Source organism: Castor canadensis, chromosome 3 (assembly GCF_047511655.1).
Source record: "Castor canadensis chromosome 3, mCasCan1.hap1v2, whole genome shotgun sequence".
NCBI lineage: Eukaryota > Metazoa > Chordata > Mammalia > Rodentia > Castoridae > Castor > Castor canadensis.
Window position 1 is genome coordinate 181649344 of NC_133388.1, and position 114001 is coordinate 181763344.

The window sequence follows — 114001 nt, forward strand, 5'->3', positions numbered from 1 at the left end:
CATTCTTGTGCAAACTGTACACTGTGATTAAATGTCAGGCTTCACCTAAATCTCTGTCCACATTTGACTGCACTTAGAGCTTCTTTCCAGTGTGAATTGAATGGTGTTGAGGTTACTGACTTGGTTAGAGGCCATTTCACATCTGTTCACATCCATTCATAGGGTTTTCTCCAGTATGAATTATGTGATGTTGGGTGTGATTTGAGCATTTTCTAAAGACCTTTCTACAGTGACTACACACTGACCCCTCAGCAGTTGGTTGTGACACGGACTGTATAAAGCTTAATTTATGAATATGGGTGCACTTATCAGTGATTCTGAATTTAGTGTTTAATCTCGTTTTATTAAGAAACACCACACAAGAATTTGGACAGGGGAAGGGTAATAAAAAGACTTACAAAACTCTGACAAGGGACCAGCTGTAGATGTAAAGAGAATACTAACAGGTATCAAGGACCAAGGGAGAGTACTCAAGGAAGGTCAGACTTGGAAGGGACGCCCTCCCCAAGGCTTGGGGTCAGACCTGTCAGAGAATGTGTGGATAGTGGGTGGTTCACAGAGTTGTCCAGGCCAGAGTTAGTCCATGGCCGCAGCCAGAAGGAAACAACTCCCGGCACACTCCATCCCAAGTTGGTGAGTGGCCGTGTGTGGGAGTCAGGGTGTCAGGACCCCATTCATCAGTGTGGAGTGTGTCCTGGCATGCACACTATCCATATGGGGGAGCCTCAGACACAGGCAAACCAAGGCTGGCAGGCAGGTGCTTAGAGTGTTCCAGGTCTGCTGCTGGCTGAGACCTGGAACCTGCCATGGTCGTGTTGGAAGGACCGCAGTGAAGCACTCAGCTGGGGCTGTGAAGTCAGGAGGCCATTGCACTCCACCCCCAGTATCCAAGCTTAGGGCACAGCCATCAAGCAGAAGCAAGACTAAGCAAAACAGCACAGTAGGCTAAAGAGCTGCCCCTTCCTCCTGCAATGTCCTCCAGCGCCCTCTGTTGACAGCTTCAGAGCATGCCAGAAGAGTCCAGGCCACTCCCGCAGAGCAAGAACTGAAGGGTGAACTTGAAGCCATGATATATCTATAACCAGCAATGGGAGTGGCTCCACAGCTTGCTCTGTCAGTTGACACTTGTGGACTCTATAATTGGCCTCTATCTAATGAGATTGATGTGCCAGAATGAGATGAGATGCCAGAATTTCCCTGGCAAGATGTAGATGAAGGTGTCCAAAGTTTAGGAATTTAAGAGTGCATTTATGAACTGGCCTTGCCCACCTGACTGCATGTGCTGGGCCCAGGAGACCCTTGCTTTGTTAAGGACAGAGTGAAGGAAGCATCTGCAGACCTGAGAAGCTCCGTGGTGGCTCTCCGCTGGCCACGTGTGCCAGCCAACAATGGGATTCCATGGTAGAGGGGCCAAGAGGCAGCTTTTAATTACCAAAGACAACAGTTCACACTTGCAGTTTACAAGAGCAGCAGGGAAGTAGTAGTAAAGGGTCTTTGGCTACCGATAATTGATTGTAGTGGCCCTAAGAATGAAGCAAGCATTCTAGTAAAATGTCTGAATGTAACAGGAAACACTCTAAACTTGATGGTCAGAAGACTGACTTGAATCACCACAAAAGAGCCCTTCCTGTCTGCATGACCCAAAGTCATCCCCAGAGTCTCTGGGTTGAAGAGGAGGCCAAGGCCCCCTTGAGGAAAGACCCTGAGGGGGTCACATGTTCATGCCATGTGTTCTCTAAACCTTCCCCAAGTGGACGTGTTGCAAGTTCCTTGAATGATGTCTAAGGAAAACATACTGGGGCACCAGTGAAAATCAGGACAAGCGGTGGGAGGGTGATCCGTGATCCCCGAGTCTTGGGCAAAGTTTGAATTACCATCAGTGACTAGGACTGGAAACTAACCTGTGTCATCTTCCACGTACCTGAATACATAACAAATGGCAGCGTCTCCACCCTGGCTCTAGACCCATTGAGTAAGGTTTTCCTATCAGGATAGTAACCAGGTCATTACCAGTTACCTCGGGGAACTGCAGAGGTGGGAAGATGGGGGCTGGTTCTACCCGTCCCATCCCGATAGAATTTGCTATTTGACCTTTGAGAGTGAACTGACGAGACAGCGGGGTGCGCCCTGGCAGCTGCCTGCAGGAATCCGGGGGCCCCTCTCCACAGCCTGAGCGCATGCGGTCACCGCGGTGCTCGGCTGCTCCCCCGTCCGCCTCTCCCCCCGGTTGCCCCCAGCCTCGGCAGCCCCTCGTACTCCGCGACGCAACCCAGGGCCGTCCACCACTGTTCCGGACGGCCAGCACTCACGGCCAAGGGCAGGACGGACCGAGGCGCGGGCTATCAGGGATGCGGGTCCACGCTCGGCCACGTGCCAACCTCCTGGGCGACCCCGGGCCACAGGGCTCACTCGCGTCCTGGCCCAACTAGGCGCGCTCAAGAAACTCTCCACTTAACGTTAATCTCAGGCTCGAACAAGCAAGTAAAACCCATTCCTCTCACAAAAGTAAAGAGAGAGTAGACAAAAGTATTGTGCCCCGTGTGAGGATCGAACTCACGACCTTCAGATTATGAGACTGACGCGCTACCTACTGCGCTAACGAGGCACCTAGGCGGTGCTTCCGGCTGTAGCCTAATGAGGCTGGCGCAGCAGGTGCAGCGCGCATGCTCCAAATCTGCAGCCTTCCCAGCCCGGGACAACTGAAATGTACCCATCTCTCTGCCCAGTGGGATTCCCACACTTGCCCTTCTTTCTTCCTCCGCCTGCTTCTGTTTGTCAATTAACAAACACTGCAAGCTGCTTGCTAACGCGGCACTGGCTAGGGGAAACACGGAACAGGGATTCTTTGTGCTGCTGCTGTGTTTTCATTTTTGTATAGTGCTCATAAAGCATTTTTACGCTCGCGATCTCGTGAAACATTTAATATGCACCTACTGTGTTCCTAGCACTGTGCTGCAGGCTGCGTTCTCAGGGACACGCCTAGCCTGGAGGAATTGGGCTGGGGTGGGGGATGTGGACAGAGTGGAAATGATTTGCAAACGCACACACACGTGGTTCTGCGTGAGGTGCAGCCTGGTTCCCAACCTCCGGGCGCCCCAGATCTCCACCGCCGCCCCAGAAGGTCCTGACCCGCCTCCCAACCCCGGAAACGAACCTGGAGCCCCAGCCCCCTCATCTGAGAAGCCTCCTCCTTCTCCTCCTTCCAGTTCTTTACATCAGCTCCTTTAAACGCAGGCTTTTAAAGGAAACTTTGTGTCGCTGTCATAACTGGAAAACATGTAGGGTGCTGGTTCTAATTAGAGTCATCACAAACACACAACTATTAATATAAGTTTTAAAAACTCTTTTATGTAACCGTATAAAATCGGCCAGACTAAGGCACACCGAAGATTGGTATATTTCGCCGTATTTTAGGTGCATTTTACCTAAAAACCGGAAGGCGTGCAGAAGCGCCGAAGTGCGCGCAGAGATGAGACCGTTTGCGCGACAGACGGCTGCCAGGACAGAGGTGCGGGGATTGGGGTAGCGAGTGCAGTAAGAGCTTAGTGGAGACGCAGTTTGCGGTGGACGGACATTCCCGGTACAGTTCTGTAGACTTTTGTGTTTACCTGAAATGTTTCCTTGGAAAACGCTGGGTGACAAATGTTTCCATCACCCAGAAGTGGAGAGGGCGGGTGGGGGCTAGGGACACATGGCGGTAGGGGTGAGGGTGAGGAGGCGGGTCGCCTGCCCTGCTGGGGAAGGGGAACCTCGCTCCACTTGGGGTAGTCTCCCTGCAGTGGATGGCCAGGGGTGCCCCCGATTTCCCAGAGGGGAAGGACGGGGACTTCCAGGTGGGCCCGCAGGCCTGGGTCGGGGAAGGGGGTTGGGGATCGGGCAGGCTGTGTGCGCCCCGACCTCCCGCACCGCGCAGTCCTGGAAGAGCTCCCGGCCCCGCGCTTTCCGGCTGGAATCCCGCACCGGGCCGTGCTCCGGGCTGCGGACTTGGGGTGTCGTCCGGGTCTTGCAGTTTCACCCAGATCTCTGGGCCTCAGCTGCCCTGTCTACCGCAGTCACAAACGGATCCACTCGCGGGTCTGGCGGTACCAGCCCTGCCTGGGAAGCCGCCCCGCAGTAACACCCCACGTCCACGGCTATTCCCCCAAGTCCCGTTAGAATAGCAGAAAAACAGACCAAGTGTCCGCCACAGGAACAGGACCTCACAGGCCACATGAACGACAATCCACCCAGACTGTAAACCAGGACGAGCCACGCTTTGTTGTGACAGAAAACAGGGAAGAGAGCAAATGCTTGTATTGGCTAATATTTACGCGTGAAGTCTGAAAGGTACGCAGAAAAAAACCCTATTGTCAATGGTGGGGCGGACACTGCGTGATTGGGGCAGCGGTGAGATGAAGGCCTTAAAAACTAGACTTTAGTTTTTGAACAGTTTTACATTCACAGAGAAATTGCAAAATGAATAAGACCTCCCGTGCGGCCCGCATCCAGTTCCCGAGCTGTTAGCACCTTACTTCGGACCAGCATGTTGGTTACAATTCATTAACCTCAGTAATTAAATTAGCAACTAAAGGTCGTCTTGATACACGTGTCCTCAGTTTTCCTGTCCCCGTCCCATCCGAAATCCCAATATACTCATCTCTTCCCAAGCTTCTCTTAGCTGTGACGGTTTCTCAGGCTCCCCTTATTTCCTATGACCTTGACAGTTTTGAAGGTCACTGGACAGGTATTTTGTAGGATGTTGCACGGCGACTTTGCAACTGGGAGCCCGGCGGCCGCTAGGGGACGCTGTGCCGAGAGGTCTCCGCCTTCCCGCCGGCCTTGGCTTTGACCCCGCGGCGCAGATCGGACACCCTGTCTGCAGAGGCGCGTGCGCGGTACCCAGCACCGCGTAGACCTGTTTATGGAAGGTGGTCAGGACCTGGGTTGGGGCGGGAGGACCGAGTAAATATTCTCCCTCTTTTCAATGCGAGTAGCAAAGACTTTTCTGAGACTTGGAGCTCGATGCAAGGCACCCCCGCACCATCTCCAGGAGGCCCGCGCTCTTGCAGAATCCTGGCCTGTGCGGTGGCACCCACAGGTGCTCTGCAGGGACCGCTGGCTGCGTTGCACCTTGACTGAGTCGGGACTTAGGGTGGCCAATGTCGCAGCACCACCAGGGCCGCAGACCAGGGGGCGAGGCTGACTCCGGACCTGGCTGGCGGCGAGTGACTGATGGTCCCAGGACCCGCAGGCGCACCAAGGCCTCAGTCTGTGCCTGTGTTGGGGGGCAGAGGGAGGAGGGGGAGGGGGAGATTCTCGCAGAACCTGACCTGCCCTGCGCACCTCTGTGCCTTTGCACCAGCGGCTCTCTCGTCCTGACCCGCCCTTGCACTTCAGGCGGCTTTCCTGTGATGAGGATCGCGTCCTTGCCCTTCATCAGCCAGGTCAAAGGTCAGCTTCTCCTTCCTCACCCTCCTCCCCATCGTCCTCCGGGGATGAAAGCACCGCTCCTTCCTCCCGGTCAAGGGTCCCTGCGGTGGCTCATTTGTTCCCACAATCTGAGGGGCCCGTGCCACTGACGCGCTGCTCCTCCTGGTGCGCATTTAATTCAGAGACGTTAGGCGACCCGCCCAACCGCCAACCTTTGTCCCCACCCGCCCAAACCTTTTGCTGCACTGCAACCCCTAAAGTAATACTGCAAAACACCTGTGCACCTGCTCCCACGACGTCGTCTATATTCATGATAAATTCACGCAGTTGCAAAGGCTGTGATGCCAGTGTGCAGTAAACGCTGGTCTAAAAAAAAATAAAACTGAATGTGTGGCATTTTAAAAGACACTCAGTGAAATCTAAATATCCTATGGATGCCATACAAATCCATCTAGTTTGAATATATGCAAATGAGCTTGCCTTTCACCTTGGAAAAGCTTACCTTTAATTTCCCCCCTTGAATGTTATCCTCATATGACAGCTATCTTATGTTCCAGTGTTTTTATTGACCACTTAGTGTGCCTCTCAGCCACAAAAGTAAGTATATAACTTGACAGTTTTTGTCTCCTGACCATAAGACTCTGAGTGTCAAATTTTTCTTCCTTTTTTTTTTTTTTGTTTTTGGTTTTCCTGAGACTGGACTCCTGGTCTAAAACTCCCTATGTAGGGCAAACTCTCAATCCTCCCTGCCTGCTGAGATTATAGGCCTGCTCCACCACACCCAGTCAAAATTTTCTTCTAACTTGACATATCAACTATTTTTATAAGTACACAATCAAAAATTATAAATAAATTTTTATATAGATTTGAAGAATCAGTATTAAATGGAAAAAATGTAAACTTCACAAAAATGAATGTCCATGAGATGGATGGGACTTTTTATTCAACTTAGTTCAGGTACATGTTGCCAACTATTACTTTTTGCTGGACTGGGAGGGAGTTCGGCATTCATTCTCCTCCTATTTTTCATAGTCACGTTATACACGCTGAAAACCTACTCCCATGAAGATGTTAAAGAATGGAATTTTGTTATGGTACTGAAACTCTACCCTCAAACACATTTCAAGTTATGTCCCAAGAATCACTGATCAGAAATTAGTTCCACCCATGTAGCAGTTTGGCTCAGTCCTCTTGCAGTTTGGGTTGGAAGCCACGATAAACATAGAGTCATTCCCTCTCTGGACTTCTAATCCAGGGTTTTTGGCATTCCCATTATTTGCAGTGCTGGAGGTTTTCACAGCCACATAGCGAGATCCCATCAGATGGGGAACAGCAGGGGTGAGAGGGCAGGTGGAGAAAGAGCCTGACCCTGACAGCAGCTCCTTCTCTGGCTGACCAACTTTAGGAATGTCCTTCCTTGAACAGCTTCATGAACCCCACCTCTAGGTGACCATGGAAATTTGGTCTGACAAGCAATAGAGGCTGTGGTAAGCCCATTTCACAGAGTGGAGTGTGTGTGTGTGTGGTGGGTTCAGGACTGGCTGGGCAGAGTAACTTGGTGGAAAACTTTTGAGCTGTGTCTCTTCTCACTGGGTGGACAGGCAGAGCATCTGGGAAACACAGGCAACCATTCTCCCCCCTGCCCCCACCCCCTCCCTTACCCCCACTCCACCCCCCTCCCGCTCCCCCCCCTCAATACCCAGCAGAAACTATTTTGCCCTTATCTCTAATTTTGTTGTAGAGAGAGTATAAGCAATAATAGGAAGGAACAAGGGTTTTTGCTGGTTGAGATAAGGATAGCTATACAGGGCATTGACTCACATTGATTTCCTGTGCGTGTGTGTTACCTTCTAGGTTAATTCTTTTTGATATAACCTTTTCTCTAGTACCTGTTCCCCTTTTCCTATTGGCCTCAGTTGCTTTAAGGTATCTGCTTTGGAAGGGGACCAGGAACTAGAGAAAAGGTTAGATCAAAAAGAATTAACCTAGAAGGTAACACCCACACACAGGAAATCAATGTGAGTCAATGCCCTGTATAGCTATCCTTATCTCAACCAGCAAAACCCCTTGTTCCTTCCTATTATTGCTTCTACTCTCTCTACAACAAAATTAGAGATAAGGGCAAAATAGTTTCTGCTGGGTATTGAGGGGGGGAGCGGGAGGGGGCGGAGTGGGTGGTAAGGGAGGGGGTGGGGGCAGGGGGGAGAAATGAACCAAGCCTTGTATGCACACATGAATAATAAAAGAAAAATGAAAAAAAAAAAAAAAGGTATCTGCTTTGGTTTCTCTGCATTAAGGGCAACAAATGCTAGCTAGTTTTTTAGGTGTCTTACCTATCCTCACCCCTCCCTTGTGTGCTCTCGCTTTTATCATGTGCTCAAAGTCCAATCCCCTTGTTGTGTTTGCCCTTGATCTAATGTCCACATATGAGGGAGAACATACGATTTTTGGTCTTTTGGGCCAGGCTAACCTCACTCAGAATGATGTTCTCCAATTCCATCCATTTACCAGCGAATGATAACATTTCGGAGAAAATAAATTTTTTGAGCCCATAGTCTGTGGCTCTGTGTTCCAGCAGCACTTACCGCCCCAGGTCTTCTAACTGAACAACAGCTAAGTCTTCATGGCGGTGAACATTCTTGTGCACGTATTGGACGGAAGTCTGAAGGCTTGTGCGCAGCCAAAACCCAGCTCTTTCCTGGATTCCCATGGGTTTGCTTGTCTCAGCCCAGGGAGAATTGTTCATTTAGGGAATCCTCCATTTACCTGAAGGTGAAGACCAGAAGTCAGCTGGTACCAGCAGGGACTTTGCTTTTCACCCTTGATCTCTCCCTGCAACTCCCTCCCTCCCACAGGTCACTGTCCCCATCTGCCTGGAAGGGATCATGACCAGATTGAGGGAGGCGTTTTGGCCTGGCCACAGCCCAGCCTGTTTTCTTCAAATGGTTCCCTGCCATGACCACTCCGCTGGAGGGAGGAAAAGAAGTTGTTCCAGGACCTGTGCACACGGGACTTCTCAACTCCCTCCCTAAAACTACAAACAAACAGAGCTGGGTGGAGGAAAAGGAAGGAGGCGGAGGAGGGAGGCCCAGTGGGGCTGCAGTCCTGCTGTGGTGCTCTGGAACCTGGCAAAGGTCCCCAGGCCTGGCTCCTCTGCAGCCAGGGCTCGTCTCATGTGGCTGTGTAACCACGTGTCTTATCACATCATTATGGCTGTGACAAGCCAGCGCAGAGGGAGCAGCCAGTGGGGGAAGCCGTGGGAGGTGGAGTGAGCAGGGATGGAGGAGTGAAGCGGAGGACTTTCCTCAAATGTGCCCTGCAGGAAGCAGCCAGCAACTCCTCTGTCATCTGTTCAGGGCAGCGGAAGGCCATGGTCCTCCCAGCTCCATTTTTGACCTGATGAGTGGACGGGGAGGTGTAAGTCAGTGTTGTTGGCACCATCCAAGAGTCATCGCTGTGAGCAGCGCTGACAGAGCAGAGAAGGAGGCAGCCTCAGTCTGCTGCCTGCCAAGGTCAGCAGAGTCAACTGAGAGGCTCCACAGCTCCGCCTGGCCAGAGGAGCTGTTAGTAATGTATGACCTTGGCTGTGTCCTCCTTAACAGCCTGGTAGCTCCACTGGCATGGAAGGAAGGCCAAGCCCTCCTGTGCCCCCAGGTCTGCCCTCTCCAGCTCATCTCCTGCACTCTCCCCCACCCCACAGCCAGACACTCCTGCCTTCTCCCTCCCTCAGCTGGTCACTGCTGTCCTGCTGGACACCTCCGTGCTGTGACCTTGACCCTCACCACAGTTCAGGGTCATGGTCTCTTAAGTGTTCTCTTTGGGAGACCATGCTATAACCCTGTGCAGAGCCTACAGAGGGACCTGGAGCACCTGGGTATTTGAGATTTGCCAGTCATGTTTTCCTGTGGTTTGTGCGCTGTCACTGATTCACTCTATACCCTGGAGTTGACTGTGAGCCAACAGTTACTTCCTGGTCCCAAAGGCTGCAGGCTTGGGCTTCTCCAACTAAATGGCCTTTCCACTGACTGGCCAGAAAAGAATTCTCTCCCTATATTGGGCAGGCAGGACAGCTAGATCCCTTTACCAGAGGAGAAGAAAGGGTTAAGGCACTCACCTGGCAGGGCCTTCTGCCCCTACTGCCAGGTAAGACAAGTGCTTGTGGGTGTGGACCCAGCAGTCCAGGGACCCAGAGTGGGGCCTACTTCCAGGTTCAGACCCAGAACAGGGCGAGGGTTTGCCTCTGCTCTAACAAGTTTAACAGCAATGGCAGGGGTCACAGGGTCTCCTGTCACCCCGGGCTGTGTTTGAGCACAGAGCCATGTACCTCCCCCACTCAAAAGGTTAAGAGGTGTGTGCTTTTGACAGGTGGTAGCCAGGCTTACAGGGGCTGGGCTGCCTAATCACCAATCCTTTCAAATCATATCACTGAAATCTCCCACACCTGTGCTTCAAACACAGCGTTTGTGCCTGAAGTTGCACAATGGCATATCAGTGAGCTTGCTTCATCTGGCTCATAATTTAAGGCTTAGAGGTCTCCATTAACTTAGGCAACAGCCTGAAGGCCAAAGTGAGAAAGTCTGATCACCAATTAGCTTTTTTGGGAGGTCTAGGCCCTCCATAGGGCACTCCCACAAACACCTTGAACGTTTGGTGGAGTGAATGCTTCCTGAGTCTGTGAGTCTTTCTGTTTTTTAGAAGTCTGTCTCCACTAAACACACCACACAGTAGGTCTTTGCTCATTGAAGGGAAGTGGTGAATGGCCACAGTGAACTGTCTGTCTGTCTCATCCTTACAATCTTTAAGTCCCTTCAGCCAAAGAGAGGTACAAAACAGAATCTTCTAGAATACTGTTTTCCTCTGCAAAAAGATGTAGTCACCAAGAGTCTGGCATGTGTTCAATACACACAGGAATACACCCACCAGTTCCTCAAAAGCAGTGCCCCTCTCTCCTTGGGGACAGAAACTGCTGAAAGGTGACCAAATGTTTCATGAAACAGCTATTTACTGAACACTGCTATGGACTAGCCACTGGGATTGAAGTGAACAAGATTGATGTGGTGCCTTCCTCATTAAGAGTCATTAAGTAAACAAACATTTAAACAATTTCAAATCATAGCAAATACAGAGAAGGAGGTCCTAAGAGTTAATGCCCAAAGGATGAGTTTCGGTTGTTGTTTTTTAATTGCAGACAACAGAATCCACTCTAGTTGGCTGGGCAGAAAGGGATTTGTTACTGAATGAGTCTACTGCAGAATATCCAGGAAGGCCGGGGAACCATGCTTGGATGCTGCGAGAGAAAGGACAATCCTGCCAGGGGGCTGTCTAGTCACCCTGTGGGAATATTCCAGTGGAACCTTCTGCTGTGGCTGCCCTCCTCCTGTGGCATCTGGACGGACTGGCAGCAGCATTCACACTGCTGAAGGTTAGCCGGTCCCTGCATGGGGTCTGCTCACTGCTCACGCCTGCCCAGCTGTGTGAGGAAGCTCCTGATCCTCGGGTCCTGACCCTAGGCAGAGCTCTAGCTTTTGGGGAGGGAGAAGAACAGACTTTTGAGCTTCTCAGATACTAAGGAAAAGTGAACTAGAAGAAGGTTTGTGACCAAAATGTTAAAATGTTTATCTAGTGATGTGGATATGAAAGATGCCTGACTTTCATTTTAACGCATTTATTTTACTTCCTGCTGCTTACCTGTTTTTTCCCAACTTTTTGCAAGGAACATGTAATATTTACACAATGAAGCCTAAGCCAACAGTGTTATTTTCCAAGGAAAAGAGACGAGGTGCAGTCTAGTAGAATCTCCAAGCTCAGCCGGGACTGATGGTCCTTGTGATTACCCCTCCAGGACAATGGCCACCCCAGGCAGGTCCTGATCATTTGGAGAATTAAAGTCAGTGCTATGTAGCGTTCATGAGAATAATCTAAAGTTGGTAAAGGATGCTCTGGTTGAGCGACCCCTGCATTCCTTCCTTTACTCCTGTCATCAACTTCTGTCCCAGCCTGGTCAGAGGACGGGAACTCTCAGTGTTCTTGTTCCCTGCTCCAGCACCCACACAAAACTGGGGTGGCGTGAGGGGCCTATCCCAGTGGGGTATGACACTGTGAAATAATAAGATGTACTTTGTCTTTGTCCCCCGTTCCTGGCGAGGAGTCCCTACAATCCTTGGAATTTCCTGAGCTATAGGGGTAATGGTAGCATCTTCTGTACGATAGTTGGTCTTAGTTTTGCTCCTGGTTCCTAATACAAGAGCTTCTAAGACACCTGGAATCTCCAGAGTATGAGTGTCTTTGGGCTTATCAGATGGCTGTGTGGGGAGGGGGTTAGAGAGCTTCAGGATGAGGGCTGGTCATCACAGAAGCTAAGACATGATTACAGAGTTGGAACATTCAGCCAGATCTCCAACCTCCAGGGAGAGGAGAGGGTGCCATAAAAAACCCTAAATCATCAACTCTAGTGAGCTTCCAGGTTAGTGAACATGCCAGCAGGGTGGTGCACCCTAAGTCCACAGAGGCAGAAGCTCTTTGCTTAGACCTCACTCCATGCACCTTTTCATCTGGTTCTGTATTTGTATCTGCTATGGTTTAGATCTTCAATGTTTCCCCAAGGTCCATGTGTTAAAGACTTAGTCCCCAGTCCATGGCAACTGGGAGGCAATGGAACCTTCATAAGGTAGGGCCTAGTTGGAAGCCTTCCAGTCACCTGGGGGCTTGTCCTTGATGGGGATATTGGGACCTGGCCCTTTCTCTTTCTTTCTCTATTTTGCTTCCTGTCCACCATGAGGTGAGCAGGTTGCTCAGCCACACACTCCCTGCCAAGATGTGTCACCTTGCCATAGGCTCCAAACCACAGGGTCAACTGATGGTAGAGCCTCTCAAACAGTGAGCCAAAATAAACCTCTCCTCTTTCTTTTCTTTTTTCTTTTGGTGGTACTGGGGTTTGAATGCAGGGCCTCACGCTTGCTAGCCACACGCTCTACCACTTGCCCTAAACTGGTCAGTGACAGGGCTAATATTTGAAATTGGGCAGTCAAGCTCCAGATTCCAACTAGCAGGAGGAAGCAAAGAAGAGTGTTCCCTTCCTTTAATGACATTTTGGCCTGAACTTAGTCACATGCCCTCCACCTTTTTGAAAGTTGATGATTATCTCACTACTTGTGGTTGGTGCCTGAAGTAGAGGAGGTCTTGTGGGACTGAGCCCTTAACCAAGTACTGTCAGAACTGAATTAAATTGAAGGATACTCAGTTGGTGTCCACAGAGATTTGGGAAATTGTTTGCTGTGGAAGAAGCACTCATGTGGGATCACAGCGATTCTGTGAGGAAAGAAACAGTTTTCTTTCAGTGGGTCTCTGAAAACCAATCAATACTGTTTGAGTTCCCATGGGCCCCTGGCCAGGCCGTGGGCTGTGCAGTACATGCAAGACCAGAAGTTATAGTCTTCATCTTTTTTTTTTTTTTTTGGTGGCACTGGGATTTGAACTCAGGGTGTTGTGCTTGCTAGGCAGGCACTCTACCACTTGAGCCATTCCACTAGTCCCAGTGATTTTTTTTTAGTGGTACTGGGGTTTGAACTCAAGGCTTCATGTTTGCTGGCCAGGCACTCTACCACTCGAGCCACTTTGCCAGTCCTTAGTCTTCATTCTAGAAAAAGACAGTTTCACCAGAGGACAAAGCATAAGTTAGAGCAACATTAAAATTCCCCAAATAAACCAGGCCCAGTGGCATGCACCTGGAGTTCCAGCTACTTGGAGGCTAAACCACAAAGATTGAGAGATCAGCCTGGAAAACTCAACAATATCCTGTCTCAAAAAAAATAAATAAATAAAAATAAAAAGATTTGTGTCAGGTGGGAGGGGGTAGGGGTTCATGCCTGCAGTCACAGCTATGGGTGGAGATAGGAGGATCAAGGTCTGATGAGGCCAGTCCCTGACAAAAGTGAGATCCTATCTGAAAAATAAACTAAAAGCAAAAAGGGATGGGAGGTGACTCAAGTGGTAAAATGTAAGGCCCTTACACTTGGTTGAGTTCAATCTCCAATACCAACACACACTACCAACACACACACACACACACACACACACACACACACAATTCCCCAAATAATGTAAACAATGTGTCTAGATAGGATTTCAAGGTTGAAATTTTTCATATTACAAAAGAGTTTTTCTGGCCGCATAGAGTTTTTCACAGTGATAAGAATGTGTGTGTTTGGAGTTACAAGGCTATGTGTTTCTCAAAACTCACGGAGCTGTACACTAATGTGGGTAAATTTTTACTGCAGGTAAAGTATACTTTAATTAAAAAAAAAAACAAAAAACAAATTTACTAACCAAAAATGGTCTTCGCACAGGTCAGAGATCTCAAACAATGGACCCCAGACTCTACAGTGGAAAATTTAAGAGAACAAAGGATTTTGCAGCTTGGGGCCCCTGGGAATTGCACTGAGGCTGTAGCTACTGGGAATGCCCCAGAGAGGCTGCACCCCTGAAAAGCAACTGTGGAAGGCCTTGCAGGTGGGTGCCTGGCCACCCACCCCAGGCCTGTCCCGGCCACACCTCCTGCCCTGGCCCCAGCAGATGCTGAGCTCCTCATGCAGCTCTGCCTTCACTGAGCTGATTTCATGCAAAGAGGATTGATTGGTGTTGACAGGGAGCTATTTACCTGTCTAATTAATTATGCCAACTAATTTTCAACTTAATTGCACTTTTCGGGTCACCGGGAAAGGAGACAAAATTCTCCTGATGCTGTAGCCTTGTGGGAAGGGAGTGGGGGAGCTGCTCCTGAGGCCAAGCTGTGTGGGGTCCTCCAGGTCCCTGCAGTGGTCCCAGCCCTGCTGCCCGAACACTTGTCTGCCCTGTGTGGATCTTTCTAGCTGTGCAAGTTGGCCTCTCACCCAGCAGCTCTTGGCCACTTACCCTCTTAACAGGCATTGATTTGGTGCCTACTGCGTGCCAGCCCCTAACTGGGATAGGCACCAGGTTGCCAAGAAGCCAAGGCCTGCCTTGCCTGCTCTCTACTCCCTCCCAAATGGCTCCCCGGATAGAGAGGATTCTCCATTACACTAGCAATTACAGGATTGGAGCCGGGTATTGGAGACAAACCTGATCCTGGCTCTGCCGACAAGCATTTGAAGAATTTTCTGAACGTCTCTGTGCCTCCTTTTCCAACTCCACAAAAACATTACAGGGCCACCCACTTGTTAAACATCCCTATGGCTGTCTTGTTACCCCAGTTGTCTTATACATTGTCCCATGTTCTGGGTTTATGTTATTTTTTTCCTGTTCATAGGATCAGTTAAAATACATTTTTTAAATTAAAAGTCTATCAAGGGCCAGGCATAGTGGTGTATGCCTGTAATCTGTTATGCAGGAGGATCATGATCCAAGGCAACCCCAGTAAGAAGCCCAAAACCTTACCCGAAAAATAACTAAAACCAAAAAGGGGCTGGGGTGTGACTTGAGTGGTAGAGCACCTGCCTAGCAAATGCAAAGCCCTGAGTTCAAAGCCCAGTAATAATTTTACAAAATCTGACGCATCATTAACACAGTTCAAAGAATTTCCTTCCTTCTGTAAGCTGTCAATGCAAAAGACCAAGACTTCTTTATTTTCCATGTTTCCTACAAGCTAGGACTTCCCTGCCTTTGATGGTTTTGAGATGAGGGGTGGCTACTTTGTAGAAAGCCCCTCCCTTTGGCTTTCTCTGGTATTTCCCCACAATTAGATTTAGGTCATGTATCCATTGCCAGGAATAGCATAGCAGAAATTTGTAATCTCATTGCATGCTACCAGGTGGCTCACGATTTCAGTTTGTCCCATAAGTGGAGCTGGTCGCTGATCACTTGAATCTGAAGGTTTGCTTTTTTTTGTTGTTAGTACTGGGGTTTGAACTCAGGACCTCTCACTTGCTAGGCAGGTGCTGTGCCACTTGAGCCACTCTGCCAGCCCTGATCACTTGATTAGGGTAGTGTCTGATAAGTTTCTAGTTCCCCCTTTGTAATTATTAAGTGTTGTATGGGGAGTTTATTTGAAACTATTTTAAATATACCATTCCTCCTGAAACTTTCAGATACTTACTTCTGTCAGTATGGACTTGTGGCTTCCTGCTTTACTGAATGCATTGTAATCCATTAATGCTGTCATTTTGACACAAAAAATGCCCCAGGTGCGGCAGGTGGGAGCCCTTTCATGCTGGCTCCTGTGTCTTTTTGACACATTCTCACTGTTCTTTGGGCTCTTGCTTGCTTTCTGGCACAAGATATTCCAGGGTCACCTGGTACTCTCCCTGCCCCAGACATGAAAGCGGCTGCTTCTCCGAGAGGCCCTGGACACTAGGTGTTGAACTTGGGATCTGAAATGACCCCCAAAGGCTCATGTGGTAAAGGACTGGTTCCCAAGGGCCTGGCAGAGTGGCTCAAGCGGTAAGAGCGCCTACCTGGCCAGTGTGAGGCCCTGAGTTCAAACTCCAGTGCTGCCAAAAAAATCAAAACAAAAGCCATCTTTAGCCAGGCACTGGTGGCTCACAACTGTAATCCTAGCTACTCAGGAGCAGAGATCAGGAGGACCGCAGTTCAAAGCCAGCCCAGACAAATAGTTCTCAAGACCCTATCTTCAAAAAACCCATTACAAAAAAGGGCTGGGGAAATGGCTCAAGGTGTAGGCTCTTCGTTCACACCCCAGTCCCACAAAAAAAAAAAAAAAAAGGACTAGTTCGCAGCTGGTGGCACTATTGGGAAGTGATGGGAACTTTAGGAGGCGGGCCTAGCTGAAGGAAATGGGTCATGGGGGGTGTGCCCTTCAGGGATGTGGGGATCCCCATCCTTCGTTCTCACTCTCTCTGGCTCCTGGCTGCCATGAGGTGAGCAGCTTTGCAGCTTTGCAGCTTTGCCCCACCATGATTCTCTGCCTTTCCTCCTTTAACTTTATTTCCTCAGGTATTTTGTCACAGTGACTAAAAGCTTAATTAATGGACAGACTTCTACAAAATAACAGTTAATCGACTTAAAGAAGGAAGGATTTGTTTTGGTTCACAGTTTCAGAGGATTCAGTCCATGGTTATCTGGCTCCATTGCTTTTAGGCCCTGGGCAAGGCAGAAACCTCATGGTAGAAAGGCATGGGGAAGAAAGCCCTCACCTCATGGCAGCCAGAAAGAGCAGAGAGAGACAGACAGACCGAAACAGAGAGACAGACAGAGAGAGAGAGAGAGAGAAGAAGAAGGAGGAGGAAGAGAAAAAGAGGGAGGGAAACAGGGACAGGAAGACAAAAAGGAAGAGGGAGAAGAGGAAGAGACGAAGGGACAGAGGACAAGCTTTTTTCTTCTAGGTTACTTCCCCAGTGATCTGCTTGCTGCAAACATCCTAAAATTTCCACTGTGTCTAAATAATGTCATCAAATTATAAATCCATTAATGGATAAATTCATTGCATTGGGGACCAAGACTTCCACATGGGAAACTTTAGGGGACATTCCAGATTCAAACTGTACCTCTAGGTACACACACCACTGTTGGAGTGTCACTGTCATAGAACTAGGGGAGATATATATTTATAGAATGTTTATGTTTCATATCATTGATTGGACATATTTACAAATAGTATATTTATAATTTATATATCACATATTAGAATTTATTTTTTATTTCTCTCTATAACATTGGAGACTATGAGTTCAAATCTGTGCCTCTCATTCATTTTGGTTTTCCCTGTCTGTATTTGGAGCTCTGGGTCAAAATCGCCCCCACCCAAGAACCATTCCCTTAGACAATGGAATTCTCAGGATGTCCCAAGGCCGTGCACTCGCTAACAGGAGCCTAGTTTTACACTGTCTCTCATTGTTGGGTGGCCCCTTACCTAAGGTGACCACAGAAAGAAGAAGGGACATGAGTCCACAGTGCCCGTCACTGAGGGCTCTTTAATGAGGCCTCCTCAGTGTGTGAATGTGCGACTCCACACTCAGCCAGCCTTCCTGGGCCACAAGTGCAGTCCCAGGTGAGAAAGTCTGCTGTCACAGCCAGCAAGAATGACGACATTTCACAGGGCGGGGCTGCTGCCCAGCTAGGTGACTTTGAGAACAGTCACTTCCTCTTTCTGGGCTCCAGTTTTCTCATCAGTCAACTAAGGGCTTCCCATACCTTCCAGATTCCAGGTGAGGACTTCCCTTTACCAGATAAAGTGTGGAGAGGAGTCAGCTCTTGGCTCAGTGAGTAATGTCTGCCAGAAGCACAGGCATGGGGCGATGAGTGAACCGGTGTCTTTATCCTGCATTTGCTGATGTTCTGCAGGATTCGACTGGAGTCTGTGTGAGGGCCGGGAGTTAGGAACAGGAGAAGCAAGGCCCTGAAGGGGAAAGTTCCACTCAGATTTTTTTCATGTGAGTGTGTGACACTGGAGTTTGAACTCAGGGCCTTCACCTTGAGCCACTCCACCAGCCCATTTTTGTGTTGGGTGTTTCCGAGATAAGGTCTCGAGAACTATTTGCCCAGCTGGCTTTGAACCAGCTGATTTCTGCCTCCTGAGTAGCTAGGATTACAGGTGTGAGCCACCGATGCCCGACCACAGATTTTGTTTTTTTGAGAGTAGGTCTTGCAGTGTAGCCTAGGTTGGTTTTGAAATCACGATCCTCTGGCCTTCCTCCATCTCCCAAGTGCTGGGATTACAGGGGTGCACCACCAGCTTTTCTTTTTTTTAATTTTTTTTTTTTTTTTTTTTGGAGAGCTCTTCTGTGAGAGGATAGGGTGAAATGGTCCCTATGGGTCACAAAGACCAACCTCTGTTTCCGAGGAGCACTCAATCATTTATGAAACTGACAAAGAAAACTAGGGTCGGATGAGAGGAAAACTCCATGACACCCATCCACTTCTTTCTCTTTGCCCACCCTCTGGAACCAAGAGGAGGATTTGTAATGCTCTGAGAGCAGAAAGGGAAGGGGAGGAGTAACGTTTGAGAACAGTCACTCACAGTGCAAGTTCATGGGCTTTGCCCTTTATTATCTGTGTGATCTTGGACAAGTTACTCAACTTTTCTGGGCCTTGGTTTCTTCTTCTGTGAAATAAGGTCCAGGAATCCATCTTGCAGAGAGCCAGCATGCAGTGAAGTTCAATGATGGGCAAGTTTGGGAAAGGCCAGGCTGCAGTGTTCACATGGGGTCAGGACTTGGTACTTAGTTTGTCAGGCAATGGGGAGCCATGGCCAGTTTTGAACCGTGGAATGATCTAGAGCAGCTCGCATGGATCGTTACCCCTTATCCAGCTCTATGTCACTAGAATAGACAGAACTCAGGAGATGCAGAATCAGAGAATGATCCAAATAGGACAGACTAGACCAGAGAGGAAGGAGGACAGGAAGAGCTGTGAGGAATGATCAAGTCCACTTCCATGAGCAAGAGTTGGCAGAACACAGAAGAGAGAGGGCCAACAGCCACCAAGGCAGTGGAGGGATTACTGGCTTTGTCCTTGAGGCTCAGGGGACGGTCAGGAGGAAAGGAGCAGAACAAAGGGAGACTTGCCTGAGATTGTGAGTTGAATTCCTTTGTTGTCTCTCAAGTGAGGAAGGAAATTTCTTTGAAATTGCTTGTCTCCACTCTGGGTGGAACATTAAATAACACTGCTGTCCTACTGGACCAAGCCACTCCCAGAGCTGTCTCTACCTGCAGGCACCTGTCATTGTCACAGGGTTTCTCTGCACTGCCCAGCTGTGCCTGGTGAGGCCAGCGTGCCAAGGATGAACCTGGCCCAGGAGCAACGCTCCGCCAGTGCTAAGTGGAGGCTGGCAGGTAAATTCTGCAGCAATCTCACCCTTTGGGTAGGAAACTCTGAGACGTCAGCTACCCCACCACCCAGCGTATCCCTCAGTTGAGCTCCAGATAAGCCCCTGGACATCCAGGGACCCCAACAGCCACAGCAGCAACTGACTCATTAGCTCGCCCTGGACTGGCTCCTTCTTTTCCTGTCTCACTCCCCATACCCTTCTTGGCACTTCCTGCAAAGGCACCTGTGCTCAAATCCTGGCCTCAGAGCCTGTCTGACCAGTGAGAGTCCAGATATTCTGTTCCATGGTCAAGCCACCATTGGAAAGGAAATGTGGGTGTGGTTATCCCCTTCTGAGTTCATGTAGCTCATCCACACGTGCCCTCTCATCCTCCAGCCCCAAGATGTCTCCCACGGATTCTTGAGTTTATGTTTCAGTAAGTTTTTTTTTTTTTGGACAGTATTGGGGTTTGAACTCAGGGCCTCACACTTAAGAGGCAGGTGCTCTACCACTTGAGCTATGCCCTCAGCCTTTTTGATTTGGTTATTTTTGAGATAAGGTCTCACTTTTTACCCTGGGCTGGCCTCAAATAGCCATCCTACTACCTATGCTGGTAGCATCCTACTACTTCTGCCTACCTGGAATGACAGGCACACAATACCATGCCCAACTTGTTTGTTGAGATGAGGTCTCACTAACTTTTGCCTGGGTTGATCTTCAATCACGATCCTCTTGATTTCCTCCTCCTGAGTAGCTGAGATTACAGGCATGAGTCACCCCATCAGCCAGCCTCTGATTCTCCTCCAGACCACGTTCCAAGCAGGCACTTCCAACAATTCACCCCAAACTGGGACCTCTTTGGGGAGTGTGCAAACATGACAGTGACAAGTCTAAGGCAGAGAAAAGAGGGCCAAGCTCCTGCACTAGACAAGGAGGGGTGGACCCACAGGTGTTCCAAGAAAGGAGGTGCTCCTGCTGAACAGCTCTTCCTGCACAGCTCCAGCCTGCCTCTGTTGAAAGACAGTTCCTTTGCCCCTCAGGGAAATTCTTGTTTCTGAACCCATCAGTGTTTGAGCTGAGGACACAGGAGGGGACCTGAGCCACACACAGTCCTCCTTGGGCCTGTCCATGCACTGTGCTGGGGTGACGCCTGCTGAACAGAGGCCTGAGGGGTTCTGGGCCCATGCGTTGTGCAACCAAGCAAACGGGAAAGCTGACTGGGGCTGTGGCTGGAGGAGAGAACATCCCATTGTGACGGTGCCAAGGCACTGACTGAGCCAGCCCTCTGGCCAGCAGGCAGGGCGGTGGCCCTCAGAGATAAGCCAATCCCTGGGCTACAGGTGAGGATCTCTGAGAAGTATTATTCAGGACAGTGAGAACCACTTCTCTGAGCAGGCAGGAGGGTGGCAGTACCTGGGTGCCAGTCCAGGAAGCAGGTGGCCGTCCAGGAGTGCTGGGAACCCCATTCCTCTGAGGCAAGGTCTGTGTGCTCCCCACAACTGCAAGAGCTCAAGTGTGGCCTCCCCCTTCACTTCCAAGGGACAGGGCAGGATGAGCCGGTCAAGACACATAGGCAAGATCCGGAAACGTCTGGAAGATGTCAAGAACCAGTGGGCCCGGCCGACCAGGGCTGACTTCAGTGACAATGAGAGTGCCCGGCTGGCCACAGATGCCCTCTTGGATGGGGGCTCTGAGGCCTACTGGCGCGCACTCAGCCAGGAAGGTGAGGTGGACTTCCTGTCCTCGGTGGAGGCACAGTACATCCAGGCCCAGGCCAAGGAGCCCCCCTGTGCCCCGGATCCTGCAGGAGGGGCCGAGACAGGCCCCAAGGGACTGGACTCCTGCTCCCTGCAGTCAGGTACCTACTTCCCTGTGGCCTCTGAGGGCAGTGAGCCAGCCCTGCTGCACACCTGGGCCTCGGCTGAGAAGCCCTACATGAAGGAAAAGTCCAGTGCCACCGTGTACTTCCAGATGGACAAGCACAACAACATCAGAGACCTCGTCCGCCGCTGCATCTCCAGAAGCAGTCAGGTAGCAATGGTGGCGCCTGTATCCCCTTGGCCACGGCCGTGTGTCTCCTGGGTCCTGGGTGGGGTAAAACAGAGCTGGCAGACAAGGGAAAGGGGTGCGTTGTACTTTCAGAGATAGAGTCCAGCTGATCAGGGCTTAGGGTGGAGGCAGGGGCACTGTCCTCTGCCTTATCCTGGGTCATTGACCTCCTGATTCCACCTGTCACATCCTGGGTCAGGCCACCACCATCTGTCACTGGAATGCTGCAATGGCTTGCTGTCTGGTCCTCTCTTCCATCTGAATCCCAAACCACACAGTCTCCTGCAACAGAACCCTTTTCCTACACTGCACATCTCACCTGGTCCTTTCCCAGCTTAGATACAGCGTTCCATGGCTCCCACTTGCCCATGGTGGGAAGAGCAACCTCCTTCACGCGGCTCACAACCCCTCCCTCCTCCTGCCTCTCAATACAGAGGCCCTAAAGATTCTCGACCTGCCAGCTCTGCTTTCAGGCCTTCGCATGTCTGTTCCCCTACCTTAGGCCTTAACCTTCCCTGCTTTTCACCTAACTAATGCTGCTCTAACCTGGGGAAGCCTTCTCTGAATTCCCTACGATGAGTTAGGTGGCTATCCCCGGGGGCCACTCCACTGAGGCACACCTTTGCCCCTTGTCCTCTCAATTTTGCTTACATCTGTCTGACCATAAATGGCACCCGAATGAGGCCACTGTCAGGCAGAAGATGGGGTCAGCAGCGGAGAAGGACTCCACCTGGCTGAAGGATTTCACTTTAATATGAGACTTTAGAAGTCGAAAAGTCCTTCAGGATGTCAGGCCTGGCTGATGGGATTTCAGGCCCAATGGCAGCCCAGGTCAGGAGCCCTCCCAGTGTCCCTGAGTACAGGGGCCTTGGTGGCTGCATGTCATCTGGGAAAGGGTGAAAGGCTCATCTTACCCAGTCCACAAAGTGACCATTCAGCTCAGGACTCAGGATACCCAGTCCTCCCTCCTGAAGCCACAGAGGGACAGGGGTAGAATGCGCTTTCCAGAGAGAAATCTGTCATTTGCACAGATGACAGATTTGCTGTTTATGACAGGTAATTTTTGCTAGGTGTCTCATGCCTGCGATTTCAGCTACTTTGGAGTCTGAGATCAGGAGGATCGAGGTTAGAGTTAGGAAAATAGCTTGTGAGACTCCCCATCTCTAAAGATAACCAGAGCAAAATAGACTGGAGGTGTGGCTCAAGTGGTAAAGCACCTACATGGCAAGCTCAAAGACCCCCTACCCCCACACACACACAAAATAAGGCTACTTTTTCTCTTTTTGTCACTAAGATTACATTCAAAAGAACTCCTGAAAGCACACACTGATATTCAAGATCATTTCTTGCGAGGGCCCAGCCTTGTGACTGAACCCCTCCCATGGTCAGTACTGTGTGAAACCTTAAGGTTCTAGGAAAAGCCATTCAGGCTGAGGGGGCTGAGTGTGGAGGGGAGGGCAGAGGGGACTGGAAATTTAAATGGAAGGTGGCAATGGGTAGAGCAGCTTGGTGTACCTGGGCTGCTTCAGAGCAGTATTTCATGTCCCTATGATAGGGTGGCATCAGCAGTGACAGATGGGCCCAGGCAGGCTGCCAGGAGCCAAGTCTCCTGGAGCTACCTGTGCTGCCTCCACCAAGTCCCTTGACCTCCTGAGGCTCACCTCTCATGCTAGACTGAGGTCATCTTTGTGCTTTAAAGACCTGATCCTAAGTGTGCTGGCTCTGGTCCTCCTGGGTGACAGACACCAAGTGCAGGGAATTCCTCACCACACCTGCAACTCCAGAAGAGTGGGACACCCTGGACAAAAGAAGCTTGGGGCTTGTGAAACCCAGGTCCCTGGCTGAGCCCCCACCTTTCCCTACCCCCCACCTGGCAAGGCCCCCTCCACTCCACTGTAGCACTAAGGCTCACAAGTCCCCATAAACAACACAGCATGCTTGAAGGTTTCTCCTAAAAGGAGTCATTCCCAGCTACTCTAAGAGGGGTAGAAGACCATCCGCCACTGGTGCTGGGTTGTGACCACCTCTCTGGGCGGGTCCCCTCTACCACAGTCCCTTGCTTCTCTCTGTTGTCCTGGACCCTCAAGGGCTTCACCCATTTTATTGATTTCCAGACCTCTGCAGGCTGACTTTTGATGTCCCTGTCACACAGGCATGAGGACTTAGGGTGGCCTGCTCCCATGGAGATGGCTGCAGACCCAGATCCCCAATCTATAGAAACAAGTGGAGAGAAGAACGAGAAGAGAGTAAGGGGAAACAGGCTTGACCACCCCCCCATACACAAACACACACACATTGCCTCTGCCCGCTGAGAGGAGAGAGGGAGGTAGATAGGAGCCAGCCCACCAAGTGTTTTCTAGATAAAGCAGGAATTCCCCTCCTTCCCTGTGCCACCTCTGTTAAGTCCCTTGACCTCCCAAGGCTCAGCTCCTACGCCAGACTGAGGCCCATCTTTGTGACTTCCTCCTTTGGCTAGAGGCCCAGGATGGCAGACAGGATGAAACAGGCATTTCTCTGCCTGTGGGGCTCCCTGCCAGCTGCCTGACCCCAAGGAGAGGAAAGGAGGACACTGTGGCAGCAGCCCCAGAAGTAGGCAACCCTCGGTGTCTGGGGTGATGGGAGAGGTGACTAAGGCAGGTTTCCCAGAAAAGTGGCCTCTGAGTCCAGTGTCTAAGGCTGAGTAAGAGTTTGCCCTGCAGAGAAGGAAGGGAAGGGAATTCCAGGCAGAAAGACATCAAATGCAGACATGACAGGCTCATGTGTCCTGGAGGTGGGGAGACAGAGTCACCCATCCAGTGGGACCAGAGCTGGGGGACATGGGACAGCAAGCAGTGGTGAGGAGGGAGGGCAAGGATAGGGATTGGTGGGACTGGCATACTGTGCTGAGCCTTACACTGGGTCAAGAGTGAAGGCAGAGGTTACCAAGTGTGCGGCAAGTCCCTGCCAGTCCCTGAGACCTTCCATCGGTTGTGTGCAGCTCCACCCTTCCAGCCACTTACCCACGTCTTCAACCCTTCCACCATGACAGCGGCTGGAGGCAGGAGGGGACAAACCGCTGGGCTCTGTTAAGGCAGGCATCACAGAGGCCAGCAGGAACACAGAACAGGGACCTGGCCAGTTGTGTGGCACAGCATCTACTCTGCACCTGTGAGGATCTGTGTGCAACGCCTAGCAACACACACCACACACAACACACACACAACACACACTACTCACATATACATACACACCACACACACCACACATACACACACCACGCAAAAACACATGACACACATTGCATGCACCACACCACAGACACATACACAAAACACACATACACACACTAAATATTCATACCATACACATGATACACACCACACATCACACACACACCACACACAAAACCACATGAAGACCCCACAGAGACCACACATATGCATGACACACACCATGCACTACACATATCCACATGACACGTTACACACAACCACCACATATACCCAAACATGCCACATATATACACACACAAATATACATGCTCCATGCTACACATACACATGACAAGTGACACCCACAAACACATATGCACACACACCACATATACACACACCACATAGATACATATGACACACACCATGCACTACACATATCCACATGACATGTTACACACAACACACCACATATACCAAAACATGCCACATGTATATACATACAAATACACATGCTCCATGCTACACAAACACACACAGCACAAATACATGACACGTGACACCCACAAAACACACATATGCACACACACCACACATACACACACCACATAGATACATATGACACACATGACCCACTACAGAAAGACTACACTCATACATGACATGTCACACACCACACACATAAAACACACAATACACACCCCACACAGACACACAACACAAACAATATATGCACATAAAACCACACACACATGCACACACACCACACATATGCACAGCACACACACATACAACACACACATGTATGCATATCACATGACACACAACACACCACAGTTGTACATGATACACCCCACACCCTCCACACACATACACTCAAAGAGACATGTCACATACACCATACACATGTAACATGGATCATATACATGTCACATAACACACAAAAACACATACACAGGACACATACCCCACACATGCCACACACCACACACACACACAGGACACATACATGCTGCACACACCACACTCATCACACACACATGCAGAAATCATTCATGCAACATACACAGCACACACATAAACAACACACATGACACACCACACTCAAACACACCACACACCATATGTGCACACACCTCACACACAAATATACACAAGAGACAATACACAGCACAAACACCACACTCATACTCATGGCACATGTCACGCAGCACACACAAAACACACTCACCATACACATGCAACACATGACACACACATACACATGACACACACCATGCATGCAAACATACACACATAGAAATGACACACATACACCACAAGCATACATAGTCCACATGTCACAGACCACACACACACACCACACACTCATACACACACCAGGCATGCACACACCACACAAACATACACATTACACTCAGCACAACACAACACACACATGATACACTGTATATACACTACACACATACACATGACACGTGTCACACACAACACATATACCAGTCGCGTGTCCGTGCCCCACACCACACACACATCGCACATACACACCACACACATATACAGTACACACCATGCATACACATGACACATGCTACACAGAACACACACACCACACACTCATGCAAACATGCACCATACACACACACATAACGCATGTCACACACACACATCACCCACATACACACATACACATGACACACACAACACAAAAACACACAACACACATGCATAGGACACAAACCTACACATAACACATACCACGCACATACATATGACACACACACCTACCATACTCATATACATTACACAATCACACAACACACATATACACACACCACACATACACACCACATGCAGCACACACCACACAGATGCTCAGGAAACCCAGCACACACATATGCACACCATACACACATGCCACACAATACATACACCACACACACAGTGCACACATGACACAAGCACCACACATCACACAGAGAACACACATATGCACATATACACCATACACACAACACACATCACACATTACACACACATGGACATACACACCACACACCACACATTACACACCACACAAACACACACACACCACACACATGCACACACACACCACATACATCACACATTACACACCACACACACACAAACATGCACACACACACACCACACACCCTACATACACACCCTCAGCTCACGCCCCCTTTTTGAGAAAATGTAGTACTTTTCATGAAACCTGTAATGGGTTGATTTAAGATAAAATTATTTCAGCCTTTTCCATTTAATTTCTAATACGGCAAATATCAATAGCCATAAACACATGAACAGAAGCTTTTTGAGACAGTCAATAATTTTTAAGGTCTAAGAAGGCAGAAAGCATCCAGGGCTGGAGGACTGGCTCAAGCCATAGAGCACCTGTCTAGCAAGTGTGAAGCTCTGAGTGCAAACTCCGGAACCGCAGCCCCACCCCAAAAAAGATGTCCTGAGTCCAAAAAATTGGGGAGGCAAGCCCGGGGCCAGCAGAGAATGTGGAACAGAGACAAGGCAGGGTGCGCTCCAGGCAACCGGAATTCTTTCTCTGTCTCTGGACTGTCTCTTCTTCATCCTCCTTCCCTCGAGCTATACCCGATGTCCAGAGACAGACTCCACACACACACACACACACACACACACACACACACACACACAGAACACGTATCACACACAGACCACGCACACCACACACCATGCACACACAACACAGCACACGCAATCCACACACAATCCACATGCATGTACTTGTAGACCTGGAGCAGAATGATGGGGACACAGGACATTGCTTGGGAATGAGCCACGAGATGAATCCGTGGCTGATGGTAGAGTGCAAGGAACCCCTGCTGTTGGTGCTCCTCAGTCAGAAGCAAGAGCAAAAAGGCAATCAGAACGAAGAAAAGGAGGACAGCTGAAGCGAGTGGGGGAGGTGGTGCTGAGTGTCCCCAGTGCCTGTCCCCAACACAAGTGGGGGCCTCACCAGGATCAAATCGCAGTTCCTTCTGCCCCCTGTCCTTCCAGTCCACGCAAAGCTCCTGCGTGCCCAGATTGGGGCTACATCCATCAGCATCGCCTACATAGCCCCTCCATTTCTCAGCAGCTTTGATTCCTGGAGCCGACCTGCCTGACTGTGCATCCAAACCACCTTCCCTTCCTTCCCAGTCACCCTCGCCCGGCTCTGTCCACACCTCTGATTGGATTGGCCCTGACAGAACACAGCGCACCCTACACGGCACCTTCCCTTTACGCCCACAGAGGAGCAGGCACTGATTTGAACCCTCTTCCACAACCTGGATTGAGGCATCATTCTTGCACAGTGTTATTCTAATCTTCCCTACACTGTCTTGTGAACAAGGCATATAAAAATGAGTCATTTTTTAACCTCAGATGAAAATAACCATCTTTACTTTCGTGCAATACTTTCACCTGCCTCATCAAGCTTGCACTTAGACCCACCTTGCATGGGAGCTAATGATCTCTTATGGGACAATCATTTCAAGGCAAAGAAACTGAAGCCCAGAGAGGCCAAGTGACTTGTCCAGAGTCACACATCTAGTTTCCAGCAGCTCCAGGGCTGGAGTCATTTCCTAGCTCCTATTAGATCTCTTTTCCTTTGGATTATATACATAATACAAATTACTACACACCTGGTAGCTTCCAATAGGAATCTATTCTCCCACAGTTCTGGAGGCCAGGAGTCAGCCACCAAGGTGGCTCTCCTTTTGGGCCATGTTCTCTAAACGTTCAAGGGATCGTTGCCTCTCCAGTGTCTGACGGCTAAAGGCAGTTCTTGGCTTGTGGGCTGCCCAACTCCCGTCTCTGCCTCTGTCTTCACATGGCCTTCTCCTCTGCTGCCGGTGCTCTCTTGTACCTGTTAAAAGGTCACTTGTCGTTAGATTAGGGGCCACCAAAGAATCCAGGAAGAACTCATCTTGACATTCTTTACTATATTGCATCTGCACAGACCCTGTTCCCAACTCAGGTCACATTCATAGGCTCTAGGGTGAGGATGTGGGCATGTTTTTTCAGGAGATCCATGATTCAGTGAACTACAACCTAAGGCAGCACCCCTCCACACAAGGAGCTGAGGAAGAGAGGGTCAAACCAGCTACGGGCCTCAAAAGAATCCAGCTGCTGCAAGCCAATTCCATAAGAGAGCAACAAAGATGAGCCCAGACGTGTGCCTGCATCTCTGAGCATCTTTTAAGCGAGGACACCGCTGAGCATCTCTGAGCATCTTTTAAGCAAGGACTCACAGGAAAAAGGACGTGGCAGCATTAACTGAGTTACGGGGAGAGAGAGCATGGTCTTTTTTGTTTATACCTTGCAAGAGGAGGCATTTATCTCTCAGCACAGAGAGGGCCCCCAGCCGTCTTTGGTGCCGTAAGCTTAAATGTTTGCAAACACTTAACTGCTGTAACAGAGTCGTGATTCTAATGGACCACAGGTCTTGCTATTTAAACAGCTTTTCTGACTTCCTGTCGGGGTGAGCAATTTCTCAGCAGTCTCCTCCCCTGTCGAGAAATCTATGTCATTTGAGCAAAAAGTCAGCCCCACGCAGGTACCAGCCATCTCGTTGGCCTACCAACAAGGTGCTCCCTTGCCCTTGCTACGTCCAGGTGTGGTGATGGTTAAACATTACTATTGTAACTATTATTATCACAGTTAATGTTGAAAGAAAATCCCTATAACCCCCCCATCCTAACGTACTGTTAATTCTGACTTTGGGCTGAATATCTGCAGTTTCACTCACTGGCAATCATGGGGGACACATGACCATTTTGCATTGTTTCCTTTTTTCACTTAATTCATTAATTGTGAACACAAATTTATTGAACATTTATTTATACAGACAGTTTTATTCAGTCCATAAGCATTTCACATCTCACAGCTTCTACATAACCATTACAGCTATCATTTTTAATGTTGCCCATAATCAGATTGTCTATATATCATAATTTAGGTATTAGGAAGGGTTTATGATTGGGTGACAGAAAAGAAACCCAAACGAGCTTAAGAAGAAGAATACTCAGTGACTTCCATGTGGAAAAGTCAAGGATAATGGATGTCATGGTGCACACTTTAATCCCAGCAATGAGGAAGCTGAGGCAAGAAGATCTTGAGTTCAAGGTCAGCGTGGGCTACATAGCCAGACCCTGTCTCAAAAACAAACAAAAATAAAAGGTAAAGGTATATTTGGCTTCAGACATGACTGGAACCAGGTGTTCAAGTGATGCTGCTGTGTGTCCGTCCCCATCTCCTAACCCTGCTTTCTCTAGGGCTGTCTTCATTTTGGGGCAGCCTCTCCCCAAGCGGTAGCAAGGTGGATGCCAGCAGCTGTATGTGATAAACCACCAGTCAAGAAAGAAGAAAGAAGGAACATCTTTTCTCAAGAGTCCCAGCAAAAGTCCTGGGCAGGCTACCATTAGAATAATGTAGATCAGGTGACCTCCTCTGGCCAATCTCTGTGACCAGCAGGGGATTCAGTGTCCTTATTGGTCTATCCTTGCTCAGGTGCCCTGCCCCTACCCAATCAGGGGATGACTGGGCACCATTCAACTCACATTGACTGGGGAGGAGAGGTGATTCCCTGAAGTGGGACTGGAGTGGTGCTGGCATGAACACCTTCATTTTGCCCCTTTGCAGGATATCTAAGACCTTGTCCACAAGTTTCTGCTATGACAGATGATCCAGTGGCTGCTGAGAGAACAGGACCCCTTCTCCATCCCACGGGCAGCTCCCTGTGGTCTAGTTCATATATGGTGCCTCCACACAGGATCTTGTTGGAAGCGTGGACTCTGTGGTTTAGGAAAACTTGGAAACCAGCTGCCATCTTGCCTTCTAGCTACACAGGGCTGAGAAGCCATGACACAGCTTATTTCTCTCCCTGAGCCTGCACCAGGAGCTCTTCTTGTTTTTCTCTTGCCTTCTCTGTTCTCTTAGCCTCTCTCTCCTAGCCCCCTCTGTCATCCCTACTCCAACAATGGGCATAGGGCCAAAGAAGGTATGCTGAGACTGAAGAGACGGGATCAGGACAGGGCCAGGGACCTCCACTCCAGCCCTTCCTTTCCCTTCCTCAAACCCTGTCCAGTCAGATCCTCCCATAACCTCCCCTCCAGGCCCATTGGGACTTAGGAAGTTCAACTGAGATCAGTGAGCATGTGACTCTGACTTCTTTGATAATGGAGCCTTCTGCCCTGGCCCAGGTCTTGGCCATCCTGATGGATGTGTTCACAGATGTGGAGATCTTCTGTGACATTCTAGAGGCAGCAAACAAGCGTGGGGTATTCGTCTGTGTGCTCCTGGACCAGGGAGGTGTGAAGCTCTTCCAGGAGATGTGTGACAAAGTCCAGATCTCTGACAGTCACCTCAAGGTAGGGGCCCAGTGAGAGCTCTGAGGGTACCTTGTATCCATCAGGGTAGAACAGGTAACCAATGCATCATCTCAATGGCCCAGCACAATAATGGCTTATTTCTTGCTCAAAGTCCTACATAGGCCAGATGGTCCTTCATCTGGTAGCTACACCATAAGGAATAGATGACTACAAAGGCAGTGTGACAGGGAAAGAGGGGGCTGCAGGATTCTGTGGGATGATGTTAGGATCTGACCTGGAAGAATTTCCATCACTTCTGCCCATGACTCTGTCTGGATGCCCCAGTTCTGGCAAGTGTAAAGGCGCATGGATATCTGGTGAGCAGTTTCTCTCCACCTGCTCCTTTTCTCCTTTCAGTAGTGGATGTGCCTCACAGGGCAGGGCAAGGCAAGGACCAGGACTGTGGGATACATATTTAGAGCTCCCTGGCACCAACAGGAAGTTCATGTGCTTGGACTTAACTGAACCTTCCTCTTCCCTCTCCTGGAAGGGAGAAAAGAAACCCAGAGATAAGAGTTTAATTACTCATGCAGACTTGAGGATGGTAATTCAAGGTCATGAGTATGCTCATGGTGGTCCTCAGGTTCCTTTTATGTCCCCTCCAGCTCAGGCAGGTCAGCAACCTGTGTCCCTCCCTCCCCCTTCACATTGACTCAGAGACAGCTGAGTTCAGGACCCTCCTGGTGCCACAGGCCTCAGCACTGTGGGGACTGCCTGGCTGCCTGGGTCACACCTCCTTGGCAGGAGGGCAAGAAAATCAGTGCTGGCCCTGCCTCCATGCCCACACTGGCCACACCTGACAGTTGTCTGCTCACCATAGGGCATAGATGTATCCCTCTGCCTGCCATCTCACAAAGAGGCTTGGAGAGCTGCTGGAGGCATTGGGGGTGCCAGTCCCAGCGCCTGCCCAGCCCAGGCCAGCATCAGTGGGTTCCCGGCAGTAGTCTGCCTCCCTCGGCCTTAAGCCAGAGGCAAAGTCCCATCCTTCACCTGCCTTTCCAAGAGGTCCAGCTGAGGGCTGGGAAGGAGGTGGATGCTGGGGAAACGAGAAAACTAGAGCCAGGATTTGGGTTGTGGACACATCTTTTCTTAGCATGAACCAGGGTCCATGGGGGCCTTCACAAAGCCACCCCCCTCACCAGGGTAGGGTCAGGGACTCCTGTCTCTAAAGCCACTTGCAAAGCAGGGCCTTTTGTCATCCACTGAAGCCTAGACTATGGGCTCCTTCTTTGATTTGATGTCTTCTTTGAGTTCTACCTTCTCCCCTTTTTTCATAGCTAGCTAATGTCAGGACAATGAAGAAAATTCAACTAAAGTAAAACTATAATTGTCCCATAATCTCATCAAGTAACACGGTGACATCTTGGTGAACATCCAGACTGTTTCCCATGCAAATAGTCTTAGTATGTTGGCTGCTTTAACAGAACAACATAGAGTAGGTGGTTTATAATGAGCAGACATTTCTTTCCCACAGTTTGGGAGGTCAACTGTCAGTGTCTGTGGAGTCAGTGGTTAGTGAGGCCTCTCTGCCTTGGTCTTCTCAGTGTGTCCTCATATGGCAGAAGGCATGAGGGAGCTCTCTGGGATCTCGTGTATAAGGGCACTAGTCCCCTTCATGGGGGCCCCACTCTCATGACCTAATCACAGATATGAGGATAGGTAAGATACCTAAAAAGTTAACTAGCATTTGTTGCCCTCAATGCAGAGAAACTAAAGCAGATACCTTAAAAGCAACTGAGGCCAAAAGGAAAAGGGGACCAGGAGCTAGAGAAAAGGTTAGATCAAAAAGAATTAACCTAGAAGGTAACACACACACACAGGAAATTAATGTGAGTCAACTCCCTGTATAGCTATCCTTATCTCAGCTAGCAAAAACCCTTGTTCCTTCCTATTATTGCTTATACTCTCTCTACAACAAAATTAGAGATAAGGGCAGAATAGTTTCTGCCGGGTATTGAGGGGGTGAGGGGGAGAGGGAGGGGGCGGAGTGGGTGGTAAGGGAGGGGGTGGGGTCAGCGGGAAGAAATGACCCAAGCATTGTATGCACATATGAATAATAAAAATAAATAAATAAATAAATAAAATAAAGGCCTCATCTCCTAATACCATCACATTGGAGATTAGGTTTCAACATAGAATTTAGGGGGACGCGTTCAGTCCATAGCCCAAATGTGTACCTGCAAACATGTAATTAGTAAGTGACACCTTGACTTTGCTCCCAACAGAACATCTCCATCCGGAGTGTGGAAGGGGAGGTGTACTGTGCCAAATCAGGCAGGAAATTCTCCGGCCAAATCCAAGAGAAATTCATCATCTCAGACTGGAGATTTGTTTTGTCAGGATCATACAGGTGAGCACTGGACCATCTCCTGTCGAGGTCTCACGCACACCCCAGCAGCTCTCTCGCCTCCTCCATCTGGAGCTGGAGCTTATCACATAGATTGGGTGGGAGGCAGAACACCTGGGCCTTTCTGGGGAGGACTTCAGGATGGAGAGGCTTTCCAGGTGCCTCAGTTTCCCCTCATTTCAATAGGACAAGGACCCTTCTTTTTCCTTCTCAGATCTCATAGGTATGATTATAAATGGATGCAATTTGTTTTGTTGTGTATGCACAGACTCCATTTCATTTTAAACTTTCATTATTTTAATATGACAAATTTATTAAGATTTATTCATTCACCACCAGACAAGTCACCTATTTAAATGTGCAATTCAGTTCTTCTTAGCATATTTCCAGTGCCGTGCAGACATTAGCACAATCAGTCTTAAAATACCAACATCCCATAAGAAAACCCCTCCCATGAGCACTCACTCTCCAGCACAAGTATGGTTCACTAGGCAACCACTGAGCTGCCTCCGTCCTGCAGCTTTGCCTTTTCTAGACATCTCATGTGGATAGAAGCACACATGTGGTCTTGTGTGACTGCCCCTGTCACTTATTACAAGTTCATTACAAGTTCATGCAATGTGTGGACGCCATGTGTTATTCATCCGGTCCTCAGTTGAAGGCATTTTTTTTGTTTCCCCTTTTCAGAATTTGTGAATGATACCAGTAAGAACACTCATGTGCATCTTTGCTTTTCCTTCTCTTGAGTATATGCCTACTGGTAGAGTTGTGCGGTATGGCAATTCCTTTTGAACTGACAGACAATGCTATTCCAAAGTGACTGTGCCCTTTACATTCCTACCAGCACGCCTGAAAATTCCACTTGACCCCAGGCAACACTTGTTACCTGTTGTCCTTTTTGTCATAGAAGTGATGTGGCTTTGTGGATTTGATTTGCATTTTCCTGAGGGCTAAGGATGTTGAAGTCTTGTGTTTGTTGTCCCTTTGCATCTCTTTGGAGAAATGTCATCCCATTTAACTTGCTTCTAAACACATCAAGTCTTCTACATGCATGTGTCTGACTTACCCCTCTCCTTCCACTGATGCTGTGGCGCCACACAGCCAGGGAGGCACTGCAAAATAGCCAGGGGGGGATGGATGAGCATCAAGGGAAAGCCTTCAGTCTAAAGTGTGATTTCTTTAGCATTTTAATGCCTCTTAGCTTAACTCCTCCTTTTTGTGATATTAATGTTGCCACCTCCAGTTTCTTGTTGCCTTGTATTTGCATAGTGTTTTAATCCACTGGGTAGCTTAAAAACAGCAAAAAATTATATCTCACGGTTCTTTTTGGCTTTTGGATGGACTGGGATTTGAGCTCAGGGTTGTTCCTGCTTGCAAAGCAGGCACTCTACTGCTTGAGCCACACCTCCAAGCCATTTTGCTCTGGTGATTTTGGACATGGTCTTCCAATGATTTGTCCTGGACTGGCCTTGAACCACGATCCTCCCAATCTCAGCCTCCCAAATAGTCAGGATTACAGGTATGAGCCACCAGAGCCCTGCTATCCCAGTTCTGAAGCTGGGAAAATCCAAGGTCAAGGTTGTGGCCAACCTCTCCATGGCTAAAGGAGGCGGCAGCTCTGCAGTCTCTTACAGGGGTCCTAATCCTCCCTCATGATCTAATCACCTCCCAAAGGCTCCACCCCAATCTATCTCATTGGGCTTAGGATTTTCAACATAGGAATCTGGGGGAGACATAGCACAAAGTATATCCTTTTTTCCACACCATTTGCATCAGTCAACTTTCCATTACTACAAGGAATACCCATGGGAACTAACTGTATAAAGAGGAAAGTTTTATTTAAATTATAGTTTTGGAGGTTTAGTCTAAAATCAGGCAGGCTTATTAGTATGGCTTCTAGTGAGAGTGAGACATCATGGCAGGAATATATATGTAAGAGTAAATGGTCACATCTCAAACTGGAGCAGAGAAAGAGAACAGTCAGAGTGCCACAATGGTTTTTAAGGACACACTCCAATGATCTATGGTCCTCTCATTAGGCCTCTCCTCCCAATTCTTGACCACCTTCCACTTGGTCCTTATCCTATGTACCATATTAAACCTTAGGACCATTATTTTCAAACTTGTTAGGTTTTGGCAGTTACCACTGATCCAAGAAGTCAACCAAGCCTGAAGTGAGGAATGAAGCTGAGGAATTCCTTCTCACTCTTTTTAATTTATTATTGTTATAGTGGAATTTCAATAAAGTTTGGCTGTATTAGATTTTTTCTTGCCCAGAAACTCAATTTGTAAGCCACTGTCCCAAAGTTATCAATTGGGATGTTTCTTTTGAGCAGTTTCCTGCCTCCCAGAATCCACCTGCTGCCTTCCACATGGCCACAGATTGGTATCCAGGGACAGAGGGAGACGGGCTGGGTTCACTGTCAACACTGTCTTTGGAAACAGCTAAGATGATTAATGGAAAGATAAAATGCAGAGAAACAAGCTGGCTGAGTGCTTAATGAGAACATGAAGGAGCTTCAGGGTCTGGGGGATTTTGAACCAAAATCCCTGCTTTTTAGGGAGGCCAGAAGCAGGCTGTGCTGGGGTGGCTGGGGAAGGCTTCCTCCTGTAAATTCCTCTCATCATCTTAGGGAAACAGAATCTGCATTTTTTTTTTTTTTGGCAGTACTGGGGCTTGAACTCAGGGCCTCATGCTCACTAGGCAGGCACTTTTACCAGTTGAGCCACTCTGCCAGCCAGACTCTACATTTATCTTCAACGTCTCATAATGTGAATTATCTCATGCTCTAATCCCAAAGTTGGCATTGCTCTCACTTCTGGGCAAAGCCAAACACGTATCTTATGAATTACATTTTCCCCAGAAGAACAAGAACTTGAACTTAGTTCAAATCCTACTCTGTGTACGTCTCTCTGGACCTGTTTCCTCATCAGAACAAAACAGAAAACAAGAACAGCTGTTGGGAGAATTGAGTAAAATAGCACAAACACTCACCTGCCCAACCTGAGATACACTAAAACGTGGCGGTGTAGACAGTGGCAGGGCACAGATGTCTGGTTCACTGTGGTTCTAACACCAAGTACCTACCAAGGGCACTGGTTTCTCAGCCGAGCAAGCAGCCCTGTTGTGCAGCGTGGTTTGACCTTGCCTTCCAGGGGGTTCCTAGGAATTAGGAAAGAACACTTGTGATGGTGATCATGCCAAGTTTATTATTCGTTATTTTATTATTTATTATTCCAGGAGGTAAGGGCCTTTCTGCAGGGTTTGTGCAGAAGGAAAGTGCTAGAGAAACTTATTTCCCCATAACCCCACTTCCAGTGAAGAAGTCAGACCTCTAGCAACAGAGGCCCAAAGGCCATTTCCATGGAAGGCATGTGTAGCGCTCATCTGTCCCCATCCTGTAGGAGCTGTTGGGAAATTAAAATTGAAACCTTCTCCTCCCAACTAAAAAACCTCTACAAAAATAGAAGTGAGCCAGCACCAGTGTCTCACGCCTGTAATCCTAGCTACTAAGGAGGCAGAGATCAACAGTTTGTGAGACCTTGTCTCGAAAACACCCAACACAAAAAAGGGTTGGCAGAGTGGCTCAAGTGGTAGAGCGCCTGCCTACCAAGTGTGAGGCCCTGAGTTCAAACCCCAGTGCCACCAAAAAAATAGAAGTGGAAGAGAAACAATTTCAGTGTGTGTGAAACACCAGGCCAGGATCAATTAGGACCACAGGCAGTCTGCTGGCGACACTGAGATAAATGACAGAAGTCTCACCCTGTCTACAGCTCTGGCAGGTTTTGGCACCTGAGTCAGGTGACAGCTGCGGTAAGCTGTTCTCCCTGGCAACTGGCACGTGGCTCCTTCCTCTGTGATTACAATTCAGGGATGATTCCCAGGTCCCCAGGTGGAAGGCTGGCAAGGGCAAGTTCAGCCACTAGGATTTCTGTACATTTGAAAATGCTGAAAAAGGAGAACCTTCCCTTATATTCAGTAGGGAAGAAGAGAAACATGGAGAAGTGACCACAGGGTGTCCTAAGACCAGCATAGTAAGGATGAGCTCTGGGCCTGGCTGGTGGCCAGACTTTTACCTGGCAAGTCTGGGAGGTTGCTGCCATTGGTTTGGAGCCATCCACTAGTGGATGTGACATGAATTTTGTGTCCAGAATTTTGCAAAAATGAAATAGAATAGAATAAAAGCAAACAGAGCACACTGGGATAGAAATTTCTTTTGTTTGGATAAGGTTGCATGTTTTTGCCAGCCTTGGACTGAGATTCTCTTATCAACACCTCCTACATAGCTGAGATTACAGATGTACACCATCATGCCCATCTTGTTTGTTGAGATGGAGGTCTAACTTTTTCCTCAGGCTGACGTCGAACAGTGGTCCTCCTGATCTCTGCCTCCTGAGTAGCTGGGATTACAAATTTGAGCCACTGCATCTGGCTCTATTCTGGAAATTGTCTGGCTACATGTATGTGTAGGTCATGATATAAAATATATCTTTCCAAGAAGAGCCCAGATAAATCTGAAAAAGAAAAACAAGCAGGAAGGTCTTGCTCTGCAAGGACTTGTCGTGCAGCTGTAGCGATCACGAAATGTGGCAGGGGAGGAGGGACAAAGTGACGAACAGAAGAGAGAGCCCAAGCAAGACCCACGGGGGACAGGGCATGCCAGAGCACTGGGGAAAGAAGGAACTACAAAACGATAATTCCCATAGAGATGAACATTTCTCACTCATGCGTGTTTTGAAAAAAATCAACATCAATAGATGAAAAGGATTTAAGTATCTAAAACATGTAGCAGAAAAGATAGTTAAGAAGAAGAAGATGATGATGATGATGATGGCTGGGCGCCAGTGCTCACGTCTGTAATTGTAGCTACTTAGGAGGTAGAGATCAGGAGGGTAGAGGTTCAAAGCCAGCTAGGGTAAATAGTTTGAGACCCTATTTTGAAAAAAGCGTTCACAAAAAAAAAGGCTGGTGAAGTGGCTCAAAGTGTAGGACCTGAGTTCAAATCCCAGTGTTGAAGAAAAAAAAAGAGAGAGTAGATGACTATCTTCTAGACCTTAGGGTAAACAAAAATTTGTTAAAACACACAAAAAGCACTGGCCATAAAAAATTGCTAAGTCTGACTGTATTACAATTAAGAACTTTATCAAAAGACATCTTAAAGAAAGAGAGAAGTCAGGCCATAAACAGGCGAAAGGTATTCAGGGAGTAACAGCAAGGGGCGGAATCTGGATACATCTGAGCAGGGAGATATTAAGTGAAAAAATCCCCAAAGACTGGGAGTGGCGGAGTGGCTCAAGTGGCAGAGCACCTGCCTGGCAAGTGTGAGGCACTGAGTTCACATCCTAGTACCCTCCCAACAAAAGAAAAAAAAAATCCCAGAATATTATATATAGGTTAAAAACAGCTTAAAATTAAAATATTTACTTTCAAGAGTAAATACTTTGAAGAGCACTGGTGGCTCACATCTATAATCCTAGCTACTCAGGAGGCAGAGATCAGGAGGATCTTGATTCGAAGCCAGCCCAGGCAAATAGTTCACAATACCTCATCTCCAAAAACCTCATCACAAAAAAAAAGGCTGGTGGAGTGGTTCAAGGTATAGGCCCTGAGTTCAAGCCCCAGTACCGCAAAAAACAAAACAAAACAAAACTAAGTAAATGCAGCTAGGTGTGGTGTGACATGCACGTCTGTAATTCCAGCTACTCAGGAGGATGAGGCAGGGGGATGGAAAGTTCAAGGTCAGCCTGGGCAACTCAGGGAGACTGTCTTAAAATAAAAAGAATCTTTAAAAGGACGAGGATGTGGCTCAGTGGTAGAGCACTTGCTTAGTCAAAAAAAAAAAAGTAAATATAAGACAACTGTTTTTAATTACGGGAAAAGGAAGCGAGGGTGTTACAATGCTGATTTCTGGAGATGTGTGGCCAGGAGGACCGCGTGGCTAGAAGTGGTTATGCTACAGCTTGTACTTCAGGGGGTGGGTTTAGAGGTGCCGATGACATCACTAAAAATAACTAAATTGCCTACATGAATAGAATTCGGGCCATGGGTGGACCGATGAGGATGTCAAAGATTCTGACTCAGTGACTGCTATGTATGTAGAGTCAAAACACAATAAAATTAAGATGTGTTTCCTCCCTGGGTTGTGATTCAAAGTATAAAGGTTAAGGCTGGCGATGAGGAACACACCCTGTGGGGCACACAGGGGAGCAGAGGGGACCTGCAGGGGCCTAGGGACTTGCCAGGGCGTCTCTGGACTTGTTTTGCAGAGCAAAGCACACACCTGTGTGGCCTAATCTAGCCTGATCCCAAATGACACAGGGCGATTGGCTTCTTGGGTGGCTCAGCCCCACAGTCCCTGTGATCAATCACCTCTTCTCCTGCCACTTGGCAGGCCCAGCTCAGCTCTGGTGACTCACCTCTCTAGAGCCGTGGTGCTTCTGGAAGGGAGGAGAAGTTTAAACAAAGCCTCCATGTTGTTCTCAGGATTAGCCTGGCCTGTGTGAGCCCGCCCTGCCTCACAGAACAGGGAATTCGATCCCGACCCGGGGCTGGGGACTGAACTTTAGACGGCAAGATAAGCCACAGAGGGCTAGAAGCTGAGGGCCCCATTCTTGGTGGGCCGTTTCTGCTCAGCTCTGGCCGTCCTCCCCCCATTGCTCTAGACCTCAGAGCTGGCCTGAGTCAGGGCCCAGGAGTCTAGTGCTCTGGCTAGAGCTGTCTATACAGCCACTGAATTTTCAGGAATTCGAGAGTTTTCTACAAAGGTAGAAAAGAGTTTGCTGAAGTCAAAGAATCATCAAAGCCTTAAGCATTTTGTTTTCATTTTAGGTCTCTAAATGGAGTGTCCAGGCCTGTCCTTGGGTGGGGTCCTCCAGTGGGTGTTCAGATGCTGTCCAGCACAAACCACAGTGCTGGGTGTTCTGGTTGCTCTCGGCTTGCCCTTTTCCGCCTCTCAAAGAGCATGTGCTTGCAAATGGACTAAATCTTTCACAAGCTCCTCAGATCTTCGGGAAACAAGCCCAGCCACAGCTGTTTTCTGCAGACCCCTAAGTAGTGGCAGGAGGCAGGTGTCCCTGGACAGGCCAGGTGACTCCTCTGAGCAGAGTGGAGACCACTGGGACCCAGCTCCCAGTCAGCCCCTTTAGAGGTCAGGAACTCACTGTGGCATCTCCACTATTCACCTGCAAGATGTCCAGCTGTGCAAGCAGGGATGACACAGTGAACAGGGGTTTAAATACAGGTGCTTACCAGGAGGAAATGCACCTGCTCAGAGGAGGGGTGGGCAGGGGTGAGCCCCTCTGTCCCTGCCCTGAGGGGTCCCACAGCTCTCAGACTATTCATCTCTCCCTCCCTTTCTTCTTCCTTTCCAGCTTCTCCTGGCTCTGTGGACACGTGCACCGGAACATCCTCTCCAAGTTCACGGGTCAGGCGGTGGAACTGTTTGACCAGGAGTTTCGCCACCTCTACACCTCCTCCAAGCCCCTGATGGGCCTTAAGTCCCCAAGGCTGGTCGCACCCCTTCAGCCCAGCGTGGGCCCCAGTGTCCCCAATGGCCATCTCAGTGGAAGCAGCTGCTCTGCCAGTGACCACACATCCTCCAACCCCTTCAGCAGCCTGTCAACAGGCAGCAATCCCCACAACCAGAGTCTGTCTACGTCCTCGGGACCAGGCAGTCCCCTGGCCCCAAACCCACCCACACCACCCAGGTTTCAGCCCTACCATAGCCCCTGGAGAGCCCCAGCTGCACAGGCCACCTTCTCCCCTAGGCCTTATGACAACCCACAGGCTCCCTACAGCAACCTCAAGGCCTACAGGCCCACACGGCTGCAGTTAGAGCAGTTTGGCCTGGTGCCCAGGGTTACCCACTCCTGGAGGCCTTTTCTACAGGTCTCACCTCATTTCTGAAGGTTCCCCTCCCCCTGCTGCCTTCCCCAGGGCCAGGGCTGGGCATTGCTAGATTTTCTGGCTCAAAAACTTCACCTTAATGACCAATAGCATTGAACCTGATTCCCTCTGAGCTAAAGGCACTCTGACAATACCACTGACTACATTTGAGTGTTCCCAGGACTGAGGCCATCCACTTGCCAGCTCCCACAAGTCTCCAGGTTCCTCTCTCTGGTTTGGCCTATATAACCCATTCCAGAAGGTTCCAGAAAGGTGGGAGGGGGGTGAGGACAAAAATCACACTAAAAGAGCACCTGTCTTCCAAAATTACCCACAGCTTCAATATTAATGGAACCCAAAGTTCCACAATTTAAGAAGGGGTGGATGTGGCCCGAGTTTTACCAACAGCAGACTGAGGAACTGAGGAAATTCTGTGTCCCAGTGCCCAAGAATGGCCCACCCCACCCCCCAAAGATTCAGAAAGGAAAGATTTAGGAGAGGATATAGGAAGATTCTGGATGTTTCTAGAATAGTCCGGAAACCTTTTTTCACCACCATCACCCTGGAAAGGGTGAATTAAGGATGAGGCCCTAGGACCTGTCTTTAAGTTCTGTGTGGCCACTTGAAGCTGTAGCAGGTAGGGATGGGGGGACTAAGTTGACAGGTGTGGAGGTTCTGGTTGGACAAGGCAATTTAACAGATTCAGAGTCTTACTTCAAAGAGTCGTGACTGGCCTGGAGATCCCTGGAACCTGGGCTAGCCACAGTGGCTTGAGTTGTCAGCACTGACTGCTGCCCAGCATTCAGCTGCCTGGTGTAGCCAGCTACCTTCAGCTCCGGGTGCCTCTAGTGGCCAGCTGACTTCCTCCACCTCCCAGGAATGAATACAGATCCATTAGGAGTCCTATCATTCATTCATTCATTCCCAAAATTACAGTTATCCCTACACCAGAGGTGAGAGCCAGGGAAGGGACAGGCAGTGGGCTGTGCTCAGGGCTGGTCCAGGCAGAGAGAAGCAGGCACCAGGGCCCCTGCCCTCTTCTGGTCCTAGGCCCTCTCCTGCCACCCACGAGTCATCAAAGCAAATGTCTTCTCTTTGGCTCTGCTCCGGCTCAAGAGCCTGGCCTTTGCTGTGAGGGGCTGAAGAACAGAGCCCTTCCTCCTTGTGGCCTGAGCCATGACAGCACGTGTGGCCCACCAGTCCCGCTCTGCAGCTCTGCAAGGACTGCCTCCCCATAACCACCCATCGTCCCTTGTTCCTATTTGTCACCACTCCTGGAAAGGGCAGGGGCATTTTGCCTTCTGCTTCTGTTTCTTTTAAATTCTATTCCTTTCCTCAAGTCACTTTTTTCCTCCTTAGTTCCTGATAGTAAAAAGCAAACAAATAAAAAACCCTGGGGTTTCTGATGGTTTGGAGGTCCCAGCCCTCAGGCTGCTGTTTCCCAGCTGACATTGGGACAAGGGTAGAATTACCAGGCCAGCTGAGTATTCTAAATAGGATTTCACAGTCTGCTGAGAAAGGTGAAGGCAGGGAAAGCTTGCTGGGGTGACAAAAGCTTCCAAACCCAGCATTCCAGCACCCGCCCTGCCACACCTGCCGTGTGGCTCAGCCCTGGACCCCTGTGCTACCCCCAACAGCAGCTTCCCCTCTGGGGTGGTGAGCATCTTCCCATGGTTCACAGATATGCAGTCTGCCTCTCTTGGGCCCTTGGAGCATCGCCATGGCCTGCTGGCCAGGAGGTAGGTGTGCTTTGCTCTGATTAGTGGCGCGAGTGTCAGGATCACTGAAGCGGAGATCTGGGTGCAGCCCCTTTTCCTAAGTGACCTCAGTCAGCAGAACCCCTCACTCCCATCCCACTGCCCTGCCATGCTACATTAGAGCAGGAAGTAAGCCTGTGCTGTTTAAGCCACTAAGATGTGGGTGCGCCATGACCCAGCTTCATCTGATGGATGTGACCTCCAAGACTGGTTTGAGGCTGTGACATCCTTTGGGGTGCCTTGGGCTCACTTTCCAAGACACCATTTCTACCAGAGGACCAGAAATGGTCCTGGCAATGGGGTGGTGGAGAGCTGGAACTAGGTCTTAACCAAATTTCAAACCCTACCTAACCTGATCTCATTCGATCTTTAATTCCACCCCGAGTTCTAATCACCCCTGCACCTCCTTTGGTAGGACCTGCCTGCTGGAGGCTGTCCTTAAACATAGTCTCTACTACAGAGTGACACCTAAAAATAGCACCTGAGCACCTCCTGTGGGCCACACACAGAGCCAATTCCAGGCAATACATCTCTCTGCCCTAAGAACTCCAAGTCAGCTGGGAGGTACCTACCTGTGAACACCACCAGAAAAAGCCCAAGAATGAAAGAAATGGCAGGATTGTTGTGTCCCTGGGGGGCCCAGTGGAAGGGTGCTTCACCCCTGGCCAAATGCATCCTACAAACCAAGGTTTGGGATCACAGACCCTACACAGTAACAGCCCAGAGGCCAACAGCATCTCTGTGGGCCCCAGGAGGGCAGCAGCAACACTGTGGTTCATCCAATTGCGTGATCACGGGTCCTCAGTTAAGCACTGGGGAGGAGCTGTGCTACCATAGGGCAGATGGACACTCAGATTCTGGGTGACCTCAACAGGTCAGAAAGGGCCACCCCTGCCTGCACTTGTGTTCCTGGAATGCCCTGTTGGCCTTCATCAAAGTGTAAAAGTTTCTTTTAATGCTTCATGCTTTGAACTTGATCCAAGAAACTGTTGGACATAAAGAAATTGTCACTCACATTCCCAGCTTCCTTCTGCAGAGTGCTTATGTGTCAGAAAAACTGTTATCAGATGTAAATATTGCAGACACAAGACGAGCACAGATACGACCTCCTCTTGGTTGTCATTCAGTGTATTCTGTGAGCCGTGTTGTTTCTCAGGTGTCCCATCTTGTTTTCTCTTCAGGGTATGGTGAAGCAAATGGTGAGGCAGTGTGCTAAGTGGACAGAAGGTCCCAAGGAGACAGCCCCGGCACAGTGGTGCAGTGTACACACTGGGCCAAGGGTGGCTTCTTCCACCGACTGCTCCCAAGGCTGGCAAGGGTGCCTTTTTCAGATCCACACAAAGACAACTTCCAGGCTGATGGCCCTGGCTTGGGAGGAAATTTCTAGGCCCCTGCCACCATGCTCCACCCCACACTAAATGGGTGCTAGTGAAGCGGCTCCAAGCTCTGTGAGCCCCTTCCTTATGCATCCCTGAGAAGCACAGACAGGTACCTTCGTTGGCTTTTCAGGAACATGGAAGAATAAGCAAGACAAACCCTGAAGGCGAGGGAGGTGCTTCAGGCCAAGCAAAGAGGGCAGCCAAGGAAGAGGGAAGGAGTGAGCAAGTCTTCTCAGGGACAGGACACTCCTACAGCTGCTGTCACATAAATACCAGACAGCTTTGACAGCGGAAATGTACTTGCTCACAGTTCTCGAAGCTGAAGTCTAGGTGTCATCAGAGCTGGCTCCTAAAAGCTTCCTTCTTTGGCTTGCAGATGGCTTCTCCCCTGCTGCCTCTTCACTTGCGGTGGTTAATTTTGATTGTCAGTTTGATTTTTTGAGGGGAGTCTGGAGGGATTTCCAGAGATGATTGGATTGTGAGGGCTCTGACCTAATGAATGTTTTAATCCACTGGTAGATTCAAAATCTGAATAGACTGTTGGGAGTTGGTAGAACTGTGGAAGGTGGGGCCTGGTTGGAGGAAGTAGGTCACTGGGGTGTGGCTTTGAAGGGTCTATCTTGCACTGGCTCCTTCTCCCCTCCTTCCTGACTGCCATGAGGTGAGCTGCTCTGCTCTACCAGGCCCTTCTGCCATGATGATCACCACAGGTTCAGAAACAACAGAGCCAGCTGACCATGGACTGTCACAGCAACAACAAAATCCTGACTAACACAACATGGGTGACCTTGACTGTCCAATCTCCTCTTCTTAAAGGATGCTGGTCAAATTGGAATAGGAGTTTAAAGAGCTGTGCAGAGATGCCAAGTTGACACAGGTGGATTTATGATAGCTAATTTTATGTGTCAACTGGGCTGTGGAGTGGTCATACATACAGATATTTGGTCATACATTACTCTGGATGTCTCTGGATGAGATTAACATTGACTCGTAGACCGAGGAAAACAGATTGTCCTTCCCAATGTGAGCAGACCTCATCCAGTCAGTTGAAGGCCTAAATGGAATAAAAAAATCAACCCTCCACAGGTAAGACAGAATTCCCCCTGCCTGAGGGAGGGCCTTCAACCTGAGACATTATTTTTCTGACCTGAGCTTGAACAGTTCCTCCAGTTGTGAGCCTTGGCCTTCTGACAGGAACTACACATTGGCTCTCCTGGTTTCTAGCTTGTTGACTCACATCTCAGATCTTGGAACTTGTCAGCCTCCATGACCACATGAGCCAATTCTTTTATCTATCTATCTATCTATCTATCTATCTATCTATCTATCTATCTATGTCTGTCTGTCTGTCTATCTATCTACCTAGCTACCTAGTTCTCTTATTGGCTTTTTTTCTCTGGAGAACTTTGACTAATATGGATTTTGGTGCTATGGATTTAAAGGACCTGTTTCCAAATACTGTCACATTCTGAGGTGCTAGAGGTTAGGGATTCTCCATCTGAATTTTGGGAACACACAATTCAGCCTCTAACAGACAGGGACCCATGCTGCTGCTCCTGCCCTTATCACCTGCCCTCCATGTCGCAATGCCCAATCAGTTGTAGGCCCCTCACCACTCCAGCCCTGTCTGGGGCCAGCTGACAGCTCAGTCATCTCAGTCAGGACTCCTGAGATGTCATTCCCCGATTCAAAATGTGCCTTTCTGCCCACACAGTCAGGGAGTTACTTCTGGTAGCTGCTCTTTAAGCAGACAGTGGACCTGAAGTGGGAGGAAGGACCCAGGGCAGCTCCCTGGCCTTTGCTCCCAAACACCATGTGTGTCATCTCCTCCCAGGCCAGGGCAGGGGCACCTCTGCAATGCTGTTCTGAGACCGCTCTGTGAGCACAGCATGGAGACGAATGAGGGAACCCTCAACCTGCTGAGGTTTGCCATGAAAGGAGGTACAGGTCTGGGCCTGGGAGGCCAGCCTTGGCTTCACTCCACAGGTCCTGATGCAGACATTAATCCCAAGTTTGGCCTACAATGTGCCAGGGACAGCGACATGGTCCTGACTCAGAGATCACCTATGCTGGCAGCAAAGGCCTCACCGCCCACAGCAGTGTTTGCATTTCCCTAATCTGTGCTTTGTTGGTCAGAGAGAACGAAAGGACAGGGGTCAGGGAAGGTGAGAACTAGAAGCAAGGAGAAGCCAACCATGCGCTGGGTGGAAAAAGCATGCCAGATGGCAGCATGGCCTTGGAGGCAAGCTTGGGCCATGCCAACTGCAGTGGAGGCTGGCAAGCTACAGCCCTGCGCATTCCCGCAGGCCTCTGGATGCCTGGAGTCCATCTCAACCTTGTCCATGTTAGTAGGCTCTCCTGGGCCCAAAAAACACACACTGCTTAACAATCAAAGATTGTTTAGAAGGGAGTACCGGGTTCACCATCTAAAGCACCAGCACTGCCATTTCAGAGGAATGCCTGAGTAAGTCAGACTTCTTACCTTGGCAAAGATGGTGCGTGATAATTTGGCTCGCCTGCCCCGCCTCGTCACACCACTGCAAGGCTCAATCAAGGTTTTATGACTGGACAAATGAGCAAAGGGCTATTATTTAGAAAAGAAATCGTCTTCTGAGATACAAGTTATTCTAAAACTAAGTTTAAAAAATTCACGTGGTACATAGGAGGATTCTTGGGTTGCAAGTAACAGAAACCAGCACAATCAGTCTTAATTTAGGATTGAATTACTTTGTATATTAGTTTTCTTTCCTTCTTTTTGTTGCAGACAGAGTCTCACTATGTAACCCAGACTGGCCTTGAACTCCTGCCTCAGCCTCCTAAGTGCTGGGATTACAGGCATGTGCAATCATGGCCAGCTGTGTATTAGTTTCCTTTTGCTGCTATAACAAATGACTGCAAATGCAGTGGCTTAGAACAACACAGATTAATCATCTTACAGTTCTGTAGCTCAGAACACTGACATGAGTCTCACTGGTTTAAAACTCGAGGCTTCCACAGGGCCGTGCTCCTGCATGCTCCAGGAGAAAATCCATTTCCTTGTCTTTTCTAGCATCCACATTTCTTGGCTTGAGGCCCCTTCCTCCATCTTTGAAGCTAGCAACACAGCATCTCTCTGACTCTGTCTGCCTCTGTCTTCCATTCTAAACTCCCTAGTGGTTACCTTGGGCCCACCAGAATCATCCAGGATAATTTTCATAAAGCCAGCAGCCAAACAACCTTAACTACCTAAGGTTCTCATAGATTCTGGGGGTTAAGAGATGGACATCTCTGGGGGGCACTACTCTGCCTGCCACAACTCAGGGTTCTCATGAGGGCCTCAGAAAGGCCCTAGAGACTGGGGTGGGGACTGGATTAGGAAGTAGCAGACAGTTGTCCCTCTGCCCTTTTGGGCATCTCCTGCATTTTCTCTCTGAAGACCTGTTCTTCTGTCTGCTTGGCAGATCACAGCCTGTTCAAGTTTTAAACCAAATCAGATAGGAAGGAATCTTTTATTTTTGAGCTCCCAGGAGAAAATCTAATTGGCCCAGCTTGGGTCAGAAAACTGCATCCATGTCTGTTGCTGGGTACAAATATGGCTGCCAGGTCCTATGGCTGTGGATAAGAAGACAGGAGGACAGGTTCCAGCCTGGCTTTTTTCTTTCTCACTTTTTTTTTAGGCCCCTGAAAAGCAGGGTGTAAACTATTTTCACAGATTCAATTTCAAAAGCACTAGAAGGCTGTCATTTAAAACAATCTTTTTGTAAACAGTGGTGTTGGATAGTGAGTAGATTCTTACCCAAGCTTTTCTTAAAGAGAAGCACACCTTAGCTGGTAGCTGACTCCTACAATTCTAGGTACTTGGGAGGCAGAGATCAGGAGGCTCAAGATTCAAAGCCAGACTGCGCAAATAGTTCATGAGACCCTATCTCAAAAATACTCAACACAGGGCTGGCAGAGTGGCTCCAGTGGTAGAGTGCCTGCTTAGCAAGCGTGAGGCCCTGAGTTCAAATCCCAGAACCACAAAAAAAAAAATACCCAACACAAAACAGGATTGGCAGAGTGGCTCAAGTGGTAGGCCACCTACCTAGCACCATGAGGCCCTGAGTTCAAACCCAAGTACCACCAAAGAGAGAAAGAGAGAGAGAGAAGCACATGATTTATGTAATGTCATACTGCAAAGGTGGCGGGGACACCTTGGGCACTGCCTGTTGGGCTCTGCAGGGACAGGCCATGAGTTTTAGGCTCATCAGGCCTCAGGCCTCAAGGCCTCAAGGCCCCGAGGCTCCAGGGGCAGAGCAATGGAAGAAGTTGTGGATGTCCAAGAAGCTGTGTTCCACCGTGAAGGGCAAACCAGAGTTGGACTTAGAGCTTGCAGTCTGGCAAGCTCCCATAGTTCCCATAGGTGTTTGGGGAAAAGCACAGGGAACTATCGCATTTGAATGGGGACCTGACAAATTTCAGGATCCTTTGATCTGTAGGGAGAGGAAGTTGAGGCCAGACTGGGGAGCACAGGAGAATGTTCTGAGCAGAGGTAACTGGATGAGCAAGGTTCCAGTGAGAAGTTTGGGGAGCTCAAGGGCATGAGAGGGAACCAGAGCCAGTACAGCACCAGGGAGCACACAGGGCTGGCACGCCTCATGAAGACAAAGGACTTTTTAAGATCCCCTAGTCCAGCATGAAGATAGGAGGGTATGAGGATCCAAGGGACAGAGGTCTCTCAGCAGCTTAAGTACCCAGCCCAGGTATCTTTTTGGGAGAGAACGCTGAGGTCAGGCCTTCTGAGAGTATGAGAGGCTGTAATGGCCCTGGGGTGGCGTCCCCTCTTGGAGTGCAGCGGGCACATCAGAGGCAGCCGCTTGCTCGTTTACGAGTGACTCACTCACTGGCAGGAGGGCAGGGTGTCTGAACTGGCAGGACAGAGACCTTTCTTCAGTGTAGTCATCACCTCACTAAGTCCCTTCCCCATCCGTGCTGAAGGGATCAGGATGAGTTCTGGGTGATGAAACCCAGGAGTGCCCGGTGTCTCTGGTGTCCTTCCCTGCTCTCCCTCACAGCTGAGGCGTCTGCGGTCAGGAGGTCTGGCTCTCACTTGCACCAACATGCTGCTGCTAGGAAGGTGAGGTGGGGCTGGAGTGAGGTGTGTGCAGAACCCACGAACACCAACGAGCTGCCAGGTCAGTGTAGACAGCGGGCCTGAGAGGACAGCCAGAGCTAAAAGTATGAGCACAGGCAAAGTTGGCAAGGGGTTAGCAGGGAGCAGAAGGGAAGAGCAGGAACATTTCTAGGAAGCCTAGAGGACCAGGAGAGACCAGAAACCAGCAGGTGCTAGGACTGCCTCAAACCTGCATCAGCTTGGGAGTATTATCAGCCTTTTGTGCAAACAAAATAAGATGCTGGCCAACTAATTCAGCAATTCTCTTCAACAACTATGTAGTGAAATTCAAGAGAGAGAGAGATCTGGCATTACATGTGGGGTAGGGGAGGTTCAGGAAGACTTCTGGCAAGCTAACTCTACACATGGACTTAAAAGGTAAATGTGACTTAGCCTTCTCGATTGGGGTGGAAGTTTCAGGTGAAGGTCACAGCCCACCTAAAGGTGAAGAGCAGTGAACAGTGGTGCTCCATGTAGGCAGAGCTGAACTGTGACCAGTGTGGCAAGCCACATTGGAGTTTATACCCTGATCCTGACAGCCATCCACACAACCACACCACACACTGTGACACCTAAAAGGAGTGCAATAAATGGTGACCAATGGCCGAATGAGTGGACGGACACAAACATGGAGCTTGTGATGGATTTTCCTAACTTTTAATGGTTCCTGCAACTGAAATGCCCATTAATTGTACTAAGTCTTCTGTTTCACATTAGAGGTGAAGGATTAAACCTGCAGCCACTGGTCACGCTAACAAACTCACTGCAAGAGTAGCGGGACTGCAGACAGAATCAGCCCCTCGCCTGGTTGAGAAGGGCACTGGGAAAGGTGAAGCAAGTGGATGGGAAGGATAGACGGGAGATCACCTCGTCTTGGCTGGAATCTCTTCTCTGCTGAGAGGATTCAGTAAGAACGAGGAGTTTGGGTTTATTATTACATTTCATTTATAAGGTGGTTGTCCCATCCCAGTAACTCCATGGGAAGGTATATGAAGATGCTATAGACTGCGATAGTTTGTGTGGTTAGAGGCAGGGGTAAGCATCCTATAACAGGGTCAGTGCGTCTCTCCTATTTCTGTGCAGCTTGTGAGCAAGGAGCTCAGTGCTCTGTTTCAGGCTGTCTTCTGGTTTTGCTGGTATTTTAACGAAGGGCCTCACACCTGCTAAGCAGGAGATCTACCACTGGAGCCACGCATCCAGACTTCTTGTGCTGTATTTATTTTTCAGGTAGGGTCTTGTGTTTTTCCCTGGGCCTGGCCTTACACTGACCCTCCTACCTTCAGCAGGAGGGACCACAGACATATGGCACTGTGCTTGGTTGTTGGCTGAGATGGGGTTTCACTAACCTTTCACGTTTAGGTTTCACTAACCTAACTTGAACCACAACTCCGACTTTTGATTAGGTGGGATTATAGGTGTGAGCCACCTTTCCAGACTAATGTTCCAGACTGTCTTTCCAGGATATTTGCATAGCAAATAGCCTTAAAGAGGAAACAGGGTCTCCTTCTGACGGAAGGGAAAGCATGCTTACTGCCCATTGAACTTCCTAAACTCAGGGCTCCTCTCCTGTAAAGTCAGTCGGTCACACAGGGCAGTAAAGCATGTTTATTGTGTGACTGGAGGCCTTTGTGTGTATCCACACGCAATCCCTTTGGGACCTGGAGGTAAGAGAAGCTCATGCAAATCTGCTAAAGCCTCTGCTCCTTGCTGGGCCCTGAGTGATGGAATATTTTGTCCCTTACTAGGAGTCTCCTGTTGTCTGCCAGCATCCAGGAACCTACAGTAGGCTGATTTGTTAGCTTGTAAGTAAGGTAAAGTCTGACTCTCTGCAGTTCTCAACACACCCTTCCTAGGTTGACTCTCTTTTCATATTCTTGGTCTTCCCTAATGAATGTACCTGAAAAACTCAGGATTTCACATTTGCTAGGCAGGTGCTCTACCACTTGGGCCATGCCCTTAGCCCTTTTTGCTCTGATTATTTTGGTGACAGGGTCTTGCTTTTTGCCCAGACTGCATGGACCATAAACCTATTTTACACTTCCCACTGTAACTGGAATGACAAGTGCTCACCACCACTCCCAGCCCAGTTCAGTAACTGTTTTTTAAAGAACCTCACCCCAAAATCTAAAAGCCTCCTGCTGTGGTTGTGGCTTGAATATGAAATGCCCCTTACAGACTCATTGTAGAAGGCCTACTATTTGGAGGTGGCAGAAAGTGCAGGAGGTGGCCTACCTGAAGGAAGGTCATTGAGGTCATGTCCTTACGGCTGGATCTTGTCCTGGGCCTCTGTGTCTCTTTCTCTTCCTGGCCACCACGAGGTGAGCAGATGTGCTGAGGCGGATGGAAACCTTGGAAACTGAGCCAAAATAAAACTTTCCTTCCTTAAAGTTAGGTCGGGCATTTTGTCACAACAATGAAAAGCTAACACACCACCTTTATATACTTTCTCTATACATATCTTCTAGGTAGGCCATGATACTGTACTTAAAGGGGAGAGCACAAATCGAAAAAGAAAACACAAAGCAACAAAACTGAACAGAGATGGAGCAATCTGGGGAGAAGCTGTTTTAGAAAACATAAATAATCATTTTCCTTCACAATTTCCCATGTTGAGGCAGCAACTCCTGTTGCTATTTCCTGAAGAAAACGGATGATTAACGCAGTGCAAGATGGTTTTGCTTTTAAGCGGACTTCTGCGCCAACATCGGTATCTCTGTATGGAACTGATTTTCAAAAGGACAAAAATGGTCTTTGATCTTTCCAAACCACTTGTCTTCAAATTCTTTCAAGGATGCAGTCACCAGGGCAGTTAGGGCTGCAGGGCCAATACACTTCACCTCCAAGTGAACTTCATCCTTTATATTTTCTGGGATGATATCCTCTCCCATAATCTGCAGCAGGAGAAAAAGAAAACCAAAATGAAACTGTCCCAGCTAAAGAAGACACGGAATGGAAGACTGTGCTATTCATCAACCGTAAGGCTTTTCCACAAAACATGTCAGCAGTCAGGGACGCTGCAACAACTCCAAGGCTCATGGATAAATCTGCCCTGTTTCCACTCTCATCCTTGCAGTCCTAACATGGCAGCAATGCCATCCAGCTTCCTGGCACACAGAGTCAGCCTTTTAGATCAAAGACATTCTGTTGACAAGAAGGTTGCTGGGAGAGATGCTCCCTCCTGGTAAACGGCTGAAAAAGGCTGGGCAGAACTTGGGCAAAATATGACTGCGGCTGTCTGTGTGGTAGTGGCGGGAGCACAGACATATCTCCTGCAAGTTCTGAATCAAATAGTAAGTTGCTGGGACCACTCTTTGCCAACCCAGCAATCTGGGACTTTTGGAGCGCATTTGCCCAATGAAGGCACAACGCTGCTCCCTACTGGTCAGGATCAGGCCCCAGCCAACACCCAGTCAAGTCCTTGGACTATGAGTTAATTTCTCTTTGATAAGACATCACAAAGGTAGGCTCTAAAATGCCTGTACTGAACCCACTCAGTGATCAGCCCATCTCTGGTAATGACAGTGAACTAAAATCATGGTCAAACACATTTCACATCCTTGATGTGAAAGTTCATGCAGCATCTAGCAGGACGCTGTACAGAAAATTTGTTAGTGGATTTGGGACTGGATGGTTTCTATGGTCCTACAAATCCAGACATCCAATGTGCTCACAAAAACTCTAGTTAGAAGCTCAAAGAATGGTTTCCACTGGGTTTGAATCTTCACAGATTACAAAGTTTTGAGCAAATTGCCAATGAGATGCTATTTCATCAGTTCTAAGACACTTTCCATTTTTTCATTCTATCATCTCTGAAATCAAGATGTATATTATAACTACTGGTATGTCATAGTGTCAATGGCATGTTAGTATTCTTTTGGTGGCGTCGAAAAATTATGTATTTTACAATTGATTACATTTTGGATACAGTGAACAAGTATTTTTAAAGCTAGGCTTAAACACGAAAAAAAGTCATTCTTCAAAAATAAAAAATGAGGTAGGTAGGGGTGTAGCTCAAGTGATGAGTGCTTGTCTAGCAAGTACAATGTCCTGAGTTCAAACCCCAGTACCACCAAACTAAACAAAAATAAAAAAGAGGCCAGGTGTGGGGGTTCACTCCTGTAATCCTAGCTATTTGAGAGGAAGAGATTGGGAGGATTGTAGTTCAAGGTCAGCCAAGGCAAAAAGTTCACAAGACCCCCATCTCAACCAATAGCTGATTGTGGTGGTAAGCGCCTGCCATCTAAGATACAGCAGGAAGCACAAACAGGAGGATAGAGGTTCAGGCGAGCCTGGGCAAGAACAAGAGACCGTATCCCAAATAACTAAAGCAAAAGGGCTGGGGGCATGGTTCACATGGTAAAGCTCAATGCCCAGGACCAGCAAAAATAAATAATAATAAAATACACATGGAAATGTCACAAGGAAACTCCCTGGGCAGCTATCTTAAACAAACAGAAACATCTTTTTGCAAAAATGAAGGACAGGAAGGTAAAAACTGGTCTTGTCTGGGGGCTGGTACCAGTGGGAGAGAGGAGGATATATAGGGAAGTGGTGAAGGAGGAGGAATACGGTGGGAATATTATGTACTCATGTATGAAAATTGAAAAATGAGACCTGTTGAAACTATTCTAAGAAAGGGGAAGGGAGTTAAAGGAGAATGATGGAAAGGTGGAGCGAGCTTTTTCTCGCTCCCTTGTTATTACTGAACCTAACTGGGGCTAACTGGGGGTGAGTGGAGATGCAGAAAAGACAGGATAGACAGACAGACAGAAAGTGGGATCAGGTGTGATGGGTTCTTAGGTGGGACACACAACCCTCATTGCTTCTTTTCTGTATTATTCTCTTCTCTTCACTCTGCTTCTTTTCTCTATCTTTATTCTTTAAGGCCTTACTCCTTTACAGTTCTTTAAAACCTTGCTTCTAAAAGTCTTTCCTTAAAACCTTGCATAAAAATCTCTTTCCTTAGACTCGCTCTTTAGCTTTTTTTTAGCATAATCTCTCTTAAAGTCTTTGCCCCCAGACTTGTACTGTCCCATGTTCTCGTTAGCTTTTCTTTAAGTCTTGGCCCTCAGGCTTGCTAGCAATCCCCCTTTAGCAATTCTTTCCCCTTCAGTAATCCTCCCTTCAATTCATTTTCCCCCTTCAGCAATCTTCCTCCAGCACTTTCCCTTCAGCAATTCTTTTCCCTTCCAAAGCCTCCCACATCAAAAAGCCTCCCTTCATCCAAAAGCCCAAAACCAAAAGCCTCAGGACACCTTCAGCAAGAGTCTTTTATATCCGGTGGTAAACAAGGTGGAGCAGTGGTTCTTGGGGAGGGGCATGGCATTGTAGCAAGAGAAACCTGCGCTCCTGCTTCTCTGAACATAAACAACTCAGGAGAAGCAGCTGTTCTGCATTTCCCTCTTCTGTGGCTGGGGGCTGTGCCAATCTCAGCCTACAGATAAACATCTTAGGAAAAGCAACTGAGCTGCATCTCGCCTTGCTTATGTCCAGTTCTCATAGGCTTCTCATAATCCACTCTCCACAGAGGGGGTGAATTAAACAAAGATACATTGTAAGCATTTTTTGAAAATGTCACAATGTACCCCCAGTATAATGACAATAATATAATAAAATTTTTTTAAATGAAAAAATAAAAATAAAAAAGAAACTACTAATGCCAGGCATGGAGGTGCACACTGGTAATCCCAGAACTCAGGCAGAGGCGAGACCATCACATCAAGGCCAGCCTGGGCTACACAGTGAGACTTCTCTAGCCCCTACCCTCCCTCAAAAAGAAGTTACTTGGGAGGTTGATGCAGGAGAATCAAAAGTTCAAGGTCAGCCTGAGCAACACAGGGGAACACATTTAAACTAAATACATACCTACATAGAATGACAGTAATATTTAAACAAAAAATTCCAAAAAGAGGGATAGGCAAGTAAAATATTCACAGGTATCAAAAACTCTGCCAAGCACTATTCACAATAGCCAACTTACGGAAACAGCCAAGATGCCCCACTACAGACCAATGGATTAAGAAAATTCATTTATATGGATTTTGTATAAATGATATTTATGCACAATGGAATTTTACTCAGACATGAAGAATGAAATCTTATCATTTGCAAGTAAATGGATGGAACTGAAGAACATCATTCTAAGGCAAGGTTAGCCAGGCTCAGAAGACCAAAAATCGTATGTTCTCCCTCATCTAGGGCAAATGCAGCAATGTGGTTGGACTTGGGTCACACGCTAAGGGGAGAGCACATACAGGAGGTTTGGGGATAGGTAGGAAACCCAAAACATGAGTGTCTGATGTCCCCACTTCAGAGGAACTAAAACAGTAACCTTAAAGCGACAGAGGTAAACATGGGAAGGGGATCAGGAACTAGTGAAAAGGTCAGGTAGAGGTGAATCAACTTGGGTTGTAACGCATTTGTACGTGGAAGCAATGCTAGGAATCTCTCTGTATAGCTATCCTTAAGTCAGCTAGCAAAAACGCTTTGTCTTTCTTATTATTGCTTATGTTTTCTCTTCAACAAAATTAGAGATAAGGGCAGAACAGGTTCTGCCTGGAAGCGAGGGAGGGTGGGGGGCAAAGAAGGGGGAGGGGGCAGGGGGGAGAAATGACCCAAACAATGTATGCACATGTGAATAATGAATAAAAAATTAAAAAAAAAACTCTGCCAAAACATTTCATATATAAAAATTTAAAACTTCATGTTAAAAAACGCTTATACTTAAGAAAATATTGTAACATATACAAGGAAAGTAAGTTTAATATGAAGAGTACTCTAAAAATTACTAAGAAAGCAGAAATTAATCAAGAAAAAACATGACTAGACATTTCACTAAATACAAATGGTCAATAACGTGAAAAAAATGATTCATCTTCATGGTAATCAAAGAAATAAACATTAATACTAAAAATATAATTTTAACCTACCAAACTGAAAATTATATAAGAAATAATACTAATTATTAGTAATTATAATTAGTATTCAACTTAGTAAATTGCTATTTTATAGGTGAAAAAAGTGAACAAATTTCTTTTTTCTTTTTTTTTTTTGAGACAGGGATTCTGTAGCCCACATTAGCCTGAAATTTACAATCCTCCTGACTTTGGTGCCCAAGTGTGCACTGCCATGCCTGGCAGACAATTTCAAATGGTTGAATCTATTATCTAAGGTTGTGGTAGGAAAACCAGTGCTCTCATATCCTGCTGGAGGATTGTAAAGTGAACCAATTTTCATTTGTTTGGTGGCACTGGGGTTTGAACTCAGGATCTTCTAGACAGGTGCTCTACCACTTGAGCCACCCTGCTAGCCTTTTTTTTGTGTTGCATATTTTTGAGATAAGGTCTCATTTTTTCTTTTTTGCCTGGGCTGGCCTCAGACCATGATCCTCCTGATCTCTGTGTCCCAAGCAGCTAGAATTACAGACGTGAGTCAGTGACACCCAGCTTGAATCAATTTTCTGAATGGCAATTTGGAAATGTACTTCAAATCTTTAAAGTATTCAAGGATTTGAGCCCAATGAGTCTATTTTTAATAAACTAAAAAGTATAAATGTATACATTGATTTTTTTGTAGGACTTACTAAAACAGGTACTAAATATCTGTTAAATGTTCAACAAAGGGGAATAATAAATTACAGTTCATACAAAAATTGGACTGCTATCTAGCCATTAAAAATTGTTGGTGCAAAGTGTCTGTTTGAGATAACAAACAAATTTTGGCAATATAGTGGTGATGGTGGGACAATACTGTAAATATACTTATGGCCAATAAAAATTTCTTAAGAAGGCAAATCTTAAAAAAAAAGAGGGAAAGAGAACTGTTACTGAAGAAAAGAGATACAAGACACAAAAGAACCAACTACAGTATGTGGACCTTATTTGGATCCTAACTTAAATAAACAACTGTAAACAGAAAAAAACCCTATGTAATCAGAGAATATTCAAGGGTATAGGATCGTACTCATCTCACAAGTAAAATGCAGGGAGTAAACATGAATCTTTAATGGCAGTGGGGTTTACCTAGGGCCTCACTCTTTCAAGTGGTAGAACAGCTGCCTAGCAAGCATAAGGCTCTGACTGCAAACCCCAGTACTGGCCAACCCCCCAAGGCACAGTTCTTGCTTATAAGGAACCCAACAAAAGAGGAGACAGATTCTTGTACCATTTTGGGGCTTGTTATGGCTTGGATCTTAAATGTCCTGAAAGGTCATGTGGTAAAGGCTTGGTTGCCTGTAATACTACTAGAAGGCAGAACAACCTTTGAGAACTGGGGCCTGATGGAAGGGAGGTCACTTGGGGGTGTGCCTTGAAGGAGCCATTGAGACCCCAGCCCCCTTACCTCTCTCCTTCTGCTTCCCTGCCACCATAAGGGAGCAGCTGTGCTCTATCCTGTGCACAGCTGTACACCATGATGTTCTCTCCTCACTGGGGCCCAAAACAATGGTGTCCAGTGACCATCAAGTGAAACCTCTGAAATCACGAGCCAAAATAAAGCTTTCCTTTTTATAAGTTAACTATCTCAGGTGTTTTGTCACAGTAATGGAAAGCTAACACAGGGTTCACAGGACCATCTACCAAGCAATTGCTTTATCTGAGCTCAGGCAGGAAAGGAGTATCGCTTGAGCCCAGGAGTACAAGACCAGCCCTGACAACACAGCAAGAGAAAAACGGTCAGGGACAAAGACAGAGAAGGGAAGGGAAAAACAAAGGATGAAATACAGGAGAAAACCAGAATAATGTAGGCTCTCCAAAATAAAAGGAAGAAGGCTTTAAAAGGCTTTTGACAATTACAAATGGCACAGGAAGATAAAGGAAAACGAAGACTAAGGAAAGGATGAAAAGGCAACCTTACCTTACACAGGGGCCTATGTATGTCTGTGGGCCCAAGGAAGAGGCCCATGGAGGGCAAAAGTTGAAGACTAGGCAAACAGCCTGATTCCAGAACAGAAAGAAGGCTGAAAATGAGATGGCTTAACTGTGGGAAGGAAGCAAAGCCTACTCCTGGAAAGACTGACATAAGGCTGTATGTGCAGTCATTCCAATGGCAAGCATCTGAGCTGTGACACTAAGCGCAGACTGAAAGGAAGTAGCGTGAAGAGCTGAAACATAAACAATTTCCCAGGGCCATCCTAAGAAAGGTCAATATAGAGCAGCTGCTCCGACAGCATCAAGCCCTGAGTTCAAACCCCAGTCCCGCCAAAAAAAGGGTCAACAATATGCTTTACAAAAAGCCAACTTAAAAATGCTAAAAAAAGTTTTCAAAAAATGGCATTTACATTTCTCTGCAACCATCAAAGCAGATAGGATGGAGCAGAAAAGAAAGGGACTTGCAGCTGGCCCACCTATAAGACCAGCTCTGCCACTGAAAAGCAGTCATGACCTCTAAGCCTCAGTTCATTGTAATGATGAATGGAGAAAAAAGTATACAAAACTGCCACAGGAATACGGCACTGCCCATTAGCTTACAGTTCAGCACTGAAACAAACAAACCAGGCGCTTAGCACACTCAAGCAGGCGTGCTAACTGGCTGCTAAGCACAAGAGATACAACCCCTGTGTCTACCACCCCACAGGGGAAAGATGAGGAAGGGGCCATTTTGGTGGCTGTTAGTGATCAAAAGGCACAAAAAGGAGGAAGACAAGGGTCTTTCCACCCATGAAATTTGACCCAGGTTTTAGAAAACAGTATTAGAGCCAGGCAAAATATCTATGATGACTTGTTTCATACAAACCCAAGGGGACACACTTACCTCAGTGACCAACAGCAAAGTGTCTTCTTTGAAGCTGAATTCTTTCATTTTATCTTTGATTTCCTGCTGAGTCTTTAAGTTCTTCTCCAAAGCAAATGATGTTTGCTGAGGTTGGGTGAGCTGAAGCAAAAGCCTGAAAAACCAAAAAGCTCCAATGTGCAGCTCCACTCCAGGTCAGCTGCAAAGATGAGCTCCTTACAGAACCAGGTAGCCAGTGGGCTGTGAGTCCACCAAGACTGGAGAAGGCCTGCCCCCACTACAACTACCACTGACATCCCTATGGCTCCTTACTCTGAATAAACTGGCCCTTGCCATAGAGACTCGGCCATCTGCTCTAACATTAACAGACTGAAACTTCTCAAAGAAAGAGTTAGGGAGCAACAGCTCAAAAGAGCTTCCTGTGGAAAGCAGGTGCCAAAAGCAAAAATAATGTCGTGAGAAAAACAAGCTTCCAGTCAGACTCCTGCCACACGGGTGTGCTGGGTATGTCCTCTGATGCCAGTGTTCGATGACACTTCCTTCCCAGTCCACACAGCAACTGGATTGCAAGAACTACTCAGATTCAATACCAACACAGGGCCAAGCCTTTGATGACCTCTGACCACTTTGCAATTGCCTCTCTACCAGCATCCCCATTGCAGTCCTAACCTGGTCACCACGCTTATTCTCCCCTCCTCCTCACGTCTTCATGAAAGTGCAGATCTTCCCACTTCTCTCTGGCCTCAATGGGCCCTATGTCTTGCCAGAAGCAATCATTATATACACCGAGAAATGTGCACACACAGCTCCGGGTGCTGAGGTTGTGGGGAGCCATCTTGTTCCATGACAGGAGAGGCAGCGTGTGAGTAATTCAGACAGTGACAAATGCCCTGAAAGAATCCACGGCAGGGAGGCTGCAGCACCTCCTTCACCCAGGGAAGCACAGGAAGGCTTTCCAGAGACACCCTCAAGTTAGGACCTACGTGACAAGGGGCCAGAGGCAGAAAATGTGAGGGACGGCCTGGCCAGGGAAAGGAGGTCTAACACATGAACCAGCTTGATGTGTGGGAAAATCAAAAAGCTCATCACTGTGGCCAGAGCACAGGCAGGGGAGGGAAAAACTACAGAAAATGAGGTAAAAAGCAGGGCCAACCCAAATAAGCCCTGGTCAGCCATGGAAAGACATGTTGCTACGGTCTGGATGTCCCTCAAAACTCATGTTAATCCAGCTGCCAGTATGATGGGACAGCGTGATCAGAGTGACCAGCCTAGGGGGTGGGGAACTGGAGGGGGTGATCTAACCAATGGATAGTGTAAGGAAGGCTATACAGAATTGTCACAAATCCCGGTACAATGAATATATGCTAATACAAATAATAAAAAGAAAAAGAGCGAGCAGCCTGAATGGATTAATGCTGCTATCTTGACAGTGGGCTCCTGATAAAAAGGACGGGTTCCTCCACTTTCCTCTCTCTTGCCATGTGATATCCTCCACCATGATTTGGCACAGCAAGAAGGCCCTCGCCAGAGGCTACATCCAGAGCTGTGGACATCAACTTCTTTCCTTGGTAATAGACCCAGTCCGTGGTATTCTGCTGCAGTAGCAGCAAAGAGATGAAGACAGATGTGGAATCAACTCAAGTGTGATAGGAGGCCACTGCGTGTTATAAAGGAGCAGGGCCCAGTGCTGTCCTTGTAGATCCTTCCCTGTCCACATGCCTGGCCGGCCTCAGGGAGCTTTCACATTTGTGCCCCCTTTCCACACTCACTTTCCTTCCTTTCACGCTGTAAGTGACTTGAAAACATGGTTTGTATTTCTCCTTCCACTTCATGTTCATTCATTCCTCAACCTTCAACACTCTGCAGTGGGCTTTGCCACTGCATCCCTCTATTGAAACTGCCTTCTCAACGGTCATAAACAACCTCCTCATTTTCAAACTCTCTTCTGAACTGACCACCCGATCTCTCTCTACCACCTGACTGCTGATGTCCTTCCTGACACTTTTGAACCTCTAGCTCCCTCCTTCTGAGCTCGACTCCCATTTCCCAATGAAGAGCTCTGGCTGCATGTCCTCCAAGCACCTGACTCTCAGGCATCAAGCCCAAGTCATTCCTTTCATTCCAAATATGCCCTGCTCATCCTTCTGGATACCCCATCCAGTGAAAGATATGACCATCCACCTGACACCCACGACAGACTCTTGGAGTCTTCAGTGTCTTTCCTTATCCCTGTTCCCATCTGTCCACGATTCAGCTGGTACCCTGTCCTGTCTGTTTCACTGCAGGGACACCCTTTTCTTCTTTTTTTACTACCACTGCCCCATCCTAGGTCAGACCCATCACTGTTCACCAATATCCCACCTCCTCCTCACTAGGGTTCCTAGCTCCAAATGCCTTCTTCTAGCCTATACCTCCAGCCACCAGATCTACCTATCTGAATCACAGCTCTGATCAGACCAATATGCAGAGCCTTCAAATAGTCTTCAGGCCCTCAGCACAAGGGCCAAACCCTTTAAGATGACACCTAAGCCAATGTGTTAGTGCATGCCTGTGATCCCAGCATTCAGGAGGATGAGGCAGAAGCATCACAAGTTCAAGGCCATCCTGGGCTACACAGCAAGTTCCAGCCCAATTTAGACTACACAGTGAGGCCTTATCTCAACAAAATAAAACAAATAACACCTAATATCTGTACTTATAATAAAAACAAAAACAATGAAAATACTAATAGCTAACATTTACCAAATGTCTATTATATACCATGCAATACAATAAGTACTTTAGATAGCCTATTTCTACAACCCACAAAATAGGCATTTTCCCAGTCTTCCCTCTGACCATAGGAAGAATCCAGAGCTTAAAACATACATAACTTGGGCAAGGTCACACAGCTGGTCAGTGGAACAGTCTAGGTGCATTTGCTCAACATCAGCAGTTCTTCAAAATCAGATCTGACTCCAACGTCTACCTCCTGCTTCTACTGCCCTCTGGCATCATGGTCTACAGCTCCACCACAACGCTGCTCTTGCCACCAGACTATGTGGCTTCTACACCAGCTCCTCTGCTCTTTGGGCCATGCTTTCTTTCTCTCTACATTACATGCTTGTCCTACCTGGAGAATATTACACGGAGTGAACAAGACAACCTGGAAGGACTGTGTCCAGCCCTGGTCCAATACAGCATAGCTGTACCATTTGGGGAAGGATTTTAATAGCTTCCTAGGCCATAAAGTGAGATCTTGGCATGTATGGCAGAGAATCATAGGATTAAAAATGAAATAACATATGCAAAGCCCTTCGTACTTAGTGGTCAGCTGACAGGCATTCCTCCCTAGAACATTCAGCTGCAGCGCATCCCCAGTAAAGGCTTCTTCTCCTGCCACACCAATGGCTCCTTACAGTGGACCCCATGAAGTTCTGCTCACACGACAATCTATTACTTAGAAGCTGTTCCAGGCACTGGCCAAAGGTGTACTCTTCCAGTCCAATGCATGTGGGAAGAAAGAGACTGGTTTTTTGTTTTTGTTTTTTTTTAACCATTTTTGTGGTCCGAGCACAAAGTACTTGGCACTAGTAATTCTAAAAAAAAATGACAGTCAACATGAAATAAACATCTGCTAAGTAAATTTCAGAATTTACCAAAGAGATGCCACTTCTTGATTGAGTCTCACTGTTAATATGTCTTGGATTGTCCAGGTTAAAAATAATCTCTATGTTCCCATAAGCGTTTCTGTTTCTTCTCTTCAAATTATAGAACTGGTCAAGTGAAATCTTTATGCCTTATAAATCTTTGTACCCCCTAAATCTTTATACCTTAAGGATCCAAAGCACTTGGAGTCCCTAGAGGCAAACTATGGGAATTCTCTATGGAATTAATTAAGCACTGTACATTCAGATTATCAGCAATGTAAACACACAAGCAGATTTTCTTCAGATTTCTGTGGAATATATGAGTAAGAAATGCTTTCTTTAAAACAGCTCTTCTCTTTTCAATGTTTGATAGTTAATTTTCCCAACTTTTTAGTGTTTTCTAATTTAAACAATTCCATCTTGAGCACCGATAAAATTTGTGTTCTTGAACAGATGGAATAATGTTTCTAAGTCTCGCATACAGAAATGACACATGTTCAAAGGGTCCCAGCTAGATCATAGGAAAGTTCAAAAACACACACCAAGCCCTGGCTTACAACTTTCTGAAGGTTAAAAATGAGCTCATTCCCAAGTGCTGCCATAGGCACTCTTGGCTTACCTGGCTCGGATCAAGCAGGCACATGCTTTCATCTGAGTCTCTGCCCACACTGCTTCTCTCCTTTCTGCTATACAGTTTGGAATATCTGTAAGAGCTTTTTCAGCTTGCTGGCTGCCTGCTTCCATGGAAAACACCAAGCTCTCAGGCAAGGTTTCAGGGAAACACAAAAGATGGTCTTTTCTTGAGTGTGGAAAGGAAGATTTGATAGTTTTGTCATGTGAGGTGAAACTGCTCTGTCTCTGAGATGACGCAAATGAGGCTGAAAGAGTTGGCCCCAGACTCAGGTAAGCCTCTGCCAATTTGCCCCAGCTCCAAGGATTAAAAGGATGCAAAGAAATCAGTTTTTGCAGGCAGAAAATTGTTTTCTCCAAGTTCTGCAAACTTGAGCAAATAGCAAACTGGAGGTAGAGCACTGTGGTTAAATGGTCTGTATTGGTTGCTTTATTTTCCTGAGGAGGAAAAAAAAGATAAAAAACCTTAAGCTGCAAAACATTTTCCATATAAAAATAAGGATGCCTAAAAACCCATTACATATGTTATAAATCAGAAGTATCTTTCAGTAGCTACACAAGTCAAATGAACTAATGCTTCATCAGATTTCATGTCTGAAGCCACACACCTAGAGAAATATATATTACCTACCAGAACAGTCACAGCCATTACCGAACATCCTAACGTCACAATGAAACAGCAGTCCAAAGCTGGTGCCAGTGGCTCACACCTGTACTCCTTGTTACTCAGGAGGCAGAGATCAGGAGGATCATGGTTCAAAGCCAGCCTGGGCAGATAGTTTGCAAGACCCTACCTCGAACAAATTCATCACAAAAAAGGGCTGATGGAGTGGCTCAAGGTGTAGGCTCTGAGTTCAAACCCCAGTACCAGTACCACAAAAGAGGAAAAAAAAAAAAACGGCAGTCCATGTGGCCTGACAAAGTTCAGCAGCAAAAATATAATTGTCAGTTTATTTTCCATTTTATCACAAACTTTACAGTCTTCAGCCACATATCTGAAAAGACCCCAACCAATTTGCTTAAGACCCTGGCCTAATGGTTCCACTTCAACACTGGAGGTTTTTGAAAAGCCCAGAAGGTAATCTCCTCGAGGATCTGAGCAAGCTCCATCTGCATGTGATGTGGCTTAGGATCTCGCCCAGGACAGGCCCGCACTCTCGACACTTCACAGTACACCATAACGGAATCCAAATGCCTTCCCAGCCAACTATTTCTGGCTAGAGGTTACTTGGTTTCCTTCTAATCAGAAAACTCTTTTCAAGGCTCCTTAACCAAAGCCACCAGCTCTTGCCTAGCCTTGGCAAGAGGCTACAGCAAAGGCCTTCTGGGATAAGAATAACAGGCTTGTTTTTTCTAAGTTAAAGTCTGCAGCGAGCAGATGGCAGAGTAAAATTACCTTCGAGCTGACGTGAAGTCTAAGGTAAGCCTGGCCAGCAAGTGTCCAAATCAACCAAGCATGAAACAGGAACCAAATTACCCAGCATGCATCCCAAAGACACTGGTAGACCAGGAAAGTGAAAGCCCAGATCGAGTAAGAAGGCATGAAATGAAGCCCCACACAACTTATCTGCTGATACCGTTCCTCCCAAAGACAGAGTGAACCTTGTTTTATTATTACTGTTTCGTGTCGGTCCTTCCCAACAGACCACTAAGGTCTGTGATAGCCTTATTCAGTGCTGAATTCTTGTATAGAGCACAGCTCCTCAGCCACCACAGATGTTAATGAGTAATGAATTTTCTGAAGTGGAATCATGTCTTTTATTTCTGATAAGAAAAGTAACATGTTTAGACTGCATCTATAACAAAAGCTACCCCTCTTCCGCAGCTAGTGTACAATGTTTTATATTGTTCAAAACCATTTTTGCATTGAGAAAGCAAGTGTGTGCTGGAGTGGAGGCTGTGACACAGATGCTAGAGTTTTGAATGCATGGATAATAAACTCCTCTTTGGAAATTAAATGTGTTGACTTGAGTTTGAGGGACTTATCCACAATACTGCAACTCTTGCAGTGAGATGAGAATAATGGTGACAGTGACCATATACTGAGTGTTTACCTTATGCCTGGCGCTACTCTAATTGTTTTACTCATTTAAGTTTTGGGACAATCTTTTAAAAATTGACTTTTTTTTTTTTTTTTTTGAGACAGGGTCTCATTAGGCAGCCCAGGTTGGCAGTGAACTCAAGATTCTCCTGCCTCAGCCTCTCAAGTACTGGGATTATAAGTATATACCACCATGCCCAGCTAGAGTGGAGTATTATCCTGTTTTAGAGAGGGTAACAGAGAGATTAGATAACTTGCCTGAGGTCACACAGCAGTAAGCAGCAAAACTATATCAGGTATACTAGACCTACAGACTTGCTGTCTGTTTTGCTCAACATTACATACTAACCTGGTCCTCTACAAGATGCAAGAGGACAACAGTCACTTTTTTTTTTTTTTTTTTTTTTTTTTGAGACATGCTCTTAATGAGCATGACAATATTCCCTTTATTAAGCATATCAAATCTCTTGGTACTCTGGGGAGCCTGTATTCCTGACACATCTTGTTCGTCACCCTGGTTCTTCACACACTTCAGTAATTGGCTGAGGGCTGATGAGCACAGGCATCGATTTGCAGCACTCAGCCAACTCCTAGAAAACCAGGCAGAGACATAGACGCCTTTAAGTTGAAAGTGGCACGCCAGAATGTTAAGGTCTGATGGGGTACAGATGAAGTAGCAAAAGTATCGGACAACAGTCACTGACACAAAAAATAGACATGGGCCAGAGCTAACAAAAGGAGGTCTTCAAATGGGGAAGAAATTTTAAAAACAAAACACAGACGAGTTATCAGGGAATAAGAAAACCTTGCAGATAGGCAGAGCCCATGGAACCCACAGAAAGGGGTAGCCCATTGCCCACTTTCCGTACCTCTAGCCCTCCCCAATAGGGAGCCTGGAAGGCCAGTGAACAATTCTGGGAGTTCTAACATGGCACCAAAGTCCTCTTACTGCCTTTCCCTGACAGTAAGCACCCTGAGCTATGGAGACCTGACATCTGTTGACTGACAGCAGACCCTTCTCTAAGCCTCAGAAACAGATGTAACCAGAGAACCACAGAAAACCCATCCAGCACTGCCTTCTATAACAAGGCAGTGAGGACAGAGTTCAAGAGTGCCATGTGAGATGGAGCTGACGGGACAGCGAGCACTGATGTCCAGAAAAAGTACTGAGGGGGCCCAAACTGCTAACAACCTGCAGACCAGGGAGGCTGGAAATGAGCACGATTAAGTCCCAAGTTCACAGCTCAGGCCAAGGCTGCCTGAGAAAGACCATCTACCTTTCAGATTAAGAATCAGCCCACAACTAGAGAAGGGGAAAGAAAGAACAGAGCTCAGCTGTTTTCCAATTCTTAAGACAATTCCCATTAGTTTCCTTGTGGCAGAAGGCCTGGGCTAGCAAAGGCCAGGGCTTCCTCTCAGCTAATGAGATGCAGGAGGATGGCTTATTTGCATGTGCAGCATGACCACTGGTCAGCCACACCCAGGGGCTCATGCTCAGTGTCACACAGCATCACTGGCTACCTGTGAGGAAGAAAATGCTCATTCTCACTGGAGCTGACTAAACTTACACAGATTATCAATAGAAATTAAGTCATAACGGCTTTAGCCTAAAATCAAAAACAAAAAGAATCCAGGACTACAGAGAACTGTCTTTCCTTATACCTTAAAAAATTATGTAAATTCTATTTAAAAATAAAAGGACTATCAAGCATGGCTTGGTACAAGTATATAGACACATTTTTATAACTTTTTCTGCTTACAGAGGTAATATACAGTTCATCATGGAAATTTTGGAAAATAAAGCCTAAAAAACCTAAAAAAGAAAGAGCTCACTTATAATCCTTCTGCCTTGATTATTTATTCCTGACAAGAGTTAAACCTCTGCAAATACCATTTCCAGGCAATAAAGGACAAATATTACAAGAAAACAATCATGTCTACAGTTCCAAGCCATTCTTCCTAGTAAAGTTCTTACATTACTTTTTGTTTGTTTGTTTGTTTGGTGGTGGTGTTAGAATCAACTAAAGTTAGGCCTTTTCTGTCAAAGGAGTTAATGTAGAACTATCACAGTGTAGCTGTCAGCTAACCTCCCCGAATTGCTGCCTGCATGCTTTGTGAAACGTTGCTTGACCCTGCAAGGTTTTTGCAGTCAAACAAAGAGCTATTTATTGCCAGATGTCCTAATCTCAAACTGCTTGCTTAAAGATGAATCTTACCTGAATGAATTTTCTTGTTCTCCCTGCTTCAAGGTCCTGCTTTCCCCATGTGCCCCTTTTCTAAGTAACCAATCTCAAAGACTGTGAACCTGAACCCATCCATCAAGGTCAGGGGCAGAGAGAGAGAAAAACTGAGCTAACTCCATGCTCAGTGTGCTCTGCCTATCAGACTATGGTCTGTGGCTACACACTTCTGCAGAAGTAAAACTTTTCTTTTTGCCTTGCTGAGTGACTCCCGCATGTTTCTTTGATCACTGTTTGGGGATGGCATTTCTAACAGTGGTACTGGGATTTGAATTCAGGGCCTCACCCATGGTAGGTAGGTGCTCTACCACTTGAGCCACTCGACCAGCAGTTCTTATACTACTGATCATCTTCTTCTGCTTATCAAAACCCACCAATTTTGCTATTAGCAAGAAATTTGTTTTTAGAGAATAAACTATCCAACTGTCCTTGTTCTAGGAAAGTATGTGAAAACCAGCAATGGAACCACTCACCAAGCTCGTAGCAATCTCCAGTGCTTCCACATGCCTTCCCAGGTGAGCCAGACAACGAGCCTGGCCTTCTTGGACATCTCTTCTCATAGCAAAATTGCTAGATGACAATTTTTCAGAGATACTGGAGTACTCCTGCAGAGCTTTCTGGCAATTATTTGTTAAAAGAAGACAAGGGGATAAAAGTGGAAAGGATTCAGGATAGGGATGATTTTTACCAAGTGGAAGTTACAATGTACTTGACCCTATGGACTAAGGGAGACCGAGTATTTCAGCCAGTACTATTTTTCTCAAAGTCAGCAAGAGAATGGCTGGGGATAGAATGACTACTACCATGGAACGATCACGGTGTGGGAACCACAGCATTCTGGAGCCAGACAGACCAGGCTTTGAATCCTGGTCTCTGCTCCCTTGCTATCTGACCTTTTCGTCAACATTTGCATGACATGAAATGAGATACACAGGTGAAGCAACCTGGTACCTGGTTGTTTGTTCTTCTCTTTTTTTACACATTTTGGGGTACCTTGCCCCTGAACACTAAGAGATGCCTGTGCTGGAGGCTCACCCATAATGAGGGGATACAGAACCTGGGGAAAAAGACCTACAGGGGCTGCCAAAGGATTCTTTTGTTGAAGTTACAGGAAACGAAACAAATGATATAGAGCCATCTAGAGAGGACAGAAACCTGGGAGTCAAAGATTACAAACACACATCACAGATTAAATCCATCTTCACAAACAACACACTCATAACTTAGTATAGTGTTATTTGCACATTCTATGACTGATAAAACAAGAGCCTCAAGTATCACATGTTGAATCCTACCTGATAATCCCGTCGTCTGTAGGCCAGATCCCCTTTGAATTTCTTGATAGTCAGAACTTCCGCATCTTCGCCGATCTCTGTTTCTTCATAAAACCACTAGAGATCACGGAAACAATGTGTTAAAGAGAGTGAAGCTGAGCTTTTCCTCCTTATACTCTGAAGCAATTTCCCATAACACAACCGCTTCAACCTCAAAAAAGACACACTCTTCAGGATAAGACTCAGGGGAAAGCACTGTAAAGAGAATGACAACTTTTTGTTTTTGGTTTTTTGAGACAAGATCTCACTAAGTACCCCAGCCCGGCCTCAAACTTACAGTGCTCCTGCTTTAACCTCCTGGGTGATGGAATCACAGGCGTGAGCCACCACCACTCGCTACTAAAGAATGACAATTTTAGTGATGCCTGTTTTTATTAAAATTATCACAAGTAGTCAGGCACTGGTGGCTCACACCGTAAATCCTAGCTACTTGGGAAGCTGAGATCTGGACAATTAAGGTTCAAGGTGAGCTTGGGCAAACAGTTTGCGGGACCCGCCCCCATCTCCAAAATAACCAGAGCAAAATGGTCTGGAAGTGTGGCTCAAGTGGTAGAGCGCCTGCTCTGCAAGTACAAAGCCCTGCACTCAAACCCAAGTCTTACCAAAGGGGGAAAAAAATCACAAGTAACAAACACACTGATAATATGATCATTTTCTTAAAAAGCACGAGGATGTATGGTTTCATTTACAGCATTTCAAAGTGCAGTGCACTGCCTGGGAACCACCACTTACTGTGCACAATTCAGTAAGTGACATATGCAATTTTAGAGTGGCAAGCATAGGGACGACAACTCCTTATACAAAGAATAATTACAGTTTTGATGAAAATGTTATAAAGGCACACAAGTAGAGAGAAAGGAACATAAGACTGAGATTTCTTTACTGTCAAGAAAACACATGAAGAAAAGCACTGTGTGCCACTTTTTCCAGCTTCAAAGAAGTACGTCATACTCCCTTTTACTCACAATAAAACACACCGAGGCTGAAGAAAATCTATCCCTAGTGAAATGCTATTAATTCAAACATATCTGTCTGTAATGGCTCTGCTTGGCTCTATTTCTAAGTTGCCTGAGCATCAATGCTGTTATCTTACTAAAATCAGTTTCTCTCCTTAGCCTGACCCATTGCAGTGGAGAAAGCTAAAAGCCAGTTTTTCTGTTCTCTCTCAAGCACCATGTCACTCAACACTATGAACTTGACCACAATGTCCCTTTGTACTCTACTGCTGTCCAGTCTACAAGCTGTTTTAGATCAGCCAATCCCAACTTTCAAACAATAACCTATGAAATTCATCCAACTTTCATGAGCCCATAGGGAAATGAGAAAGCAAAGTTGGCTGATTATTTTTGTTCTCCTACTTAGGCTGCAGGCCTCAAGAACTCAGACAACTGATACCTTCAAACACCACTCCCTGGTAAACAGAAGGCAGGAAGAAGCTGTGAACCAAGGCGGTAATTCCTGGGTAACACATTCCCAGACAGAACCCAAGCAGGCTGGGACAAGACATCTCACCCAAACTCTTAGTTTACACCTAGGGAAACCAACGACAGGTCTTGGATAAGGCCTCTTTGAGTTTGTGAATAGTGTTGTTTCACACGGCAAACTCACTCTAAAGTGACTTTGGGGCACATCACATCTGACAACGCACTTTCTTCTGCATCATCTCACTTCATCCCTACAACCTTGTGACCCAGCGAGCGTTACTAGTCCCAAATGACTAATGAGGAAGCGACTGACACCTTGAAGGGCAAGTAGCAAGGTCAACACTGGAACACCTGGGCTTCCGAATGCTCCCGTCCATCACCTGCCAAGCCCACCCCGGCTCTCAGCTTGCACGACTGAGTACCGAAGGTAAGGCTGAAATACTGCATGCAGCACAACACGAAAACACAACTCTTAATTATGGAGTGCAGCTACAGTGAGGAAGAAACGGGCAGTCCACGCAGAGCACCCAGCGCAGTGCTGGGACACGTCGGGTTTCCACAAAGACTCGCTGAGACTGGCAAGGTGAGAGATGGAGCGCCCCGCGGAGGGCCTGGAGGCGGGAGGGCCCCCTCTCACCTGTGGCTCGCAACGCTTGGCGCTGTAGGGCGCGGGAGGCCTGGGCCGCCGCTCCGGCCTCTCCTCGAACACCGAGTCCTCGAACTCACCGCCGATCACCCAGTACCCGGCCTCCATCGCGCGCCCGCGGCCCGGCACCAAGAGAAGGCGGAACCTAGAGCGGCGAACGCTTGCGTCCGACCCGGAAGAGGCGGGGCCGCCAGAGCCTCAGCGGGGCATGCTGGGACTGCGAGTCTTCGCGGCCCCCACCCCACCCCCTACCTCCCAACCCCCGCAATGTGGTTGAACTGACACAGCCTTCCCGGAGCCCAGGACAGGCAGTCCTCACCTGCTACGCATCATTAATCACTTCTTTTAGCAACAACCTTAAGCCAGGCACGACGATTCCCATTTTGCAAATGAAGATACTGAGTCTCGAAGAAGTTAAGTCAGCTAGCACAGAGTGAGTTATTCCGTGGCGAAAGGTCAGAAAATACGGAGGTTTCACATATTCGAGGGAGGGGCTGGGTCACCATCTTTGCGTCTTGCACCCCGTAGGTCCTCACTCAATGTTTGCTAAATAGGTTAATCTATACCGTACACTAACTCAGTGTATTGGAGGGCCTATTCTGTGCCAGGGTAAGAATACACCACTAGTATTCCGTGCTCTCATTGAGCCCATTCTAGGGTGAAGAAGACATGATAAACATGTAAGCACACATTTATTTATTTGGCAGTACTGGGGGCTTTGAACTCAAGGCCTCGCACTTGCTAGGTAAGCGCTCTACTAGTTGAGCCACTCCATCAGCCCCTTTTTGTGTCGGGTATGTTTGAGAAAGAGTCTTACAAACTATTTGCCTGGGTTGGCTTCAAACCGCGAGCCTCCTGGTCTCTGCCTCCTGAGGCGGGATCACAGCTAGGATCACAGGTGTAACCCACCGGCGCCCACCTAAGCACAGACTGTGTACGGAGCTAGAGTAAAGAATTACAGGACTTTGTAGTCTCAACACCTTCTCCCTTCCTTTTCTTACCCAAGCAGCTTTTCCTCTGAGCTATCCTTCTCAACTTCCATGGAGATTTGTAAACATCCCCTTTTTCTCTTTCTTCAGCTTTTTGTTTCTTTTGAGCAAAACATACACTCCTATTGCTGGCATGAGAACCATCCCAGTAATTCTCATGGACATATAGCAACTTAGATTAACTTTTGACCTCAGTCCTACATTTCCCACATTCTGTAAAATTTTATAATAGGTAAATTCATTGAGTCAACTAAAATTTGTTACATATCTGCCAGAAGCCAAGCAGTTTTTAGAGTGAGGGATACAGTGATAAGACAAACAAGATCCTTGATTTAATGGAACTTCAGTTCTAGTGGAGACACAATAAACTGTCCATGTCTACAGAGTGGGGCCCTAGTCCTTGGATCTAGAGAGCATCGAAGACCTTATTTACTTATTACTATTTCTGTTCTAACCTGTCCCGGGTGCAGAGGGGGGCTGCCTGAAGGACTTATAAATGCTCATTTCTGTTTTGCATAGCCTGGAACTTGAACTAAACACTGGAAAACACTCAGAGAACTAACAACCTGCAAACTCCTAGGGCAGATGATTACAGTTGAGAGATACAACAGACCACAGAGCACTGGGAGGAAAGACTGAGGGAGATTCTTTGGGAAATTAGACATTCAAAAGTTCCTGTGGATTTGGGAGACTTTAGAAAGTCACGTCCATTCCCAGGGAAGACTGAATGCTCAGGAAGACCTAGGAAGATGCTAAACTTTCACCTTGGGCCAATCCCTATCTCAGTGCAAGCTTGTCTAAAGGTTGGAGCGCCCCAGCACAGAACCAATGGTCAAAGACTGGGAGAGGGATTTGGTTTTCCCTTCTCCCTCCCCCCAACTCCCTCTTTCCCTTCCTTTCCTTTCTTGATTTGTTTTTTGGAGACAAAGCCTCACACTGTAGCCCAGGGTGGCCTAGAACTTGCTATGTAGCACCATCTGGTCTCAAACTTGAGATCCTCCTGCCTCTGCCTCCTGAGAACTAGGTTTACAGGCATGTTTTACCACATCTGGCTCTCTTTTCTGTTTTCTTCTTTATAGCATAGAATTAGAAGTTCTAGCCAAAGCAATTAGGCAAATAAATAAGTAAAAGCTGTCCAGATTGGAAAGGATATCTATTCACAGGTTACATGATCCTATGATCCTATGTATAGAAGAATCCATGAGAAAGCTAATAAAATCAATTCAGGAAAACTGCAAGTTACAAGGCCAACAAACCAAAATCAGATTTCTGCACACCTGCATCTAAGAATAAATTTAACCGATAAAAGACTTGCACACTGAAAACTACAATACATTGTTGAAAGAAATTAAGTAAGACTTAAATGCATGGAATGATAGTCATGCTGTGTTTAAGGATAAGACTTTGTATTGTTAAGATGTGAATACCACCTGAAGCAATCTATACATTCAACATAATCCCTATCAAACTTACCTGTTTTTTAATAGAAAAGTCAATCCTCAAATTCATACAGAATTTCAAAGGGAGCCAAACAGAATCCACATCCCTAAAGAAAATCTTAAGAAGCAGAAAATTTCACACTCTTGATTTCAAAACTCACTACAAAGCTACAAAAGTCAAAATAGTGCAGTACTGCCAAGGCTAGACATATAGACCAATGGAATAGAACTGAGAGTCCAGAAATAAACCTTAACCTGCATAGAAAATTACTTTTGACAAGAGTGCCAAGTTCATTCAACTAGGGGGAAAACAGTTGCTTTAACAGATGGTGCTGGTACAACTAGATTACCACTTGCAAAAGAATGAAGTTGGAGCCCTACCTCAGTACCATATATAAAAACTAACTTGAGCAGGGTGCCAGTGGCTCACGCCTGTGATCCTAGCTACTCAGAAGCAGAGATCAGGAGGACTGTAGTTCAAAGCCAGCCTGGGCAAATAGTTTGTGAGATCCTTTGTCAAAAAAATACCAAGCCAAAAAAGGGCTGGTGGAGTGGCTCAAGCAGAAAGAGCACCTGCCTCAGTGTGAAACCCTGAAGAAAATATACAGGTAACTCGAGACCTTCAATTTGGCAATAGCTTCTTAGATACAACACTGAAAGCGTAAGCAGCAAAATATAAATGAGACCACGGAAAAATCAAAACATTCTGTGCACCGAAGGACATTATCAAGAAAGTGAAAATACAATTTACATAATGGGAAAATATAACTAATTTTCACTATTCATAACGATTATGTTCTACAAACACAATTGAGTGCAGAATTAGAAGATACTAAACAAACACTCCTAGGGCTAGGGTCCTGGAGACCTCTGGTCACAGTATTTTCTATCAATCAATACATGTATAACCTTATTTTACGTGTTTCTATTTAAAGATAACTTATTTAACTCATATTGTTTGATTTACCATAGAACTCATGGGCAACAGCACTATAACTCCTGAATGAAGCTGATCTAACATGTATTTTTTCCGTAAGGCACACTTGTATTTAGGCATACTAGCTAGCACAACAGCACTACACTTCAAGACTATTTCAAACAATGAATTCGTCAGCAAAAACACAAAAATATGGAAAACATGACACTAAATAGACACAAAAAGCATGCTTCTGTACAGTAGCAGAGCTAAAAAGAAGACAAGAGTGAGAAAGTGCCCACTGGGCAGCTCAAATTCTTTGCCATTCTTTGCATGTGTAGGATGACCAAGGAAGCACTGTGAGTACTGACACAAATAAGGACAAATACTGTATGACTGGTTCCGTGTATTTAAAACACCAGGAATGGGCCAACTCATACAGACAGGAAGTAGGTTAGAAATTATAGACAAATTTTAGTGAGTAGAAAAATTTGCACATAAATAATGGGGACTGTGTTATATTTGCAAATCATATGTCTGATAAGGTTGTAACATCCAAAATACATAAAGCGTTCCTAAAACTCAACAACAAAGAGGCAAAGGACTTTAACAGACACTGTTCCAAAAGATACACAAATGGTCAACACATGAAAATATGTCAATAAGGAAATGAAAATCAAAACTACAATGAAATACCATTTCACACCTACTAAGATGGTTATAATTTTTTTGTCCCCTACTCTCTATCCTAATGTTTACTATGTTGTATAATAATTTTTTTAAACTGAAAATAACAGGTTTGGGCAAAGATGTGGAGAAAGCAGAACCCCAATACATTTCTGGCAAATGTAAAATGGGAAATATTTTGGCACTGGGGAAGTTTAGTCATGTCTCAAAAAGTTAAACACAGAATTACCATATGACTCAGGGGTTCCATTCCTAGATCTATACACAAAAGAACTGAAAACTGGGACCCAAACAGATACTTGTATGCCAGTGTTCATTGCAGCATTATTCACAATAGCCAAAACATGGAAACCCAGGTGTCCATCTACAGATAAGTAGATAACCAAAATACGGTGCTTCTCTCTGTGTGTTTGTGTGTGTGTATATGTGTGTGTGTGTGTGTATGTGTGTGTGTGTGTGTAAATATATGTGCATGTGGTATTATACATGCAATGGGTTAGAATTCAGTCATAAAAAGGAAAAAGTTCTGATATATGCTACAACAAGGATGACCTTAAAAACATTATGCTAAGTAAAATATAAATCAGACACAAATAAGGACAAATACTGTATGATCCCACTTCTTTGAAATACCAAGAATAGGCAAATTCATAGACAGAAAGTAGGTCAGAGGTTACCAGGGGCTGGAGGGAATGAAGAGTTATTGCTTAATGGTTACAAATTTCTGTTTGAGGTGATGAAAATTTTTGGGAAACTGGTAATGGTTGTGCAACATTGTGAATATAATTTAATGTCATGAACTGTACACTTAAAAATGGGTATAGTGGCAAATTTTATGTTATGTAAATTTTATCACAATTTTTAAAAAATTTGCTCAGTTAATAAAATGGAAAAAAAATCACTGAAAACTACTAATCACTGCTAACTTTTATTTTGTATTCAAGGACACAGTCAACCAGGAGAGAAGGGTTCTTTTGCTCTGTCAAATAAATATGTTTAAAAGCTAGCAAACATCAGAGCAGAATTTTATCAAGCCTATAAAAGAGATGGGAAATTTTTTATTAATAGTTATTTACAGCTATACAGAGTTAACATATTGCAATGGAAACATAATATAAATATATTTCAAAGGCTTCATTTCCAATACTTGACACTTCAAATGTTGAGAACATTAAAATTACTGTCAAACAAAACTCAGACCACATTAGCAATGGTTTAAAAAAGGGAACAATTTAATCATTATAATACAGAGTGCTTTAAGAAGTTTTTAAATGTGTAAAAGAAAAAACAGTTTAGTGCATTCAATTGTTATAGTCTTTACACTGCTTCTTTTTAAAAAAAGTTAACAGTAGTATGAAAAAAGCCACCCACAAAGCCAGCTGTCTGAGTGAAGAAATCAGCTAAATTGCAGCATTTTGGAATTACTAATAAAGCTATAGTTAAAAAATAAAGTTTATAAAAATGAAAGCAGCATGCATATTCAATGCTTTTCGTAACATTTTCATTAGCTGACGAACACTTAACCAAAAGCTTAGTATTTAGTATTCATTAAATTAGATAATATAAACTGGCCAAGCCCACTATATGTGATCATTCAGAAAAACATTTTAAAGATCCAGAGCTAATTAAACTGAACATTTCCTCTCTGAAGAAAGCACTTTGGAAAGTGGTCCTATGATCACAAAAGAAAGGGTCCTCTCAACATGAGTGAACAGCACCGGTCTTCACAGAGTTTATAAGTCAGCATGAACTTTCAGTATCCTTGTATGGCAAGGGTTAACCCAGGACTCCCACGTGAAAAGCTAACTTTTAACTCATTGGGATCAGCTCAGAATTTTTTTCTCTATTCACCGAAATTGTTACACAAGATAGAATTTCATCAAAATTCTTGAAAATTCTGACGTGACACCTGTATGAACATTTTTGATTTCCACATGATTGTAAGAAAACACTAAGTATACTTTACTACATGATTCTTTTTCACATTTTTTGGTATGATATTTATGTTAGAGTTTCATCTTATTCAACTTCTTATACCAGTTTCTTTCCCTTCTTCAATATTATCTTTAATAAAAAGCAAATCAGCTTTTAAGTGAAAAAAGTAACAAGACATATTACAAGTAGAAACAGTAGTATCCATGAGTATATTTAATGAAAGATCCAATCGTTAAGGGCCAGATATACCACAAAATCTTACTGTTCCAACATGTGTAAATAGGCTACTTTTACATTTGAAATTGTATATGCCTATGCCCTTTTATTGGCACAGAGCCTGATAAATAAGACACAAATAAATCAGGGTTTGTTTTTGTTCCCCATTTCTAACAATTTTTACTCTGTAAAATGTTTGGTCACTCCAAGCTATAAGCTTAATCACATATCAAAGAATACAGGCAATATAGCCCATCTTACTGGAAACACAGTGTAAGCTGGACTAAATCTGAGAACAAGCTCTAGTGGTCATTAAACCCCATCAGAAAGTCTAAGATGCAGAATAAAAATGAACGGTATTAAAATCTGAATTTTTACACATTGTTTTCTAATTAGTGTTCTATTCACATTGCAGAACTTCCGCCAGCTGCAGCAGTTTAACTTTGGCACAACTTTAAGTTCCATTTCTTTTGGATATTGGATCCTGCTTTTTGAGAGTGTATGCCCCAAAAACATTTTCAGTGTCATCAGAGACTGGGCCCATTCACAGTAAATCAAACATCTTGACTTGAGGAACTGATTCTCCTTCAATATTTTAAGCAGCTATAAAAGAAAGACATCATAAAAAACTGAACTTTAAACCATTCTTTAATTTTTAATACTTTTAGAACAAAAAATATAGCAATTATCCATGAGAAGGCCTCCTATATTGCTGTATTTTCACTTACCACATACATCTCACAGTGCACTAGACTTTGTATGAAATCATGTCTATCCATGTGCCTCATATGATAGGTATGCTTATAGATATCTCTTTACGCAATTTTTTGTTAAAAAATTATTAGGAGGAAACATATATACTTCATTGTCAGTACTTATAAGAAATTATGAAATCTAAAGACTTGTATTTTCTTTGTTTCTATACAAGGCTGGCATATGCAAAAGATATATATATATATATATAAATATATATATACACTTCACTTTCTGCAATAACTATTTTGGGAAAGCTTTGGTAACTTTTTTGTAATAAATTGAACCATACTTAAATAAAGAAAAAATTTTAGAGGAAATGTATGGTGAATCCCTTATAAATGAAAAATTATTTTATTAAAACAATGATAACATGCTAATATTTATAATTTTAAGCTCTCATTTATTTTAAAAGCAAGGCATGCTTCTTCATGTATCACAAAAGTGCATGTGTAACAAATACAGTACAATTTTTTGAAAGCTATAGCAGTATGTCAATTTTCTGACCATAATATTAGTACCCATAACAGTGTTAATATATAGCATAAGAATTATCCACACAAATTTAAAGTCCTAGTAAACTACAGAAAAGTTCACCTTATTTTTGGAAGATTGCAATTCCCCCAGAAAATCACTGCAGAGGCTTCAACAACAATTCACTGAAGCAACAAATTTGTTGATTTAATCTTGGCTGAGTGTACATTCTTGTGTTTAGCAATAAAAAAAAATGCTTGTTAAAAATATGTTATACATCTGGGTCAGAACAAAACCTGCCCTGAAGCTTTCTGACAAGAGGAAGTGGAAGACTGTACTTCAGGACAAAGCTGTACAACACTGTTTAGGTTCTGTGACTTATAATGCTTACATTGTGCTCTGTAACCTGCAATGAGATTTATACTGCTTATTAAAATAAGTACATTTTTAGTTCATCTGTTTTTCTGCCTTTGAAATTTTAATAAAAAGAAAACCTGGAAAAGAACTGCTAAGGAATAAGTATAGTGGCTGGCACATAATATCTCTATATAATTGTTAAACAAACCAAGGAGAAGACATGGGGGAATTAAGGAAATACTGTGTACAGTAAGAGAGCAAAAAAAGTAAAGCATGGGTCAGGGAAGTAAGAAACAAAGGAAGTAAGAAGTATGCACATATGCAAAATAATAATGAAGGTCTATGCCTCGTTTCCTCTCTTCCTGTCTGAGAACGCTGTAATAACTTCTGATAGCATGATGCTCTTTGGCCTTCAGACAGATATACACAGGCATCTCATGACAACTACACTGTTTTCAAAACAGTGCTTTTATCCTGGAATACTCCAAAACAGCAAGCAGAAAGAATAAAACCATATTCCTAAATTTGGAGTCCTAACTACAAATCAGGTAACTAATTTGCAATTACCTTAATATTTTAATTAATCTAATCTATAATATATTAAGGAGCATGCCAAATCTTTCAAATTTAAACCGATTTTTGTTTCCACTTCTAAGTCTATAAAGATTTATTTCTTTATTTTGTTTTGAGTCAAGATCTTGCTGTGTAACCCAAATCGGCCTTGAACTCACCATACTCCTGCCTGTGCTTCCTGAGTGCTGGGATTAAAGACAGGCACCACCACACCTGGTCAGAGATTTATTTTTGAATCAAACACAGTGCTGGTAGCACGTTTGTTTAATTTCAAAGAATATAAAGATATTTTAGTAACTGAGGTAATTTAATATGAAATCTGTTATTTACCTTTTTATCTCTAAGACAGAAATCATTTATATTGCAGTTCCTCAAAAACAGATGCTAACTAGGCAAACATGAATTTATAGAGCCTGGAACAGAACTTTGGCTTTTAAAAGAAAGTAGATAATGCATAATCTTAATACATAAAGCACTTTAAACTCTAGCTAAAAATTTAACATGGTTTGGGGACAATACAATGAAGAAAAAATACCCATATTCACCTAAAACAGGAAATTTTAGTTTCCTAAAACTGAGCAGTTCTCATCCCTGAGGTCTCTCCTTCAGTACACTTTTCCCCTTCTTTTTAGTTTTCATTTTTTAATTCTTTCCTTAAATAGGTAAAAAATGAAGCTTTAGTGAAGTGAAAATTACAAGAAATACATTTTAGTTAGCTTTAGTGTTTTGTTTCCTGTCTCCCTTCTTACAGATGGGTAGCTTTCCCTTGAAACAAACAAGCATCTATTTTGTATGAAAAATAAGCAATTAAAGCAACATTAAACTCCACCTAATATAATAATAATAATAATAATAATCAGCACATGATAATTGCATCTGTCTTAACTATACTAGCAGCATCTAGTCCTCTTATTAGGGAAAACAATTAAAACTGACTGTTAAAAATGTATGTGGTTGTTGAACACATACTCGGGTTAAAAACTTACATTTCAGTCATCTGATTTAGAAAGCTTCCGCTTCACATGTCGTGGAGGTTCCCATGTGTCACTATCATCTGTTTCTTCTTCCTCCTCTTCCTGATCATCAACAACTTCATCTTCCTCTTCATTTTCCTCAAATAATTCTAAACCTAACTCAGATCTTCTCTGTCTTTCTGCAAACCACTCTCTGACTTGCTCATAGCCCATATGCGATCTGTTGACAAGTTCATCAAGATCTTGTTCATTAAGAAATTTGTGCTTCAGGTAATAATCCTTAAGAATTGCGGTTCCAGTTTTAAATTTTATGAGCGATGGTACCCTGTCCCAGTTGTTCATTCTTTTGCCTCCTCTGGGCCGCCCCCGTGGTCTTCCCCTTCCCCGTCCTTTCGGTCTCCCCCGCCCTCTTCTTCTGAGAGAAGAGAGGCCATTCATGCTGCTCGAATTAGCGCTTTGATAGTAATAGTACCATTTCAAGTTACCATTCTTCCAAGCGTATCGGGTGTCCCCAAACCAACTAACTATGTCTGTTCTAGCAAGCCCACTTTCTTCAGCCAACTTGTCATACTCTTCAGGTGACGGCCACTGTGTTCGGACAAATGCGCTTTTAAGCATATGCAACTGCTCAGGGGTTTTCTTGCATATCTTGCCCGTATTACCTGACTTAGGTGTGACAGAGTCATCTCCGGGAGAAGTTTCTCCAGCTTCTTCTTTGGAACTGCCTGCATTACTTTCATCAATTTCTGTTTTCTCTTCCTTTAAAGCTTTTGATTTCTTCTTCTCTGTAAACCAAGCATCAATTTCTCTTCTGGTAAGTTTGGTTTGCGCTCTTAACCGATTTAATTCTTCATCTGTAAGTACAGAGCTATTGAGAAAACTTGCCTGAAGGACCTGAAGTTGCTCTGCAGTTTTCTCTTTGAACTTCTGGGGGGTGAAGTCAGGAAAGGGATTCCAGGACTGTTTATGCTGTGCAGTAACCACAGTTGGGGGTTCTGTGGTCTCATCACTGGAGTCTATAATAATGGTAGTAGAGGAATCATTGTTGAGATGTAAGCACTGATTACTCTTTGAGTTTCTCTGGTTGTACCTTGTGTCACTAAACCATTTTTTAATCTCTCCTTTTGTCAGGCCTGTTATTTTCATAAGTCTGATAATTTCTGAGTCATGGGGAAACTGACTTTTAAGGTAGCTAACTTTTAATTCTGCCAGTTGCTCTTTCGTCTTTTTTGCCCGAATGCCAAATGAATCCGCGTTTACCAGTGCCGTTTCATGTTTGACATTCTGAGAGGGTGGAACTGCTGCTGTTGCTGGCTTTGTTTCTACAGTAGGCTGAGCAGCAGGTACTTGACTTTTCTGTACATTTGTTTGATTTGGAACCCCTGCCACTGTCAAGGCTATGGGTGCCGTTACTGGCAAGGTGTTTGTTCCAGCTACTTGAGTAAGGACCAGCCCTGGCTGACCAACTATTTGGCAAGTCTGTAAAATAGATGGCAAACCATTACTCCCTGTGGAAATGTGTGTAGGAATGACAGTTATAGTCTGAGGTACAGTATGCACTGTCCCATTGAATTGTTTTCTTCTTGCCTCCTCTACTTCTTCGGGAGTCCAACTAACACCATGTTTTAAACGTTGGGCTGAAAACCATATCTTGATCTGTTCCTCCGTGTATTTTGCTTGAGCAGAAAGAACTGTAATTTCTGACATTGTTGGATAAGGGAATTTGTTATAAGTGTTAAGTAGAAGGGGGTTGTTATCCAATGCAGCATTATAGGAAGGAATGCTATTAACGGGGATTAAGACTTTGGGAATCAAGTTCGAGTTCTGCTGAGCAGACACTGCAGTTATCACCTGTGCGAGTCCAGGAAGAACAGCTGCAGGAGTCACCACTGTGCTGGCAGTGTTTGGATGTATTCTGTTTACAATGGAAGTACTTGTATTGGATTCTGAAGCTGAAGAATTTGCATTTTCTACATTTTCTTCCCGGTCTGGTTTGATTTCATTTTCTTTCTCTTCAGGAATGTCCTCAGCTGAGTTATGATGGACTGTAATCCGTTTGTTTTCTACTTTATTTTTCATCATTTTCATGATAGGAGTTTTGCTGATAGAGATTCCTGAAGAAGAAAATTCTGTGGGTTCTGCTTGTTCTGCATTCTCTTCTTTAACAAAACTACCATCAAAGGTCAGATCATTTATTGTTTGTTCAAAGATTGTCTGGTTATTACGTTTCACCATAGTCAACTTGAAATTCTCTTCTCCTGGGTGATATTTCATATTATGCTCAGAAAGTGCATCATACCTTTTGGTAAGAAAATTGCATTCAACACAAACATAGGATGAATTTAGCACTACATTGGGATGTTCTGAATCCACATGAAAAGTAAACATATTTAGATCTGGAGTTTGAAAAGTACAATATTTACATTCATAGCCACCTTCAACTTTTTTATTTTGCTGATTGTCAGAATCCACAGATTCGTGAGCTTCTTCATCACTTGAGATGCTCTCTGCTCTGGTATTTTCTACTGGTGTAAGTACAGGAGGACCTTCATCCAAATCTGATATCAACTCAAGGTCTGGATCCTGTTCACTAGAGAGGACCATGCAAGGTGTTGTTGATTTTCGCCTGCTTGCCATTCTGGTGTTAGGAGAAATCTCAGTGGTGGTTTCAAAGCATTGAGGCTGAAAACTGTTCAGGATTCTTCATTTGAAAACAATGGCTTCTGGTTCTTCAAGTCCACTTTTGTGCTCAACAAGTCTCATTAGCAGCTTTTCCATGGTGCAATCAAGTAAAGAGCTTATTGTTGACAGATAAAATACTGCTGAACTGCTGAAATTTTTGAAGCACAACTCCAATCACCTACATTGAAATAAGTTTAAAATGAGTGACACAGTTATAGATCACTTATATTAAGTTGCTGCATTGCTCAGTCATAAAGATCTACATTAAGACAAGAATTAAAAAAACCTTTCTAAGCTCACTAAAGGTCATTTATGGTACTCATGGGTCAAACCCAATCTTGTTTATTTAGATCTTTTAGTCAACTAGATATTAGAAGGGAAAGGCCTGCTTTGTCAATCACACTATTATCAATGTACAATGGCAATCTGTTAACAAGGAAGTAACTTTAAAATTATATTTTAAAAAGTCACAGATACTAAAAACAATGGCCATTTCATGTATAAGAAATTCAATCCAGCACTTATGTCTTCCTACTGGTTTGAAACATTTGCCTAAAAGCAAGCTCAAGAATGACAAAAATAGCAAAGATTAAAGGATGAATGATCAAAGTTTCAGAAATATTATTCTTAATCATTCTGCATAATGCTAGCAGAATTTATAAAATATGTCTAATCACATCATTCCACTCATATGAATCCCCAATGTAAAAGAATACAGTTCAAATTCCTTAAAGCACACATAATTCTCTTTGCCAACAGGTCCTAGCCTCACTTTTCTACCTTAACTTTTGCCATCTTTCTCCTTCTTCCCATATCCTTATGTTCTTTACACACCAGAAATGACTCTATTCCAGGGACACTCAGTGCATTTTCAGAACCTTGCTCAGGCCATTCCTGATATTAGGTCACTGTGCACTTGATGTGATGATGATCTCTCCATTGACCCACAAGCCACCTTTCTCTTTAATTTGGTCCCATCTTTTCCTCTGTTTACTTTACAGTCTAGCACTTACCAGACTATAGCAGAGCAGTGTTATATTTCTTCCCCCTCCCCCATTTATACCTGTGGTCTCCTTATTAAAGACAGTGTGTCCCATTCTTTTTTTTTTAATCAGTAACAGCTTTATTGTGATAAAGTCTCCAAAAGTCTGGACTGAGCAAAGGACCTTTCTATCTTTAATCTAATACTCTCCCGCTGAGCTATTTTGGCTGATAGCTCATGTATGTTTGCATTTCCAGAGCATACTCAAGCAGGTAATCACTAAATACCTATTTAACTGAATGAGTAAAATAGTCCCACAAAACCCAATAGGGCCTGAGGACATCCTCAGACAAGAGTAGCTGAACTTCACAATAATGACCTTAAATCATCAAGGAAACATCAATTATACTCATATAAATAGATTTTAATAAGTTTTACAATTAAAAAAAATTTAAATAAAAATTTCAACGCTAAATCAGTCAAGGTTTATGTGTTTCTGAAGTCTAAGCCAAATACAAATGAATAAAATGAATAAATGGTCTTGCTTACCTGTCCCCACTTTAGAGCTATTTTCATTTACTAGCATCCTCCCTGTTATAGCTGAAGTAAAGAGAAAAGAGTGCTTCAAAAATTAAGACGCAAAACCAGATTCCTTTGAGAAGCTCAGTGAAGGGAGAGGCATTTTCAAGAATCAGAGTTGTATCACCTGACTTTGAAAGTGGTAAGATCCCTCACACCAGAATCACTCAAATACAGACTACATATGTATTTGATGAATCCAAGTAGCAAATGGAAAATTGGACTAAATGTCCCTGTTCTCTGACTTTCCAAGTTACAAAACAAAGGGCATCCGCTTAATATTATTCATGGTATCAATAGTCCAATATCTTACGGATATTCTCTTTTCTTTCTATAACTCTCTTAGTTTCTAAGAAATTATAAAGAAATCACTGAAATGCAAAACTATTTCTTTTCTTTAAGACAAAGTCTTGCTAGCAGGCACTGGTGGCTCACATCTATAATCCTAGCTACTCAGAAGGCAGAGATCAGGAGGATCAAAGTTTGAGGTCAGCCTAGGCAAATAGCTTTTGAGACCTTATCTTGAAAATACCCAATACAAAACTAGGGTTGTTAAACTATCTCAAGTGGTAAGAGCACCTGCCTAGCAAATGTGAGGCTCTGAGTTCAAACCCCAGTACTGCCAAAAAACAAAACAAAACAAATAAACAAACAAAAGACAGGGTTGTACTATGTAGCTCAGGCTGGCTTCAAAATCTTAATTCTCATGCCTCAACCTTCAGAGTGCTGGGATTCCAGGCATGAACCACCACACATACCTAGTTCTTTCTTCTTTCTTTTTTGTTTTTTTGTGGAACTGGGGTTTGAATTCAGGGCCTTGCACTCAAAAAACAGGTGCTCTATAGCATGCCTCCAGTCCATTTTTCTCCAGTCCATTTTTGGAGATAGGGTGTCTTGCAAACTATTTGCCCAGGCTAGCCTTAAACCATGACCCTCCTGATCTCTGCCTTTGAAGTACCTAGAAGTACAGGTGTGAGCCACTGGTGCCCGGCTCCCAGCTAGTTGTTAACTAAATGTTATAAACTAGGCGGGGAGTAGAGGTAAACATATTCACTGACAGAGTCCATGGGTTCCCTAACCCCACTTTCACCTCTGAAGAGTTCCAAGATATGTTTGAAGGACTTTGCCTAGAACTTAAACAGTTTGAAGACAATATTTCAATTTCACCCAAAATCTTTCTCACTGTGCCACTGCTATGCCTTGGAATCTGAAAAGCAATCTAGAGTGAATTGAATGTGTCCTTCAAGTTTGCTTCACTGAAGAAGGCAGGCCAGGGATAGAGCAGCACAGCCGGCAGTAACACAAGCTACAAAAGAGAAACTGAGAAGCACTTTATTCTTCTGGTTCTTTAGCTCTCAGGATTAAACTTACTTTTTATCTTACCTAGCATATAAACAGGAATATGCTACCAAATTATTACTTGTATTTCTCTTTCTACTAGTTCACTAATTCAGATTGATCAGTAAGAATTTAAGCAGATATAAACAAATTTTAAAACCTTAAATATTTTTTAGCTGAAGTCATAGAAAGCATAAAATACTTATATGCTATTTATAATCTAGTAACATATACCCAAATTGTGCTTTTTCCTTTGGAAATGCTGGCCTTCATGTCATATTTAAATTAAATAAAATTACTTAAAAGAGGCTTAAAAAATAAAAGTGTCAGATGTGTATGTGATACACACCTGTAAACACAGCACTTGGGAGGTTGAAGTGGAGGATTACCAGTTCAAGGCTAGCCTAGGCTACATAGTGAGACCCTTTTTCAAAAAACAAATAAGCATGATTACCTCAGGGATTTCAGAATGCTTTAGCCTCTGTTACTTCTACATCCAACAATATAGACCTGAGAAATACTCTTTCCTCTTTACTTTAAAAATTATTTGCTTGCTACAACCTACCTTCAGGTTCTCCATGATTTTCCGAATAAAACCAGAGTCTTATTATTTAACATATTTCTATGAGAAATATGAGAATCCTCAAAGAGCTAGAAGATTTGGTCCAAAGGCTCAATTCTGCATAATGCATATAATCTAAAAATAACTAAAGAACAAAAAAAGTATCATCAGGATTCTTATTATAAAGTCATAAATTTGAAGGAAACAAAGACCTTATTTTAATGGAAGAATAAACCCAATCTCAGAGTAATTAATTCACAGAAGCATTTGGGTATAAGGTAAAACCACGATTTAGAGTTCCCTCTGTCACTTAGGAATGAGGTAGCTGGAAAAGCTACTCAATTTCAGCCTCAGTTTTCTCACCTATAAAGTCAAGATTCTTGGACAAATTTATTCAACAACAATTTGTGGCATTGTGTTAGCATTAGGGATGCAGGGTGACCAAGACAGTCAGACACTAGCAAGGAAAACAGGCAGTCAACAATTACTTAGTGTAACTATGACCAATGCAACAAAAGAAGTAGCAAGAACTATGAGAGTGCTTTGCAGGAAGCTTCTACAAAAGCATGAGAGAAGACTAGAGAAGCTTCCCTGGAAAAAACAGGAATAGTGTATCTACCTCAGAGGTTGAACAAGAAAGAATGTTTCCTTCACCATGCATCTGATACACAGTAAAAGTCTAATTGACCTTATTTTCCAGTCTCTGCAAAATTCTTTTGAGAGAATAAGAAAATTGATTTATTTAATATTATACACTTTCTCACTTTTTAAAAATTTAATCAGCTGACAAGACACAAAAATTGAATGAACAAGCAGGAGTTAAAAAAATACGTAAGAATTTCTATGGTATAGTTTTAATTAGTCTCCCTTTGTCATTAAAGTGCAATGGGGCTGAGACAGGAAAATTGCCTTTCAAAAATCACTATTATTAGCTGACAGGCATTTCATCCTGTATTTGAAGGTCAACCAAAACCAAGGATTAAAATCAACTCGGGGGAATTTAAACTATTAACCTATAAAAGCTCAGTTGCACAACTGAGTAGCTGGGTGGCTTTGCAATTAAAGCAGGATCTAAATGCATCCAGCACTGTAAATATTATTATTATTATTATTTTTTGATGTACTGGGATCACTCAAGAGTTTCATGCTTACTGGGCAGGCGCTCTACCACTTGAACTACACCTCAAGCCCATGTAAATATAATTGCTTTAGAAAAGCTTTCACTTAACTTTTTCACAAAGAACTATTAGAAAATATCATTAGAAAAATTATTAGGAAAATTTAAAAAACTGATCTAATCAATTGTTACACTGCCATTAAAAATGACAACCAAAAGAGTAATTAAGAAACACAGAAAAACATCTACCCAAACTCTTAAATCTTTTAAAATTTTCATGTTAATTATAACAACTAGGAGGAAATATGTGTGCATGTGGACAAAGACTAGATGAGAATATTTAAAAACTGAAATGGTTATGTGTGGAAGTTATAAATTTTCTTTAATAGTGATAATATCATTGTATTATAAAACACAACAAATAATAGTTTCAAGGCCTTAATATTGCAAATACTAAAATATTTCTATGGTCATTTGCTTCAAGCTTCTTGTTTTTGGGTTTTTTAGTTTTTACTTTGTGAGACAGGGTCTCACTATGTAGTCTAGCTTGGCCTTAAACTTGACATCCTCCTACTTTAAGCCTCCCAAGTACTAGGATTACAGACCTCTACCATGCCTAGTTCAAGGTAGAAACACGGTTTCCTTTCTATTTTTAAGGGAAAAAACATGTGTCATATAAAGGTTTTTCTGGGGAAGTAAGACTCCCTCAGTATGGACAGCATTCAAGTATATTTAAGACATTGTTTTGGAGCTACTGCCCCATGATCTGAGAAGCCAAGCTGGTTCTAAGAGCCCTCAAAATCACCCACATTCTCTAGGGTGGAGATCTGGCCAAGCCAATTTCTGTATGTCTATTTACACCCTGCTCTTCTCCTGAAGGTAGTAGGATGCACCTCAAATTAATTCATGATTTATCAAAATAATTACAGAAAGTTTCTCTACAGAAAAGAACATAATGACAACAAAATTTATTTTATCACAGTACAGAAAATTTGGCAGTTCTTATACACCCTCCCTTATGGTCAGAAAGAATGTGTTTGGTTTTATAACTCCAGAGCCCAAAAAAGAGTATATTAGGGTCCCAATATATGCTTTCTTAATAAAAGTCTTTAAGTCTTCTCTTTTCTTCTCTTAATAAACCTTTGCTCTTTTGCTCAAGAAAAGCCTTTAAAAAATATATAACTATTTGTGTATCATATCATGCATTTTACTTCTTTTTTTTCCTTTGGTGGAACTGAGGTTTGAACTTGGGGCTTTGTGTTTGCAAAGCAGGTGCTTACTATTTATAATAGCCAAGCTTTGGAAACAGTCCAGATACCCCACAACTGATGAATAGATTAAGAAAATATGATATAGATATATGCAATGGAGTTTTATTCAGTCATAAAGAAGAATGAATTAAGCTGTGTGCAGGTAAATGGATGGAACTAGAGAACTTCATAGTAAGTGAAGTAAGCTAGGCTCAAAAAGTCAAAGGTCACATGTTTTCCTCATATGTGGAAGCTAGACAGATAAGTTAAATGTATATATAGATCCATAATGATCATATATATCTATATGATCACACATACATATATGTAGTGAGAGGCAGAACAAAACTGTATCAGTGAGTCTGAGGAGACTACAGGAGGCAGGAGAGGGGAAAAATGTTAGAGAATGAAAAATATTGAAACAACCCATCTATATATGAATATAATGTACTATACTATAAAACTGCTGAATATGAGGGGAACATGGTAAAAAATATTGAGTAAGTAAGAGGGGAATTAATTTATTAAAGTACCAAGGCAAAACCCCCTTGGACTATCAATAAAAAATTATCATTAAAAAAACAACAAGCCAGGTGCCAGTGGCTCATGCCTATAATCCTAACTACTTGGGAGGATTACAGAAGGATCATGGTTTGAAGCCAGCCCAGGCAAATAGTTCAAGAGACCCTATCTCAGTAACACCCATCACAAAAAAGGGCTGGTGGAGTGGCTCAAGGTGTAGGCAATGAGTTCAAACCCCAGTACCAAAAAAAAAAAAAAAAAAATGAAGGGCAGGAGGGTAAAATAGGTTTTTTTCCTGGGGATGAGGACCAGTGGGAGGTGTGTGGGCATGAAGAAAGGGTGAATGAGAGTGAATATGGTGGATATATTTTATATTCATATATGAAAACAGAAGAATGAAACCTTTAAATTGTTCTAAGAAGGGGGGAAGGGGAAAGAGGGAGAACAATGGAGGGGGTAACTCTAACTAAGATATATTGTAAGCACATATATATCACAATGTATCCCCCTATACAAATATTATATGATATCAAATACATTCAATTAAATTTTAAAAAGCAGGTGCTCAACCACCTGAGCCACACCTCTAGTACATTTTCTTCTGGTTCTTTTGGAGACCGGGGAGTCTCACAAACTATTTGACTGAGCTGGCCTAGAACTGTGACCCTTCTGATCTCAGCCTCCCAAGTAGCTAGGATTATAGGCAAGAGCGCCTGGCACGCAGCTTCATTTTGCTTCTTTAAAACTTCTTTAAAGCTCATTTATGGAGGACCTACTAAAAACATTTGTGCTTACTTTACAGATTACTTGTAATAGTAAAATTCTTACCAATAAAAATTACCTTAGTCATTAGAATATTAAAATATCCTCCAATCTAAAGCAATTCATTTATTAAAATATTTCAACAAACATTTACTAACATCTAACATTCATCTGTAATAAATCAGTTTTTGTATAAATAGCAGATATCTAAATTTGTAGATATCTGGAGAGAAAAATGTTCAAACAATTATTTGTGCAGTGAAATTGAGGAAAAGGGGTATAGTTCTTGTAAAGGTAGCAAATGAAAATTCATCCTTAGAATCATTACTTCTCTGTTTCATGAAGAAAACTATAATGATGCTTTATTAAGTTTAAATAAAATGTAAAAAGTAAGTTCTCAATGTAATATACTATAAAAAGCGGATTACTTCAAATTCTATGTTTACTACTAAAAAGAAAAGTCTAAAAAAAATTTTATAGTTAGGTAAAGCCATAACTACACCAAATTTCCTTTATTTATTTTTTTGGCTGTCTTGTATTTCATATTAAATGATTAACAGATAACAGTATGCTGGCACAGTTAGCCACAAAAGCGTATTATTTTGATAAGATTTTATGTGAATAAAAAAAAAAAAAACCTTTGCTTTTTATACCAATTCTTGGTCAAAGAGAATGTTTTAGAAGATAGAATAGTTTTTTTAAGTTTTGACCTAGCATCAACTAAATAAAACTATTCTTATGGAGCAAAAATATACACACTGGGAATCCTCAGGAATCTGCATTCACATATATTCCCTGTGAATTCTTAGGACTCCATATTCCACTCAGTTTCACTTCTCTCTCAGACTCAAGAGTTCTGTTCAGCCAGCTGAAAATGCTTATTTTCACATGTCTGTATTCTAACTAAAAGTTTCAAAGGTACCAAAAATCACAGGAACAAAGAATAATGGGATCAAATTTAAACAAGGGTATCCACAGTGTGTAAGAAAAAGAAAGACAGACTGGCAAAAAATTATGGTGGCCTTCTCACACATAAAGCATTTTCACACTTAAAACGTAAACATATTTTGAAAATCAAGTTCTCAAAAAAATTTAAATGAGGAATTTGACAACAACAAATTTGTACCAGTAACAAATATTTTTAAAGATTAATGGTACTAGAACCATTACCTAAGAGATAAATCTCAAAAACCAAAAACAATTTAAGACAATTTTTAAAAATCCAGTATTAATGTGAATATAGACAGAAATGAATGTGATAGAAGTGAAAGCATCTAAAAACTGTGGCCAAAGGTAATCTAATTTCAGAGAATCTCTCTGCTGATGCTAATTAAGGCTGAAAGGTGAAGAAACTCTACTCTCTCTACCTGTTTTTGTGCCCTGAGAAAGTGAGCCTTAAATGCACTAAATGCACTAGATTAAAGGAAGAATCCAAGCTGGACAAATTTTTCCTGGCAAGCTCCGATCCCAGATCTGAGGAGTGAAATGTCTTTTTGAAAGAACACTAACATTGTAGTTTTCTGACCCCTGCTGTCATATAGGTAGATATGTATTACATTGAGAGGTAATATATAAACTAGTATAATCATGAAATCTAGCCTGTTCATAGTTTATTGATATGATCCAAAAGTAATTTTCTACTGAAAATAATTTTTCCCTACTTTTCTCAAGGAGGTGTGTTATGTCTTTCACACAAGAATGCTATTCTTAGTTCCAAATGACATCATCTTTGAGAAGCTGAAAAATCAGTCATCTGTCCATTAGAGTCCCTTATTTATAAAATAAAGCAACTATACCTACTTCATTGAGGATACAGTCATTCTATTTTTGAAAGAAAATACTAATTAATATTGGTAATATCAACTCTAAATACTCTATCAATTTTGTTTATTTTGTTATTTTTGGTAGGACCTGGAGTTTGAACTCAAGGTCTGGCACTTGTTAGGCAGTGCTCTACCACTTAAGCCACACCTTAGTCCAAATTTTTAAAAAATGAAAGTGACCATCACATTAATGGTTACCGAATCCTTCTTAGTACTTCTTGGAATCATTTAAAATAACAACTGAACTAAAATATAAAAATTTGAAACATACAGTATGTAATCTAATGCTTCTTATAAAAGCTTATCAATTAGTAAGGTAAAATATAAAATGGTAAAACATACTCAACTATTTAAATATTAGCATGGTTAAAATAAAGTATTTAATTAAAAAGTATTTAATATCCTAATTTTGTTTTGGTGGGGGGATGGGACTGGGGTTTGAGCTCAGGACTTTGTGCTTATAAAGTACGTACTCTACTGCCTGAGCCACACCTCCAGTCCTTTTTGCTGTACTTATTTTGGACATGGCGGGTCATGAACTATTTGCCTATGCTGGCCTCAAACCCCAATCCTTCCTATCTGTCTTCCAGGTAGCTAGGATTACAGGCATGAGTCACCAGCACCTAGCTCCTGATATTTATAATTATAATTAACTATTGTTAGTACCCTAAATATTAAAAACATATTTTCAGGAATTGTTCATATAAGTCTTGAAGCATTTGTTTGGAATAGATCAATATCCCCACACCAAAGGTTCTGCCTTCATGACCTTTGTTTGTCTAGTTTACCCATTATCACAGCACCTGGTGTAGTGTCTGATACACATTGGAATTCAACAAATATTCATTGAAAAATCAATTATCAATAATATAACACATGTGATTTATTTTGAAATGATACTGTTTCCTTTGAAATTGGTCAAATAATCCTGTAGTTGTTAAAGTTCAAAAGTACATTATTTAGAAAAAGTATTAAGCATATAGCTATTTATTTTTTAAGGAAAGTTTTCACAACATTAGCCAAATATAGTATCATGGAATCTAAAGCAAGTCCATCTGTATCTGAGTTTTATCACCCCAGAACAATCAAACACATACTTGCCATTGCTTCCTCAGCATTCTGTTGAGATGGAAGGGGGGAAGTAACCCTTCAAATTAGGTGTACAGCTCAGGCCATCATTACCAACAGGTCCAAAGTAGTTAACAGTCTTCTCCTACAAAAAAAAAAAAAAAAGTATTATTTTATTATTCAAGGTAAGATTTCAACTTAGGAAATTTTACAGTTTATGCCTTGACCTTTTAAAAGCAAATGTAATTTTGGGGGAAAAATTTCCTCATAGAATTAAAAAAATCAATAGAAATAGGAAACACAAAACTCAAAAGTACACATCAAAAATTCTATGTGTATTACATAGGACAATCAAGTAACTATTAGGCTATTTTGGGTAAAATTTCAAAATGTGAATATATGTAGTATATAATGTGAAAATTGATATGCTAAAGTTGGAAACTTTTTAAATTAAGGGCTGGGGGTGTAACTCACTGGTAACATGCTTGCCTAGGTTCAATCCCTAGCACTGGAAAAATAAAAAGAATGCAAAGGTTATGAATAACAACTTAGTCAAACTGAAAGTTAAGAGTAGGCATTTATGTTTATGTGTTTGCATATAAACCTATTTGTACCCTAATTTACTATGTATTAATTGGAATGGAGAGAATTATTAATGCTGACAACACAAGCCAGTAACGCCTTAAATAAACTAGTGTTAGCCCTAAACATGAGGTTATCTAATAGATGTCTAGTGCTTTAACTATTTAGTTTTTACTAGATTGCTACTACCAAGTGGCATTATAATCAATGTGTTGTGAAGTATTTGTATTATATAATAACAAATTGAAAGTTGTTCTCTGAAAATTCAGACTAATATCTAAAAATGTTTGGTATAGTATCCAGAGTATTAGATAGAATAAAAACTATAATCTATTAAAAACTTGGGAAATTTTAACAAAAATTATAATTGCTTCTCTTATTAAAATAAGAATAAATATTTTTGAGGGGAAAAGCATTTTGTTGTTGTTCTCAGTGTAGGAATACTCTAAAAACAGTGAATGAATAGTAAGGAAGATGATTTTCCCAAAATACTTTATCTTATCATTTCTTATACCATTACACCTAAGCTTATGAAAAGCCTTTTAAGTCAAGAAATAATGTAAATACACCAAAACATCTTCTAATAAAATACTTCTAGGTTGAGTTTTTATTGTCATGAAAAGCAAAAGAACATTCTTCCTGGTAGACGGAGTGCAGCACCTCATTATCTGTACGATTATTATTTCCTGTTACTTCTTTACTCAGCTACTCCTTAGCCATCCATCTACAGGATGCGGATGAGAAGAGAAGAAGGAAACAGCTGCCAAAAAGGGCGGTTGTATTCCAAAATGAATTATTAATACTGTAGGAAATTGGTAACCTATTTCAATCCATTCCTAAGTCCCACAGTGAATGCAAGATGTGTTACTGAAAGACAGTCTCTTGAGAAGAGCTGCCAAGGCACGTAAAGGTACAAGGCAACCAGAGGACCAACAAATGAACTCCTACATACTCCTGAATGGAAACCATATTAGTCTTATGGTATTTTTCAGTTCCTGATGCTGGGATTCCTTTAAAACATTTCTAATTCAGAGTATTTTTTTTTTTTTTTTTAGTTTAGGATGCGTGGATTTCAGAAATTGAGGAGCTTACCTCAACCATGTGTTACATAATAAAGCAGAACAAGTTGTTCTGGCAATACATTATAAAGACCCAAGAGCCTAGACTCCGGAACAAACTCAGTTCAAATCCCAACACTGCCTTCAGACAAGGGACTTTTGCCTGTCTGTACCTCAGTCCCCTCAACTATAAAATGAGGCAAATAATAGTGCTTAATTAATAGGGTTGTTGTGGGGATTGAAAGAAGGAACACGTTTAAAGTTTTTAGAATATTCCCTGGTACTTAGTCAGAACACAATGAACGTCAGATTATTTCCAATTTTATTTATGGTATTAACTTCAAGTTTTATAACAAAGGAAGTCTTTGTTTAAAATGTGTTTAAAATTGCTAAATGGTGACAAATTACAAAATATTTTTTAAATCTGGGTAATAATAAACCAACAAATTTTATTTTCAATTTTATAATTCTGAACATATTAAATCATAACGGAACAAGGTGGTTTCTAACAGAGGGACATTGGTCATAATTTAGTCCCCTACACACCTACACACATACACACACACACAATCCCTTTCTGCCCCCCATCTTCACCCCAACCTTCCACCACTGCTTCAAAATGAATCATTACTGTATGACACATTTTAAGTTATTTCACAGAATTAACAAATCTACATAATGAGGAGAAATTGTTCTCATTAACCTTCACACTCTCAAATAGAGTCCACATCCAATGAAGTTTTAACAAACCTTCTTTTTGGCAAAATTGGACTGTAAAAGGGAATAGATTTAGGACAGGAGAAAAACATAATTATGAGTGAAGTGCTTAGAAATATCAAAACCTCCTAAATCCTTTAATTTCTCATGATAACCAAAAAACAGAAAGATATTTAGGAAGAAGAAAAAAAGGAAGTCAGAAACTGTATGGGAAATAATAAATCACCTAAATTTAATGACAGCTGTCATTTTGTTTTCAATGATAAATATATATGATTATCACTTTAATATTTTAATTTTGTTAGATCATCTCTGATTTTTAAAAATCTACATCTAAAAACTGAAAATATAAATGCTGCATTAAAAATGATTTATTCAAAGCTGAGTGTGGTGGTGCATGCCTATAATCCCAGCATTCAGAAGGCTGAGGCAGGAGATCTCATGTTGGAGCTACTTAGTAAAACCATGTCTCAAAATGAACAAACAAAAAAGAGATTATTCACTTGACTCCCTTGAATACATGTCATTCTGAAACTGCTCATACTTTTCCCCTAAAGTTTATCATTGTATTTGTTAAGGCCAAAGGTATGTGTCTATTACATATCTTTCTGTTGTGTGCACATGTGTGTATACTTAAGTATGCACATGTATATATAGACAGATACATATCTTTCTGCCTCAAGTACCTTACAGAATACTAATTATATAAAATGCCAAGACTAAGTATCTTTTGAGAAAAAAATCTGGCAATTACATAAAATTTTACATATTATTATTCACTTAGAATAAACTGTAAACCCCAGGACTGCAAAAAAATTGTATAAAATACAGATCTCCAAAATGTAAACTCAAAAGTATATCCTAATTAGTAATCTAAATCACCAACTTCAGTCATGCAAATATAGTTTCTAATTACTACAGATACGTCAGAGCAACGAGAATAAAGTAAATATCTCAGTAATATTACAGAAACACTGGCTGTTATTTAAAAACTAGTATCAACGTTCTTAAAAAATATGTAATTTACTTTTGAAAGTATATAAATTATTTTAAATGATTTTGTTAAAAAATTTAAACTTAAAAGTAAATGTGTTTTCTATAATATGAAGTTATATTTTTTAATGCGTGATAGTACTATCACAAACAGCACAATAAGTAATTCCAAGAAGCTCCAAAAATAACTGATGTTAGATTAAAAACTACCTTAGGTACTGAACTTTCAACACTGAAAAAATTCAAATAAGCAATCTTTTGAGCCCAAGTCTACAAATGCTGCAACATAAGTAAAAAGGTTATTTCCTCAACTACATTTGTGATAGGTTTAATTATTTTAAGAGCACTAAATGAAATTATGACAAACTAGTATCATTTTGTACTTAACACAAGAAAATATATAATAAATCTTCACATCACCTTCCAAGTGAATGTGAAACATGATACAAAAGTGGGAAAATCTTCAAAATGAGCCACCATATCTATCTTATTAATTTCATAAATATAATAGCCATATAACCCTATTATTTATTTTTTTAAAAAAACCCTTACAGGAAGCATTAAAGGTGAAACCACTGCTGCCTCATTCATGCACCACCCTCCAACCCAATGAAATAATAAGCTCAGCTATATGGGAAATAAAACAACTAATGAGCGTCTTCCACACAGGCACATTGATGTTTTCAGCCTTAGCATATTTTCAAGCCATCTGGCACCAATGCCTCCGGTTCACCCAGCCTAATCTGTTCAGAACAGAATGTAAAAGTAGAGCTATACCTCACAGGTATAGTAATGTTCCAAATGTGAATCTCTAAGTTAACTCCTAATTGAACTGTATCTTTAAAACATTTCCACTGAAGATGTTAAAGCTCTTTTGAAAATAAAAGAAGGCTCAAAAAATCTGTATGAATCATACCTATCATCAGTTAACCAAATCTTATTTTAATTTTTTTCTCATTTTAATCCTGTTAAATAAAGCCAATGAAGAGGTACTTCTACAAAAAAAATCATTGATAAATGACATGCTATCTTATCATTTTTATATTACAATGATACAAGAATGTACATGTTACTTGGCCTAAAATTAATCCATCTAATCTTAACAGGTTTAGAAGGAGAGAAAAACGGAGGAAAAAATATTCATAAAAGCCCTTTTTCTTTCACGTCCTGTTACTGCATTGGCACTGGCAGCACTCACATTTCTTTATTAAGTCAGGAGTTAAAATTGGTACTTTAGAAATTAAGATAATCTATGAATACTAGTGCTGATAGCCCTGTGAGAACCAGCTTTTGTTAATCCTCACAACCAGTTTAAAAATAAACAACTTTTTCAGGACAGTTTTTCAGAAACAAAGATAATTCATGGAGCACCATATTAACACAAGTTAAAGCTTTCAGACAAAGACTGAGAAACAATGACCAACACCAACGGATGGAAAGGTGGACACATATACACACACACAAACACACACACACTCAACATGGTTCACTGTTCCTGGGGAAGGAAGCTGCTTCATTCTCTCTAATCCTGAACCACTGTATATGTTCTCATTTTGTGGTTTTCTTTTCTTTTCTTTTTTTTTTTTTTTGCTATCAGGTTAATATATATCTAAGAGAATTAGTCTTTCAAGTTATGAGAAATCCCACCTAAGCACATCACAAAGTCCCTATCGACCTTTCTGATATTTTTCTCCTAAGATCAGCAATTCTCATCTTTTTTTTAAGACAGCGGACTGATGAGAGAAAAGTGCTGTGGAATTCCAGCTCTATGCAACCTCTATCTCACATTCCTCTCCTACCATCCCCACTCCCCGCTCCGGATCCCGGGTCCTGGGTCTCTCAGAGACGCCTTCCCAGAGGCATGATCCTTGCCAACCTCAGCTATGGCTATCAAAGGCAATCTTCTTCTAGGGGTTTTGCTGTTTCCCTGTTGTTACCCCTGGGGGGGGGGGGGCGGGAGAAGGAGACGTATTGCAACAGAGAATTTCAAGTCCCTTCTTGGAACTTTAGTGTCAATACTCAGGGGAGGGCATTTGCCGGGACTCAGCTTTCCTGCCTTTACACCGATTCCTCTCCCTTTCCCTTCCCAGCCTTTCATCCCCCTCAGGGAATCAGCAGGTCGTTCCCTTTAGGCCCCAAGACTTTGAGATTCCACTGCACCCGCACACATACCCTACCCTGCCTGTCCACTGAACGGGGCAGCCGGCATTTCCATGCTCTCTAACTTCTCCCGTAACGCCCCGGGGCTTCCTCAACCTCTTCACAGAGTTCTTAGGGACCTCAACTGAGTCTTCCCCGCAGCGGCGGCACGGCCTTCCCGTCCAGGGTTTCCAGGGACTCCGATCCCAAACCCGGGAGCCCAGCTCCAGGGATCTCTGTCTACCGACCCTCGGGGAGGCTGAGTCCCCATGAGGTGACCCCAAGCCCCCGGAGAATAGCGCCCCTGACCACCCCGGGGACCCGCACCGTTGCTGGGGTCCCCAGGGAGACCCAGTCCGGGCTCCGCTCACAGCCCCAACTTGCTCACCCTCTCTTAAGCAGGGGGCTGAGGTTTTCCCTCTCAGAGCTCCCCGCCCCCAGGCGCCTTCTACGCTGCGGAAACGCGGAGATCGCCCGAGAGCTGCGGGTCGGTCCCTCGGCGGCGACTCCCCAGCCGCAGGGCAGGCCCGGTCCCTCCCCCTCCGACGCCCCGCGCCCGGGACGCCCCGCCACCCGCCGCCCCGGGCGGGCTCGGCCCCGGGGGGTCTGTACTCCGGTGCTGCCCTCCCCGGGCCGTCCCCGCACCGCTCGCCCTTCCCGGCCGGCCGCGGACTCTGGCTCGGGTTCCCACCCCTCCGCCCGCTACGCCCGGAGCCGGCTGACGCCGCTACCTGCAGGGGCCGCCGCGCCTCTCAAAGCCCCGCCGCCGCCATCTTGCATTTCAAACCGACTGCACTTTTCAGGGAGTCAACTCTGACCTGTGAACCCTAAACCCGGAACCAGTCGGAGGGCCCGCGGACGGGCCTCAGAGCTCTCGGCGGCCCCGCGGATCTTGGGGAACCCAGGGTTGGAGTGTGAGCAGAGGCGCGCGCCCCAGCGGCCGACCAGAGGCTGAGGGGGAGGAGACAGAGCCAGCCGAGGCGGGGCCCTCCGCGCTGCGCACCACCCCCCCACACTCCGCACAGGGCTCCTCACGCCCGGACCCCGCTGCTTCCCGGGGATGCGACCCCGGCTGCTACCCTCCAGCGGCGCACCGCTGGAGATGAGGATGTGGAGGCCCCGCCCCCTGTCAACACAGACCACGCCCCCTGTCAGGAGAAGCCCCGCCTTCCCGACCTCGAGGCGGCCCGCCCCCTGCTGGCGATAGCTCCGCCTGCTGTCCTCAGAAGCAGGGTTCCCTCTCAGATCAGGCCAGAAGGCAGCCCCGCCTTCCGGGCGCTCTGCCCTCCTGCTGTCACCTCCACTCCGGAGGGGTAGGCATGCTGTCTTCCGCTGAAACGCCCCTTGTCGTCAGAAGCTCCACCTCTCAGAGGCAGGGCTGCTCAAGCCCCGCCCCTCGGTGGGAGCTCCGCCCACGGCCACAAGAGGCCCCGCCTCCCGAATGTCAGCAGGATTCCAGCCATACACCCCATCCTCTTTTCAACAGTCGCGCGCCCCTGTCAACTGCAGCTCCACCTCTGCTCCCCCACTCCACCAGGAGCTACAACTCCAGCTGCTGACACCCAAAGTTGAATTCAACCCCACTTGGAGCCCACCTCGGCCCGCTGTGCACCTCAGAAGCCTCGCCTCCCCCTCTCGAGTCACTTACTCTTCTGCAGGGCTCTCCGTCCAGCCCTGGTCTTCAAATCCCACTGCTTCAATGTGCACCAGCCCCGCAGGCGTGTCGGCCGAGGACCCAGGCTCTCAGGAAAACCGACGGCGTCACCGCCCCTCCCCACCTCCCCTCCCCTTCAGCCCCCGCATCATTGTTAAAAGGAAGAATACAAACAAAAGCAAAAACAACGACTCGCCCTCCGGGCTCCTGGGCGCACATTCATGGCCCTGGAAGCGTGAGAGCTCTTTGGCGCCTGGGTGTTTCGTCCCCACCCCCATCCTAGCCATGGACCTTTTGTGTTTTGACAGCAGTGCTCCACCGAACCACATTAATCCTAAAATATGCAATTGCTTAAAGTGAAAGCCTGACTGTCGAAATCAGCGTACACCATCTTCTTGTGGTTTCATCTTAGAATCCTAGAACTTGTGAATGCTGAGGCTTCGTGATCTTGCAAGCAGAGATATTCAACCGTGTCTTACTCCACACCCTGTACTTACAACAAAAACTTAACAGCACTTTGGTCTCCTGGAATTAAATTCATAATGTATGCTGTTTATAGGAATCATTTCACGAAGCCAATGCAATGTTCTAATCATATAAAGGCAAAAGAAGAGAAAATACTATCCTAATGTCAATAAAAATAGTAAAATAAGTTTTCACAATTTAAATACTCTGACACCTGATAAGAGAACCACAAGACAGAAACTGCCCCTACAACATTTCTATATGCCTTCTAGAGACAGTGCTGTGCCTGCCTATTAGAATCTCACTTAGGATTTATCTCTGAGGAGACAAAGTATTTCAAATACAGAAATTCATTCTTCTGTTCATGCATTTAACCGATAGCTTTTTGAGCACCATGTATGCCAGGCACTGTGGGAGATAAAGCCATGTTAGGCCATCCAGGCCAAAGGGGACTGTTGTAAGATCCCAAGGATATCAAAAACAGGACATGCTCGAGTCCCACATACAAAATGGAGTAGTAGTTGCAAATAACCTATATGCAATCCTCCCATGTACTTTAAATCATCACTAGATTATTTACAATACCTAATACAATGTAAATGCTATGTAAACAGCTGCTATGCTGTATTGCTTAGGGGATAATGGTCAGAAAAAAGAGTGGATGAATGTTCAATACAGATGCAAACGTTCCTGATCCACGGTTGATTGAATCATGGATAGGCCAATGTATTTCTGTCTTCCAGCTTGCAGTCTAGTGACCTCTTGGCAGTGAACATGAGAATAAAAATGTATCAGGTGAAAGATGAGAACAGAAAGAGGCCCTTTAGGGATTATGGTTTGAAGAATATAAACTTCACTTTCTCTCTGTGAGTCCTTTCTCTCCTCTCTCGCTTCCTTTCTTCCTTTGCTTACTCTTCCTTCTCTTTTAGCACCACTTCTCTCTGTAAACTGCCTGGTTCACTGCCCAATGCCAGCAGCTCAGAATCCTCCTAATTTAGGGTCACGCCCACAAGGCAATTCTGTCCAGTAAAGCAATTTCAATAGCACAGTGCTGAAAACAGTGTCCTTAGCTGAAGTGTTGCCAGTTACTTGGTATCTTGTACAAAGCGAGACTGTTACCACCACTTGAAAAAACCAGTTGCAGACTGAAGCAATATGCATATATGTTTAGCATAGCAGATTGTGCCAGCCCACATAAATCTGTTTAGAGATCATGCTCACAGAGTAACTTGTTTTTATTAAAATAAACTCACTTATAAAAATTGTAAATATGACTGATTTTAACAGCTGTGTGGCTCTAGAAGTAAGTTTTTACCCATGGATTGGCACAGCTAGAAGTCTAGATTTTGTATGCATATGTTTTGCAGCTTGTCACACACAGACTTGCATGGCAAAACTTCAGTGCTGTTAGAGATGAGAAGTTGTTCAGCAGGTTCTGAAAAGCACAGTACTTTTGCTCTTCAGAGCCTCTACCACCTTTGGAACAGTGAAAAAAATATTTGTAGCAAACGAAGAGCTTTGAATAAGAAGTTCTAAGTGCTAGCATCTGAAGAATAGGCTTTCAATTGCACTTTTTGTAGAAGTTTCCTTCGGTTATTATTTTTCCCTTTTCCACCTTTTGTAGAAAAGTCTTTTTAAAAACATTGATACCATGAAACAGACCAGCCAAAAAAGACATCAAACTAAGATATGTTGGACTTTTAACTCTAGTTGGGTGAACTTGAAAATTTAGCCCCAGTGTAAAGGTCCCACAATTTGCCACAGCTACTTCAAAAAGTGAACAAAAATGTTCCTGCAAAGGTGGTTAAGCTGAACAAACCTTCAAAGCCAACTTCAAGTCAAGTCTTTCCTGTTCTTCTTAGCGCTAGTCTGTGAAGATAATAATATTATTGATAATATAACAATAAAAACAAATCAATGTTCCTGGTACTTATAAAACACCCTCTCCACTCCTTCCTTTCTTTCTGTATCTAGCACAAGGCCACACAGAGGATTAAAGGACAAGAAAACAAATACATATATAAAGAGAAAAAACTGATTTTCCAATATTGATTCAAAAAGTAACACTTGTGGGGGGAGGGATTGAAACTATAGTCTTAGACAGCACTCTACCACTTGACCTACGCCTCCAGCCATTTTGTTTGTTTTTTTGTTTTTGAAATAGCATTAACTTTGGCGGCTGGCCTGGAACTCTTGATCCTCCTGCCTCTCCTTCCTGAGTAGCTGGGAAATCAAGTATGCATGGACCACCACATCCACACAAGAAGTAACTCTTTGATATAGTTTATATTCTAAACAAGGTGTCACCTGGGTTCACTCATTGGTGTGTAACTTGATTTTCACCAAAATGTTTAGTGACTGTGTCAACACTATACAGGTCTAGAAAACAAAGTAGCAGATTATCTTTTTTTTTTTTTTTTTTGAACTATTTGTGTCTTTGGACACAAATAACCCTAGGGGAGCACACAACTAGGAAGCAATAGTAGAGTGAGGGCATACAGTGATTCACTGTATTTCAAAGTCCTAGCAGAGGACTGTAAGTAACAGTCCTTAACTTTAATGTGTGTGAAAAATTACTGGGGAACTTTGTTTAACAATAGATTCTCAGCCCCCACTTCTGGGAGAGTGGACTTCTGTGGGTCTGAAATGAGGTCATGAATCTGCATTTGCTATGGAGCTGGTAGACTTTATGTAAGTGATCTGCACACCCATTTAAGAAATACTGATCTAAACAATGCTTATAAATCAGGAGAAAACTTATTGCATTCTTGCACAATTAACTGAGGGTCATGAGCTATGAAAAATCAATATTTCTGGGAAGAGATATGCTTCCTCGAACTGTCAGTTACAGAAGCATCAACACTGGGAATTCTATTTCTGTCACTAAGCTCTCTCAGAACCATTGCAGAAACTTCACAGCTTATCAAACTCTGAGTACTTTTGGTTACTCTCATGTCCTTCTGTGAGGTCACTGGGATTGTTTGTAGACAGCATATGAGGAAGGTTTGGAGAGGTTAACCTCCCAAAGATAAATAAACTGGATTTTTGATCTGCCTTGACCAGTCCTACAACCTAATAAAGATGCTACAACACTTTTAGGACCAAAGGCACTGCATTAGCCAAGCTTCAGTGTGCCTGACATCTGAAGACATGCCTGGCATCGAAGTCAAATGGTTACTGTTCAAAGCACCACAATCCCTGCTACTGGCTGACTATATCAAGCAGTTGTTGCTGTGTAACAAATCCACCAACTTTAGCACCTTACAAGGCTATGCAGTATTGCAGTTTGCCCATGTGTAGGTCAGTTTGGAGTGTCTGCTGCTCTAAACCAGGTTTGGCTCTAAATCACATGAACTTGCTCATGTGTCTGTGGTCAGCAGGTGGTTGTCTGGGGGCTGTCTGGCCCAGAATACTGCATTCATGTATTGAAGCTGGCTCATTTAGGATAGTCTTGATCACACATGTAGTGGTTGACAAGCTGTTGGTCACACCAGTGACTTGCCCACAAGCCTCTTATCTTCCAGTGGAATATCCCAAACTTATTCACATGCAGACATGGTGTTCTAAGAAATCAAGAAGCAGCCTGTAAGACTCTTGAAGCCAGTCGTGGTAGCTCATACCTGTAATCTCAGCTATTTGGTTGGCAGGGATCAATCAGGAGGATCATGGTTTCAAGTCAACCAATAAAGCTGTCATTCCAGCTACGAAGGAGGCATAAATAGGAGGATAGCAGTTCCAGAAAAAAACCTGAGACCTTATTTGAAAATTAACTAAAGCAAAAAAGGACTAGTGGGCATGGCTCATGTGCACAACATGAAGTCCTGAGTTCAAACTCCAGTATATAAATAAACAAACAAACAAAAACCCCTCTTGCAGCTCAGTATGGACACATTGTCATTTCTGCCCCATTGTACTGGCGAAGGCCAGTCTTACAGCCAGCCCAGACTCCACCTCTTGATGACAGCTGTAAAGTCACATTACAGGATAAAGTTACACTTGTGCCCATTTTTTTTTTGTCATGAAACTTATCATACTATGTGACCAAAGGCAGACTTTTGTTTTTGACCTGTCTATGTGGTGTTTACTCATCTGTGAAATGAGGATAACGGGGTACACTTGTTGTATCCTACCTGAATGGGTTGACAATTCATGCAAAGGGCCTGGCTTACCCTAGTTCTCGGAAAACATTAGACATGGGGATGCTGATGAAGTCCTGGAGGCTCTTACTGATGAGAAATGAGGATGAAGCTGGGTGTCGGTGGTTCACGTCTGTAACCCTAGCTACTCAGGAGGCAGAGATCAGGAGGATTGCAGTTCAAAGCCAGCCTGGGCAAATGGTTCACAAGACCCTATCTCAAAAAACCCTTCACAAAAAGGGCTGGCGGAGTGGCTCAAGGTGAAGGCCCCAAGCTCAAGTCCTAGTACCACAAAAAAAAAAAAAAAGAAATGAGGCTGAGTTTATGTGTTCCCTTGGGGAGATATCCACCCTGATTCTCTTGTTCTTGATTTTGTCTGTTCCAGCTAACACTGGATAATTCAGGAGCCAAAGCTTCTGTCTGTTCCTGCATGTCCACTCTGTCTTCCCCTCTCTCAGCCCAGGGGTATCAGGGGTATAGTTTGGATATGAAGTGCTCCCCCCAAAAGGCTGATGTAAAGCACAATGAACTAATCCATTGATAATTTCACAGCTAAATGGACTTTTTTAGGAGCTGGAGCCTGACTGGAGGAAGTAGGTGGGGGTGGGGGGAGGAGGGGTGCCATTGAAGGGTATGTCTTGTTCTGGATCTTTCCTCTCTCCCTCTGTCTCTCTCCTCCTCTGCTTCCTGACTGCCACCTCTGCCACACACTACTTACCAAGATGTGCTGCCTCACCACAGGCCCAAAAGCAGTGGAGCAAGCTAACCAGGGACTGAACCTTGAACCAAAATAAACCTTTCATCTTTTAAGTTGTTTTTCCTCAGGTATTTTGTCATAACTACAAAAAAGGCAACTAATACACTCTCTGTATACGTCTGTGTTCAAATGTATTCAAATTTCCTCTTTTTCTAAGGATATCAGTCACATTGGATTAGGATCCATCTTAATGATTTCATTTGAACTTGTTTTTTCTACAAAGATCCTATTTCTAGACATGGTCCATTACTAAGATCCTGGGGCTTAGGATTTCAACATATACATTCAGGTGGGAGACACAATTCAACTGGTGACAGCAGGAAAACAGTCATTGCTGTCAACAGTAGGAGTGTTTGAGTCTTCCCATTGCAACACCGCAGGGCTTATCTCTACACTTCTGTACATGGCCTTCAGTTCTTGAGGAACTATTTATTACCTATCTATTTATTGCCTTTCTGTGTCTGCAATTTATAAATAAGTCTTTTATTAAAGCCCTAAGACCATGAGTAAGTAGTCATACTGGATACTTTTTTAAAGCTTTTTCTATTATAAAGCCTATTTATTTATCTGTGGTGTTGGAGTTTGACCTCAGGACCTTGAACTTGATAGACAAGTGCTCTACCACCTGAGCCCTGTAACCAGTCCCTATTTTTTATTCTTTCTCTCTTTCTTCTCTTCCTTCCTTCTTTCTTTTCTTTCTTTCTTGTACTGGTGTTTGAACTCAGTGGCTATACCTTAAGCCACTCCACCAGTCCTCTTTTTGTGATGGGATTTTTTTTTGAAATAGGGCAAATAGAACTATTTGCCTGGGGCTGACTTCAAACTGTGATCCTCCTGATCTCTGCCTCCTGAATAGCTAGGATTACAGCAGGCGGGAGCCATCGGCGTCCAGCCCTGTTTTTTATTCTTCTGAGACAGATGTAGCTTCTGTGACCTTAGACTTACTATGTAGACCAAGCTGGTCTCAAATTTGAAATTCTCCTACTTCAGCCTCTTGAGAGCTGGGATTATAGGTGTGTACCACACTTAGCTAGACTTTATTTTAAATTATTATAATCAAATAGCATTTTACTTGTTTTTATATTGTCTAAGACAGTAGTTTTCATTGTTGGTGAGACAATAGAATCATCCTGACCTCTTTTTTAAAAAAATTATGCCCCATCCCCACTCCCAATGATACTGATTTATTTGGTATAGGGTAGGATACAGATGCTGTTTTTTGTGAGAGGTTTTGGTTAAAAAAAAAGCTTCCCAAATGAGTCTAAAATGGAGTCAGTGTTGAGAACCACTGGCTTCAAGCAAGGAGAGGAAAGCATCTCTATAGGCTCTAAGTTCTCAGCTTTGCTATATAATTTAATGCAATTTATTTTCTTTCTTTTTTTTGGAGGGGGTAGTACTGGGGTTTGAACTCAGGGCTTTGCATTTGGTAGGCAGGAACTCTACTGCTTGAGCCACGCCACCAGTCCTTTTTGCTGTGGGTATTTTGGAAATAGGTTCTAGTTTTTTGCTCAGGGTAGTTTGAACTATGATCTATTTTAGGCTTCCTGCTCTGGCTGTGATGTCAAGCTTTTTTCCTTTGAGATGGGATCTCACAAACTTTTTTGCAACCAAGTTCCCCTGATCTCAGCCTCCTGCATAGTTTGGGATGAGGGTTGTGTGTGTGTGTGTGTGTGTGTGTGTGTGTAATGCAATTTCTTTCTTGCCTTTCTTCTTCCCTCCCTCTTTCCTCCCCTCTCCTCTCTTCTTCTCCTCTCCCTTCTCCACCCCTCCCTTTCCTTCCCCTCTGTCTTTCTTTTCCAGACAGTCTGCCTGTGTAGCCTAGGCTGTTCTCAAACTCGTAATCCTTTGCCTCTGCCTCCTGAGTGCCGGAATTACTGTGCCACCACACCTGGCTTAATACAATTTTCAAAACAATCTTATAAATAATAGCGTTACAGCCCTCATTTTGAAGATTAGAAAATCAAGACTCAAAAATTACACAGGCAGAAATTCAAATACTGAGTAGCAGAAGCCTGTGTGGTGCTGATGGTTGGTTAGGACATTTCCATTGTACAGGGAGACAGCAGAGAAAAAGACACACCAAATTTTGACTGCCTTTTAAAACAAATCTCACAGACTTTTTCCACCATAGGGTAAGTGATCACCATGTGAACATATCTCCTCTATTTGTCAGGACAGACCAGGCTACTCTGCGCTGCTTTAACAAACCCTGAATGCCCAAGGCTTCAGGGTCTGGTTTAGTTCTCATTCTTCAAAAATTCTTAGAGCTCTCAGTGACTCTCCAGGGCAGTTCCCTTCCACCTGGTGACTTAGGGATCTGAGATGCTTCCTATTTTCAGCCACACCCAGAAAGCTTGGTGGACATTTTGGTGAGGGATAAATGTCTCCACCATGTTACCTTACCAAATGGCATCTTTTTTTAGAGAATATGTTCAAGAAGGCTGAAAGTCATGTTTGACTCCACAGGTCCTCCTTTTCTACCACAAGGTAAGGCCTATACTCCATCGTTCTGTGCCTTTGATGATAAAGAAAGTAAAGGCCAACCCCCAAGTCTACTGAGATGTGAGGCAATTCCATGTTTCTAGGCTGTTTAAATTTAGATTTAGATGTGATTTGACCTGACTGTACTATAAACTCCTTGGGGGACAGAAACAAATCTCATTCTATTTTTATACATTGCGCACAGTAGGTCTTCAATAATAGCATATATGTTCATATATAAATAAATTCACCAAACACTTACTGAGCAAGATAAACATATGCTATACCCTTATGATCATAATGAAAACAACCTAACAATAACTTATGCTACTATTCGGCCTTGTCATTAATAATGTAATTTTGCTCCTATAATCAGATTTTAATTATGAGTGTTATAAACTGAAAAACATAGACCAAGTACTTTGGATTTCTCATTAATTTAATTTCTCAATTTGAAATTTATGCACGTATTTCTTTCCCTTCTGTTTCATAGCTGGATGAAAGGTATACAGTTTATAGCCAGCTAGAGAATATTCTTATATTATATCATACCTAAAGGTTGAAAGTCTTTCTGATCTTGCAGATTGATTTGCAGACTTTTAACAACTTTCTTGAAAAATATTTGCCCAAAGTGGAGGGACAAGTACAAATATAAACTACATAATTTTTCAGTTCAGATACACAATGATATTTTTTCTGATTTCTGGCCTTTCTTTAGATATTTCAAATTTTCTTACTACTAAAAGTAAATTTAAAATTTTTGTAAACTATTTTTGTTACCAGAGGAGTATAATTACTATAAAGAGGTTACAAAATAGAAAAGAATGCATGCATGTTTTCCCCTTTATGGCCAGTATTAGCATTTTAGTGTATTTGTAGATTGGCTATTTTTAGATGAAAGAAAATGTTAGATTATCTTTTTTTTCTTCTCCTGAAAGGTTATTTGATCTAAGCATATTAGGAAACTATCTTTTTAGATAGACATTTTCAGTTAGTTGACATTTTAGTGATTATATTTCATCCACAGCTGGGAGGTGAAGGTTCAGAAGAAACCAGAGAATTTGTTTGAGTGATGGTGGTGATTTACATTTTCTCTCTAGTGAAGTGAGGAAAGAGAATTTGGAAAAATTTAAGGAAGAAATAGAAAAGACACATATGCTGTGATCTTAAATAAAAAACATGCAAACTGAGTGGCAAAAAAATAATTACAGAACATAAAATTAGGAGTGACTTATTTTTCTTCTCAAATAATTAAAGCAAGAGCATGCCTTTTTTTAAGAGTCTGATTTTCCTAAATATTCACCACAGTAAATAGCTATAATTAGGATTCATCACACGTAATCAGTTTCCAAATTATTTCATGAATACATTATCTAATGCACTGAGCCCCTTTTTCCTCTCCCAAATCAATCTTCAAGCCAGTTGAAGTCCACAGTGGTCTTTGCCACCAGAATTTGCAGCTCACAATGTCTTCACTTCCAGGGTGCCCACACCTGGCTCGCTTTGATCCATTAAGTGCTTGAGACCCATATTTTTTGGACATTTAAATCATTTTGATTCAATATGTGCTCTGAAGGCAGAAGTATTCCAAGAGTCCTCTCGCTGCATGTTAAGTGCTGTTCTCTGACTCCCAGCCAGCACTTGGATGCTGGCAGATCCAATTGCCCAAACGTAGTGATTGCATTTCCAACCTTTGCACACTAAAATTACACAGCTTAAATACTTTTTCCTCTTAAACACAGAATAAAAACACACCCGGGCTATAAAATAAAACAATCTTTAAATTGGGAAGAAATTTGAAAAGTACAATAGTTATGCTATCACAATAAAATATTTAGATTTGTGAGACTCAACAGCTGAGAAATGGAATAAAAAGAGTTATCATTGGAGCAATTCATACTTTCTACCTTTATTTTCTAAAATGTCTTGGGTTGGGCTTCTCCTAAAGTAGACCCCGAGAAAAGGCGTGTGAGAACAAGTGGTGTACTTGGTAGGCGATACCATGATGTGCTCCCGGGAAGTTGGGAAGTGGGCAAGGGAAGGGAAGGAGGCTGTGAAGGAGAAGCAACAGAGCAGAACACAGCTCAATGCTATCTTACCAAAGGAAAAGGAAATACGAATTACTCACCAACTCCCATCTCTTCTCCAGCCAGCAGCCATTCACAGGGATGGGGACTCCCTGTCGCTCCCAGCTTACTTCTCTGTGATTCATAAAAAACCTTCAGGTGACAGGTTACAGTGCTTGCAAGAGGTTGCCATTGGCCCATATAGGATACTGAATGCCTAGGGGAGATGAGGGGGGCATCTTCTGTGTCTGTTTGAGTCCTGCTTCTGCCACTGATGTGCGATGTTGAGTAAATGACTTAATTTAAACCTCAGTTTCTTTATTTGTAAACTAAAAATAATACCAAAACCTATTTGCTGGGCCTTGTAGGGCTTTGTCAGGATGAAATGAGACACCATATATAAACCGTGCTCTAGAGGAGGAGTTCACCATATATATCAAGACTTGGCTCAAATGCACATTAGCGATTGTGACAGTGAATTGTGGCTTTGCTACTTTGTGACAGACAATCTCTGGGTTGGCTGATAGGTTCACCCTTCAGTTTATAATGTCAGTTTCGAATAGTGATGGCTAAATTATGGGACCCTGGCCTCTGGCCAGAGCTAGGGAAGACATTGGTCCAATCCAATTCTTTTTTGGGGGAGGGGAGACTTTGAAATTTAGAACAGAGAATCACAGAGTGATTTGGCTTTGCTGAGTCACACTAATGGCAACTATTTTAAGAACTCCTGCCAAGGGCTTGGAACAGCCCTGGTTCTCCTCCATTGATTTTTGGTTTTTCTGACCATCCATGAGGCAATTCACATCCTTTCAAAAATGTGCCTTTCTGCTAAAGTTAGTAAGAGAGAATTTCTGTTACTTGCAACCTAAGAATCTGAACCAAATAAAACCCATCTGTTCCTAACCCAACAATTTAACTGATGGCTGGTGTCTTCTTTCATCATTATTTATACATAAATACAGTATTTCTTGTTATTTTGAACTTGTTCCCAGAGACAGTAAAAAACAAAACAACCCTTCCAACCTTCCAGTCCATTCTGCAGTCATTTTGCTGACTGACTACTAACGCTTAGACTGTACAATTTATTACATGGGTTTCAATCTTACGAAGATACTCAATATGCAAACAGTCAACTACAAGCAAATCAAACCAAACTTGTTCTCTCATAGCATAGTAACCAATCTGCTGGATGGGGTCCTTTTGTTCTACCCAGATAGGAATCATGGGTAGGTGAGGAGAAGCTCTTCCAGTGTGGGCAGTCCTGGGCCCCTGAGTGCCCAAGCCTAAGGGCTGGACTGGCAGACCCAGAGGTTCACAGAAACTAACTCTGAGAGTTAGGAGGCTATTGCTATGGGCTTTAGAATCCAGAAACACGTCTCTCTAGGCACTCAGGTGGGAGGCTTTGGCTTTAACCACCAGCAGCCCAGCACGAGGCAGTTATTATATTCCATGGCTCCCAGCCCTCTCCAGTGACTAGGCTCACAGTTTGTTGTCTTCAGCTCCTCCAAACTCTCACTCTATACTCCTTGTCATTTCTGCCCTGGCTGCTCTCTGGAACTCTTCAGGTGCCCTTTCATTGCTACTGTCACTATTGCCAGTGCTGCCACTGGGGCAGGGACTACTGTCACCTCTGCAGCTCCTGCCACCTCTGCCACTGCTATTGCCACCACCTTCCCTGCCACTGTAACTCTGCAGCTGCTTCTGCTGTTTGTGTTACTAGCTCAGCCAATTTTACCAACAATCAAGTTCAAATCTATGTAAAAAAGGACCTCTCAACAAAAGCCTTTCATTAGGCCTAATGTTGCAACATCAGGTGTCTACACAGGAGAATTTCCCCACTGGCTCACTTTGTGAGCCAAACAGCCTTCTTATATGACCAAAAAGGGGCTGTGGCAAGTGTGTTTGCACTGGTCAAAGCCCTTCATGCACCTATATTTGGACCAATAATGGCATAGTCCCTAATGCCAATAAGGGACCATGCTTGTTCCAATCACAACAGTCTCTTCCTTACATAATAAGGATTGTGTTTTCAACCAGGCACTGGGGAAAGTGCTCCTCCTCTACCTGGGTGGAAATGGCTGCAGGTCACTTAGAGTTAATTGAGGCTTGTCCAACGCAAGCTATTTGAAACAGTCATGGCTGCAGCAGTGCCTTTAGGAGCTGGAGCTGTACTTTGGCAGCAAGTAGCTGTGGTTGCCAGGCAGCTTCCTCAAGGGTCAGTGAGTATTCAAAGCAGCCAGTGCTGCCATGAGGGCCATTCATTGGGTTGCTTGGTTGATGGTCCTTCACTCAAGGCAGCTATGACACCTGGAAAGAGTCTAACAGCTATCAATTTGGGAGTCAAATTGTCCCAGCTTCCAACATGTTAGCTAAGTACAAGAAAAATAAACATTAAAAGGGGTGCTTACAATAAAGACTTATCATTCATATTAACAGCAAGTTCACAGTGCTTGGATGCTTAACAATGCTTATCTCCTGCCTCAATGCCAGAGAGCAGTGGATCCTTCTAATCTGTCTCAGCTATCTGGAATGAGATAAAACAGAAGCAGTGTCTAAAAAATACAATTTTTTTTTTGTATCTTCAAAAAAAAAAAAAAAAACCCCCAAACCTAGAAACTATTAACTAGATCTCTTTGAGCCAGGGCCACATTGTAGAGCTCAGACTGGTCTCAATCTTGTGATTCTTCTGCTTCAGCCTCCTGAGTGCTGGGGTTACAGGTATGTGTCACTATGCCTGGCCCTACTCTGCTCTTCTGAGGTTTGAATTTCCCCTCACCAGAACTGTGGCTCAGGAGAAGAATAGGGAGATGAGGCTGGAGCCATAATAAGAATCTCTAAGGGGAAGCTTCAAAGGATTAAAGCAAGTGATGACATCACATCTGAATTTCCTTAACATTTTGGTACTGAGTGGAGAATGGATGCAAGGGGGCAAGAATTGAAGCAGTAAGATCAAATAAATAGGAAACTCGTGATGATGGTGGGTTGAGAGGTAGGTGGAGGCAAAACAATCAGGGCTTGGGGATGGATTGGAAGCTTTAGGTTTTTGGCCTCAGAGTTTGGATGGATGGGGTCACATTTATTGATACAAGGAATTTAGAAGGCTTCAGGGGAAGGTCAGGGTATGTTGGTCTGTATTTCAAAAGAGTGATAAGGCCTGCAGATAGAAATGCTTGGCATACAGATGGTAAAGTCTTGAAGTAGGGAGTATCTAGAAAAACAATGCAGACTGAGAACAGAAGAGAACCCAGGACCAAGCTCTGGAGTACACAGCGGCCAAGGGTAGAGGAAGATACCATGAAATTTTTAAAAATAGAACTGGGAGAGCTAGAGGCATGGCTCATATGGTTAAGTGTCTGCCTAGCAAACGCAAAGCCCTGAGTTCAAGCCCTAGTACCACAAAAAAAAGGACTGGAGATGTAGCTCAGAATGTTTGCCTAGCATGAGTGAAGCCCTGGGTCCAATCCCCAGCACCACAAAAACAAATAAAAAATTTGAAAAAAATAAAATAATGATAAAAGAAAAAAAAAGAGAGAGAGAGAGAGTGCCATGGAATCTAGAGGGAAACCACCTGATTGTAATGTCGCAGCAGGCAGGAAAGAAAAAAAATTTTTTTCAAGAAATCCATGTGCTCTACTGTGTGGAATGATGCCAAGTGATAGAAGATGAAAAGGACAGAAAGTGCACATTTGATTCAGCAACGTGTGTCAGAAATGCCGTTCCGAAACAGTGATCAAAGAAACATGCAGGAGTCGCTCAGCAAGGCAAAAAGAAAAGTTTTACTTTTGCAGAAGGGTGCAGCCACAGACCATATCTGATAGGCAGAACACACAGTCAGTTCAATTTTTATCTCTCTGCTCCTCACCCTGATGGACAGGTTTGGATTCACAGTTTTCCCAATTAGCTAACTATTGTTTGGCGTAAGTGCAAGGTTTTCCAAATCAGTGACATTTTTACAGCTCAGTGAGAAAAGTGAGAAAGTGATTTCTCAAGGT

General features: G+C 44.1%; 3 protein-coding genes, 1 long non-coding RNA gene and 2 other non-coding genes across 24 annotated transcripts; 1 reads left to right on the top strand and 5 right to left on the bottom strand.

Moving 5' to 3' along the window:
* Nucleotides 1-2532: 2532 nt before the first annotated feature.
* Trnam-cau (transfer RNA methionine (anticodon CAU)) lies at nucleotides 2533-2605 on the bottom strand. Its single transcript has one exon. It is a non-coding gene; the product is annotated as a tRNA-Met (tRNA).
* Nucleotides 2606-4287: 1682 nt separating this feature from the next.
* LOC141421729 (uncharacterized) lies at nucleotides 4288-8473 on the bottom strand. 2 transcript variants are annotated; one of them, XR_012446410.1, is made up of 4 exons: nucleotides 8408-8473; nucleotides 7995-8175; nucleotides 5686-5775; nucleotides 4288-5571 (listed from the first exon to the last, which is right to left on the bottom strand). It is a non-coding gene; the product is annotated as an uncharacterized lncRNA (long non-coding RNA). The 2 variants fall into 2 exon arrangements; XR_012446409.1 differs by lacking the exon at nucleotides 8408-8473 and having other exon boundaries at nucleotides 7995-8270.
* A 12225-nt stretch (nucleotides 8474-20698) lies between these two features.
* Nucleotides 20699-41101, top strand: Fam83a (family with sequence similarity 83 member A). The gene is made up of 4 exons (XM_020156497.2): nucleotides 20699-21178; nucleotides 30624-30791; nucleotides 33017-33141; nucleotides 40510-41101. Exons 1-4 carry the CDS (start codon nucleotides 20699-20701, stop codon nucleotides 41042-41044), a joined length of 1308 nt encoding a protein of 435 aa, XP_020012086.1. The 3' UTR covers nucleotides 41045-41101.
* On the bottom strand, nucleotides 21104-71125 carry C3H8orf76 (chromosome 3 C8orf76 homolog). 12 transcript variants are annotated; one of them, XR_012446403.1, is made up of 11 exons: nucleotides 70955-71125; nucleotides 68855-68950; nucleotides 68033-68176; nucleotides 63268-63716; nucleotides 59041-59173; nucleotides 51523-52181; nucleotides 46642-46723; nucleotides 41738-45213; nucleotides 36134-36301; nucleotides 28065-28288; nucleotides 21104-21232 (listed from the first exon to the last, which is right to left on the bottom strand). XR_012446403.1 is itself a non-coding variant. In XM_020156496.2 (6 exons), the coding sequence occupies exons 1-6, from the start codon at nucleotides 71069-71071 to the stop codon at nucleotides 51972-51974; spliced, it is 1149 nt and encodes a 382-aa protein (XP_020012085.2). In that variant the 5' UTR covers nucleotides 71072-71125; the 3' UTR covers nucleotides 51522-51971. The 12 variants fall into 12 exon arrangements, 1 of the variants encoding a protein (XP_020012085.2); XR_012446400.1 differs by lacking the exons at nucleotides 21104-21232; nucleotides 28065-28288 and adding exons at nucleotides 30783-31274; nucleotides 34205-34250; XR_012446402.1 differs by lacking the exon at nucleotides 21104-21232 and having other exon boundaries at nucleotides 27798-28288.
* Trnat-agu (transfer RNA threonine (anticodon AGU)) lies at nucleotides 35801-35874 on the bottom strand. Its single transcript has one exon. It is a non-coding gene; the product is annotated as a tRNA-Thr (tRNA).
* Nucleotides 68032-99540, bottom strand: Zhx1 (zinc fingers and homeoboxes 1). Of its 7 annotated transcripts, none has more exons than XR_012446398.1 (5): nucleotides 99182-99540; nucleotides 92991-93106; nucleotides 80289-83136; nucleotides 68855-68950; nucleotides 68032-68176 (listed from the first exon to the last, which is right to left on the bottom strand). XR_012446398.1 is itself a non-coding variant. In XM_020156495.2 (5 exons), exon 4 carries the CDS (start codon nucleotides 82911-82913, stop codon nucleotides 80292-80294), a length of 2622 nt encoding a protein of 873 aa, XP_020012084.2. In that variant the 5' UTR covers nucleotides 82914-83136; nucleotides 84490-84540; nucleotides 86423-86564; nucleotides 92991-93106; the 3' UTR covers nucleotides 75910-77748; nucleotides 80289-80291. The 7 variants fall into 7 exon arrangements, 6 of the variants coding, with proteins under 6 accessions (XP_020012084.2, XP_073925249.1, XP_020012083.2 ...); XM_020156495.2 differs by lacking the exons at nucleotides 68032-68176; nucleotides 68855-68950; nucleotides 99182-99540 and adding exons at nucleotides 75910-77748; nucleotides 84490-84540; nucleotides 86423-86564; XM_074069148.1 differs by lacking the exons at nucleotides 68032-68176; nucleotides 68855-68950; nucleotides 99182-99540 and adding exons at nucleotides 75910-77748; nucleotides 84490-84540 and having other exon boundaries at nucleotides 92995-93106.
* Between the last annotated feature and the right edge of the window lie 14461 nt (nucleotides 99541-114001).

Coding starts and splice junctions, on each gene's coding strand:
- Fam83a (XM_020156497.2), top strand. CDS start 20,699: ATGAGCCGGTCAAGACACATAGGCAAGATCCGGAAACGTCTGGAAGAT. Junction 21,179..30,623: donor GCATCTCCAGAAGCAGTCAG/GTAGCAATGGTG, acceptor GCCCTGGCCCAG/GTCTTGGCCATCCTGATGGA. Junction 30,792..33,016: donor TCTCTGACAGTCACCTCAAG/GTAGGGGCCCAG, acceptor TGCTCCCAACAG/AACATCTCCATCCGGAGTGT.
- C3H8orf76 (XM_020156496.2), bottom strand. CDS start 71,071: ATGGAGGCCGGGTACTGGGTGATCGGCGGTGAGTTCGAGGACTCGGTG. Junction 59,174..63,267: donor GCCTGCTTGATCCGAGCCAG/GTAAGCCAAGAG, acceptor TTGGTTTTTCAG/GCTTTTGCTTCAGCTCACCC. Junction 52,182..59,040: donor CTTTGCTGTTGGTCACTGAG/GTAAGTGTGTCC, acceptor CTCCTGCTGCAG/ATTATGGGAGAGGATATCAT.
- Zhx1 (XM_074069149.1), bottom strand. CDS start 82,913: ATGGCAAGCAGGCGAAAATCAACAACACCTTGCATGGTCCTCTCTAGT.